We start from the raw sequence: 144179 nt of genomic DNA on the forward strand, positions 1-144179 counted from the left end.
TCCGTAAGAAGGATGGGACACTTAGATTTTGTGTGGATTATCGTAAACTTAATGCTGTGACCCATAAAGATGCTTACCCTCTTCCAAGAATAGAAGAGTCACTTGCCAGTTTGGGTAACGCAAAGTATTTTTCCACACTTGATCTTGCCAGTGGATATTGGCAGGTTGGGGTGTCCCCACCAGACAGAGAAAAAACTGCCTTCACTACACCCATGGGTTTATTTGAATTCACCAGAATGCCCTTTGGCTTGTCAAATGCACCAGCCAACTTCCAAAGGTTGATGCACGTATGCCTGGGTGAAGAAAACTTACAGTCTGTACTTGTCTACTTAGATGATGTAATAATCTATTCTCCAGATTTTGACACCCACTTGGTTCATTTGGATGTAGTCCTTGGTAAACTGTCCAAGCATGGCCTCAAATTAAAACCCAAGAAGTGCTGTCTTCTAAAACCAGAGGTTCAGTATTTGGGTCATCGTGTTTCAGCAAAAGGGATTGCTCCAGACCCTGACAAGATTAAATGTATTCAAGAATGGCCTATTCCAACTACTGTGAAACAATTGCAATCATTTCTGGGTCTGGCAGGCTATTATCGGAGATTTGTGAAAGATTTTGCAAGAATTGCCCAACCATTAAATCAAATATTAGTTGGAGCATCACAAAATTCTAAGAGGAAGGATGTTCCATTGTCCACTCAATGGAACTCTACATGTGACACAGCCTTTAGTTCTTTAAAAATGGCTCTAACATCTGCACCAGTGTTGGCTTTTGCTGATTTTAATCTACCCTTCATCTTGTACACAGATGCCAGCAACCAGGGCTTAGGAGCCGTACTTGCACAAGTTCAGGATGGAAAAGAGAGAGTAATTGCTTTTGCTAGTAGGAGTTTGAGCCCTTCTGAGAAGAATGATAAGAACTATAGCTCCTTCAAACTTGAATTTCTGGCCTTGACCTGGGCAGTAACTAAGAAATTTGCTGAATATCTGTATTGTGTACCCTTTACAGTTTACACAGACAATAATCCTTTGGTACATTTGAGTTCAGCTAAACTTGGTAGCTTAGAGCAGAGATGGGCAGCAGGCCTGGCTAGTTTTCAATTTGAGATCAAATATAGGCCAGGGCGTATTAATCAGAGTGCAGATGCACTATCCAGATATCCATCACCTGTAGTATCTGAGGCTACAGATGGACAAAGGGAAGAAGTAGAGGTTCCATCCTTTAAACAGGTTGAAGTAAATGTGGTCAGAGCAATGTGTGTTGGCGTAAGCAACTCTAACCAGGAGAGTTTACAAAATGTAACCTGTGGTGTGCCTCTGTTTCCTGAACGCACGCCATCTCAGTGGACTGCCTTGCAAGGGGAGGACCCAACGCTAAGAAGGGTGGCCTGGTATCTACGGAGGGGCCATCAGCCAAATAAGCGTGAGAGGCAACAGGAGTCTAAACCTGTTCTGTCTTCTGCGGCACTGGGAACGACTGTCACTAAAAGATGAAGTGCTGTGTCGGACATCACATGATACCAAGGAGGTCGATCCAGTAATTCAAATTTTGGTTCCTGAGGGTGAGAAGTATTCTATATGGCAACTGTACCATGAATATGCAGGACACTAGGGCCCAGAAAAAACAATATCCCTCATTAAAAGAAGATATTTCTGGCCCAAATTAAATGCTGATGTTATAAATTGGTGTTCCCAATGTAAGGCCTGTGTCCTGCGTAAAGCGGCTGCTGCAAAACATGCTCCTTTGATTCCCATTAAGACATCTGCACCCATGGAACTGTTGTCTGTAGACTTTTTGTCTATAGGTGGTCCAGAAGATCTGTATTATAATGTTTTGGTCATGGTGGATCACTTCAGTAAATTTGCTTGGGCTGCAGTTACAAAAGACCAGACTGCAGTGACAACAGCTAAAGCACTTTGGAGCAAGGTAATTCAGCCCTTCGGTGCACCGAGACGACTGCTGTCAGATCAAGGTCCTAACTTTGAATCGCAACTAGTGCAGGAGCTGTGTGAATTGTATGGCATAAAGAAGGATCATACAACACCCTATCACCCAGCTGGAAATGGGGCCTGTGAATGGCTTAATCGGACTCTTCTGGGGTTGCTGGGCACATTAGGTGAAGAGAGGAGAAACTGGCGAGATCACCTGCCTGAGATGATCTAGGTATATAACCATACAGTACACAGTTCTACAGGATATTCACCACATTATTTGATGTTTGGAAGGCATGGATTTCTTCCCCAGGATCGGCTGATGGGCCTTACTGAAAATGTGGGCTGCTCTTCTGTAAGCAACTGGGTGCAATGCCATCAGAGACAGCTGCAGTATGCCTTCCGAAAAGCTCAAGACCATAGAGACTCTGAAATGTCCCGGCAAAAGAAATATCATGACCTGAAAGCAGATGCTCTTCCATTGCTGCCTGGAGAGAGAGTATTGCTACAGGACTTGAGAGCAAGGGGCCGAGGTAAGTTGGCAGATAGGTGGGAGCAGCGACCTTATGTCGTCATAAAACAAGTGGATCCTGATTTGCCGGTGTATGTGATTAGACAAGAAGGGGGAAATGTTGAGAAAGTGATGCATCGTAACTTAATGAGACCTTGTTTGCTACCTATGCAACAAGATATGCAGAGCTCTAGGAGTGAGGTGGAGACAGCCAGGCAGGAAGATTTAAAAACTGGAAATGCATTGCCACACACTGGTAGATCTCCAGCTGCTCCACCCTGGGTTGGGTTTTGGCTTCTTACAGAAATCCCTCTCGAGGCTGGCCCAGAAGGCATCGAGACAAGACCCATTCATCAAGAACCCAGACGGTCAACAAGAACAACCAAAGGACTGCCTCCACAGAGATTTGGAGACTAATATTTATAGATTACATGGTCATTGGGATAATGACCATTTCAGCAGGGAGGGGTGTGACATGGTAGACTAATGTGCCTGTGTTAATTCAGCTCCATATTATTGTGTGAAGTTGCACTGGGTTGGGAGTGGTTTTGTGTGTGTGTGTCACATTTTTGGTGAGCCAATGGCTGGAATGGGGTTGGACTAATTAGAGGCAGGTGTACTTGATTGCACTGATACACTGGTCTACTTATAGCCCACACTACAAACACTGCTGTGTCGTTTTGTCTCTCTGTGCAGGTATGTAATGTGATGAAATCAGATATGTTTGGGATGGATGGGCTTTGCGCTTGAATTTTATACTGAAGGTGTCGTTTTGTCTCTCTGTGCAGGCCAGGGCCTATTATATGCCACGGCCTAAAGGCAGCAGAGTTGCGGAGGCTGGAGTGACCACTGGCTATATGCTTGCAGGGTGGTGGGTCTCCAAGGACAACTTCTAACCCTGTTAAAGGCAACACGTGGAGTGCAACTGGCCGTGTGGCATAGCTGGCTCTGGCCTTGGGACTGTGTATTTTTATTTGATTCATAAATGGGACACTGGACTGTTTTATCTTTTATCTCTTGATAGTTTTTTTGTCAATAAATTATCTTTTAGAATTTTATTGACTGTCATCTTTTTGCCCACGGTTGGTCAGACCTAGAATCTTTCTTTGGGTGTGTTACAGGAGTAACACAGAGATGCAATGCTGCAAAGAATGCAGAAAACACAGGCAAAACTAGAAAGCAGCTAAGAACTGGAGCCCATTCTCCATTTCAAGATCAACTAATTGATCCAGGATCAGCTAATTGTGACTATGTTAATCCAGTTTCTTCCTCGTTCCTTAAATCCCACAAAAAAGCCTAAATTGATTAAGTCTTCAAACACTGCCTTTATTCTAATTATCTAATGTGTATTTGTCGATAACAAAAGTTATGATCAAAGAAATGGAAGGCCACACTATAAGGAATACTTCATACAACAGATTCACAGTATAAGTGAAATCACAAAAGTAGCAAAACCAGTGAAAAAACTGCTGGAAAAAAACATAAAATGCATTAAGAAATCCTCTGATATTAGCTTCTTATTTAGTAATCCATGAACAGAACTAATTGGAGCTAGACCCAAGTGAAACCAATCAAAGTGAGGCAGACAATCAAAAAAATAGGAGGAAAAAAAAAAGGACACAAGCAAAAACATCAGTAATGTGCAAAACAAATCACATCCTATGAATATATTTCCTTTACCTTGGATGAGAATATCTTGATGTTAAGGTAAGCTACATTACAGAGGAAAAAGCAGCCGTGACACTAAGAGAATCTGACTGCACCTTAACTAAAGCTGCTTTATTGACGAGAACGTGGTGGCACCTTAGTGGGTCAATCATATATCCGGAGCACGATGTCACCACTAGGGGTGGGGTTTGATTATCGATTTATCGATTAAAATCGATTCTAGCTTGGATAACGTGATATCGATTCATTAAAATCCTGAATCGATTTTTTTATATAAATTTATTTTGCCCGAAATGCCAGAATCTCAGGTTAAACCTCACAAATTTTCAACAACCACCAAACAGCTAAAACAGTAAATGAGAGCAGGTACACGGATTCTGCACAAAGATGTAAACACAAAGTGCGGACCCACTGAGACGTTGCCTTTGTCACCCGACAGGGTGCACCTTTAAGACCGATTGTCTGCATGATCAACTCGGTCACCTATAACATCTCCAAGTTTCTGGCTTCGAACCTCGACCCGCTGGTGGGCAGCTCTGAACACCACATCCAGAACACCCTGGATTTTGTTGAGAAGGTGAGAGATGTCATTATGGAGGCAGATGAAACCATGGTCTCGCAAGACGTTACATCTCTCTTCACTTGCATCCCAGTCACGGAAGCATTGGAGGTAGTCCATAAGAGATTACAGGATGACACCAACCTCAGCAGCAGGACCACTCTCAGCATCGACCAAGTGTGTTTGCTTTTGGAACTGTGTCTTCATTTCACCTACTTCACATACAAGGGTCAGTTCTACAGGCAGAAACATGGGTGTGCCATGGGCTCCCCAGTTTCACCCATCGTGGCCAATTTGTACATGGAAGAAGTGGAAAAGAGGGCTTTGCTATCCTACCCTGGAACACCAGCAAGCCATTGGTTCAGATATGTGGATGACACCTGGGTGAAAATCAAATCTCAGGACGTACCACAATTCACAGATCACATTAACTCAGTGGACCGACACATCAAATTCACCAGGGAGGATATGAAAAGTGGCAGGTTAGCCTTCTTAGACTGTGAGATTTCCATCAGTAATGGGGGACATCTAAAAGCTGACGTGTACCGTAAACCTACGCATACGGATCAGTATTTAAGGTTTGACTCTCATCATCCACTGGAGCACAAACTGGGTGTCATCAGGACGCTACAACACAGAGCGAACACCAATCCCACTGACACAGCGGCCAGGGAGGCAGAAGAACAGCACATCAAGAAGGCCCTGAGTAAATGTGGTTATCCCAGCTGGACTTTTGTCAAAGCTGGAAAGGCACCTAAAGAAAGCTCCAGCCGATCCAGGAGAGAAGGACAACCGCTGCCCAAGCGAAAACTTGTAGTGATCCCATATGTGTCAGGAGTATCGGAGCAGTTGAGACGCATTTTTTCTAAACACCAGGTCTCTGTGGCTTTTAAACCCCAAAACACGCTGCGCCAAAAAGTGGTCCACCCCAAGGATCGGGTCCCCCGACACAAACAGAGTAACATAGTGTTCGCTGTTAAGTGCCAGGAGGATTGCCAGGATTTATACATCGGGGAAACCAAACAACCTCTGGTGAAGCGGATGGTACAACACAGAAGAGCTACCTCGTCAGGCCAGGACTCTGCAGTCTATTTACACCTACAGTCCAGTGGACACTCTTTCAAGGATGAGGATGTACACATCTTGGACAGGGAGGAACGCTGGTTTGAGCGCGGAGTCAAGGAGGCCATTTACGTGAAAAGGGAAAGACCATCTCTGAATCGAGGAGGGGGCCTAAGGGTACATCTTTCGCCATCTTACAATGCTGTGATTGCAGCCATTCCCCAACTCTCTGTGAATGGTACTCATAGCCATTGATCAGTGGTCTTTGATCAGTGGGTTTTGGTCAGTGGTTGTTGGTCAATGGTCATGAGAATCTGCATAATTAAGATTAAGGAACTGACCTCCCAGCCCATTGTTCCTCAGTGGGCTGGTTTCAGTCATTATTGCAAATGTACTGTTTATAAGATTGGGGAAACCTGCAGTCAGCTGAGACTGAAGAATTCACTTGGATGAGTGACGAAACGTTTCTCCCACAAAACGCTACGTCCAGATGAACAGAATCAACTTTTTGGAGATCTGAATTATAATATTTCTGATTGTCTGAGGCAAAATTTCCCCAATTCGAATCGTTTCGAATCGAATCGTGGATCTAATCGATTCAGGACCTTGTGAATCGGAATCGAATCGATTCTAGAAATCAGTGACGATACCCAGCCCTAGTCACCACCATGTCCTTTCAGTATAGAGTCATGTCACAAAGAAAGTGTTCACTGGGATTTATACAGTCCTGTGGAAAACAAAGTAAACCCCATGATTCAAAAGCTTGTAGAACCACTTTTAGCAGCAACAGCTTGAAGTCATTGTTTTCTGTATGACTGTGTGTATCAGGCCTTTACATTATTGTGAAGGAATTTTGGCTCTTTCTTCTTTACAATATTTCCAGCTGGTAGCTGGAGGTGTTTGCGCTGGTATGTTGTCTACCACAACAGGTAAGACCCCAGTTGCAGGTTATGCTAGCAGGCAGGCGCATATGGAACACTTTAACCAAGTGGCTGGCATAGTATACAGGAACATCTGTGCCAAGTATGATCAGGAAGTCCCGAGGTCAAAATGGGATACACCCCCTCGGGTGCTTAAGAATGACCAACCACCTGTAGGATTTCCAGATACAGACAGCCAAACTGGTGATGCCTAACCAATGCATGCAGAGGAATACGGCCATAGTGATAGATGTAATTATACCAAGTGATAGCAACATCTGAAAAAAAGGAACGTGAGAAGCATGAAAAATACCAAGGGTTAAGAGAGGAGCTTGAGAAGATGTGGAGGGTGAAGGCAACAGTGGTCCCCATGGTAATCTAAGTGGTGTTTTTTTTAAAACATACATTTTAAAATGGCTGTGTATGTGATGATGTTCATGCAAAGCTTTGTTCAGACTAGCCTACCTGTTATGGAGGAGATAGGGTATAAAGTGGCTTGCAAAAGTATTCGGCCCCCTTGAACTTTTCTACATTTTGTCACATTGCAGCCACAAACATGGATCAATTTTATTGGAATTCCACGTGAAAGACCAATACAAAGTGGTGTACACGTGAGAAGTGGAACGAAAATCATACATGATTCCAAACATTTTTTACAAATAAATAACTGAAAAGTGGGGTGTGCGTAATTATTCAGCCCCCTGAGTCCATACTTTGTAGAACCACCTTTTGCTGCAATTACAGCTGCCAGTCTTTTAGGGTATGTCTCTACCAGCTTTGCACATGTAGAGACTGAAATCCTTGCCCATTCTTCTTTGCAAAACAGCTCCAGCTCAGTCAGATTAGATGGACAGCGTTCGTGAACAGCAGTTTTCAGATCTTGCCACAGATTCTCGATTGGATTTTGGTCTGGACTTTGACTGGGTCATTCTAACACATGGATATGTTTTGTTTTAAACCATTCCATTGTTGCCCTGGCTTTATGTTTAGGGTTGTTGTCCTGCTGGAAGGTGACCCTCCTCCCCAGTCTCAAGTCTTTTGCAGACTCCAAGAGGTTTTCTTCCAGGATTGCCCTGTATTTGGCTCCATCCGTCTTCGCATCAACTCTGACCAGCTTCCCTGTCCCTGCTGAAGAGAAGCACCCCCAGAGCATGATGCTGCCACCACCATATTTGACAGTGGGGATGGTGTGTTCAGAGTGATGTGCAGTGCTAGTTTTCCGCCACACATAGCGTTTTGCATTTTGGCCAAAAAGTTCCATTTTGGTCTCATCTGACCAGAGCACCTTCTTCCACGTGTTTGCTGTGTCCCCCACATGGCTTGTGGCAAACTGCAAACGGGACTTCTTATGGTTTTCTGTTAACAATGGCTTTCTTCTTGCCACTCTTCCATAAAGGCCAACTTTGTGCAGTGCACGACTAATAGTTGTCCTATGGACAGATTCCCCCACCTGAGCTGTAGATCTCTGCAGCTCGTCCAGAGCCACCATGGGCCTCTTGGCTGCATTTCTGATCAGCACTCTCCTTGTTCGGCCTGTGAGTTTAGGTGGACAGCCTTGTCTTGGTAGGTTTACAGTTGTGCCATACTCCTTCCATTTCTGAATGATCGCTTGAACAGTGCTCCGTGGGATGTTCAAGGCTTGGGAAATCCTTTTGTAGCCTAAGCCTGCTTTAAGTTTCTCAGTAACTTTATCCCTGACCTGTCTGGTGTGTTCTTTGGACTTCATGGTGTTGTTGCTCCCAATATTCTCTTAGACAACCTCTGAGGCCGTCACAGAGCAGCTGTATTTGTACTGACATTAGATTACACACAGGTGCACTCTATTTAGTGATTAGCACTCATCAGGCAATGTCTATGGGCAACTGACTGCACTCAGACCAAAGGGGGCTGAATAATTACGCACACCCCACTTTGCAGTTATTTATTTGTAAAAAATGTTTGGAATCATGTATGATTTTCGTTCCACTTCTCACGTGTACACCACTTTGTGTTGGTCTTTCACGTGGAATTCCAATAAAATTGATTCATGTTTGTGGCTGTAATGTGACAAAATGTGGAAAGGTTCAAGGGGGCCGAATACTTTTGCAAGCCACTGTATACAGACATAGGATACAATCATTACAGTAAGATGCTACTCACACAGCACAGCAGATTCCCAGCTCAAACTTTTAAAAGGGAGAGGAATGTGCCAGTCACAGAATCTGAAACAAATTTTCTCAGGTAACTCCCAAGGATCATGCCCTCAAGTCAAGGAGAAACAATTAGAACTGGCTTTAAGTGTGGACAGAGCAGTATTCTGTAATGCAGTGCCATTTAATTATCCGAACTTCTTTCAGGGGCAGAAAGGCAAATAAATAAAAGAGTGTATAGACAGACATCACTCAGTTATCTACACCAGTGGTGGAACAATACAAGTGCTCGCAGGAACAGGTAGTAAATAAGGTTGCTCTTTAACCATATGTTGTTCTTAACAGTGTTCTTATTTGTCAGCATAACTTGAAATTGAGTATTTTACAGGCATAAAATCATTTTCCCCATCTGCCGGTGAAGTCTTCTGCTCACTAAGGTCAGCTCAGTTCCTGACTTATCTCATGAGTTTTCATCATCTGATGAGAAAAGTCTTAAATAATTTTATGACAGATGAATACAGGCAGGAAACTGTGTCTGAGTCTAGTGTCATCTAGCCATTGGGCAGGCAACTTTTAACTGATGATGAAATAAACAAAGACGCTGCCGGGCAGTGAGTGGGCAAGACTGCCCCAATCAGAGTGATAAATGTCTGTATGTCACCACCTACAAAGAAGGAGATAAAGTAGTGTCTAAAGCATTAAACTTTTCTTCTACTGTAAAAACGTGTAAGACATATCTGCTGCATGAGGAGAGGTACTAGCACTTGTACTAAAAAAAGAAAAGAAAAACTTTTAATTTGTATGTGCTTTCAACAGATGGTAAATGATGCTAACCTGAAGCAAACAAAGGAAATTTCCCTTCCAGTTTGCAATAATTAGTCTGTTTGTTTGTTTGTTTGTTGTTGTTAATGTGAATCTCTCATTGGATAGTGAAGTACAAAATTCCACAGCCAGTGACATCTGATGAATTTAGTTTAGTAAATCTGGCCAGGTTGTGCAATTTAGAAAAATGTGTGTACTTTATGTTATTAATTTTGTGGGTTTTTTAATGCAAAATTATTCCAGACTTGTACTTCTGTATCCTCTGTTTATGCTATCAGTTATTACTCAGAGTGATTAAACATTTTGGAGAAAAATCATAAAAATCTATTAAAAGTGCAGAATATCAAAAGAGAAGAGAGATAACATTCACATGCAGAAAAATCAAAGCATTCTGTAGTAAAACAGTTGAACTGACTGTGCAAAAGTCTCTCGTTTTCTTTACTTTTTAATTCAAAAGTTCCCTCTTTGCTCCTGCTGAGTGACTGCTGGCAGTTTTTGAAACAAAGCACTTTCAAAGAGAAAAACATTAAAGGTAATGAGGCAGATGTTGATTTTTTTTTCTCTCTGCTTGATGCTGGACTTTTCATGCTGCAGTACAGCATCAAAGGAAGCATGTAAAATATATTTAAGCTGGTTATTGCAATAAATGTGTTAGTAACACCTTTGTATTTCCCTATGATTTTGCTTAAAAAAATCTATCCGGTCATTTGCCTCTACATTTGTTTTACATTATAGTTCCAGAATTATTCACTCACCCATCCAAATCATTGAATTCAGGTGTTCCAATCACTTCCATGGCCAGAGCAGACTAAGTGGATGCTAAACTTTCTGCAGAGCCAACTGCTACAGACCATAGAATTGATATCCATGACCAAGCAGCTGCCATGTCCAAGCCTTACATTACCAACTGCAATTAAAAGTATTGGATGGCAATACTAAACTATATAAATGTATGAACTCTATTAAATATTAAATCCCTTTTTCAAGATGGCTGCTAGGGTGCAGACACACAGCTTGGCAGGTCCTGTGCTTTTGCCAAAAAACCCACCTAAAAAACCATCTAAAAACCCCTGGATCTTGACATCAACTTGTCTTTTTGTTTTTATACATTTTTATATTCTGTGGAGTTCGACATGTCCAAGAAAGCTGGATAATTATACCACTTTCCCAGCCAAATGGAGTCAACATCTTTTGTTCACAAGATTCTTGGATTTTGGTCATGCTAGACCACCCCCAGGTGATATAGAACTAAATCCTGGACCTAATTTAAACATCAGTGATTTGGACTGGCTAGAACTAATTAGCCTAGTTAGCCTATGGGCACAGCTATCTCTGCATTGCTTTCCACCTCAACTAACTGTGCTACAACCACCGTCCCAGTTAGTAAGGCTACATCTTCAGCTAATAGTGTTTACGCCCCTGTTGTCCGGGCCTCCACTTCTGCTGTTTGGGTTACCACCTCAGTTGCCTGGGTTTCTGCCTCAGCTGCCTGGGCCTCCATTTCAGCTGCCTGGGCCTCCATTTCAGCTGCCTGGGCTTCCACCTCAGCTGCCTGGGCCTCCACCTCAGCTGCCTGGGCCTCCACCTCAGCTGCCTGGGCCTCCACCTCAGCTGCCTGGGCCTTCATTTCAGCTAGCTGGGCTTCCACCTCAACTGCTCAGTCCTCCACCTCGGCTGCCTGGGTCTCCACCTCTGCTGCCTGGTTTTCAATCTTGGCTACCTGGGCCTACACCTCAGCTGCCTGGGCTTCCACCCCAGCTGCTCGGACCTCCACCTCGGCTGCCTGGGTCTCCACCTCGGCGGCCTTGGCCACCAACGCGGCTGCCTGGGCCCCCATCTTGGCTGCCTGGGCCTCCACCTCGGCTGCCTGGGCCTCCACCTGCTGTACCCAAACTACAGTCTCCGGACAACAGATGGAAATTAGCCCTTGGCTATAATCTGGCTACCGTGGATCCAGCTGATATCCCCGAGGTGATGGAGGTGATGAGATGGATCCAGGAGAGGGGATTTGTGCTGTCAGGGGGCCTGCATGGTGGCACTGTGGTCGCCAGTTACCCTTTTGATGACTCAGCCTCCCACAAGCAAGAAGGTCACGACAGCCCGTCGGCGGACGATGGTCTGCTTCGCCACCTGGCCCTGGTACATTCCCAGAACCACCCTGTAATGAAGACCGCTTTTTGTCTACATGAGGTGCAGGAACAGTCTGTGGAGCAAGAGACACCATACTTCTTACTCCTCTCAAAGGGAACAAGGTGGGATTTTATATCTTTTAGAAGTTTCTCAAATGTGATCATCAGCAGAGATCTCATTTCAACTGATTTAACTGATTTATTCATTCCATATTACTGGTTTATTTCCCAATCCTCTCACCCCCCAAAGAGATCGGGCACTAAGAGAAATCAGTCTGTAATCCTACAGAAAAAATCTGTGAAAAGAAAATGTTTTATTGTTCTTCTGCTTCTTTTATCTGGAAATGTGCAACCTAATCCCGGTCCAGATTGCAAATGCTTAAGTACTCCTTGTGATTTCAAAACTCGAACAGGTCTTGGTATCACTCATTTAAATGTCAGAAGTCTTCTTCCCAAACTTGATTTTGTGAAAATTTGGATGAAAGAGTTAGATACTGATATTCTTATATTATCAGAAACCTGGCTTACTAAATCAATTACTGACAAAGACATTGCAATAACGGGCTATAATCTTTTCCGTTGCGACCGCCCCAGAAAGGGTGGCGGTGTTGCAATTTATGTAAAAAGCAAATTCCATGTTACTGTCGATTCATCGGTATCTGTTTGTAAACAGTTTGAACTTCTTGCCCTCAAGCTCCAACTTTTCAAGGGCTATTTTATTACCATTGTGGGCTGTTATAGACCCCCCTCAGCTAGTAGTGAGGCTTTAGTTTCACTTAGTGAAAAACTATCTACTTTAGATTTTAATGAAATTGTGCTGGCCGGAGATTTCAACTGGGACTGGTTGTCCTCTGCCTCAGACAGTTTTAAATCCATGTGTGATTCATATAATCTCACACAACTAATTTACAGCACAACTCGTCCAAATCTTAAATGCCCAGAAAAGTCATCACTTATTGATTTATTTTTAACTAATATGCCGTATAAATATTCTCACACTGGGGTTTTCGCAAATGATATCAGTGACCACTGTGTGGTAGCTGTAGTCAGACAATCGAAGCTCCCAAAATCAAGGCCACAGATAGCTTTTAAACGAGATTTTAAGCATTTCTGTGAGCAAGCTTTCTTTCATGATTTATGGGACTATAACTGGAGTAGAATCTACCTGATAACTGATCTTGAGCTGGCATGGAATTATTTTTATGATACTTTTATCAAAATTATAAATAAACATGCCCCTATCCGCAAATTTAGAGTAAAATGCAGAAACAACCCTTGGTTTTCTCCTCAGCTCTCCAGTCTACTCAAAAAAAGGGATGCTGCCTGGGCTAAGGCCAGAAAAACTAAATCCGAAGCGGATTGGCTGATTTTTAGACAGCTCAGAAACCGTTCAACTTCCTTAATTAAAAAGGCCAAATCAGAATTCTATCTTTCAAATACTACTAAACATTTGAACGATCCTAAAAAATTCTGGAAAATAATAAAATCTTCTTATGGGGACATAACTACAAATGAGATGCCAACTTTTGTTGTAAAAGACTCCTGCACTTTAACAGAGAAATGCGACATTCTAAACTGCTTTAATGAGCATTTTGTTTCTTCAGGATCTCTATTTGAATCTTTATATCCAGATTTAAAACAGCTTAATCAACAAGAGGCTCTCTCTGCAACCGCTCAAACTGAATCTGTGGTCAAACCCTTCAGTTTTTCTCCGCTAAATGTTTTTGAGGTCCACAGGGCTTTAAATCTGTTGGATCTAAATAAATCTGCAGGACCAGATCAACTTGATCCCTATTTTCTTAAGTTGGCTGCAGATTTTATAGCAGAACCAATAACTTACATTTTTAATCTTAGCCTCTCGAACAGTGAGATCCCTGTAATATGGAAATCTGCCTATGTTCTCCCTTTGCTGAAAGGAGGTGATCCTTCAGATGTTAATAATTACAGGCCCATATCTAAATTGTGTGTTCTAGCAAAAGTTCTAGAAAAGTTCATTAGTGAACAACTGAAAGACTTTTTGGACAAAAATTCAGTTCTTTCCCAACATCAGTCAGGATTCAGAAAAGAACACAGCACAATAACTGCTGCTATTAAAGTGGTTAATGACATTGTTGATTCGATGGACTGCAAAAAATACTGTGCTGCTCTTTTTCTTGACTTGTCAAAGGCTTTTGATACAGTTGACCATGCTATTTTATTAAATAGACTAAACAATATTGGTCTATCTGTAAATGCTGTAAGTTGGTTTTCAAATTACTTGTCAGCAAGAAAACAGTGTGTCCATGCTGCTGGGTCTTCTTCCTCTTTTCTCCCAGTATCCAAAGGAGTTCCGCAGGGCTCCATATTAGGGCCATTGCTATTTTCTCTTTACATAAACAACCTTTGTGATAATTTGTCAAATGCAGCATTTCATCTTTATGCAGATGATACAATTATTTATTGTTCATCCCCTTCAATAGCACAAACCCTGCAATTTCTGCAGTCTGCCTTTGATGTCGTTCAGTCCCATTTAACTCAACTTAAGTTGGTGTTAAATCCAGAGAAATCCAAGCTCATGTTATTCTCAAATGGCAAAGAGTTGTTAGCTACATCTCCTAAGATTAAAACAATTCAAGGATCTGAAATTGAAATGGTCACATCTTACAAGTATCTTGGGATCATTATAGATCAGAATTTGTCATTTAAGACTCACATTCAAAGGCTTGTGTCGAAGTTAAAACTAAAACTAGGTTACTTTTTTAGAAACCAATCCTGTTTCTCCCTCCAAGTGAGAAAACATTTGATTCGTGCAACCTTTTTACCTTTATTGGATTATGGTGACCTGCTTTTTATGAATGCACCTGCCCACTGCCTAAAGAGGTTGGATACTGTGTACCATTGTGCTTTACGTTTTATTACTGGCTATGGAAATCATGTACATCATTGTTCTTTGTATGCTGCTGCTAAATGTCCATCTTTGCATATTCGCAGACTCTCCCATTGGTTGATCTTTATCTATAAATCTCTCCTTGGGCTGGTTCCATCTTATTTATGTGTTTATATGTGTAAAAACCACAACCAATACAACCTTCGTTCGAACAAAATCATACAATTGATTGTCCCAAAAATCAGAACAGAATTGGGGAAAAGGGCTTTTAAATACGCTGCCCCTGCTTCTTGGAATAATCTGCAGAAGGAACTGAAATTATCAGAATTGGTTACCTTGGGAGAGTTTAAGTCTGTCTTAAAGGAACGAGAGAACAGCTCTTTTACTCAGTGTGATTGTTTTTAATGTACTCTTAATTTGATCTGTTATTGTATATTTTACACATGTTTGTATGGGATATTGTATTTGTTTTAAATGTTATATACCTATGTGGTATGTGACTTTTGTTGCCATGATGCCAGGTCTCTCTTGGAAATGAGATTTTTAATCTCAATGAGATTTTTTACCTGGATAAATAAAGGATTAATAATAAACAAAGACAGTTGAGCATTAACTTGTAGTCTAGTCTTGCTCAACATTGCTAAGGTCCTCTTAATTGTATGTGTGATACATAATAATGCACTATAATAATCAGTGTGTTGTGTTAAACTGAACAGGAACTGCAAATGTGTTGGATGTGAAAATATGCAGATTATCTACTATAGTGAGCAGCATTTGTATCATCAAAGTTGTAGAGTGTTATCAGCCTGACCCAGTGAATGGCTTTTATCAGTTTTTATCACACCAAGTATCACCCGTAGGCAACCTCATTTACTCCCTAACAGACTCAGTAAGTTGTTATTGCCTCATTTAACAGTGGTCCTGTCATGTTGCTGAAGAGAAATAATGGATGGCTTGTTTCCACTTTAAAAGAGCAGCCAAAGTCCATATATTATACTTTCCGTGGGTCATTTTTGACCCCAGCAGACCCTTGTGTACTCACTGATGCCGAAAGTGTTACACTATATAGGGTTCCACTATAAATTAGCCGAGTTCAAGATGTGTCCTCTGTTTTAAATTTTGTTTTGACTGACCCATTTCTTGATAAAGTTTTGGCACCACAGTAATTGTTTGGGGTCAGAATAAAGATAATGTGTCAGGGTTAAAATGATCCTTGCACAACATTAGCCACATGTCAGAACAGTTGACATCCACTGGAAAATTTGTGTATATACATTTACAAAACCAATCAGAGTTTTACTGAACTAACAGCAGCCTGTTATATAATCAGGGATGCTTGTGTTCGAGAATGAGCATGATGGAAGATGAATCACCTATTAAAATAGTAGGGTACAAGAGGATGCCTATTAACCACACCCATAGAAGTGATTACATCAGATAATGCAGTGATTCCTGACATTAGGGACAAAACAGGTTTTAATTTTCTAAAATATATTTTTAGATTTTTAAAAAAAAAAACATATTTACATATAATTGTTACACAAAGTTTTGGCTGTCTCACCATGTTTTGGTACAATCTCCCAGGTGTAACATTTTTTAATAATTTACGTTTTTGCTGGAGCAGTACAAGGTTTTTGTCAACACCGTCAGACACAAAGAAATGCAAAAATATATATTTTAAATTAAGTTGTTTCAGCTATTTTGACTATTAGCAGCTTCTCTATTCTATTGTTTATGCACATATGTTTTCAAAGTAATTATACCACATTTAAAAGTAAGATTGTTTTGGCTTTTTATTATTAGAGTTACAGTCATACATGTTTTCAGAAGCTTATATTTAATCTGTATAAGAAATAATCATATTAAGCAGCATGCAAATTACACATTTATTGAGAAAATTACGTATTTTTATTGGAAGATCGTGAGGGAGGAAAATATATGGTTCTCCAAAAGAGAAAAATAAACAAAAACTCCATATTATGGAGTTGACAAGGTGCTGACGGTGGTGACACAAATCTGACGGTGGTGACACACTAGTAGAAAACAAGATATTATTTCTTTCAAAATGACCATTAAACCTTAACAACTTATGTAATATCACAAGACACATCTAACAATTCTGTTTTTGCACATGTCAAGTTCAACATCTTAATAGTTCACCAGCAAGTAGCTGCCTACTACTCCTTGATTCCTAAAGTACTCTGTGGTTGTGTGTTTAGACCCCCCTGTACTTTCTCTCCTTTTGTCTCTCTGTGCTTGTTTCCAAAACCTTCTCTTCTGCCTTTTTTCTCTTCCTGGTGTTCTTTATTTTTCCCTCTTTCACTCTATTTCTCCATCTTTCCCTTTCCTTTATGAGAAACTCTTTCTTCAACTCAGGCTGGCTGTTAATCTTCTCTCTCCTTCTTTTTTGATCCTCCCTGTTCCTTCTCTTTCGTTCCTAGAAATGCTATCCGGTCTTTAAGTCTGATGTCATTAGCCGTTTCCAGGTCCAAGCTCCGCTGCAGATCCCAAAGTCAAAGGAACTCTGCAGCATCACTGAGAGTTACAAACTGTCTAAATTCTTTCATCTTTAATAAAATGATCAGTGTGGCTGCTCTACCAGGTGTAACATCCAGGCATCCATGAAAACAGAATATATGAAATTTAACAGAGTTATAATAAATTGCTTGTTTTCACCTAAACATGATATACCAGCTCTGCTATCACTTCCAACATAAATGAAGACAGAAAACTAAACAGCAGTGACTTCTGTAGGGTTGCTAAAGTTGGGCATCAGAAAATTGCTGTTCACAAACGCTGTCCATCTAATCTGACTGAGCTGGAGCTGTTTTGCAAAGAAGAATGGGCAAGGACTTCAGTCTCTACATGTGCAAAGCTGGTAGAGACATACCCTAAAAGACTGGCAGCTGTAATTGCAGCAAAAGGTGGTTCTACAAAGTATTGACTCAGGGGGCTGAATAATTACGCACACCCCACTTTTCAGTTATTTATTTGTAAAAAATGTTTGGAATCATGTATGATTTTCATTCCACTTCTCACGTGTACACCACTTTGTATTGGTCTTTCATGTGGAATTCCAATAAAATTGATTCATGTTTGTGGCTGTAATGTGACAAAATGTGGAAAAGTTCAAGGGGGCCGAATACTTTTGCAAGCCACTGTATGTTAGCATAATATAAACACAGTGAAGCTGGAGGATGAATGCTAACTTTTTTCCACTTGATAAAAGTTAACGTGAGGGTTCCCGATGGTTAGGCTGACAGTGATCACTGACTGTTTTTAGGGGCTTGTTCAGATGTAATAGAACAAGATAAAAAGTATTAAAACATTTTAACAGCACAACAGGCTTAATAAACACAGAGTAGTTTAGGCCTGGAAGCAGGATTCATACATCATCACTTAAAGAACAGCTCTCGGGGCACAGCTAGCTCAGTAGATGCCACATGATCGGAAGGTTGGGCATTCAAATCCAACGAACAGCGGCTATCCTGGATTGGTAGCTGCCCACTGCATCACTGAGTGAATGGGTTAAATGCAGAGAACTAAGCATTTTCCTACAGGATTAATAATCTATACATAAACAATGAGATTCAAGATAAGGCAAATTTGATAATATTTGACACATCTGTGAAGCAGAAATATCAGTAAAATACACAGGAAGTAATATATCTGAAATATTAGTAAAAAATAACTTAACATAAATGGTGAATAGCACACTTTTGTGGAATTTGTCAACACCATTAGAAAAAGGGTCAACATCGTCAGACAAAAATCCTGATGGTGTTGACATCTGATGGTGTTGACAAAATACCCTACTTTCTCTCATAACACATGTTTTTCTGACAAAAGCCATCTTGTTTTTCATCAGTTGCTTATGGCCTCTACAATCTACCTAAATTAAGCTCTTTTTACAAAAAAATAAAATAAAATCTTGGATTACATCGACTTTGGTGTTGACGCACTATGGTTGTGACACAGAGTTTTATCAGAAAGGTGTGCAATAAATGAAATAAAAACAAATAAATGATCACAGCAGTGACCTCATGGCATGTGTATCAAACAGGAAGTGGTAAAGGGGTCTTCAGAGTGTAAGCTACCCAACATTAATTCCTGATTTTTTTGTACTTTAAAAAAATCTGATGGTGTTGACAAAAACTCTGGACACGATTTTAATCACTTAAAAAATATTTAAAAATAAATTTTCAATTGCATATTTTCATATTATACAAGGTATTGACTTAAATACTTAGTGACGAGAGCCATGATGTTTAATTTTACATTACTTTTAATTTTTTTTCTGTATTTTAATATTATCACACCTGCTTCTGGACAATGGATTTTTAAGGTACTGGTAATGTATTGTACCATTTAAAATAAACATATATTTATAAAAAATGCTAAACCATACTTTTGTTGTATAAACATTGCCTTGGTTTGTCTTTTAGGCAGTTGGGTTAACACTTGTATGCATATTTTTAACCACAAAATTGGGTTTTATCTGCCGGACATGTTTTGTCCCTCATCTCAAGAATCACTGAATGGCCATTCAGTCAGTTGAGGGTATTCAATATAGGTCAACGAGTGACATGCTTGCAGGAGCTTTTAAATTATTATCATTATACTTTCCACTTCTTTGATTGTGATTTCTCAGTCGACAGCAAACAGTATGATATATTTTCATATGGCCATGATGCCTTCTGTACTTTAGCGGCTCAATGTAAGAGCAGACTGACAGACTGATTTGCAGAGGGGATTTATTGTCTCAGCCAAATTTCCGTTTTGTTATTGTTCATAGCTCTGCAAGCTCAGCATGTGTGCTGTCTGAAAAGAAGCCAGTGACAACAAGGAAAACAATAACATTTATTTATTGATTCATAGGGTATATATTTCATGATATAATAGCGATATATTATAATTGGCAAAGATACTATAATCCAATAGCATTTCTATACATAAATACAAAATCTGAGGTAGAGCCTCAAAGATTGATGAAGTTGAAAATAAATAAATGCATTTCACATATATTATATATATTTTCTTTCTTGTTTTTTTTGTTTTGTTTTGTTTTGTTTTGAGGGGTTTACACACATCACACACATTTTAAAACATAATTGTTATAGTGTATATCTACTCTTAATTTTAAAATTAAATTGATGTCATGGGCTTTTGGAGGCACATATCTATATCCATAGGCAGCAGTACCTCACATAGAACACACAGAAATATATGACATTACTCAAGTAATTAGAAATTTAACCTATGCATTCATAGGTCACACAATAAAGTGCCAAAAAGACACAACAGACGTAACAATAGGAATACCGGTACCATATGAGACAGACAGCTATTGTGTGATGTTATTTCTGAAATACATATAATATTCTACCATAAGAGGACATCTATAAGGCCAATGGTTACCTGAAGATGTTTTGTAACATATTGGCAAACATCAAAGAACACTACATGTTATATGAATGGCAGTATCTCGACCTCCTATACGCAGATGACACATTCCTTTTTTCTTTTAAAGATTGCTTTCTGTTTTCACTACAACCCTTATATAAATTGCTCTTTCTTTGGTTACTTATACTGCCCAAAGTTGACTTGCAGGCTAAGCAAATTAGCAGTTCTTTTTGGTTGCTGTTGTTGTTGTTTTGATTCTTTCACCTATGTAAAAGGACAACAGCAACCTTCTGTTTCTTTATGTAGAACATAAAGTTACCTAAAGTAAACATGCACTGTATTATACTATCGGGAGGAAAAGGACAAAGATTATTATACATGGACATCAAGTTACAGCAACACAAACTGCACATGCAAGCTCTTCATTACATTTTATGGCTCCATGTGGTTTCAACTAAACCCTAATTTAGTTTTTTATTTTTTTCTGAAAAATAAAGGCAGAGAATCTCTATAGAAATTGAACATAACAGGGCACAGAACAAGGCCCCGAGTGAAAGCATTAAAATCTCTCTCAGGGCAAAAAAGGCTTTAATCATTCAAGTCTTATAGCAATACGCAAACGGTCTACTACATCCAACATGATTTAAAATGCCAACCTGCTCATTTGGCCAGCCCTGCTCTAATTTGCATGAAAGCCATAGAGTTCAATGTTTTTTTGGAGCAGATTAGTGTTCATAGTCTGCTTTACCCAGCTCGAGTTAATAATTTGTTCTCCAAGATCATCAGAAATGAGAACTAGGTGCATCAAACATCCTGTAAATCTCCTCTGCCTCTTTCAGCAATCTACTTTAAGACTGACCATGCAAACATCTGATTGACAGGTAAGTGGAAGTTCATTTGAACTAATATATAGACAAACACACACATACAAGCATACACAGACATACATTATTATCACATTGGAACAAATAGAGCTAAATGCACTACATATTACCCAAAGCAACACTGCCTAGCAAGAACACTATTTAACATCAGGGTATTTGTGCTCATCGATTGATCGCGTTTTGTTTTCAAACCATAAAACCTCTTTGATCAGAATCTGTGCTATTTACATGTCAAGTTCTTGAAAATACATGGCTTAGAGAAATAGTTAAGGAGACATTTAAACTCTTGTCTACTGTTATAGAATCTATACCTGCAGCCTCCATTAAGAACGCTTACGCCACTCCACAATTCATCACCTGCAGTGTTAAAAGCATAGTAAAGCCAATTAGGAATTTTGTCAGCATGAAAATGCATATCCAACTGGTCAAATTGTGGAAAGTACTAATTGCTTCCGAGTGGATACATGGTGTTACTTTGAAGGTAATTGGTTGGCAGCCCACAAAGTAAAAGTTGGCTGCCACACATGTCACATTTCAAGAGGGTGCAAAGCCTGTCTGTCCACCTGCTGAGCTTTACTGGACTGTTCTTCAAGTTGCTGTGGCGTTACATAAGGAGATGACTTTTACGCCCCCAGAAACAGTGGCTCATTTGTGCTGAGGATATCTTAACAGGATGAGTTAAAGGGAAATATGTGCTAAATTACAGCATTATGGCTAATTCTACAGGATCACAGTGTGAGTAGAAGTTGGTGAGAGCTCAGAATTTTCTGCGTTTTAGAATGAAACTAATCAGTGCATTGATGATCAACAAAACTGTTTCAAGAGCTAATTAAAGTTCCAGTTTTGAAGTGTGACTTTCTTTTTAATTAATTTTACTCATAATGACCCTCCTTTAGCAGTGCACAGGGTTGGTCAAAACAGGCTAAATCACTTGTGTATCTTTTATATTCATTGCACTGAAGCAACAGCAAGCAAAACCAAAGCAGTGCTGCATTGAGATTATCTGACCTTTTGCAACACACTTCCACACCGTTCCCATTATAATTAAGCACTGGGGTGGCTCTGCTGTTTTCTGTGCACTGGCTGCTACTGTTCCCACAGCTACCAGAGTAGTCTGAAGGGATCGAGTATACCTGAGACCCTGTTTTCATGAGGACACACGTAGAAGCGAGGCATACGTCTGAAATGACAAAGAGGTCTCAAGAGCTCTACCACAAACAACAAGAGACAAAGTACACTTCCAGGATAGAAGGAGGCCATTTTCTAATCTTCATCTGCTCACATATAGCAGCAGTTCCTAATTTTTTGAGGACAGGACAACAACACACGCTTACTACTTGAAGAAAGTCTTTTTTTTGTACAAAATATTCCACAACTAGGGTTCAGAGAGGCATTATTGCCCCTCCCACACACACGCACACACACAAATGCGAGTCCCTGTCTTGCTACCTCTATCACTGCTATATATATATATATATATATATATATATATATATATATATATATTTTACACTGTTACTCTACTGATGCGATGTATATTGGAAAGAAGGTTTCGTCAGATGGCTTAGCACTTTCACAAAGACACGTCTAAAATATATGCACAAATAGCGACTACTAGGTTTTCAGACCTTAAATGGCCACGTTATCACCTTCTAGAAGAAGGCTAGACTACTCCTACGTTAGGAATGTGCTACTTTAAATTCTAGGACAATACAGCAGGAATACAACTTAATAAATAGACAAAGAGAGAGGGTATCACAAATGGTCCCTCGGGTTCAGAAAGAAAAATAAACCCAAGTTTGTACCATACTGTAGAGTCATCTGAGGCCAAAGTGTATCTACGGAAAGTAGTAATCAGGATGCATTCGCTACTCTACCGGGATGTAGGAGGCACAAATTGCAGATCTTATAATCTATTTTTGACAAAGCAATAGCAACTGAGTAGAAGCTCATATGAATATACATATATACTGCTGGATAGGAACAAAATGTGATAACAGAGCATATTGTGTTTTTTTTTTCTTTGCAGGCAGTTGATATTATTTGTATTGCCGATGGAATTTTGTACACAGATGGAACCAAACAAAGATCCCCACTGAGCTCGTTGTGCCGTTTTTTGTTTTTGGGGGTTTTTTTTCTCTGTCGCTCAATTTTCTTTTTGTTTTCCTGTGTCTGCTTGCACCAAGATGATTCATTATCTGTACACACGAATTTGATGGCACGCACATACACTTAAACTCACGCGCACACACACAGAGAAATACACACAACTCCATAGGGAGCAACTAGGGTGAGTCTAATATTGCAAGTGCAGTCTGAGCTGTGTCATTTTATGACACAATTTTTCTCTTGGAATAAAGATCCCTGGGAAGGGTTCTGGAGTAATCAGCGGTCATGTGTGGGAGGCAATGGTAGCCCATTAAGAGTGTACAAAGCAGCAGTGGAAGAGTAGACTCCACTTGGGCAGCTACTCCTCCCTGAGAGAAGAAAGGACATGATGCAGACATAAAGGAAGAAAAGAAGGAGCTTGTTTCCACATCCACGATAAAGCAAAGAAGACAAGAAGCAAAGAAGGCTTAAGTACAGAGCAGGAGAGAGAGAGAAGGGAGAAGACGTGGGGATGGAGACGATTCCCACCACCCACCAGTGCCTCCTACAGGGCTTGGAAGTGTTGGATGTGGTGCTGTCAGGATGGCTGCTACTGGTAAGAACCAAGCTGGAAGTCCTTGGGGGGCAGCTTGAGGCCCAGGGAGCTGGTTCCCAGTGGGTCAATCATGTTCTGGTAGCGTTCTCCACGGTGCTTCATCAGGAAAGGACCCCAGTCAGGCTGAGGGGAGCAGACCAGCTTCAGGCGCTGCATGACAGGAGGAAACACGGAGCACTTACAGGTAGCGATAATACATGAACTGCTCTCTTTAACAAATGCTGGCCTCTTGTTAAATTACATTTGTTTTGGCTTTTGCCCTGACTTTTAACACATTGATAAAGCTACTTCTTGCACATTTAACATGTCCATAAATATTCACAGCCTTTGCTCAATACTTTGTTGATGCACCTTTGGCAGGAATTACAGCCTCAAATTTTTCTGAGTATGATTCTAAAAGCTTTGCACACATATTTTTTGTTCTTCTTCTTCTTTGCAGAACCTGGTTGGATGGGGGAGCATCGGTGCACAGCCATTTTCTGATCTCTCAAGAGGTGTTCATTCAAAGACATTCATAGAGTGGTCCTGAAGCCACTCTTTTGTTATCTTGGCTGCGTGTTGGGGTTCACTATTATTTTGGAAAATGAGCCTTCGCCTCAGTTAATGAGATGGGACCAAGAACTACATATGGACAGGGGTGTACCTTTCCAAATCATGTCCAATCAACTGAATCACCACAGCTGGACTTCAGTTAAGTTGTAGAAACATCTGAAAGATCAGCGGTGGAAACAGGATGGACCCGAGCTCAATTTTGAGTGTCATGGCAAAGGCTGTGAAGATTTGTGTATGTGCTTCATTTTGTTTGATTTTTAATAAATTTGCAAAAATTTCAAGCAAACTTTTTGACTTTGTCACTATGGGGCATTGTGTGCAGAATTTCGAGGTGAAAAAGGATTTGACACTGTGATGATTACGCGTTAATTATGATCAAGCAAAGCAAAGCAAATCAAATGTAGCGTTAGAGGTGTGTGATAGAGGCTGCTGTCAGATACAGAGCGCACAAAGATGTTAGACCAGAAAGGCCCGTTCGTCATCATCATCCATTAATCAAAGCATTTTAAAGAGACCCACAAGACTCCCAGAAAAAATGTTCAAATTAATACTCAGCCTGCAGCCTTCCTCTCTCTGCTAATGAGCGAAGGATGAGACTATTGATTTCCTCGACAGTGTGTGTGTGTGTGTGTGTGTGTGTGTGTGTGTGGGCGTGAGAGAGAAAGAGAAAGAGAAAGAGACAAAGATGCATGTGGGACAGTGTGTGCGTAGCAGACAAACCCAAAACATTACGTGACAGTTTTATCACAATTATTACCTCGATGATGGTGCCGGGGGCCAGGTGCATCTTAATGACGAACATGATGGGGATCCAGATTACAGAGCAGATGACCATGAGCCAGCCCATAACCATGGACCAGGTGGGGTAGGTGTAGTCCTCATATGTCATCACCTTCCACTGGTAGAGACTCAGCCCCAGGATGCCCTGCACATGCCCGGAAATCCAAGAAACATTTGTTAGGTGAAATGGCACAGCACAGTATTTCAACTGCTGTTACCTGATGCTGCTCAACTGTGCAGTGATTGTCAGCACTGACTGGTATGGACCGTGTAGTAGCTTAACTGCACTGACCTCAGGGTCCAAGGCTAAAACTTTGTCTGCTGTTCTATATCAATGAGAAAATTAGATCTTTAGTTGTATTATATGCAGAGAGTACAAAAACAGGAAAGGCAGGGGTGGGTCGGGGTGGAAAAAGTATAAAAAACTGAATTTGGTTTGAAAGGATTAGAATAAGACCAAAAGGAATACAAACAGAGAAAAGATGGCAGACAGAACTAGGTTACCGGAGGCTGTGCATCAATGAGCTCCCGGAGGAAATGTGATCTCGAGAGGGAGAGAGAGGGAGCAGCAAGATGGCCAGCCGCCTCGACTGCTGCTCCATTTGTCATCGTCACCTCTGCTTTGGAGGTACAGTAGTTTCCATTACGACTACTAACATTAATGCTGGCCAGTGTCCAGCTCTTACGTGCCTTTGTAGTGAACTTCGACTACACAATTCAATTCAATTCAATTTTATTTATATAGCGCCAAATCACAACAAAAGTCGCCTCAAGGCGCTTCATAGATACAGAGAAAAACCCAACAATCATATGACCCCCTATGAACAAGCACTTTGGCGACAGTGGGAAGGAAAAACTCCCTTTTAACAGGAAGAAACCTCCGGCAGAACCAGGCTCAGGGAGGGGCGGCCATCTGCTGCTACACAGCATTCTACTTAAAGACTCTTAGCTTTACAGAGACAGGTTTCTTTGGAGATATGTGTATACTCTCTACTGATCATGTACATGTTCAGTGCAGATCAAACGCTGACACATTTGGAATTTGGCAACTTCAGTTTTGAAATGACGATCAACGTGAGAACCTGTGACATGACGGGAATGTGAAGGAGGAAATAATTTTTCGATTTCTGAGTACAGGAGCAATTTCTCCTCTGTTCCTTTATGATTGCAAATCAATGAACTTGAAAGAAGACAGTGAAAATAGAGGCATTTTGGGCTGCACATGTTCATATGTGCCCATGTGTACAAGTGTCTGTGTGCGTGTGTGTGTGAGCGTGTGTGTGTGAGTGAGTGTGCGTGTATGCGCATACCAGAGAATGAGATGAGCAAAAACAAACATACCGTCAGAATGGTTGGAGTCACAAAGGCCCAGCACAGTCTCCAGAATCGGTTTGGCTGGAAACCAATCATCATTTCAATGTCCTCACAAAACCTCTGTAGGCCTGCAAAGGAAGAAGAAAAAAGAGAAGAAATAAAAGAAGAGAAATGGGAGATTTCCAGAGAGAAGGCATGGAGTGTGACCTGGGTTTAATAACGTCCCTTTAAAAAAAAAGGATCGGTAAATTCAATCTGTCCTTATGAGCGCATGTGAATGCGTTTCTGTGGTCCCTGGAAAAAGTGAGTGAGCAGATGGCTTCATTCCTCTGCCTTTATTGACGGATAACTGTGAGTGACATGAAGTGGCAGAGTCACACAATCATTTCAATATGTCACCTGCACTGATGCTCTGACAAACTGGAGGCGAGCTTTGCTTCTTGGTAACAGCCTTCTGATACACACCTGAGCTCTCTGCCTGTGTGTGTGAGAGAGACTTGTGCATTACAACAGAGACTCCTAGTGGTCACCGCAGGATTAACAAGTGAGAATTCGTTTCCAGCATGAAGGAGCTTTGGACGATTGTCCCCTTTTGCAGATACGCATAATTGAGATGCAGAAACCCGTTATTTTAACTATGCTGTTCTTTTCAGTTTGATTTTTTTTTTCTTGTTAAAACTGCTACAACCTGAAGATATTTTGATTTTATCTGTTTTACTATGACAAAGGATTTTAAGTTCAGGAATAGAAATGCCTCAAAAACCACCAACATTCTCTGCTGCACCCTGCACTGACAGTAATATTTTAGGGTCTCTCGGCTGATTATACAGTTCGGCCCTGCTGTCTGTGGAAATTTGTCAAAGAAGCAAAGTCAAAGTAAAGAAATTGCATACACAATATCAGATATCTAGATTCTCAGAAGAGAAAGGTATTCTTGCATTTATTATTCTATTATATATATACATATGCCTTATGGGTATAGGTATGTCACCTATTGGTTTGACTGAAAAACCAACAGACGTATAAAATAACAACTTGGCAACCGTAAGTTTGCCCAAAAGGCCATGAAATCATCAGAGAAGTATTCACTAGATCAAATGTAATCTGTCCTTATGATCTTATCTGTCTACATTTGCAACCAGAGCAGTCGCCCCCTACTGACCATTAAAGAGAATGCAGATTAAAGGTACTGTCTGTGGAAAGAAAAAATCACAGCTGTGACTTCACATGCTGAACCTAGAGTGGCCTTAGAGTGAGCTTTCCTGGCAGCTCGTGTACTTACCATAGAGGTACGAAATCCCCACCAGCTCAAAGATAGCAATGATGACCAAAGAATAGGAGGCCGCAAATGTGTCCACCAACTGGAGCATGTACATCCCACTCTGTAACAAACACACACACAGAAAATATTACAAAATCTATTCAGCCTTCATCCTGCAATGTCATCCCTCCTGTCACCCGACACTTGGATTTGTCCACGGTCACAACTTCCTTTTAATAAGACTCAGCCTACTGTTCCAATCATTGCGCCTGACATCTGAAGGCCAGAACTTTGCTTGACATGCAGAAAAACTGGCATTGTATTCAAAGTCAGAGTCAGAGGGTGCAAGGAGAATGCTCAAGTATCCACTGTGAACCCAGAGTGCAGCAGAGCACATACCTCTGTGATCATGGGAAATCCCAGGATGAAGAAAGAGACGCAGCAGACCAGGGTGAAGATCGGCTTGTGTTTCCTTAGGTATTTGGGGTACTCATCTGACACAGAGGTGACTATGGTCTCGATGGTGGCAAACTGGGATGGAGATGAGAAGGGGGAAATATTAAAGAGAACTAGGGAGGAAATGTGTTTAACCATGGCAGATGTTTAATAAACATGCTGTTCAAACATTGCATTTGCTGAAAACAATCGCCAACTCTTTATGATTCCTATTTAATATTAATACTTCTGGCAACAGCTTACAGTAATCCTGCTTGGCTCCACTGCAGAATCACTAACAATTGTCCACCCAGGCCAGGGCGTAGAAGCAATTTCACTAAATAAAAAGCCTCAAGTCAGCAAGTTTACCTCATCTGAATCCAAGCGGCCGCTGCTGTCATAACTTTAGCATCCAGCATTTGTCTTCGGTTCATCCAATAAACACATAATTTCATTTATTTCACAAACAAATAAAGAACATTATTCTAACCCTGAGCAGAAGAACTTCTGAAAACAAATAAGTATGAAGGATTTAGTTTACAATGGATAGACTTTGATAGGATGAGCCTGTCTAGAGAATTGCAAATGTAACATGATGGTAAAAGGGACTCGGAACCCAGAGGACAGCAGCGGATGAATACATAAACATGAAAATTGAGCGAGGGTTGTATAGTGTGTGCGTATGCATAAGTATATTGTAGAAATGGCGCTGCCATCAAGCTATCTGTCACTTCCCCACTTCTTCCTTTTCCTCCTGAGCTCCCAAAACTAATTTCCCGTCAACATCCCAAGCCTATTACTGCTGAGCTGCGTTCCACGACAAAACCACAAGCCCTCTCCTCTGTGCTGCTGCTGCCAAGGCAAAGTAACATCATCATTTACTGTTACTGTTTACTTGTGTCTTAATGCACCACTGTGCCCTCTGCTCCTCTGCTCAGCTCAGGAGCATCACAATGCACTTGAAGGAGTTTGTGTTTTATCAGGAACTGTTTACCCAGGATCATGGCGGAAGGTGCTCTGGACTTTAAAAACATCCCGAAGACGAAAAGTGTTTGTTCGCTGAAGCTGCGTGAGGAATAACTCAGCGCAGTAACTGATATCATGGCTAGTGGGTCCAAATGAAACCATTTTGGGTTATTTTAGGAAAACATAGTGCTGACATGGAGCAATAATATAATCTGTCAGTTTGAAGTTTTTCAGTATACTTGTCTTTCACTTTTACATTTATGGATCTGCTAGTGGAATTATTGTTTTGACATTAGAATAATTAAAACAATTTCCAAATACAAATTGTAAATGATATCTAAAGTAAGTAAATGTTACAATAGACCATAGACAGATATATAGTTTAAAATTAAAACCTTATAGTTTTTTTGTTTACTGTAATTCCTTTTTAAAATGTAAAGGCACAGGCCACTTTGTAAGCTATTGCTTTTTGACACAAAAATCTAACCATCCAATCATGTGGCAACAACTGTTCAAAACAACCTGCGGAAGTTCAAACCTAGTGATGCTGATGCTGAATAAAGCTGTCATGTTAAAATCTCTGAGAAATGTTTCCAGCAACTTGTTGAATTCATGAAAAATTAAAGCAGTTCTGAAGGGAAAAGGGGCCCAAAACTGATGTACTGCATTTTGAGTAAAATACAAATGAAAAATATAAAAACAATGGTTTATTTACACGCTTAATTAATCATTAAGGAAAATAAGCTTGGTATGAACTGAAAGTATACTAATCAATTCAGTATTATTTGGCCAGCTTCCATTAAATGTAATGTTTTACATTATATTTATAGAACAAAATTCCACTGAGAATTTTGGACATAAACATTTTTAGTGTAGAATAGCTTCCTGAAAATTAATTATATCTTAAATTACACATCTGTGCAGTTATTGTTGGCATTCTCCACACTCCATATGCTCAAACTGCAGCTGGAGTGGTTTTATTAATATTACGATTGATCTTTCCATCATTTCGGTGATGGAATGGTTAACAAAATGAATTCTTATCACCCACAGTGTAAAGCGCTGTGTTCACATATCACATTTGATTGTTGTATTTACTTCCTGATGTTGCTTCAAGACTTTAAGGTCAACCTAGTTTCACTCACTCCAATCACACAGACTCCCCTCTGTTCAAGTACCTGGAGAGCTCAGGCACTTCAGGTGAAATCAGTCACAGCGGGTGCTGTGCATTTGTAATTATGTTAATTGGGTCAATGTGTGCAGTGTGCAGTGTTTATACATCAGCTACCAAACCCAAGTGTTAACCTCGGAGCAAACAAAAGTCAAGAGACTCGTGTTTCTGACTTTGAGATCTTCAGGAAAATTAAAACAAAGTGGGCCTGAATACCTGCCACAGCAGAAACAGATCATTTACCTGACAGACCAACATCTATCGACACCTCGTTTACAAACACATTACACATTAAAAATGAACACTGGCATCAAGGTCGAGATTGGTTTCCCTAATCTTGACCCTTGAAGGAAACAACCTCCCCTCACTGTGCTTTTTATTCATATTTTTTATATTAATTATTGCTTGAAAATGTTTACAATTATCCCCAACTCTGCACTTCACAGAGCTTTTTAGCCATTATCAGCTAATTTTTTCGTTTTATGTTTTAAGTGACACACAACTGGACTATACAAGCTTTGGCAGGAAGAGACTACTAAATATTCCTTTTGTATTTATAAGTTATATTCGTTATTAAAGAAAATCAAACTTTGTGCTCCTCGTTTGTGCTTGTAATTTTAAAAAAACTAATATTTTAACATTCTTGTAATCTTGCTCAGAAGTGAGAGTGTCACTTCTTCTTAAATACGTGTTGCCCACGAGCCTTTTCTCCTCATTTCTCCTTCTTGCCTCCATCTCAGGTGGGAAGCACTAAGATGTGAGGAAACAGGGCGAGGAAGACAATCAAAGACGAACACACTGAGAGATGAGGTGAGAGGAGATGTTTCTCTCAAGCACAAGAACAAGATCATCTCATCCACTACGCAAACACTGTGTTGGACAAGAGGGTGATGATGCTCTGGTTTCATAGGTAGTGTGGAGTTCTTCTGCCACCAACTGGCTAAAAAAAAAGGAAACTCTTTTCTTGTTTACATGTCTTGCTCAGATTCAGGTAAGAAGACTGACATCATCTTTAGCAGATGGAGAGCTTGTGCAGGATTTTACTCCAGCATTAGAGCAAAGACTAAAAGTGTTGTTTCATGTTCTTTAACATGTAAGTTCAAATAGAGTTACTTAAAAGTCATTTTATGGGCAAATTGTTTGCCTGTTTCCAGCTATAACTTCCAAATGCCATAGCTCATATTTAAACTTGGAACTTGATTTTTTTTTTTCATTAGTATTAAGAGGACGTAAAGGTTACCATAGTATCCAGGCCAAGGGTCAGAAGCATAAGGAAAAAGATGATTGCCCAGAAAGGAGACAGGGGAAGTCTGGTCAGAGCCTCTGGATACACCACGAAAGCTATACCTGGACCTAACACACACACACACACACACACACACACACAGACAAACATATATACTACATGTATAGTATTTCAATAGGAATACATAGACACTGTCTCGAGTGCAGATAAAAGCGGTGCTGACCTCATGCTACTGCCGGCCAGTTTGGGAGCTTACCTTCATCAGCCACCTTCTCTATTGGCACCTTTAACTCATGTGCCATAAAACCAATGACAGAGAAGATGACAAACCCAGCAAATATACTGGTGGCACTGTTTGTGCATGTCACTATGATAGTGTCCCTGCAATGAAAAGGAAAACAAGAAGAGAAAGGAGAAACGTGAAGTGAGCAAATATATTTGTTGTGACTTCAAGAGTTTTTAAGTATTTAAAACATAGAAATATGAATATGAAAACTGTCCAGTGGTGCCAAAGTCCTTCTAGAACCAGGTCTTGGGATGAGGAAGCCATCTTGCAACGTCTCTTGGCACTTATTTGGGCGGTTATTTTGAAGCATTGCCTAAATTCATTTGAATTAAAATGATCACTGGAACATAAAAATCTCATTACCATCGAGTCAAATCGGATTTTTTGTTTATTAAATGTTTGCCAACTTTGCCACAGAGTAATGATTTGAAAAGCTTTTAATAAGAAGTCAAACTTCTATCACCATATTTACTGCACCTGAATTCTCAAACATTTCATCGATCTGAGTGTCACATCCCTCTGATAACGTCTCTGATGCTCTCATACTTAGAGCCCTGTCTTGTGTACAACATTTAAAAAAACACAATTGGCAAATATATAATAGTGGATAATACTACTAAGCTTTCATTTATAGTAATAAACCATGTGTATATTCAGTTAATGTGCAGGTATTGTGACTGCATGAAGTAAAAATATATATATATATTTCTTGTGAATCAAAAAAGTTTCACACATTTAGGCTTTTGCATTTTTTGGCTTCAAATGCTGTGGATTACTTTAGCGATAAAACAAAGCACAGGAAGAACAAATTGAGAGAAAATGAAAGAAACAGCTTGTTGCAAAAAGTCACATTTATTACTGACATTTCATCCTACCAGACATTCAGACACATTCAGACATAGCGTCATGCATCTGTGGTGACAGGTGGAATTTGTCTGCCAGAAGCATAGTTTACCTTTTGCGTGTTTACCTGTAGCAGTTATTGTGGAACTTATTGTAAGAAGAGAGCGTGATGAGGCCGCCCCAAGCAGCCGACAGGGAGAAGAAGATCTGAGTGGCAGCGTCTTTCCACACCTGAGGGAGAGAGGAGCAGCTGCAGGAGAAGGGCAAGAACTGGAAGGCCTCTTTTCTGTCTGTACTTTAGTGTTTGTAGAATTCAGTGAGGAAATGCTGGTTACCTTTGCATCATTTAGTTTCTCCCATTTTGGTGTGATAAAGTAGAGGATGCCGTCAGCCGCACCGGGGAGGGTCACTCCTCTGATCAGGAGGATGACGAGCACCACGTAAGGGAACGTGGCGGTGAAATACACCACCTAATGAGAAAAGAAAAGAAATGAGCAACATCAGCACACACACACATGCAAAGATAAAACAGTTTTTTTCATAAAACAGTCAAAGTCAGTAAACTTTGAAAGATCATTTATATCCCTCTCTTTGTGTCTGGACTTTTAAAGTTTCATTTATTACTACTATTTATTTTCCTTGTCTTTTATGTTTTTGTTTTTTTTAAATACATTTATTTTTTTAATTAAAAAAAAAAAACAAGAGTTAGCTGTTTCTCGTCACAAAAACACTACATTAACATATATATTAGGATTATATTAGGATCACTTTTGATCCAGATTGTGGTGCAAACAGGAATTTGTACACTAAAAAAATCCCAAGTTTACAATTATTACAGAAAAACCTCTGACACAGGCCTGAAGCTCCACTCCACAGTGACAGGCTTATGTGTGCTGCAGCTCATCTCTATGTCCACCAGAGGGCACCACAATACAACAATCGCAATTTTATTCAGTTTCTGGGTGTTGTTTTGGTCTGAGACCATAAGACTGTCTTTTTAAAGCAGCTCTAACATTCACCTGGGCTTGAACAGCATTTTATATATTTATAAATTATATATTTATGTATTTATTTTTTCCTTCTTTTGCTTTCTTTAAACTAAGAAAATAGCTTTCAGTTATTTAAAGTAACATTTAAGTATTTCTTACGAGAAAAAAAAAACTCAAACACGGAGTTTAAAAGAATTGTTGTGAAGTAGATAATTTATTAAACACAATATAATGCACTTGTTTTGCGTTTATCTAGACTCTGGGTATTTGCATATGAAATATTTTCTTGGAAATAAACTCAGATCTGCGTTATTTTTACATTTTTGGAAATGACAGTTTTTCCTCATGAAAGGTTGTGTGTCACATACTTCATCACTAGGTGGCGATATTATCATTAAAGGGAACGCAATCTGTTAAAGGAAAACTAATAGCAGCATGTCTTCTGAGCTTCAAACTTCAAGCAGAAAGACATCGGAAGGCAGGTTTTAGTTTTGTTTTTAGTTTGTTACCTTTCCCGATGACTTGATTCCTTTGGCTAAAGAGGCGTAGACAATGAGCCAGGCCAAGAAGAGACAGCCGGCCAGAGGCCACCGGATGTCTCCTGGATATTCAATTCCTTTGGAAATGTGCAGCACATTGTACCTGCAGGTGTTATTCAAACAGAAAGGTTAAGTCTAAAAAACAAAAAACAATGCAGATCAAATGTTCATGCTGACACTGTTTTTGTTTTTGATTTTTTTCATTTTGCCGAGTCATTTATCTACATTACAGAGTCCCAAACATGTCAGAGGGTCTGCCAGAGATGTAAGATTTATGTAAGATTTTTTTTTTTTTGCCCAACTTTTGACACAAATCTCCATAAATCATCATTAATTATATATTGCGAGGATAGCCTCGTTGTGTTTAAAGATATTAAGCTGAATGAGTGCAATAAGAGGTAGAGAACTACAAAGTGTCTGTACAGTTTTTTTCCTTGTATATAGAAAACAGTACGATTACCCCACTCCGGACTTGATTTCTTTCCTTCTGCTTTTTCTGTCTTTATATTGTTATATTGTTAAAGTGTGCATAAACATGTTTTCATAAAATGCTGCAGGACTTTTTTTTATTATTATTGTGCTGTACTTTTTTGTACATTTTTGAGATTATTTTTGCAGTGTTTTACGTGAATATCTCCTATGTGGGTGATTTTGTGGGGTATGAAATTAAAAGATTAATTTGTGGCTTCAGGCAACTATCTGGACATGTACTTGTGTGTTGTCACATTAAAAAGAAATGCAAAATATAAAACAAGAAGACATAAAACTATAATTATTAGGAATAAACCTTATCTAAGTGTCCATGAACTTTTTACTGAAGCAAAATGATCACTTTTTTTGATGGCTTGAGAACTGCAGAGAATAGTTTTTAAAAATATCAGATTCTGTCTTTCATCCAGTCATAAATTTATTTATTTTTTTAAATCTGGCTAAAAATGTATAGATCTTTTTTTTCAGGAATTGAAAACAACATTTTATTTTGGCCAGAGGATTCACTCACTTGAAGTATTCCTCACTGGGGCTGACATATGTCTTGTTTCCGTCCATACTCATGTTTAGCAGCTTTGTCAGGTTTCCCGCTGTGTTTGCCAACGTACAGAAAGTGGAGTTCTTGATGGACGTGATGTTTCTGTCCCGCAGGATGCATGAGTCTGTTCCAATCAGAAATCAATACACGTCAGCTTGGAGAGGCTGGCAGAGAGCTGCTGTGGGACACAACTTACTGCCCGCTCAGGTACACACTCTGAATTGGGGTGAAGAGATGGATGTGAGTAAGAAGTGGGAGGAAAAGGCCAGATGGATACAGTGCACAGTGTAGTGTAGCCTCACTGGAAACTTCTTCCACTTGTATTTGTTAAAATCCTACACTGCTGCACAGCAAAATCTCCAGTATTAAATTAACACTAGAGAGTGTCTATATGGGTCCACACCTCTGAGTGTTAAATACAACACTGTTGAGTGTTAAATTAACACTTTTGACAGTGTTATATGTTTAAAAGTAACCTAGTCAGTTTTGAAGATTAACAATGGCTAACACTGAGCAGTGCTGATTTTCTAACACTGGAATATTTCTAACATTTTGAGTTATTTTCCAGTGTTAGAAAATCAGCACTGCTCAGTGTTAGCCATTGTTAATCTTCAAAACTGACTAGGTTACTTTTAAACATATAACACTGTCAAAAGTGTTAATTTAACACTCAACAGTGTTGTATTTAACACTCAGAGGTGTGGACCCATATAGACACTCTCTAGTGTTAATTTAACACTGGAGATTTTGCTGTGTGGATATGATTAAATAAATGTTTCTAAGCCCTGTTCTTACTATTTACAATTTTTTTTCATGCAAACAAGGTAGACAGAAGTAGGTTTAAGCTTTTTATATGACTCTATTTTCAGTCATTTCAAGCTTATATTAACTGGGCCTTAATGATTCAGGACGTTTTTTTAATTGTGTACTTGTGCAACTGTTTTTTTGTTTGTTTTTTTTGTTGTTGTTGTCATTGTTTGTTTGTTTTTTAGAGGGGGGGGGGTGAATACACTCAGTGGACAACATGTGATGACATGACATGAATCCTTTATGACCCTAGGCCACAAATATAGCTTTAAAAATTACATTGTAGTGTAATATTACTGCATATACATATTTTAATATATCCACATCTCTTTGGCATAAAAGGGAAACATTAAAGTATGCATATAACAGATTATTTTTGCAGAGCTTGTGCATTGCATTGCAAACCTGTTCAGACCTCGCTCACCCACACAATAAAATCATATATGTAAACACATTAACATACGTCAGGCTACATAGTTCACGTTTTTGCTCCCTCTTGTCTGCTTCATCATTCAAAAGACGCAGACATGCAGACCCGAATAGGCCTTCCCGTTTCATCCAGCAGGGGTCAGTCTCGGGCTCACTGCAGCACTGCAGCAGCTCAGCCTGTACAGTAAATTTGTCAAGCAAGCAGTTTTTGTGCTGAATTCACAGAATCGCTAAAGGCAAATATTACACAAAGTGAAGCCTTTTTCGACTTTTATTCGATGCAAATTGACGCCAAGACGCCTTCGATTCTCCGCTTTTATGTTTTCTTTGCTAAAACATAATTTTATCCACAGTTTAATTCAGTGTCAGACCACTAACAGGCTGCTTCTGCTCCATGCTGCAGCTTTAAAACATGAAGCAATGCTTTAATCTGACAGAATCACACAAAAGAATAATCGAAGATATAAATATAGCGTGTTTCGGGTGGGATTTTATCTCCCTGGGGCCTTCATCCCCTACTTTACTGGCCTCTAACAATCCAACCGGATCATATAGAAAACAAACTGGGTGCTCTTAAGTTTAAGTATTTTTCAGAGTGAAACACCGCAGAGATCACAGGTCAGTATTCATTATACTGCAGGACACCTTAGCTGAGGGAGGCATGACGCATTGCGTATTGTGGAGAGTGGGGTGCTTTTCTAGTGTGTGTGTGTGTATGTGTGTGTGTGAAGGTGTGTGTCTTACCTAACAGCAGCATGTCTTTGTCCTTACATTCCACCGTGTTCCACTCATTCCTACAGTTAGCCCATGGCAGTGAGCCCTTCAACGAAGCGAACAGGTAGTACAGTGTCCAGCACATTATAATATTATAGTATATGGCTATCAAGACAGATATTATCAACATGGCAATCCCGCAACCTAAAATAAATAAATGAGACGAAATAGATAAATTACTCTTAAGGAAAGTGGAGAACTCGTGATTATAAAATGTATTTATTTTTTATTTGGGTTTTATATGTTTATTTCTTTTTTATTTCTTTTTTTAAAATTATATTTCTTAAAGATGAGGAGATGGGCCAGTTTACCTTGCAGAGCGGGGATGCATTTCCACACTGACACTGGCCCTTGACTTGCAAACTGGCCGAGGGAAACCTCCAACAAAAAGATTGGGATCCCAGCGATGCCCAGCATGGTCAGGTAGGGGATCAAAAAAGCTCCTGCGGGGAATTAAAGACCAGGCTACAGAGCGGAGTTTCAGAAGCACCAAAGTCTGAACCTAACTATGGAATAAAGTGAAAATCATCAAACGTGAAGTGTGTACTTGGCTGCTTCTAAAAAAAAACATTCGGCATATGGGGAAAAACATACGGCAGCTTTTAATGACTTCTGCAACATTTAAGTATATTATTTGATAATAACTCCTATATAAAGCAGTTATAACAAGGACAAGAATGCCAGTTAAAATAATGAGAGTCGATTTTGCTTGGCGATGTAAGCACATTATATCTGCGCACCACCAGAGGAAATCCCAACACTATAACCTATTTTTTTATTTCATTTTTAACATAGTTCTCTTAGCATTCGCATGCTTACAGGCCTAACAGGATAAAGGAATGAATGGGGCTAATTCCGGCCCTGACTGAAATTTTATTTTATTTTATTATTTAAAACACACACACATAAAGTCTTACCTCCCCCGTTTTGGAAGGCAAGATAAGGAAACCTCCACACGTTTCCCAGTCCCACTGCATAGCCAACCATGGACAGAATAAAATCCAGTTTATTAGACCAGTTTCCTCTGGCCTTATTCTCATCTCCCCCTTCGTCATCATCTTCGTTAACCTGAGGGGGGGAAACACTGACTGAGTCTCTAAAATGTTTTTAAAAAGTAATAATAATCATTTAAAATAAAAAAAAATAAAAAAAAAAGCTAAGTGTAACTACAAGAAGAAGCACTCAGGCTAACTCATCTCCCATCAACAAAAAAGCATTCTCTAGTTTAAAAACAAATTATAAATACATAATTAAAAAGAGTAACTCATCATTCTGGGGGGAATTGTCCTTTACAGACAATAATATTACATGCTCACTGATCAAAGCGCGTTTTTTCCACATTCATCATGCTGACTGAAAATCTGGAACATTTTTATTTACAAAATGTTGACGAATCCGATCCGAAACACGTTTTTTTGGGCCATCTACATTTTGTTCACTGTATTCGTTATATTTTAATTTTGTTCCGTTTTACACACGACAATTAGAATTCCATAGCGGCTCTCAAAGCTTACACACGTAACTCGTCTCATCCTCTGCTACGCTTAAGGGCCGTTACCTCCACCAAACCGCTGGAAATCTTCGTGGAATTTCATGCGGAGATTAAAAACATTTCCTGAAGATCGATTCAGGAAAATTCAGGAGAACTTTTTTTTTTTTTTTTTTTTTTTTTTTTTTTACTACTACACAGCAGAACCTCATTTATCAGATTCAGGAAATAGACTGTGTTGAATATATAGATTCCGATTCACAAATATTGCGCTGCATGGGAATGTGTCTGTGTGTCTGCTTCTGTAAGTGTGAGCGTGTGAAATGGTAGGGGTGGTGGGGGATGCCCTCCTGGGGATTGGAAACAATCCGCAGTCTCCTGTAATACAGCGCTGTCTATCAGCCGGATAACACCTGGGCTTTTGGGCCATACCAAGTGTGGGCAGGGAACACCGAGAATACCGCGAGAGTATGATTCAGTTCTCTTTTTTTCATTAACCATGTTATCACCACCAAGCACAAATCAAGTTTAGAAATGTAACTAAAATAATAAGAAAAATAAAAACACCTGAAACAGCCATAGGTTTATGTCTAAAGGGGCGATCTAATCGTGAATAAACAAAACAGCCCAGTGTGCGCGCTTTGTTTTCCTCATGTTTAGCTGACATAAGCGGTTTTTAAAGTTTTGATCAGACACCGCAGACTGCTGCAGAGCATCAGAACAGACGCTGCGCAAAGCAAGGGCAGCAAATAGCTCAGGGTCCACCCAAATTACAACACATGCGTGATTCAACCCGGTATCACTGCGAAGAGGTTCACCATAGTCTGTTACACCTGTGGGCGTTCCGTGCGCTTACAATCTTTGCATACACTGAATGAACCACTCTCACTCCCAATACAGGCTTTCCCGAACCGGTGCATGAAAGAAAAATAACTAAATAAAGACCACGAACTATGTATCAGACAATACTGTTTAAGCATCCCGACAACGAACCCACGGTCTGTCCTCACAATGACGGCTCCCTCTTAAGATCCACTTTTAAAGAATCCTCTGATTCAGCTCAGAAGTTCTGGGGCTACAAATGAACAGCTTAACACGTCCGTCACAAATCAATGCCTGGGGTAGCTACCACATTTTTTTTTAGAGTTCCACAGATTGTTATTCACAGCAGAGATATTACTAAAGGTCTGCGTGGCACTGTCCCCCTGTTTGGAGGCAGCAGGTTAATCCAGTCAGCTCTCCGATCAGCCACGAGCGGAAACACATCCACACCGCACCTGCCTCCACAGCGGCCGCCCTCCGTTAAGGTAACGGTTCATTTAGCTGACTTACCCCCGCCACGGTTCCAGGCTGAACAGACGTGTTCCCATCTGTTCCCAGTATGATGGTGGTCTGGCTCATAGACGTCCAGTTGCCTGCGGTGTTGTTCTGCTCAGCGGTGGCCCGGAGCGGGTCGCCGTACTGGGCGGACCCCCCGCGGGCCGAACCGACGGAATCCTTCCTCAAGGCCGAATTAACTGCAACGGATCCGGGGACGGCCGGCGGGGTGTTTTTAAACGTCCCGTATTCTTTATTGCTGTCCGGTTCCCCCGGTTTATTTTCCGCGGGACAAAAAGTGTTGCGCTCGTTACAAGGAGGCGGCGGCTGAGGCGCCGGGTGATGGCGAGGGGTGGACGGCGGGCACGCTGCCGTGTTGTCCGGTTTGTTTCCTGTAAGTCCCGCGGCTCCGTCGGACTGCTGCGCAGGGATGTAGCCGGTGGGAGCGCTGGCCGGTTGTTTGGCCATGTCTCTGTGGTCAGACAGATCCTGGAATATGGGAGCGACAGATCAGCGAGATAAAAGGAAACAGCAGGGCAGAAACCATGAAACTAGCAGGCGTTTGCAGGCCATCGCTGCTCTGGGACTAAAAACAAACAAACAAACAAAAAATCATAATAAAAATTACGCTCTTTCCCTTTTCTGCTGTATGCTGTGGCTCTGGTCGCTCCATAGTTTCAGCTCAATGTCTGCCGGTGTGTGTGTGTGTGTGTGTGTGTGTGTGTGTGTGTGTGTGTGTGTGTGTGTGTGTGTGTGTGTGTGTGTGTGTGTGTGTGTGTGTGTGGAGAAAGTGCTTGTGCTTGTTGGAGGGAGGGGGTTGCTTTTGCTTCTCCGGTTCTCGCTTTCTGCAAGATTCTTTAATTTTACGCCCCATTTCCCCCCTCATGTCATTCAGCCACACACATCCACTGATTTTTATGGGCAATAGACAAGCTGCTGCGGGTCTCTCGGTGGCTTCGCTCTCCCCGCAGGCATGCAAGATCGCCGGCGTTACCAGCGGTGAGCAGACCACGGGCGCGGAATTACAAATGACGCCCCTGAAATGTAACTTTGGGTGGGGGGGGGTGGGGGGTGGGGGGGGGCAACAGGAATAAATCCTTAAAAGAAAATAAAAATTACTGACCGGTTTGTTGTTTTCTTAGTTGTATTTTTAGCGGGGGACTAACTACCTGGCTTCCGTTTAAGTCGGTAGAGAGCGAGTAAATTGAGAAAAAAAAAGATTACAAAAATAGACATGATCAACCAAATGTTAACTTTCCCATTGAAATCTTTCTCTAAAAACGGAAATAAAGAAATAAAAAGGTTAGGTGACACAGAAGAGAAAAGGCGGTTAAAGTTTTTCAGTGTGAAACCACAGCTGCATTTCAGCACCACGGACAGCTCGAGCGCCTGAAAGCGTTAAACGGTGCCCCCTGCAAGAAAAGTGCCAGATTAGCATAAAAACAGAAGAGAATACACTCAGAGGACAGAGGATAGATAGATGAAACTGCAGGAGAATAGTTACACGAATTAGTTTGGAACACTTACCATTTTTTGCAGAGCTCTGCCAGCAGGCTGGAAACAGCTGTAAAGAAAAAAAAACCCGATGAGGAGACGACTGGAAGCGGACTGGTTGTAGCTCCGCAAAGTACCAACTGCAAAGCTTTTCTATAGCTCCGTGGGAAAGAGTGGGGTTTGCGTCAGTGCAGAGCAAGGTGCCCTTCCTGTGACATTTTCTTGATAATAGGAGTTTGATAAATCATTGGCCTTGGATTCGGATTTTTAAAGGGACAACAGGAGAACAAGACGACGGGGGCGCGCGTGTGTGCGTGCGTGAATTGTCTGGTTACGCACGTTGAATGCGTGAGCGCCGGACAGAGCCTTCCAAAACCTGATTAATACACTTGTCTCTAAGGAAGTGTGGGATGTTTACACGCATGCAGGGAGCGTCCCACTTGATCTCACGTGGCTTGTCTGAATAAAGATTTCCAGGTTTGGGTAATTATTGGGGGGAATTTGAATAGACTGGAGTGCACCGAGGCCTAAGTAATGTTTGCATTGTGCTGAGCCAGGATAGGCCAGTAGTTCCAATTACCGTAGCAACATCAAATACTTTATTTTACAGAAAAGAAACTAAGACTGTGCCTTAAGCTGACAATCAAAGATGAGGGAGTTCTTTATAGTTATTCTCATAAATTCACATTCAACAATTACAATTAGACACACACATTTTCAGAAGTTGTATGGGTGGAATACACCATGTGCTAAAAATGGCCTGAACTATAAATAGTTTTTCCACTTGGCGGGTTTTACGCACAAAGCTCTGGGCTCTATACGTTCCTTCGTGCGTCACCAATAGGAAACTGATCAAATACAGAGAAAAAAAAGTGGGCGAGGTCTTGACAAAGCTACTCATTTGTTAAAGTCTTACGCAAGAAGATCTCTGGGGGTTTTTTTAAGTTAAAGTCACGTGTTTTAAGGGGAGCCGGAGCCAACCACTGGAGCCTGCACTGGAAGCAGTGACACCCCAAAGAGGCGGAGGGGGGCATACTGTACAGTCTAAAACACTGCATTGCGTATTCTCCGAATCTCGCTGTACACGTGTCCCGTGAGTTGTGTTTTACCCCCAAACTAAAACCCCACTGGTGAACTGATGATTTAAGAATGGAGCGTTAATTATGAGCTTAAATGAAAACAAAGGCCACGGGACGGGTGGTAAACTGTGTCGGAAACAAGCCAAACTGGCTCCTCTTGACCCTTTCCGGCAACGTGGACATAAGTTTGCTCACAAGAGTGAAGTCAAGTCAGGTCAATCCCAGTGAACGGAAAAATAATTAGTGCGTCGCTGCCAGTCAAGTACGTTGTTTAACCAGGTAGCGTTCACTAACATGCGATATAAATCTCAAAGACCCTCTAAAAACAATAAAATAAATAAACGAAAATAATAATTTATGTTTTAAACTAACTTGCTATACTGTGAACTGGTCGTTATGGCGTTTTTCTTCTCTAAGCACTCGGAGCGCTTTTAAACACGTCATCTGAACCGCTGTAATAAACTAGTACATTAAATGCCCGTTTAATGCCCTGATTCTTTTTCTTTTTAAGTTATTAATTTATTTATTTATTTTGGACAGCTGGGGAAGTTTGGGGCAGTTTCTGCTCGCCCGCTGTGATCGGTGTGGTACCAGCAGGACACGCGAGGGTCTCACTCGGGGCCTTTCGCTTGCTATGCACGCCGGGCTGCTTGCGCTTGTAAATCTCCGTCCGTTCCAGATAAGAGTCTGGAGCGGCTGTATTAGCCACAGCCTTGAGTTTAATTATATTGTCAACAGAGAATAATTGTAATTGATTTCTGCTCCTCTTCCAGAGACCGCTGTGCGCGCGGACTGACACACATACACACGCGCGCGCACATACACGCCCACTGCCAAAAAGACCCCGGTTTGTTGTATTTTCTTCAGAGACAGCGTGGTTTACACTACTTGCACACGCGCAGCAAAGTGAAGAAAGTGCGCATTAGATGCGTCACACCCTGCAACTGTTTAAATTCTACTGTGTCAGCATATATATATACATATGTTTTTTTATTACTTTGAGCGGACTGCATCCTAACGGAGGATGTGAACTGCCTCTCGCCTAGTGTCTCCTCGTGCTCGTTAATTATGTGAGCTCTTGTAATTAATTGATCACTCCCCCTGTCGCCTGAGCGATAAGAAGCCGCACCAATTCTAACGCCTGGGAAGCTGTGATTCAGCGGAGGTGGGTGAGCTGGGGGGGGGGGGGGGGGTCATGCCGAGGCGCACGACTCCCATTATCAGCATCCTCATCAGTCGGGCCTGACAGAGCCTTCACACACTGCAGTTCAAGTTCGTCCAGTGACAAAGACCCCAAGGTGTTTATAAATAAGTTGGGTTCGTTTCATTTAAGGAGCTATTTCGTTGTAAGTAAAGAAAATTCTTTGAGCTTCAGGATTGTTTTCTCCTTCTGTTTGACGTTCGTTTTCATTATTATTTCAGACACAGTGATCCAACCCAAAGCAATAAATGTGTCATAAATATGTTGCTTTGTAAATGAGCGTTTAAGTGCAATAGATTTACAAAATTGATTACCTCTCAGAATGAGCGTCATTTTTTTACAGAATAATGTGGAGAAAACGAATGGCACAGGCTGCGAGACAATAAACATAATCAATTGTGAACAAAGGCGCGTTATTAGGCTCTTTTAAGGCTTTTAATCACGGCGGTGCCAGCTTTGTGAATTCTTTTTTTCGTCAGTTATATCAAAGGACACATCAGTGCTTGTTTATTATGAAACAACACCGCAGAAAATGTGGGAATGATGCTGAACGATTTCCGTAAAAGTCTCTAGATGCAGGTCCCTCGCAGTCCAGCCAAAAAATGACACTACTGAATGGAGCGTAGTTAAAGAGCTGACTCCACGCAACCAAAATTCCACGAATCCAACTTTGCAAGAAAAAATAAAACATGTACACAAAAAAACATTCGCCCCGTTTGATGTCACCTTGTACAGCACACTGTATGAATAGAATGCCAGAGACGACAGGGAAGCGGTAGAAATGTGACCGTCAAATCATCATTAAGATAGGGAGCCAGGCCCAGAGTCCGCTGCTCCTCCTCACAGATGACTCCTCTTTCTCGGAGTGGAGGGGGGGGGGGGGCTTTAATTGTAAGCAGAGCTGCTCAGTGAAGTATGTAAAGAGGCTTCAGTCAGCCTTTTTAAAGCTTAAATTCATGTTTGCATTGTCCCAGTAAACTCACGGAAGATGGATGATGCCCCTGCTGAGGTATCACACAGCTCAAAGTAGGACAATAAAGAGGGATACCTGGCAAACGCACACAATCTGTAACAAAGAGCAGCCTCCTTTGGATGAGGCAGAGATGCATGTGAGTGATGATTTGAAGAATTAGTGAAATTAGTAAAATTGCGGATTTGAAGAGAAAGACTTAAGGTTGGACCTGACGCTGTCTTTAACTGTTAAACAATCTTCAGACATCAAGGTTGCATGTACAGTGGCTTCAGAAAATATTCCGCCTCTCTGATTGCTGAACTGACTTTAAATGGTTTAGACAAGAGTTTGGCCAGCTGATATCCTCTACTTAATGATCCCCAATGGAAATCTTTTCTTTATAAAAATATACTCTGCCTTTGGTGCTCCACTTTGTGCTTCTTGATTAACCGAGCTGAATTTGATTTGAGACCCTCTGTGACACATAAAAGTCTGGATGTATTTTAAAGGCAGCAAACATTCACACTGCTTGTGCACACTGAGTCATGATGTCTATGGAACACTGTAGAACTACAAGATGACTGTGATGGTTTCCACAAGCACAGTGATTACCCAAGATTACCCCAGGAGCATGAAAGGAAAAAAAGATTCTAATTATATTATAAGATAAATCTTAAAAACTCTTTTGGGTAGAACTCAAGCAACTTTGAGTCACTCATTTTTTTCTTTACATCTTGATTTCTGGGCTTCAGACTTCCTTTTAATTCGTTTTATTGACTTATTGACAAAGATAACTTAAGGCATGAACCAATGTTGTGTTCGCAAATAACAGACAACTTAGAAAAGAACGAATTTTAAATGGTATGTTCAGGCCAAAGCGGCCAAAACTTCATCAGAAATGGTCTCAGTGGAAGGATGGCCATCAAGAAGCCATCATTAAGAAAGGGAGGGGAAAAGGCTGAAGTATACCAAATGACACCAAAACTGGACTGGAAATCAGTGGCAACAGGTCTGATGCAGTGATGAACTCAAAAAGTGTCTATAGCTATCTGTAAAACATGGTTCCTGGTGATGCTACGGGCTTGATTCTTGGCAGCAGGGACAGTGACATTCATCCTAACTGAGAGAAGAGTAAATTCAGGCATAAACCTAAACCAGATAAACCTGCGCTAAATGTCCACAGAACCTGTGGCTGGTGTGATGGCTCCTGTTTCAGTATGACAGACTTGAAGGTATAACTGGAAAAAAAAATTGGGACATTAAAGGTGGAAAATGAACATTTTTTTTACTCTAATGGGAAAATGCCAATTTTATCAAGGTAAAACGAAATAAATAAAACAATTAAGTGCACAAAGAGCAAAGAAGCCTTGATTCTTTGTTAACCATTTGCAGTTACTATTTCAACAGCATTTGGCAGTATGTGTAAAAATAAACACATAGTCACGCTGAATGTGCATTTTTGTGTAGTTACACTGAATGTGCACAAAAAGACACTGACAAGGAGGAAATCTCATATTACAGTATGTTTTATTTCAAAAGCCAAGAACAATACCAACATTTAAAACGCTTAAGGCATTAATTCTTTCGAACTACTCGTGGCAAGGACCATGTGATGGTTGTCCTTATTGGAGGCTATAAGTCTGCTTCCTGTCTCGGAGTTCAAAGGTAACCCACAGTGAGCGTGGATCCTTCTTGTTTTTGCGCACAGTGATCTTTCCCTGAAGCTCTTCCCCTAAAGAAAATATCAAAGACAGCGAAATATGAGTACAGTACACCTTTTTATACTGAAGTCACATTACATTTAACTGGAGGGTCCCTCCCTCTTTCTCTTTGAAGGGGTGCGTCATCATTAACTCATCTGTGAGCTGAAATCTACCCCTGAGGGATAACTTTCCACAAGAAGTAGAACTTTGCTCAAAATATAAAGGTTGTTAACAAGACACATTACAGTAAATCATCAGTTTTGAAGTAATATGAATTAAAAGAAATCAAATATAAACAGTTACAGCCAAAAACCACGTAAAAATCTGCAAATGAAACTCAGAGTTATAAGAAAGAGAAGATTTTTACCATCAGTTTGTCTTAATATATTCTAGTCAGGTAGGATTACTAACAAAGGCAGGAAGTCCCAAAGCACTTAACCAAAACTGAGAGAAAAAAAGAGCATTTTTTGTAAAAGAAGGACAGTGTTTCAGTATTTTCTACATTCTATAGTGTTAGCAAACAACAAAGAAACATCAAAACCACTTTTTTTTGCTTTTCATTTTTGCTATATACATGCAGCTACATATGTCATATTTGCTCAAATGCACTACTGTTCCAAATAGGGTGTTTAAACAGATGTGTGTGGATTTTGTTTTTATTCACCTTATAGAAAGTTCAGGGAAATAAAACTGGACATATCATGCACTGATAAAAAATAAATAAATGAATAAATCAAAAGACAGAAAACAATTAGACTGAAATCGATCCGTGTGTCCATAGTAAACCAGAAATGAGTAACTGCTCATAAAAACAAGTCTTCCTGATGCCTTGCAGCAGTACAGTGCTGCTGAGCTCAGGCCTTTGCAGTATGAGTTGAACGCACTGTCGCTTACAGAAATGATGATGTGTGTAAAGGCAATGTGGTTTAATGTATGTTAATAAGCAAGATTGTCTGTGAGCGTGCGTGTATGAATGCAGATGTGTCGCGATCCCCAGATGGCAGCAAGGAGGCAGCGCGTCTACAGTGCGATGCACGAGTGATCGGTGAGGCTGTGAGAAGGCGCTGCTGATTATGACGCATAATCACTCTGATTAACTTCACGTTTGACTGCTGGAGGTAAATGAATGTTTACCCAAATGGCAAACAAGCATCCTCTCACGCTCTCCATCCCCGGCCTGCCTCCTCTCCGCATGCTGCGCGCTCCACATAGCTGGAGGTTAGAGGAGGACGACGAGAGAAAATGCTGACAGTGGAGCTTTCTCCAGCAAACTGTCCGCCATCGCTGCTGTCATGTCTTACTCGTTTCCATGCCAACGGTGCTGTCACAGAATCTGCTGCTGGTGCTGTGCTCTGGGGCTGCCACTTCACTACAAGGAGGGCAAACAGCCGTGGCGTTTCTCTGTGGGGGCTTTTACAAAAACAAAAACCACTGTGTGACAAATTGTAATGGAACATAAGAATATTCCATATTTGGGAGTGGAAAGTGGGGCCACTGCTATGTTGGGAGAGAACAGTGGTGGAAACTTTCTAGTTTATTACAACCTTATTACTGAATCACTTTCAGAAAGAGTATTTAAAAACAAGTAACCAAACCAAAAGTACACATGACAAGAAATCTTAGAGGAGAATATTGTTTGGCGCTGTCTTACTAAAATAAGCAAAGCAGTCACTTGAAGGGAGTGATGCTGCTCCAAGACCTGCATATATCATTCAGCATTAACACACCAGCACTCACAGATGATAAAGTTACCCATGCCATGTGCAATAGTGCACACTGATCCCCCTGGAAATGCTCTCTTTTTAACTGTGCGTTGATAGCATATGTTTATATATTAAAATTGCCCATAGGTGTGAGTGTCTCTCTGTGTTAGCCCTGCGCCAGGTTGGTGGCCTCTCCAGGGTGTACCCCGCATCTCACCCTATGGTAGCTGAGCTAGGCACCAATTGTTTTATTAAAGCTGCTCCTTTAAGGACCCAAAGACCATCAACAAATAACCAAATTAATTTTCAGATGTTCCAACGGGTATTTTTCAGCAGCTTGTCCAGTCTTTTGTTGCCCTTGATCTGTTTCTAATTTGTGAATGGCAGAAAAAAAAGGGTTTACACAGCATCGCAACCTTTTTAGGAATTAAAGTTGTACTAGTTAGTTAATCATTTATTATTAATCTCTGGCTCTCTTCCATAGCACGCCTTCCTTCCCTCACTCCCAACCGGTCGCAGCAGATGGCCGCTCCTCCCTGAGCCTGGATCTGCTGGAGATTTCTTCCGGTTCTTTACCTTACAATATCAAGCGCCTTGAGGCAACCGTTATTGTGATTTGGTGGTATAAAAATAAAATAAAATTGAATTACTACACTGGTTAATAACTTTTGTAATGTTCTTTTTTCATGCCAATCATCCAGTTTGTTTTTTTATAACTAATAAAACTTTACCAAAAGATTTCTACAAAAGACAATACTCAGAAATGTTGCAAACCTGAAAACAAGATACATCCCATAGTAATAAACTGAAAGACACCATTCTGCCCCCGACTCCACCCCCAACTTAATAAACTTGGTCATCGGTCAACAATATAGAAGCAAAACTACCCAACTGTGAAGGAAAAGGTCACTGACACACAGCCTAGTTTGTCTTTTCCTGTGTCTCTACAAAGGCTGAAGTCTGGTCTCTGTGCATTTGACTTATAAAATGAGACAATTTCCACAATCTAAAGCTGAAAAGAAAACCATTAGAAATCAGTCAATGATAGTTATGAAACAAACTCTCTCCTTATCCTTGTTTTTTAGGAACTGAATATACCTAAGCCATAAGTTTCTAGAGGACTGGATTTTTGCCTTACTGGTAGTCTTGTGACGGAGTGTGGTGGTTTTGGGAGGCTGCAGTCAAACTTCACTTGGTAAGAGGTTGATAAAGGCCAAAGAAATAATTGCTTGACCTTTGGTAACCTTTTGTTAAAACAGCACTGAAAGGAAAATAAAAATGTCTTGTGACCAAAGACTCATGCTCTCTAAGCTGTCCGTCTAATGTCAGCTGTGTATTGCAGCATACAAACAACCCATGACAGAGTGTCTTTTCAGTCACGGTGTATGCAAGCAGCTCTGCTGTAATCAGTCAGTGCAAACTCCCAGTGGAAGAGGGCCTCATGCTTTCAGTAAACTGGCCGTTCAGAACCTTGGAGAAAGAGTTAACCATGTGTGGAAATGAGTCGGGGAACGGTGCCGGGCTTTCACTGCAATGTCGTACATCACCGTGCCAGTATCATTAAGCACAACCAGGCCCACAGAAAGCGCCCATGTCATCCCAGTGCAGCGTTTCTCCATGAAATTACACCAGAGTTATATGTGATTCATTTAAACTGTTGTCATTCACATTTCACTTAGCACCCCTGTAGTCTCCTGTAGAAGTAGTACCACCATCTCCCTCTAAAAATCTTTTTCTAAAAGTGTAAAGAAAGGGAATACAAGGAGAGGAGGGAAAGTCGCAGAGAGTATAAAGAGGGACGCGCGCACAGTTAATTTAGCAACACAACAGAGCTAAAAATAGTTCATTTCAAGCACAATGTTCACTCTTAAAGCTTCTGGGGATCCTTCTGTCATCCTGACGTATATTTTTATACAAAAGGGCAAACCACAGTAGCTGACTTCACCTGACACTGATGTGATGCTCATAGCTACATTTCACTCACAATTCTCTGGCATACTCCCTCTTGCTCCAATCTGCTTTCATCGAATCCTTTTCTGCTTCTCAGGTCTCGTTCAGCGCACAGTGAAGAGGCAGAGGTGCAGAGATGATGGATTGTATATCCCGAGCACCGGTCTGCACTCACAACTGGTCCATGTGTTGAATTACAACCCTGAAGAACTTTAAGCTTAGCTCGGCCACTGCTGCTCGACAGCTCAAGGACCCTCAGAGTTCAAACAGGATAGAGGGGGAGGGTTGAGGAGGTAAAGAGGTGTTTAAACTGTGCCTGGAGAGGTGAAGCAGGGAGGGAGGGGTGAGGATATTTGGAAGAGCTACGGTTCCACTCAGGACACACGAGGTGAGTCATGAAAATGGGGGCAGGAATAAAGACTACCTGACTGACCAATGAAAGCCTGGATGATGATGCACGCCCATGTTTTAGCTGCTCTGACTAGCTCTGAGCACGTAACCAGGGCACTGCTTCAGCTCAAGGTACTTTCTTGGACCGAAACAAAAAAAAGGCAAAGAAGAAAATGTGACCTTTCTCCAGTGAACATTAAGCAGGTAAAACTGTGAAAAACAGACCCTCCTCTTCAATACTAGAGCTACACAAACACACCAGAGCATGACAAATGATTTTCTGTTTAATTTATTACGCTGCCAGTCGGGAGGATTTGCAGCGATGTTTTGTTCCAGGCTGCTGCGTGCCTACTCTCTCTTGAGCAAGGGCCTCCCACAGAAGTGCGGCCTTAGAGTTAATTACTGCTGCACCTCGTACAAACACATCAAATAAGATTTGGTCCCGCCACGATAAATCACCACAGCCTGAGCCAATATGAAACACAACCACTGGCTGTTTATGCTCAGCCCTTACTTCAGCCAATCAGAGCTAAAAGTGCTTCTCAGTCATAACCCGAAAGGAGAGGCCGTTGTGTGTGTATGTGTGTGTGTGTAACAGAGACTTTTATCATCTTCAAGGTGACTTTAGAAAGTTTTTTCTTACAGCCAGGGGGAAGTTTAGTACAGAACTATGCAAAAACAATTGTGCATTTCAGTGTGTAAAGAAGAATGTGTGTATATGGGTGTTGTAACGTACACCATGGGAGCCTAGCAGGCAGCCGGTGAATGCTGTTAAAAACTCCATTTCTGGTTTACGGCCCCTGGAGGAGGCTGGAGACCGTTAGGGTGCTGGGGTAGAGGAAGCACATCAATAACCTGCTTCTCCCTTCATTTTATTCTTCCATTTAACTTTTTCTGCTTGCACTGCTCGGTTCAAGCTTGAGACGCATGCACAAACTGATGGATCTTTATGGACTTAATCTGTCCAATTTGAGGCAGAATCTTCTAGGCTGAAAAAGCTCAGGCTACAAACACATCTGTGTCTGTGCCTTGTTTAATGGTGCAACATGACATTATGCCTTCTAGATAATGCAGGACTAGGTAAAATAGGCACTGATCAAAGAAGACCAGAGTGAGACAGAACATGTGTAGAGGTGGGAGGAATGAACAAGATTAAGTCTACAAACTGAGGTCTAGTGGCCTCTAGAGGTAGTCATATCCATTACACTCCAAAAATAACCAGAGCTCAGAAGTTTCTACAGGAAAGGTAACATCCTATGAAGGATTACCAGAGCCAGAAGCTGACGGCAGCACATGGAAAAGAGGAGGAGTATACCTAGACACACCACCAGCCAGCTGTCTTCCAGACTTATATTCAAATCTGCTGTTTCGTTTTAAATTGTAATTTTTTTAACCCAAATTAGCAAAAACTATAACTGTCAGCTTGTAGATGTTACTGTTTGATTTTCTGACATTAATATGCTCAGTGAACAGACTGGCCATTGGCACATGAGGTTTTTTACATTTTTGGTGTTCACCGGTTGTGCACAGGATAGTTGTTTATTGGAGGTCACGAAAACATGATAATACATGATAATACACATGATAATAAGCATTAATGTACACCGCATATTTAAAGGAAATCGGCTCTTTAGTTTCCTGAAATCTAGAAATCTACAAAAATGCACACAAATAATAATAATAATAATAATACTAATAATACTAATAATACTGTTTTGTCATAAGCCCATAGAACAGTTTTGGTGCTCCTTAAATCTTTGAACTTGAAATAAACAGAATTCTGCCTCAAAAAAAAAAAAACTTGACCTGATTTAAATGATCTCCTGTTCATGATCATATTGCTCGTCTGAGGTCTGGATGACCAGTTCTGATGAATTTCACTTTGTGTCCTGAGATTTCACCTGAGATGGACCTTAGACCTAATTTTTGACTATTCTTACTACCAACATGTCTTTTACCAAAAAATAGGCTGATGCATTCATATTATCGCTGTCTCTCTTCATTTTTTGGCATAAGGAGAGGGATGGGACAGTGTGTCTGGGACTGTAAAGTCTAGCATTGTGCATGCTCTAAAGGATGGCACTGCTTCAGATGGTAAAAATGATTTGCGGTGTTATATGCCTTGCAGCGCATACTACAGGACAAAATCTCTTCTCTCTAAAAAAAGAGCAGAGCATATCACCACAAACATTTCATACAAACTGTTAAACATGGAGTGATTGCACCTACCATGAACTCCCCCTGATTAAGATATTTTTCAGTCTAATGTCAGGCCACCTGTCTGAGAGCTACAGCCTTGCTGCAACAGGACTATGATATTTAGCATAGCAACAAATCTCTGGCTGAAAAAGGAAAAAACAAAATCAAGGTGGCCCAGTCAAAATGCTGACTGTAACATAATTGAAATGCTGCAGTAGGTCTGTCAGAGAGCTGTACATAAATTAATGACAACAAACATCAATGAAATGAGAAAACACTGTAAAAAAAAAAAAGTGTGGTCAGAATTGCTCCACAACAATGTATTAGACTGACAAAATTAAACAGAAAAGTAAAACTTAAAATCATTACTGCTAAAGGTTCCACAGACTACTAAGTCATGGGTTGAACTTTTTGTGTTTTTCACACTATTCTTTTTCACATGACCATGTCATGCACTATTATGTGAAAAAATCTGGTGCATAATGCTTCTTGGTATCACTGTGCAGCTTCCCAGTTCTGTTCTGTTTTAGCATACTATTCTTCTCTGCTCTCTCTGATGCATTTATCTTCCCTAGGATAATGCAAAGCTCGTGATAGCGTCTGAGCAGCATCAGAAGTTTTGACATTCTTATCACCCTGGGTGCTGGCCTCGCAGGCTGAGCACGGCTAGGAGTAGCTGGACATCAAGCGGCTCTGTTCCCACACAGGTCATTTATTACAGCAGACTAAGTCTGATATCTGGCCACTGGGTGGACAGCCAGTCTCAAAGCTCATCCATTCCCACTTCAGCAGACATATCCATGATTCTCATTATGATAACATAGAGAGAAAGAGTTTACAGCAGTAATAAATGGGAAATCATCCAGACATTATGTATTACAGTGGTGTGAAAAAGTGTTTACCCCCCTCCTGATTTCCCTTTCTTTTTTATGTTTTTCACATCTAAATGTTTCATATCGTCAAACAAATTTAAATACTAGACAAAGATAACACAAGTACACACAAAATGTTTTTTCCAAATCCACACCTACATGGCCCTGTGTGAAAAGGCGATTCCCCCATAAACCTAATAACTGTTTGGGCCAACCTTCGCAGCAACAACTGCAATCAAGCGTTTGCGATAACTGGCAATGAATCTTTTACATGGCTGTGGAGGAATTTTGGCCCACTCATGTTTGCAGAATTGTTGTAATTCAGCCACGGTGGAAGGTTTTCGAGCATGAACCACCTTTCTTAAGGTCATGCCACAGCATCTCAATCGGATTTAGATCAGGATTTTGATGGTTTAAGAAAAACAAATGAAGACTTTGGAGTGGCCTAGTCAGAGGTGGACTTGCTGGTGTGTTTTGGATCATTTTCCTGTTGCAGAACTCAAATCCGCTTGAGGTCACGAACAGATGGCCAAATATTTTCCTTAAGGATGTTTTGGTGACAGCAAAATTCACAGTTCCATTTACCACAGCAAGTCTTCAACGTCCTGAGGCAGCGAAACAGCCCCAAACCATTAAATGACCACCATATTTTCTGTTGGTATGATGTTCCTTTTCTGGAATGCTGTGATACTTTTACGTCAGATGTAATGGGACACACACCTTCCAAAAAATTAAACTTTTGTCTTGTCAGTCGACAGAGTATTTTCCCAGAAGTCTTGGGGATCATGAATATGTTTTTTGGCAAAACTGAGACAAGCCATTACGTTCCTTTTGCTCAGCAGTGGTTTTTGTCTTGGTACTCTGCCATGCAGGCCACTTTTGCCCAGTCTCTTTCTTATGGTAGAGACATGAACACTGACCTTAACCTTAACCTTAAGTGAGGCCTGCAGTTCTCTGGATGTTTTCTGGGATATTTTATGACCCCTTGGGTGAATTGTTGCTGTGCTCTTGGGTTAATTTTGGCTGGCCAGCCACCCCGGTAAAGTTCCATGTTTTCGCCATTTGTGGATAATGGCTCTCAATGTGGTAGGCTGGAGTCCCACAGATTTAGAAACGGCTTTATAACCTTTTCCAAGCTAAGATATCTCATTTATTTTGTTGTTCATTTTTTCCTGAATTTCCTTGGTATGTTGTCGGGCTTTTGAGGATCTTTTGGTCTACTTCACTTTGTCAGGCAGGTCCTACTTGAGCGATTTCTTGATTAAGAACAGGTGTGGCAGTAATCAGGTGTGGGTGTGGCTAGAGAAATTAAACTCAGCTGTCCCAAGATGTGATATACCACACTTAGTTTATATTATAACACACCTTCATTTAGAAACTGCATTTTGTGTTTACTTGTGTTATCTTTGTCTGGTATTTAGTGTGACAAACATACAAAAAAACAGGAAATTAGGAAGGGGGCAAATACTTTTTCACACCACTGTATATAAACTGATATACTGTGACGGGAATACCATTTTTGAATGCAACACTAGCAGCAATAATTGTTTCTTTTACAATAAAGAGAAAAGAACTGGCTGGTTGAGTTTGAGAATCAGCACCGTGTCTGAAAAGGAAAACATGCTGGAACCTTCAAATTCTTCAACCATTTCTGAGATGAAAAGACTTTTTAATAAGGTGATCTGACTTTGTTTTTCCTTTTTGTTTTCTAACACCAAAACCCCTGTGTGTTAAACTGAGGAAGAATGCCTTTACTGCTGGAGAGCCAGCTTTAAGGACCAACTTGCTGCTTGCGTGTATGTGATCATAAACTGCAGCTTTCTCAAGAACTGCTCATGCAAGCAACATGAGTGAGTGACTGAAAAAAAGAGTGTGTATGATTTATCTGAGGGATGAAATTTTAGGTTTAGCCAGCCCTCAATTTTTGAAACACCTTTTAAACCTAGTTGAGGCTTAAGATTTAGTTTTAGGGATATAGTTAGAATTAGGTTAGGGTAAGAGTTGTACAGTTACTTGTGATCGTTAAACTTGGGAATGTTTTAGTGAATATAATAAAATAAATGGTGAAATAAATGTCCTCACAACGACAGACACACTGACACGCTTGTGTCACGCTTGTGTCACACTTTTGTGCTTATATGAGGGTTTAGTAACTGATGGCATTTTGTAAAGTGTGAGAGCCACACCACAAGGGGCCTCGACATGATAGCACCCTGCGTACCCTGCAGGGTGCATCTGCTTGTGATTCTAATGGACACACATGACACCATAACACAAAATGTCTTCTAATAATGTACTTCTGCGTCAGTGTCCTCACAATGAAGTGAAATCTGTAATATTTAAAAAATATATAGCTATTAGATGAATCACTGTGTGATGCTGTTAGTGAACACAAGACACAGGACAAGACGTCCAGTTCAATTTGGTGGAGATTGGGCTTAAAGAAAGTCATTTCCATAAACAATCATATAAATACGGCTCACATCAAGCTCTATCAGTTAACTGTCTTTTAACGTGCTGATACAGCGATTCCACAGATATCTGACTGGGCAGTTACAAAACGCCTCCCTTGTAACATATCATGATTCAGAGGCCTGCAGCTGGCTATCAGATGAAGTTTTACATGGTGCCTCTGATGGCTGAATGCGATTTGTTTTGATCCCTCGCTGTCACTGTGTTTGACGGATAATGGGTGTCAACCAGCCTCACTACATCTCCACCACAGACAGATTACTGACTGCAACACACTATGACGCACCCCAAAGGGTCCAGAAGAGTGAAATGATATCATGAGAATTACCACACCTGAATATTAAATGCAAACCTGCCTATAAAATATGTAAATAAGAGTAAATAAAACTAAACTGAACTGAGTAGACAGTAGCACTAAACGTTGCACAGTGTCGTAGAGTGTTTCTCAGTGAAGTGTTGACTCACCGGCTTGGACAGACACAGGTTTCTCCAACAGGAACACGGTCTGTTTCCAGTGTGTCTTTGTGACCTGAGGACCAGTGGAGAACATCACCTAGTAATGTGGAGAGGGAAAAAAACATTAGCAAAGCATCCTAAAGTCAGTACTGAGTTTCTATAAAGGGGGATCACTTTGTCATTTTGTATTATTGTGCAAAAAACAAAACATTTGAATGCTTAAGGACTTCAAATCTATTTATAGGGCCAGATTTTTGTGAAAGAAATTAGCATTAATGTGAAACTGTTTCAAAAGAGGAAACCATGTTTTTTTGATTCCTGTCAAATATGCCACAGAAAGCAGAAAAAAAAGGTGAGGTGAGTTTCTGTTAAAGCTGACCCACTCTTACAGCTATTGGTCTCTGAATCATTTATAGCTGAGTATGTACAATAAACAGAATCTTACTGAAATTCAAATCAATAGAATGCAACTTGAGTTTCAGGTAAAAGGGGAAGTGCAATCAGAAGGCGTGTCTGTGCTGCTCACACAGCTTGGCATCGCCTGTTCCAACTGGCCGGCTCTGCTGGGTAAGTGCTTGTATCAGCAGTCGGCTAGGACGCCCGTCGATTGCCAGCCAATGCCTCAGGGAGGAGGAACACGCTAAAGCGTGAACATAATTGAGTTTCCGTTAAATGGCTCGGTCGCTGCTTACCTTGTTGCTGCAGCCTTTGTCGAAGAAAATGTCAAAGTAGCCCACAATTGCCTGCAATGAAATATGAGGGGTGTGTTAGAATGTGACAGTACAATAAACCCCTGGATTTGTTTGACTACACTGCAACGGTGACATGCAGAGCTGAGAGAGTGAGTGCGCACGAGGCTGGAGGCAGACCATGTCTCCAGATATTAATGAGCAATATGAGCCACATGATAAGGACTGTGTTCAAGAACAAGACAGTAAAAACAAACTGGGAGAAAAAAAAACTTGCTGTTCCAATATGCACCCTTATCTTTGTGTTTAAAGTGCTTCCTTAAAGGAGAAAGCGCAATTCAGCTTTGTCATGTTATTCTTACGTGTGAGAGTTGGGCATATCGATACAAATATCAATAGTATCAATAGTACTGATATCAAGGCTGGTATTGGTATTGGATCAATACTAGCATGATAGGATCAATACTTTGATCAATACTGCCACTAAGTTTAGTAGGAAGCCAACTAAACTGCATTAATTTAAAAAATAATATAAAATAAACCTTAAACATGCACAATGAAAAATGTTTGAACCTTTTTGTGTCGACTTTCTATTTTATTTCTAGCCTATAGAACATTTAAAGCACAGACATTGACAGAGACATGGGCAGATGGATATTTACATTCCAGGCCTCCAAACTTGGTGGTCATTAAAATATATTCAGAATTTGAAAACTGAACATGATTCATCTCATGAATCACGACACACTGCTCTCCACTGGTACTGGTATCGGCAGTACTGGCCCTCTATTTACAGGGCCAGTGTGCAGTATTGCACAGCCCTAGTGTGTGGTCTGTAGAGCCACAGAGGCAATGCCAGCTTACATGCAGTAGATATCAAAATGAGTTGTATGTGAACTGCATTCTATTTTCTTCAGCCCCACTTCTTCTCAAAAACAACTTGCTTTCTCATTTAGGCTGAGTCAACAACATGTCCCCGCGTGCTCCCTCTCACCTCGCTTGAGACTTGTCACTGGACAAAAGAAACAAATTACCGTATGAGGCAACACTGGGCGAAATTTGCTGACAGTAACAAAAATATATACCTTAGATAGCTTGTTATATGAAATTATCAAAGGTGGCTATTTTGGTGGCAGTGTTCCAATAATGTAAAAAAAAATCTCAAAAGTCAGGAAAAGAAGAAAAGGAAAGGTTAAGGAAAACGAATGACGCTTTACTCCATACATTTGAATTTAAATCAACAATTCCCACAAGGAAAAGGGAAATCAGACATCTGAAAAATCTCTGGTCCAATAATTACATTGGGAGACCTTGATGCACACCAAGCACCACAGATTTGCCCAGTGTAGCTTTTAACATGTCTTACAGTTGTGTAAATTCACTAAAAGCCAGCAAGGAATTGCGGTTTTTGCTCCAAAACATGCTCTGTAGTCCTGCAGCGCCATAAACACATTTGACTGAAAAACAAACTGAGGGAAAGTCTTTAGGTGACCATTGTCAAATATGAGGTGCAACCCCCCCCAGGTCTGTTTTCCTCTCATATCTGCCCCCACTGGAGGAACAAAGCCACTCTATCAATCTCAGGAGCGCACTTGTAGTGGCAATGATGCAGAACTAATAGCTTTTAATCCTGATGCAGCTGACAACTTGGAGGCCGGCTCTCTGAGACAAAGAAGAGCTGAATCAATGCAAGAGAGGAAAATAGTATACAGAAGAGAGGAAAGGAAGCTGTAAAGGTAGGAAAACAGACAAAAGGTAGGGAGACAAAAACTGCAAGGTAATGGAGGATGGGGAAACCATTTAAATGCCAGAGGGAATGCTGCTTTTTCTTTCAAGACATAAAATACAGTACCATCTGTTCACAGCTTCTGTAAAACTCTCCAAACAATTTAAGATTTTTTTGCAATACTAAAAGTATTTGCAGCACACTCAAAGATACACGTATGCAACCCTGATAATCATGCTGCTGTCAGAAGCTGCGTTCAATAAACTCCACGCACCGAGGCTTCAATCAACCTTTATCGAGTGAGACAGGCAGGGGCAGCACCGCTAGCTCGCAGCTAAACCATGAGAAAAGAACCCAAAGTGGATAAAAGAGCATGTCAACCCAATGCAATTATGGCTTTTAATGAACGCTACAGAGAAGCTCGCTGCTCAGGTAATTAGGAAATTAGCTGTAATTACTCGTCAGGCAGAGCGGAGTCACCTCTCTCAGCCAGAGAGGCAGAGATCATCCTCATCACGCCTCGTCGATGACAATGCCTCATAAGCTAGATTGATTGTCACTTCTTGCGTTGTGCAACTTTCACACAGCCAGCGAGACGGGCAATTAAAATTTAGGCCAGAGAAACTTGCAAATACACAAACAGCTTAGCAGCTCAGAGCCCCATTAAAATCGCAACTGAAAAAACAGGATGTAATACCTCATAAATAAAACAGAAGAAGATCAAATGAGGTCTGGATGACTCTCACCTGATTTGTACATGTTTTAGCACTTTTTTAATTAAAGAGGAAGCGAAGAACTTATCAAACTTATCCGGGGCCCCAAAATGACTTAGTAAAAGCTTGAAAGTTCAACTTCAGATGGCTATTGAAAACAGTAAAAGGTTTGTTTATTTTTGCATGGAAAAAAAAGGTGAAGTCCCTGAAATGGAAATTATTTTAGTATTTAAACAGACAACAGGCATCATGTCACAGATTACAGAGTTGTTATAGCTAACCAGAGGGCAAATATTTGCCTGTGTACTCCCATATTTATTTTGAGCCTTGTCTCTGTCCACCTGATGAATTTAAGCATGGTAATCTCTCTCTTTATTCCTCAGTTTCTCCAAAAACTGGGAAGGATACTAAATTACAGCACAGCATATAGCGTTTTTAAGACAAATACTAATGCCGATATTTTGATAAAAGTATTGGTCTCAGCATTTATGTCAGTTTTATGAGCTTATAATGTGACAATGCTGTCACCGATAACTTGTTCACACACTTCCTGACTTTGCTCAGATTCCAAACATGTGTGTGGTCATCAGGGACACTAAAGAGTACGCTCATGTGAACAAACTATACACCATCAACACTCATAACATGATTGAACGGCATTTCTCACACATCTTTGCTTTTTTACTTTACATTTATCAACAGTTAATGGTACCAGTACTGGCAATGAGCAAATAGCTAATATCGACCGATATAAGACCGCCGCCAATGCTAAACAGTGATCTCTATGCTAAATGTTACAATTTTCTTCACCAGTAGATGGACTGCTTCATCTACTAAGCAGGTAGCAAATAGTAGGTGTTTGCTGGAAAAAAGCTGTCCTGTTTGGCGGTTTAACAAAAAAAATTGTGTCATACCTGACATCTTATGAAATCAAATAAAAGCCTATGTTTCCTACCATATAGGGGACAAAGGCAAAAAGGGATAAAAACACAAGGCAGAGGAGAGGAAGCACAGAGCCACATACACACACAACCACACACCAAAAACAGGACAAATCAGAACGAGCGCTTTTCATTTTCATCAGCGTTTAGCCTTGGGCCCCGGCTCTGTCTGTGATAAGTGATGACAGTGGGATTCTTGGCGGCCCACAGAGGAGGCTCTGCAAGACTGCAGCTCTCCGGCCCCCATTCTCCGGGAAGAACGGGCGGAAAATTAATAATTATCATCATGGATAACGCCAACAGGGAGCAATTCATCATCGCTCCTCTTTCGCCTGGCTATGTGTCAGCGAGCCGCGTGGCCCGTCCTGATACTATTATACGATGGTGGGGAGGGGGATGTATGAAAAGAGAGGGTGGGTTAAAAGGACGGAAAGGAAGGGGCGGCGAGGTGGAGGGAGGGAGGGGGCGGGAGAATAGAGGGCTAATGCGCTTTTGATGGGGTTTATCCAGGCGTGGAGGCTTCAAGCACGACCACCTCACGAGCAAGATGTTGTGAATTCCTCCCCCCTTCCCCCTATGTTTCTCCTCTCAGCCTCGCCATTCAACTGCAGCCGTGAGGCTCAGGTGGAGCACGAGTCAGCACACCTGCAGGTGGTGTTCCTCATTCGTGATGCTCTACAGTAACAGTTAGAGAAGGTCGAGAGGCAAGCTGTGCAAAACCGACTGTTTGCTCCACTGCTGAGCTTTGCTCTGGAGTGCTTGACAAATGCACGAGTGGAGGGCATGTTAAAATAGCATAGTCACACGGCATGAAGACAAACTCCAGCTTTGTCACTTTAAAGCCTTTACCTTTGGGCGTTGGTCACTGTTAATTTGTTTGTCCCAAAGTGTGGGACACAGTAACAAGTGATAAGAGAAATTCAGTTTGAAATTAAGTATATCTTGGAGGGGCCGCAGCACTCTTGACTTTGGGAATGGCTGCTCTAACAGAAGCCAGTCTTTCCAAGGTCTTTGTTTCCCAAAATTCTCCAAATCAGTGTGAGGGAGCATCCCATAATCAATCACTAATCAGGCCAAAGGCTCTTTTAATTATCTGTTAATTGATTACATCCTGTATTTACTGACTAATTTTATACAGGTCACAGTTTTGTTTAATTAACAGGTTTACCAAATTTAGTAGATTGGTGTTGATTTGGTCAGCAAATGCCCTCTTTAAATACTGAACCGGAAATAGTGCCATTATATGCTGTCAGCGCTGAATGTTACAACCACTATTCATAAATACATACTAGAATTACTACTGTTAGAATCACTATGGCTACTGATTAGTAGCCATAGTGTTAAGGACCTGGTGGATATCAGTTTCCTTTGACCTAACTTGAGGGAGCCCAGAACAAGCTTTATACAACTTTGTCATCACATATAATAATAATAATAATAATAACAGTAGTAATAGTGAACTGTATCGATGTTAGACAATGCTATTTGAAGGGAAAACACATTCTAAGCACATTTCTTTCCTCAATCAAATATAATCTAGCCAGTAAAAGTGCTGCGTGTATTACCCTTCTATAGACAGACATGCAGACTTTTAAGTTTAAACTCAGAACACTTCCTTTGTAACTTCCAGGACATTTGCATAAATCAGTATGCTGATGATGATTTGTAAGTGGAAATAACCTGCCAAGGCAGTTTTTTCTGACAATCAACTGATAGCTTAACTCAAAATGCTGCATAGTGCTGCATTGTTAAGAGTTAGAGTGGATTTCTGAAAATTGTCCTTGAAGTTGAAGAGTACCTGTCCTGTCAGTCCAGAAGGCCACCCCCCCACCCTCCCTTATACACCCAATTCAAATTTGATGGAAAGCAGGTAAGAGATGGATTGCTCACTTTTTTTTCTCTGTAGCGCTACAGTAGCTATGTCAGCAGCACCGAGACAGCAGTGTTAAAATTAATTACAGACAGAAACTTATTCTCTCCTGCTATGCCATCAGCATTTATCTTTTCCACCCTTAGGAGAGGGGGTGAGATATTTTGCTACTCACTCTACAGTTTAGGTAAATGGATCATGATGGTAGCAATGCTTTAGAGGGTTAAGCCAAAAAAAAAAAAAAAGATACAGATGCCAGACCAGTCAGAGTTTTAATGAAAATTTCAGCACATATAGTTTGTATGCAGCAGGTAGATTTCAACGTTTGCATGTAAACAGGGTGCAAAGTGTGTGGAATTCAAGAGGGAGGAAAGGAAAAGGGGACTGGAAAAAAAACAGCAAGAGTGAAAGGATTTGTCTTGTGCGTGAGCGGCGCAGACGCAGGGGTTGTGCTGTTCATTTAATGCAAGGTTAGGCAGGCTGAGCTGATGAATGGACTGTCGACAGGAGAACAAAAGCAGGCGCTCCATCACAGGACAGGAGAAGCAGCTCTCTCTCACCAATCCCTGAGCACTGGTCCAGGAGCAGTCTACCCTTCACACACCCCAATCTTAACTACTACTGAGGAGCTGTGGCCAATACTGACTACAGGTCAGTGTCTTTATGGTAACAACATGCTACTCCCACAGGGCAACAGTCCGTCTGTAAATCCTGAGACAAGCAGGCTGGATACTCAAGGCAGGTATTTACAATTTACACGAGTGACACTTAGAGTACTTGCATTATAAATGCAAAAAACCCAAAACAACCCTACATGAAACAAACATGACTGAACGATAAATTGTACACATCAGACGTACACACACATACAGTATCTGTCCTCCTACATACATCACAGCAACTGAGAATAATAAGACATGTGAAACAACAGGAAGAAAGCAGGACAAAGTATTGCCAAAAAATAACAATAAACTGAAAAACCACTTCCGTAATGTATGATCCTATCATCTGTTACCTCTAACATGACTGGACTTACAATCCAGAAATAGAAACGGGATGTTTTCAATTACAGAGCAGAGAAGACAGGAAAAATGAAAGGATGTTTACAAATCCCATTAAATCCACCAGCCTTACCCAGGGAGCACAAGCCAGATAATAACCACCTATTGATTATCCATTAAACCCATACACCAGTGCGGTAACACTGCAGCACAGCACAAAGCTGCTTCAACACAATAGGCTTTGGTATGGACAAATCACTTCTCTCAGAGCCCACAGTAGTGAGGCTCTTCTTTAGCTGGGTGGTTATTATTGGTGTTGCAGAGAGAAATGTGTCTGTGATGCTGTAGGAAGTTCATGGAATTGGGTGGTATGACTGGAGGGGCTGATGGTGGCTGCCAGAGCCAGTCCAAATAGACTCATAAAGCATTCTTCATGCTTTGGTGCCATGCACTTCAATTTTGTACTGAAGTTTTTGGTCAAGCTGACCTACTCACAGGTTCAACTAGGAGTCAGATAATGCCTCACACAGGACTACAGTTGTTCTCATCATTCCACATGTGCTTTGAGTGCTAAAAATAAATAAGTTAACAGGTTGAGCAAACTTTTGGAAGGACATGCACGAATGTGGTTTGAATATTACCAGTTAACAAGGCTGGATTAGCTTTTAAATCCTTTCTTTTAATATGTGCTTACATGTTTTTAACCCACAAAGTATTTGTGGGTGATGAAGTAATTAATTATGTATGACATGGAAAGCAAAGCAGGCCGTGTACACTGACTATGTTGTATGGCATGCAATACAAAGTCCCATTAGCCTGGTGTCTCCAATTCAAGCTGAAACTCTATTCAACATCCAACTGAGAGACAATACAGAGACATAATATATCAGCACGTGCTGACAGATATCTCTTCTGTTTGTACCACCTTGTTCCTTTCACGCAGTATTTCTGATAAATGGTTGTGGATGTACAATGTTGTTTCAGGGGCTTTTTGTGTAGCATGTGGACAGACTACAAATGAACAAAAGCCAGTACGTATATTTTTGACTTACCGTGCAGTCTGTGGTGTTTGTTATCTTCAAGTGGAAATCTGATGAAAACTCCAGCTCAGACAGACACACTCTGTTACAGTCAATTGTCTGTAGGGAAAAGGCAAAACACACACACAATCAAAAATAAAATACACTGCATTTAAAAAAAGATTAATAATAATAATGACAGTGTGAACTGTGAAGTAATTCAAAGAATAACAGAAAAAGCTTGTTGGTATACTTTGCTTTTGAATTTTACAAAGAGTCTGTGACAGAGTTTGTTTGTTTATAACAGCAGAGTTGGTCAAATCAAAGCTCTTCACCAAGTTTGGGCGAGTAGAGATTTCTTATAATAGTGTGGCTATCTTACAAAATCTCCCCAGTAGTTCTCTATTGTCACTATGTCTGAGAGAACCAGTGCTGACACGTTGGAAATAACATACCTGTACACAGAATTGTTTACTGAGAAAATTAAATGTGCTGAACAGGATGCCTTTGTTAATCTATGTTGTGTTTTAGAAGTCAATGCGAACATGTTAACATCTGTGCTTTGTTCAGGTACTGCCTGGCAAATTGAAAACTGGCATATTTTCCTGCCATCACTGTGGGTTTTTTTGGTACAAAGCTATGATTTCACTCACTATAAATGGTGATTTTTTTTAAATAAATTGCATTTCTGTTAGGAATCTCATGCAAATATATGCTTACAAAAAAGTTGGAAAGTAATTATATTTGGACTAACTCGAGCTGGCCAAAAAAACCAAAAAATGTCTCCCTACTGGAGACAAATAGCTGACTGCAGCCCAGTTAAAGGGCGCTTTAAAGGGTACTATCGCCTACAATTGTCACAAAAGAGGAAATGATTCCTAAATCATATCCTGCACCTGTCTATTATCCTGTCAAGGGTGGGAAAATGACTTTCCTCTACAGCATTCTGACAATCATCTGACATTATTTATATAGCAACTCTAATTAGATACACTCTCCCACTGAGCACCCAGATCAGTTAAATGAATCATGTTACTTTATAACAGTTATGGTGACTAATTAGGGCTGTGACAATTTACTTACTACAGCTTTCAATAGTAACTGGAAGCTGAGAGCCAAAAGCAGAAAATTGAGTACATGCCAAGAACACTTCTCTTTGTTCATTTTGGCGATTGCGAGGACTCAAACATAGAGGACATTTCATTTCATTTCATTTATTTATTTATTTCACACTTTGTACAACAATTCAAACAAACCAACCACACTTTCTATCAAAAAGCACTACAACCATGTGTGAAAAGGACATTGTTTTTACATTCATCACTCAGATACTAGAATTAGATCAGACTAAAAAGTAAAATATAGATTTAAATATAGAGTGATTTTGGATAGAATCTTACTGGTAGTGGAGGAATACAGTTGTGTTGGAGTCAAATTGTTAAATGTTGCCATTATTGTACTTAAATTTGCAAGTCTTGGTTCAAACTGTAGGATCAAAGACGTTCCTTTGTTTCTGACCACCTCCCCAGCCAGTCTGTTGGTGGGGGAGGCTATAGTGTTTTATTATGGGACATCCTATGTGAGGGTTCTGTTTTGTTGTTTAGTAATGCTTGTGTTCTCAGAATAAAAGGCTGCAAGGAAGGCTGTTTATTTGAAGTTGGCTAGGAGACAGGTGAGGAGCGTTTAGCTCCAAGAGCCTGGTTCCAACCAGCCTCCCTTGCTAGCAAGTAAAAACCAGTTAAAGCTGTTCGTCTTGCTTCCTTGCTTCGTTAACAGGAATAAGTTTATAAACCAGCGGGGCCTGTGGAAGCGCAGACCCAACAAGTTGTACTGCTATAGTGGGGAAAATAATTATTTGGTCTTCTGCTGAATTTGTAAGTTTGCTCTCTCAAAAAGAAATGAGAGAGGTAGAATATCTTGGCTGCCACTTGGCAACTTGAAGTTTCAGTTCCTTCTCCAGATTTTCTACAGGACTGAGGTCTGGAGACTGGCTAGGCCACTCCATGGCCTGGATGTGCTTCTTCTTTAATAACTCCTTTGTTGCCTTGGCAGTATGTTTTGGGTCATTGTCACACAGGAAGACCAATCTGCACTGTTTAGGCTGTGGAAAGGAGGTTCTCTTCCAAGACATGGTCCCATCTATTGGCAGTGAAGTAATCCTGTATCCTTAGCAGAAAAACAGCCCCATAACATAATGTTTCCACCTCCATGCTTGACTTTGGGGACAGTGTTCTTTGGGTCGTACATTTCTCTCCCTCTACACTTAGCGGGTCAAGTTCATGCCAAAGAGCTTGATTTTGGTTTCATGTGACCACAGCACTGTCTTACAAGCCTTCTATGACTCATCTAGATATTCACTGACAAACTTGAGACAGGCCTGTACATGTGCCTTCTTGAGCAGGAGGACCTTGCAGACGCTGCAAGATTACAATCCATTACAGTGTAGTGTGTTACTGATGGTGTAGTTGGTGCCTGTGGTCTCGACTGCCTTCAGATCATTAACAAACTTCTCCCGCGTAGTTCTGAGCTGATCCATCACCTTTCTCATGATCATCCTCACGCCATGAGGCAGGGAGACTGAAATTGTTTATATTTCTTCTATTTCCAAAAGGCTGCACCAATATTTGTCTAATCAAGCTTCTTGCTGATAGTCTTGTAGCCCATTCCAGCCTAGTGTAGCTCTACAACCTTGTCCCTGGCCCTTTGACAGCTCTGTGTTCTTGGCAATGGTGGTAGAGATGTTGGCATGGAAGAAACTGTTTCTGTGGACAGTGCTTTAAGCATACGAGTTGAGATCTGTAGTATCTGTAGTTAAGTGATTGATTGTAACCTTTGGGTACACAGCCAATCTGTGGAAGCCAGAATTCTGGCTGGGTAGTAACTTTTATGTAATGTGTTTTTTGATTTGTTTGTTTGTTTTTGTTGTTTGCATTTTTTCTCTCTCTCTCTATTAAAATTAAACTATCATAAAAATTAGAGAGACTGTTAATTTCTTTGTAAATGAGCAAACTTACAAATTTAGCAGGGAATCGAATAATAATTTCCCCTACTGTATGTAGCAAACATGTAGTACCAAGGAGCAAAATGACTTCTTAAGCTATTTATGATCGGAAACAACTGCATAACATAAGGCAGGTTTAAAGTCATATACAAAGGGAGCAAATTAAACATTGCCCAGATTGAACATTGCTATCTCTTCTCACTGAGAGTAAAAAAAAACTTATCTGCTTAGCTGGAATATATAATTCCATGAAAGGGCTCTCAATTTTCCGGAGTAGCAGCCAGCTTTAATGGAATGTTATTGGATCGTATCAAAGGGAGGCAATAGATGAGAGTCCTTGTAATTTGGGCAGAGGGGCTGTCTATTTGTCACTGGAGGGGAGAAACTATCGATTAGAGGTTTCAAATTCCATTACATCAAGTTCTACCCTCATTCATCACATTCTGAGATGGGTGGAGGACACGGTACTTAGCAAACAGGCCAACTGGCAGACAAAAACCCCACATATAAAAGGTATTAGAGAAAAGAGGAAAGAGCATTTCTTCTGAGATATATCCACAAAAGGTGTTCTTAGATATGAGACTCCTTGCGTCTTTATCTGCATATTCTCTGTATACCACTCTCCCACCAGCACAGCTAAAACTACTCTGTCCTCAGGGTGCTGAGAGTAATGAAGTTTCCTTAAGAAGAACTTAAACAAGGATTAGACAGATCAATCACCCAGCTCTACAGCATCACCACACACACACACATGCACATACACACACAAACTATAAGGCCCTATCTCTCTATACGGCTAACTGCAGCTCTCGTTCTCTGTCGATGTTTTAACTGCCTGAGCCCTGAAGACTCTATTTCTCCCATTTGTGTGTACAGGTGTATTGCTGCAGAACATTTTTACTTGTTTGTGTCATCAAACGAAGACAAAATTGAATATCTGATCTCTGCAACACAAATAAGGCAGAACAATAAAAAAGTCAAAGTTGTAAGCTTGATCGAAAATATCTGTGCAAAGTCAGATAAAGAGAAAAAATAGATTTTAACTTAAAGAGACAAAAAGTTTCTAGTAGTTATTTTGGTTGACAAGTCACGTTTAATTATCTACTGTGTGTCCAGCCAAAAACAACCCCAAATAAATACAGAGACAAGCCAACCATTCAGGTTGTATTGTCATTTTATTTGGTAAAGGACATTACTTTTACTTTTAAATATCAGCCTTGCCACTGGATTTGCAAAGGAGCTACACAGAAGGTTGAATGTTTACCTGTATGACTGTAGGTTCAGAGATGAGTGTGTCTGCTTTCAACACTTCCACCACAGCCTCTGGCACCACAGCCTTCTTCATGCATGTCATGTTAAAGCCATACACATCATCCCAGAATGCAATGCGGTCTTGATGCTTCTGTACATCACCCACAGCTGCCAGGCTGATGTTACAAAGGTCTGGGTACACTGTGAGGAAGCGAAACAAACAAATGAACAAAATGAGTAAAACAGCATCACCACTGTTTGATCAGTAAGCAGATCACATCCAGCAGAGAAACTGCCAAATTTGGGCTAAAGTCAAATAGCCAAAAAACAAAACAAAAGACACTTAGGTTATATCTCTTTTCCATAACATGAATATTCCTTCAAATCCTTTCTTGACCTTGTAAAGATTGACAACAGTTGCTCATCCTTCAGCACATGCATACTTTCTCTTCCTGCCCACTTTGAGCTTTTTCATCGATCTGTTAATCTTTACTTTAAATCTTGCCTATATTTCAGCTTTCAGTCTCTGTGACTGATGTAATATTGCTTAAGGATGATGATAAAGGCACGCAACAGAGCAACACTAAAAATGAGGAGACAACTACGTCAAATAGAGTTCAAATAAAATATTCTTTCTCGCTTTTAGTTTTTTAATGTAGCTATTGATCTTTGTTTACTCATCTTACATACTGCTTTACAGAAGGCACAATCTCATCTGAACTATGAATATTGTAATAGTGCAAGTTCTTTATAGGTTCATTCAAAATATACAACATACCACGATGTAATACTTTAAAATAGAAAACACAACAGCAATGTGTGAGGATCTTCCTGTGATGGGTGGTGCATCACTTAGGAAAACTTCATCTCCTTTACTTTGGTAAGGGATGGTGCTGTGTACCCTATGAGGTGGAGCTGAATTGACCACTTGCACTTATAGTTGTGGGTGGAGTCAGCGGAATTGATAACATTTGGTATAAGAGAGCAAACAAATGGAAATTCCCCAGATTGTTATCATGGTTGCCACTTAGATCATTTTGAATATTCCCACAACCAGTTCGTGAGTGGTTGCTCGAATGATGGCATTCACAAAGATAAGATAAGATAAGATAACTCTTTATTGTCATTGCACAGTCATACATAGTACAGTAGTACAATGAAATTGGAAAACTGTCCTACGTCGGCACTACATATAACACAACACGACACGATATGACACATCACAACGCAACAAACAACACAACACAGTATATTAACTTAGTATAAAAAGAAGAATAAGTGTATGTGTATTGCACACTGTTATTATTGCACATTAATTATTATTGCACCTTGTTATAAATATAAATATTATTATTGTTATTGTTTTAAACATTGTTACCTCCCCCCTAAAAAAGTCCAGGGAGGTAGCCAGTCAGGTCAGCTATTTACATTGATCAGGGCTATTGCCCTGTTGTAAAAGCTGTCCTTGAGTCTATTTGTTCGGGACCACAGCAGCCTGAACCTCCTGCCAGACGGCAGCAGCTTAAACACCCGGTGTCCTGGGTGTGTGCAGTCCCATAGGATGCTGCGTGCCCTCTTGAGACAGCGAGTGCTGTACAGGTCCTTCAGGGAGGGAAGAGGATGTCCAATGATTTTTTGGGCCATATTGATGACCCTCTGGAGTGCCTTTCTGTGTGCTGTGGTGCAGCTGGAGAACCACACACCGATGCAATATGTCAGCACACTTTCAATGGAGCAGCGGTAGAAGACGGTCAGCAGCTCCTTCTTCAGGTCCATTTTTCTGAGGATTCTCAGAAAGTGGAGACGCTGTTGGGCCTTCTTTAAGACCGCAGAGGTGTTAGAGCTCCATTGGAGGTCTGTGTCTATGTGCACACCCAGAAACTTGAAACTGGAGACCCTTTCCACGCACTCCCCGTTGATGCTGACAGGCTGCAGCTCGGACTTCCTCCTTCTGAAGTCAACTACCAGTTCTTTTGTCTTGGTGGTATTGAGGTCCAGGTTGTTATCTACACACCAATCTGACAGCCTCTGAACTTCAGCTCTGTACGCAGTCTCATCTCCCCCTGAGATGAGCCCCACCACGGTGGTATCATCTGCAAACTTGATGACTGTGTTGTCTGGGTGGGAACTAACACAGTCATGTGTGTACAGAGTGTACAGTAGGGGACTCAGTACACAGCCTTGTGGAGAGCCAGTGTTGAGGCTGAGGGCTGAGGAAAGATGAGGCCCCACTCTAACTCTCTGTACACAAAGAGCAACACAGTGCTGGATTGAAAACCTCCTTGCAAATACTTTATTTGCAAGCAGATTGCTGTGGTTGCTCAGAGATTTTGTGGAAGATGAAGACTTGTCTGCAATCACTCCTAAACGACTCTTTCACCAGTAGTGAAAGTATGAAAAGTACGATAACAACCAGAAATGGAGACCGTCTACCTTCAAAGTAAAAACTCTAAAAAGGTGTTGGCTACAGTAATACATGCAACTTTTACTTTGAAGGCGGATGTTCTCCATTTCTGGTCTCAATTGCACTACTTCCAAGTTTTACTCCTGCTCGGCTAGTAGTTAACAAGTGTTTGTAGACAAGTCAGCATCTTCCAACTAAAGTTGACTGCGGCACCCTGTCTGCTGATGCTACACCCTGTTTGCAGTCTATTTCAGTCACCTTTTTTGCTCACTATGTGTTTATACACCTCGCTGTATTCAGTTATTAGTTATTATTAATCTCTGGCTCTCTTCCATAGCATGTCTTTGCCCTGTCTTCCTCCCCTCACCCCCAACTGGTTCCAGCAGATGGGCTCCACTCCCTGAGCCTGGTTCTGCTGGACATTTCCTTCTGTTAAAGTGCAGTTTTTCCTTCCCACTGTCGCCTAAGCACTTGCTCATAGGAGTCTGTGGTGGGGCATGATCTGCGGTGCAGCTGCAGGGGAGACGGATGTACCTGAGTGACATTCGCAATCACGCCTCGCCAGCATAAAGAGTCTGTACTGGGTCCCCATGAGGTAAAAAAAACAGGATAAATCGCCCAAAAGCATTTTAAACAGTGATATGCCCCTCCTCAGTTGGTAATGCATTTAAATTGAATTCAACTGTTGCTTTAATTTTCTGAACAATACAAAACACACTCCAGTAAAATAACAGCACCAAACATATGTATCACTGTCCACAGTTTTGAAGGACACTGAATCTGTATCCTGAACACTTGGAAGGCTGCCCAGACAACAATGAGAGAATATTCTGGGATTTTATTTACTCTACACAAAAGATCATTAATCACAAAAAAATCTGCTCCCATAAATGTCTGTTCTCAGTGATGAGACATCCTTAATGTCAGCAAATTTAATAACTCACAAACTATTCAACAAATTTAATCAGAGAACGCCTTAAGATCCTGGGGGTGTGGAGTTTTGCATCAATTTCATGAAGCTCCTTTAATGACTGTATCCATCACATGTGCACAAAACATTGGCCTGATTACCACTTTGTCCTACTTTCATTCTTCACACTTTACTTTAATACTAAATGGCTCAAGACAAAGGGTGTGGACACACATCCAATTCCAAAACCATGGCTAGCCTCCACTCTTCAGAAACGTTTCCCACAAAAATGTAGAATCTAGTAGAAATTCACTCCCCTTTATCAGTTTGAAAGCATAAAAGAAGTCAAGTACTAATGCTTTATCTCCATTAAGTATCAGCGCTCAAACTGCACTCACAGTTCTGTGCACAGAGTTCTCACAAGAAATATCTTGTCAAGAAGTTAGCATTGTGCACTGGATAACTTCTGTCCACCAACATCTAAATATTACTGCTGTCCACCAAGAAACTGCATATGAAGCATGACCATCCAAAAAGACTTAAACTTGTGAGATTTGAGACACTCTCCTGACAGTCCAAGTTTTAATGAGTCAAGTTTCTCTACTGCACAAATTACTTTACAAAAGAAGAGGGAAAAAATAGTTAACTCATTTTCCCCTTCAAGCAGACACAAAGACAAAAAAACACAACAACAAAAAAAAACCCCAACCAACAACTTCCTTCTGTCCATTATCCCTTTCATTACTTTAGGTGCTAATGAAAGTTCCACAGCATCAATAATAGTGTTACTCTGCCTGCACTCTCTCTCGCTCTCTCTCTCTGTCTCATTCAGCAGCAACACTGATAACTATGCTGTGTGATAAAGAATGAGGGAGAAAAAACTAAAATTGGTGTGATCCCAGACTACGACTGATTCATTACTTGTGGAAAAGCAGATTGAGGATTGTTACAGAAACATATGAAATGGTAGCCTTTTGAGGCAATTTAAGATTGTGGTATGACTCCAAAACTTTAACTGACACAAAATAATTACGTTTTTTTAAAAATAATTTTCCAATTTTTTTACAATATCCTGGAAAAAAACTCTTATAAGATGTATTATAATTATATAACACTGTCTATCAAATGAACTATCTGCATCACAAAATGAGCATTAAACATGAGTTAATGTCTTGTCATTGTATTTTCACATCTGAATAAATTTCTTTGGATGACTAATATGCTTGGTGATTAAGTTAGAGCTGAGATGCTTGAAGCCATTGCTGTTCCTACTGTGAAGCAACATTAGTCAACACTGAGGCCTAGGGCCTAAACTAGAGTTTAAAACACTCATGAGGACATAAAACTACTCCTGCTACTAGTAATGCAAGTATCAGCCCCTGTGCTAAAGACATCTATAACAAACAACCAAAAAATAAACAATGTTTAGTACCTAACTAGAGACCACCTTGTGACTCAAGCCATGACGGACATACATTCTTACATCACAACCATCGTCATATTCTGGGGTTTGTTTTGATGTCAACTATATACCCGTAAAGAGTTTTTGGTACAGAATAGCTGTTCCACAGACAGACATATTAATGCCTGCCAAAGTACTCAAAGTCACCTTTGAGGTAATCCCTGCTACAGTAGGCGTGTCCAGCACTAGACTTTGCCAAGGGGACACACACGCACAGACACACAAACGCATGTCCAAGGACACAAACGTCACACTAACATTATCTTCATGTAGCTTATTTCTCCTCTGCAACAAATACAAAGTGATTAGAAAAAATTTGTATGACGAGCAATCACAGGAAAAAGAAACTCTTTGAGTTCTAAGGTTTTATATATCACGACATGATAAAAAATAATCTGGTTCTTAACAGGTCTTAAAATCAGATAAATACGACTTCAGATGGACTGCAAAACATGAATGACATCACGTATTCTTTATTTCACAATTTCTATAGGAATCATTTCTACATGGAGAGGTGCCGCTGATCAAATGCACTTGATTAACTGATCATAGGCAAGTGTGAGCAGCTGTTTGAAAGCAAACTTTTGGTGTTTTTCGGTTTGTGCGTCTGAAGTATTCAACACAATGCCAAGGAGGAAAAATGTAGTGCAATGATCTTAGAGAAGCAAATGGGGCTATAAGGCCATTTACAAACAATTTCAAGTCCATCGTTTTATAGTGAGAAAGATTATTCACAACTGAAAAACATTCAAGATGTGTTCCTTTCTTGCCATGAGTGGACATCCCACCAAATTCTCCCCAAGGTCAAACTGAGCAAATCTTAGAGAAACTTCTCTTCTCTCTGAAAACTACATGGTAGCACAGCTTAGGTTTGCATCTGAACAAACCACAAGATTTCAAGAACAAAGTCCTTTGAACAGACGAGATCGAAGTGACGATGTTTGGCCAAAATGCACAGCGCCACATTTGGGGAAAACCAAACACAGCATATCAACACAAACACCTCATACCACTGTCAAGCATGGTGGTGGAGGGGTGATGGTTTGGGCTTGTTTGCAGCCACAGGAGCTACGCATTTTGCAATCAGTGACTAGACCATGAACTCCACTGTATACCAGTACTAGTGTTAAATGTGAAGCCATCTGTCGGACAGCTGAACATGGATGAAACAGGGTAACCGCAACAATCATGCAATATCCTGTGCTGCTGTTCATCTCAGGATGTATCTCATTTTAGAACCTGTAATGACAATATTTTTTTTATTATGTCCTGATATGCAAAACCCTAGAATGAAGCAGCACTTGGAAATGATGGGAAAAGGACAATATTTTGAGATTTTTTTAACATAAAAACAACATGAAACAAAATCAATTTATCAAGTACTTTATGTAATAAAGAAAAGGGTAAAGAATAAAATATTATAAGCAATGGATTGTTTAATTGTAATATACGTGTAATGTGACAAACCTGGCCTTGTTTTTCCTGTGAAGCATATCATAAACTTTTGCACAGAAGATATTTATAGATTTAAAATGATCACATTTGAATCATTGTTGCTGGCATACGTGTTTGTGTTCAGTCTCACATGACCTTCGACCCACCAGGCTATAAAATGCGTGAATGGATAGTGACAGCTCAGTGATGGGTATCTCATGGCTTCTCATTATTAGCTGAAGCCTGCCTGTGACCCTGTGAGTGTCACTATACCTAATGACTGTGCACACACATTTTCACCAACACATAGGCACGTAAACATTGGACTTGTCACTTCATTTTACTCTGATTACTGAACCGAGTTAGGGCCAGGTGAGGGGAGAGGTGCTGATTGGGCAGAATCTGGACTGATGGTCTGAGAGAAAGACTGAAAAAGAAATGAAGACTGAGAGATGAATGGGCAAAGGAGGGGGTATTGTGGAATAGCTGAAAAAGAAACGTGCCGGGGGGGGGGGCGTCCCCAGATTCATGGCTTTGACATCTGCGTCCTTCTCGACTCACTGCTCGCAGCCCATTTCTCATGCCCCCTCCATGCCTACCCCCCCCACCCACCTCTCTCTCCTTCTCTCACCATCTCCCCCATTGGTCGGCTGTGAATGAGGGAAAGACGGTGTGGGAGGGAGCATGGGACAAAACAGATCCCTTTTCCCTGGACGCTGTGCTGCGCCAGGCAAGCAGGGACACATTTAAGGATGAAGGGGAGGTTAATGTAGTGGGGAGAATGAGAGAGCTGCTGTAACTCTCTTCTAATGTAGCTTAAACACACATACAGCAGCAGTGCTGCAGGGCTGGACTAATAACTCAGCTAAGACGTGCACACACACTGAAAATCTTAAAACAAAGTTGATCAATTTAAGGTGACACAACAACTTTACTATTGCCAAACACTGGTAAATTTGAACAACTTAAGGTGCTGTCTAGCTGTACTTATACAGAATATTTGCTGTGTTTATTTGCACAAATACTGCCTTGGGGATGTTTACCACAGAGGGAAGGCTCCACTCATATTACTGTCACAGGTAACTAACTTCTTTTTAGTGTCTGGCACCCTGCATACCAAATTAGCCATTTATTAGCAATCTTCTGCTGATTTCATTTACAGTTTTCGGGGAAAGAACCGTTAACCCGGCTTCATAAAGGCAGAAAGCCGAGTAAATCATTAGCTCACAATCTTGTCCAGGCTGACCAGACTGTAGTTTATCAAATCAAACATATCTGAGAGAGCCAAAAATGAAAAAGCATGAATTACTTTTGTAACACAAAAATAATTACCATCATTTGTCCCTCCTAGCGTGTTTTATTATTCATTATTATTATATCTAAGCAATGAACTCCTAAAAACTCCTTTAGGAATAGTGAAGCCTCAATGGGAGCAGGGAGGAACATGCTGCTGGAATTACTTTGTCAAAAGTAACATGCAATAACTTGATTAAGCTGTCTGTAGGTAAGTGTAGGAGATAATGAACTATGAGAAGTGCATTTATGGGAAAATAAAAGTCACTTAATCACGCTGCTGTTACATGCAAGTAATCTAAATGAGGGTACCTCAGGTTAACTTTGGATTTTATATCCTGTTGATGACATTACAGACAGACACTCAAGTGCTCCACTGCTTTAAGTCCATGTTGCTGTCAGATGTTTTTCTTGTTTTTGAGTGTTTTCATTTGACATTCTGCAGTTCTGGTGGAGCGATGGTTCAGTAGAGGCAATGAGAGCAGCTTGTGCTATGACCATAAGAGTTGAAAGGCTCATGATGAACCATACGTTATCTTGACCTTTAAGCTTTGCTTCACGTACTTCAAACGTTCACTTGTCTGATTTCTCTCACTAAAAGATCTGTCTCTATACGCATTCTGGCTGTCCCTCTGTGTGTGTACATGTGTGTGCATGTGAGACCTTGCTCTCATTTCCCCAAGAGCCACTAAAGGCACTGTGGTGGAACCGTTCTTTAGCTCCCTCACATTTGGCACATGTCATTAAATTGGGACTTTGGCAGGGATGGGGTGACCTGAGAGAGAGGTCTTTCCATGTGTGTCAAACTGTAGTTTCCATTATAAGGTCCAATCATTTTGACCCAAATATCCTAAAAACACCTAACCAAGTTGCTACTGAGGCAAAAATAGAAAGTTTGGAGGCCAAACTCTGCATCTGACATAAGTAAAAAAAAATAGAAGGAAACCAATCCAAACAATCCCTGTTAATATAATAGCCACTGATGTCTTCCATTAACTGGCTGACACTGATACGTCCACAGTAAAATTAAACTGGCCTGTGAATTCAATTGCATCCCTTTGGTCTCAGTCTGAAACAGGAATTACAAAGTTACACACACACACACACACTCAGTTTTGAGTGATTAACACATTCGCATGCACTCCCATTTCTCTGAAGAACATTTCTCAATGTAATCCTATCATTAGCCTAACAACTGGCTGTGATGTAACCATCCTTTCTGCTGTCTTGATCTTGTAATGATGACTTAACACAACAGAAGATGTGACGTACCCGAGCCCCCGTCAGCCAAGTAGAGGTCTCTGGCATACAGGACAGAGTCCAACATGGATTCAAACAGCAAGAAGTAACCCTAGGAGGAGAGGAAATACACATCACTATCCCAACATCTTAAAGTTAGAGTTAGGGGTTAATAAACAAAAAAAGAGGTTAGAACATGTTTCTCAAAGAGTTCAAGGCAGGGTTATTTTTTTTTAATCTGACATGGCCATGACTGTGAATCAAGGGATATCTGCAACCCAGCATCCATGGATTTGACCTCGGCTTGACCTTGTGTTCTGCTCCAGTAGGTGGCACATTAACCGTGGTATTATTCCATTAATGCTGAAATAGATTTTTGTCCACATCTTGTTGGCTTCGACCTGAGTGGCAGATACTGCTGACAAATGGCCTTTTCCACCTACTGCCAGTCCAACCAAAGGATCAACCAATCAGAAAAGCCTGGCCACTTCGGTATGTTATTTTTCAGCATATGATTTGGGCGGGTTCAAACATGTGGGGAGGTTACATCTCCATCTGGGATGCTGAGGCAGAGACAAATCAGTACATGCACATCCTGTAACTGATGATCCACGACAGTCTTTTCAAAGCTGTCAAAACATTGACTGACTTTCTCAGGAATGAAGACGTCCATGACTGCTTTCAGATCTGTATTTTAAGCTGAACATTTTAAGGCTTACATGCCTGAGTTTGTCTTTTACCAAGTTCAATTGTGCTGTGATTTAACTGATGGGCAGTTTAATATTTCAGAAATGGCTTGCTAGCACTATAGTGAAGAGTCCTCTACAAGTGAGACAGCTGATTAAATCTGTAGTGTGAACTCAATATGATGGAAAAACTTCTGGAAAAAACAGACTGATTTACGTTTAAGAATCCAGTATCTCTATATTACCTTCAGTGGAGAGAAAGAGGGACAAGGAGAGGTGAGGTCCAGGACAGAAGATAAAAAGTGAATGAGCGGTGTGTGTGTGTGTGTGTGTGGGTTGGTAGGCATGTATGATTAAGGACAAAACAGAGGGGAAGAAGACAGAGTGATACTGAGGAAATGCAGTGGCCAGCACAATAGCAACTCACTGAGATAAGAGCCTTATTATTCAAATAAAGACAATCTCTCGCTGGAGGGAGGAGAGGGGGGAAAAGACAAACAGGGAAACAGCTCTGATTTATAACTGGAACTCCAAAATCGTCACCATCTCTGTCATGGGCCGACGCTGATAATGATGACAGCGATGAAACAGATATAACCGTCACATCCTCCACAAGGAGATAAACAGAGAGATTGTTTCCCTTTATCAACACTACACCAGTCTCAAACCAAAGTCAGGCCTGCGGATCGCCTGTTTGCTGACTGTTGTGGTCCAGTCAATGTCCTTAGCTGCAGAGCGAGTCATTTTTAAACCCCTTGCACAGAGCACACTAGTCTTGTAATTTAGAGCCCAATTTCACGGGACACTGGTTCACTTGAAGGAAGGAGGACATAAGAGAGAGATGCCTGAAAGCAGTCACACCTTGTTTTTATCATCAACAATGCTCCAAAATTACTGACCCCCACACCAACACCACTGCCACACCGCCGGCCGCTTTGCATGTCCTTCCAACATCAACTACCACACCTCCCTAACTTATACATCTGCAATGTTAATGACCAAATAATAAAAAATACATGGAGACACTGGTCTATTTCAGTTCACACAGGACAATAAGGCTTCAGTATTTAGGTTTGCCTGACAAGAAAACTTTAAGCAACAAGAAGCCATCGGTGAACATGTGTTAAAAGTTATCCCGGGCTATTAGTAAGACAATAAAATTGTATTATGCAGCATATGATGGGCCTATAACAAGTTAAAAGCCAGTCAGTGAAGATTATTCACTGTAATCTGCACACTAACTTAGCGTTTACCTTCCCAGAGAAGTAACTACATGTCCCTGGTCCACTAAGTAAGGATAATGCCTCAGTTAAGTGACTTTTAATAGGCTGCAGCTTGCTCAAAAAGCTAATGCAATAGCTAGTAATCTTGCAGTAAATGCTGTTTCTCTTGTTTTCACAGCTCTAACAAACACTGTATAGAGTCAACCAACTCTGAAACATTCTCTCTTTCCTAGATTACAGTGGTAACAGTTGGTCAGGATTTAATAGCTCCAAGAGCAACACGATTCACTCTGTTTGTGATGACAGAGCAATGTATCCACACCAAGTACAAATGACGGCATTTTACTTCTTTCTGGAAATGCTTCACTCTAGGTGTAGGTGTAACATATTGTCTGTATAATTTGTAATGACATGACTCCCCTCACCTTACCTCCAACTGGTTGCAGCAGGTGGCTGCTGCTCCCTGAGCCTGGTTCTGTTGGAGGTTTCTTCCTATTAAAAGGGAGTTTTTCCTTCCCACTGTCACCAAGTGCTTGCTCATAGGAGGCCGCCTAATTGTTGGGGGGGGGGAGTCTCTGTAATATTGTAGGGTCTTTGCCTTACAATATAAAGCGTCTTGAGGTGACCGATGACCAAGACTTACAAAATAGACTTAATTTTTTATTCAATAACCAAAAGCGAGTGACTGAGACCATAAACGTAGCAGAAAAGTGTTTACAGTGGTAAAGTCAGAAAGCTGTTTTCTCGTAGACTTCTATAGTACCCAAAATCTTTTTGTAACCACAGCTGATGCCATCTGGTGGCCTTCAGATTGAATACAGGCTTTAGGCACTTCACATTTGGTTAGTTTTGTTTTTTCTTTGTACCTGGAAGCTACATCCATTATTTTACACACACAAACACACACAAATTAATGCTGCATTAAGTCTGCATTAGGTCTGTGTGACTGTGGTTAAAAAATTTAGGCAACTGCATTTCATACTTTTATACTAAACACGCATGTTAATATGTATCATGACTGGAATCTATGCATGTTCTTTCCTATTCAGCTGCTTCCCATTTTCTTTCAGTTACCTCACGGTTTACAAACCAGGCTGGAGACCATCTCTGTACTAAAAACAAATGAAACTGACATGATCTCAAAACAAGTTTTCTTTTACAGCCAAAGTTCTATTATCTTTATTTACAGCACATAAAATGAGTATTGAACACATCTCCAATTTTCTAAGTAAATATATTTTTAAAAGTGCTACAAAAGCCTTTGTTGGCAATGACAGATTTAAAACACCTGGAGAAAGTAGTTGCATGCATTGCTCAGGTGCGATTTCTTCCACAGTCTTCAAATCCTGAAGGTTCTGTTTTCTATTGTTGTGTTTTTTGCCTGTCCCGTTTTGCTCTTTTGCTGTTTATTGCTGTTTTCTATGTATCTGCTGCCCCTTGGTCTTCTTTTACGTTCTTTTAATGTAACCTTTCATTGTTACACTGATGACCTGCAGCTTTATGTTCCTCTAACCATTGGAAATTGTGCTGAAGTCTCTAAACTAGAACCTTGTCTATTAGGGGTGCAACGATATTCGTATCGATATTGAACCGTTCGATACAGTGCTTTCGGTTCGGTACGCATATGTATCGAACAATACAAAATTTGTAATTTATTTCATCAACTTTCCTTCTGACGATGCTGTCTGTGTTGAGCGCTCAGTGAATCTGCGTTCGACTACTCCGCCTAGGCTGCACTGTCGAGCGCAGATCCACTGAGCGCTCAACACAGACAGCAGCGCAGGGCAAGCTAGCGAGACAGAAGTTACTCCCCCACCCTCATTCAGATCTGGCGTTTGGAATTATTTTGGTTTTCATGTGACGTATGACCCTGGAGGTAAGCGCGTCATGGACTAAAGTAAAACAGTATGTTGGATGTGCCACGCAATGCTTAATTACATGGGTGGGAACTAGTGTGTTAGCGCAGTTAGCTCGTTAACGTGTTGGCCGTCTAGCCCCACGCACGGGGCGATCAGGGGTAGCTCGTTAACGGAGATTTGCCGTGTTGTGGCGTTAAGGTCATTTCAACGAGATTAACCTGAAAGCACTAGTGGGAACACAGCGAATATGACTGCACATTTACATCATCTTAGTGCAAAGACAAGTGGAAGCAGACAAAAACAACAAGCATGCATGCTACAAACTTTACCTGAGTCATTTAGACAGCCGTTAGCACATGATTCTCCTTATGGGGACCTGATATGTTTAATATGCTGCTGAGAATATAGCCCAGAAGAAGCGTATAGTATAGCTTTTATTTTGGAAAGAGCCATTTCTCTGTAATAAACTCTCTTTTCCAAAGATGAGTGATTCCTCAATCAGATACAGGGCTCGCAATATCGCTAGCCCGACGTCCTGGGGCTAGCGATTTTTCCAGTCGGAAATGTAGCTGGGTAATTATGTCATTGGCATCGGTGAGCCACTGTCAATATGTGACATATTGAAATCGCGTTTGAATTTGCGCTTGTTTTTTGCTTTCACTTTGCAATCGCGCGAACTGTGTATAGAGAGCGACAGCACTGATTGGTGAGTGATGATAATTTGCGCACCAATTCCTCTGACATCGTTTTATCAATCGTTAGCTTACTACGCAAACATGACAAGTGAAATCTCCCACAGCAAGCTTAAACATGTGAGAGGTTGATCGCGCAGAGAATCGCTGAGCGTTATGTGAGTGCGTGTGTAAAAGCAGCAGGATATATGTTTTAGTTCTGCTGAGCCAAATAAGACAGGTCAGGGTGAAGAAGTGACAGCCAAAGAAAAGCTTACCACAAAACGGAAAAGTTATGACAAATCAGACTATAAGGCAAAAAGAAAGTGCAGCTTTATGGTTTCATTGACAAAATAATTTCTGTGGCTGCGATATGATGAGCTATATAACCAGGGGTGCACATAAGTGGTCCGCAGGTGCGCATTCGCTGTCAAAATAAAAAACACGCACAATGGTTAGGGTTAAATTTAAAAACTGTACTTTTGAGTTAAAATATATATTTATAATTTTAATAAATGACAAATTAAAAAGGCATGAACATTTTTTTTGTATCGAAAAAATATCGAACCATGACACCAAAGTATCGAACCGAACCGAACCGTGAATTTTGTGTATCGTTGCACCCCTATTGTCTATGTGCAATTAGGGGCTGGTTATCGGATAATTTCTTGCTCCTAAATACTGATAAGACAGAGTTGATGGTCATTGGACCACAAAAATTTCAGCACTTGTCCCAAAATTTCATCTTGAAATTTGATGACAATGTCATAAATTGCAGGGACAAGGTAAAAAAAAACTTGGGCGTGTGGTTCGACATGGTGCTCTCCTTCGAGTCTCATGTAAAAGAGATAACAAAGAATGCCTTTTATCATTTGAGGAACAGGAAGTTTTGTCAAGCGACAATGCAGAGGTTCTTGTCCATGCATTTGTGTCTTCACGTATTGATTATTGTAATGCTCTTCTTTCTGGGCTACCAAAGAAAGGTTTTAGAGGTCTACAGATGGTGCAAAATGCAGCTGCTCGCATTTTAACAAGAACTGGGAAATTTGAGCACATTACCCCTGTACTGAGATCTCTTCATTGGCTATCTTGTCAGGTTCCAGCAGATTTTAAGGTCCTGCTGCTCACCTACAAGGCTTTAAATGGATTGGCACCTTCATACCTCTCCGACCTTTTACACCTTTATGTTCCATCCCGTGCTCTACGATCTCAGGACTCTGGCCTTCTAAAGGTTCCTAGAGCCAGAAAAAAGACAGTTGGAGAGCGTGCTTTTTCTTTTCGTGCCCCGTTTCTGTGGAAAAACCCTCCCTCAAGATATTAGGCAGGAATGCTCTGTGGAGGTTTTTAAAACTAAGTTGAAGACACATTTGTTCACCCTATCTTACATGTCTTAATTCTATAACTTCTAGTTTTTAAATTCTTACTGTTTTTAACTTGTATTGTGTTTTTTATTTGCATTGCTATGTATCGCTTTTATTTATTTATGTTTTTAGTTTCAAATAGCTGTACAGCACTTTGTTTGAAAGCGCTTTATAAATAAAGTTATTATTATTATTATTATTATTATTATTATTATTATTCTGGGGGCCCTTCTGTGAACTCTGAGCTTTAGTTATTTCCATAGATCTTCAGTTGGATTCAGGTCTGGTGATTGGCAGGGCCATTCTAGCAGCTTTTTCTTTCTTTGAAACCAACTGAGAGTTTCCTGGGATGTGTGTTTGGGATCAGTGTCTAGCTAAAAAGTCCACCCATCTTTATCATCCTGGTAGATGGCAGCAATTTCTTTTTTTTTTTATCAAGAATGTCTCTGTACACTTTTCCAATTATTCTTTCTTCAATTAAATGAAGCTTGCCAATGCCGTATGCTGAAAAAGAGCCCCTCATCATCATGTTCCCACCTCCAACTAACATGGTGTGTATTACAGCATCCAAAGAGCATCCAGTTTTGGTCTCATCTGACCAGACTATAGTCTCCCAGTATTTCACAGGTTTGTCTAAATGTTCTTCAGTAAACTTTAAATGTGCTTCAATGTGTTTTTTCTTTAGCAATCCAGTCTTCAGTCTTGTTTCTGTAGCTCTCCGCAAGTGATCCTTGGCTCTTGGACAACTGTTCTGATTGTTCTTTCTACTCCTCTGTCTAAAATCTTGCGGGAGCACGTGGTCGTGGACGGTTCATGGTGAAATTATGTTCTTTCCACTTCCGGATTATAGTGGCAAAAGTGCCCACTGGAACCTTCAGTAGTTTTGAAATTCTTCTGTAACCAGTGCCATTAGTATGTTTTGCAACAATAAGGTTGTAAAGGTCATGAGAGACCTCGTGAGGTGTTTCTTATGTGACATCTTGGTAATGAGACACCTTTTTATAGGCCATCAGATGGGACTGAAACAGCTGATATTAATTTGCACTAAGTGGCAGGATTGCTTTCTAATTACTGTTAGATTTATGCTGGTGTTATGACTTTCCATGTCTTTTTGCACCCCCTTTCTTCATATGTTCAATACATTTTCCCTGGTTCATATTTCATCATTACACACAACTTAAATATAACCTAATTTATGGACATCTATGTTTTGATTTCTTTGCATTTGCAGATTGGATGGGTTGTTACTGACATCTGGTAAGAAGTTCATGTCAATGGCAACTTTAGCAATATATTTACTTAGAAAATGGTATCATGTTCAGCACTTATTTTACCAGCTGTATACACTGTCCCTGACAAGTTGGTTAATCAATACCAGTGAATAAGAATAGAGGGATGAGCCTGAGTTGTTTTGTTTTTTTAATAGTTCCATGAAAAGTAAACCAAGAAAGACTTTATCTGTCCCCTCTTCATTTTTTGAACTGCACTTTACATGTATTGACTTGTGTTAAGAAAAACAAGATTAAATCTCACCACTAGAGTGACTTACTAACTTTTTTTTATACCATTTCCACATATTGATCCACCTGTCTGAAGGGCTCAGTACCACAGACAGGCAAGCTAAGTGCGAGGAAAAGGCTCCCTTGACTTCCTTTCAGACAGTCAGGCTGTTTGGATACTCGACACCATAGTCACTGCATTTCCATAACAGAGACTAATGAAAACCTAATGAGAATGGGCTGGAGCAGCTTATACCCATTAACCAAATTAGCATATAAAACACAATCGCCCTGAGTGGGATACTGCACACGCATCTATATATATACATATAGACACACACACACACACATACATACATACATACATACATACATACATACATACATATATATATATATATATATATATATATTTAGCAAATACAAATTTGCTATATACATAAAAATATGTATTTCTTTTTTCCTTTTTTTTCAGTTTTACATCTGTCAAGAATAGATTAGATATTTAGATATTTCACTGGGTTATTATCTCTTAAGCATAAGTATTCTTTAGAAACTCTACAAAGAAAACTTTTATAATTACTGTGTCTTCATGTATGTACTTGGTGAAGACATATTGAAAACTTTGTATCTAATAGCTACACATTTTGTGCCTATCAACCCTTTGGAGATTGAGTTGCTTTCTGTTATTGCTAGCATGAGGAATTTTGGTACAAAATCTGCATCAGCAATTTACACTTTCCTCCGCTCCTCAGTACCTCCTCTCTCCTTCTGCACTCACAACACGTTTTCCTCAATTACTGCAGATCATCATCGCTTCCAGTCCCAGGAGGGCCAAGGCAAAATAAAGGAGATGGTGTGCATGAATGAATGCATGTGTGGGGGAATAGGTCCATGCTTCACTGAACACTCAAGGCAGCACCTCTACATCAATGAGCCTCTTCTGTACCATCCAGGATTGGATGACACTGAATTATCATCAACATATCACACACACAAATCCCTGTAATAGATTTTTAGGGTGTTAACACTTGGCGAATGCAGTATAATTTCCATTTAAAGACATGCAAATGAGAGATAGAGATGGAAGATAGTGTATTTGCAGTGCAGGTACAAGGTTATTAGAGGCCGTATTAGAGACTGAAATCAATTAGGTTTTTAGATGGTGGTAAGAGTTTCACACAACCAACTAAAACTGTTTTATTAAGTTTGCAAAATATTTTAAAGTTTAGCGTTTTTAATGTATAATACAAGACTTTTAACTTCAGTTTTATAAGGTGCTATCAGCTGCTGAGAAGAGAATCTTTATCAAGTCAGCAGTATTTTTTAATATAACAATCTATAATATAATATATTGTTATTATTATATAATATACTACAATATAATCTATAATGTCAGATGTAATGAAAAAAAACATTAATATTACTCTAAGATTATTTCAGGTTGGAATAACTACAAATAAGCAAAACCAGTGTGTGTATCTGAAACAATCTTAGAAATCTTGTAAATCTTGTAACTTCTATGAGCATGTAGACATCGCCACACCACCAATGGCCTGTTATATAACAAGGAGCAGAAGCTTTTAGTTTTTACAGCTGGCTGAAAAACACCTGAAGTATTTGAAGGTCTTGTGGAAGTAAGCACGGCCAATAAATCCTCATTAGAGCGCAGACACACCTGTGCCACTTACACTGTTGTGTGTGTCTGCTTGTTTGTGCGTGTGACTATTTTGCTGCATCTCAGTCCTTCTGTGAGTGTCTGTGTGTGTTTCTGTTGTGTTTTTGTGTAAGTGTGTGTCTGGGACTGACTGACAGACTAAAGGACAGGATGACTGATGACTACCACCCTTTTCTTGGGCAGGTGAGGCTGCCAGCTCTGATAATGAGGCTAAAGAGGAAGAACTGCCTTTAATTTGACTTTGCCCCCACCACACACAGCGACTCAGACCTGATTATTGTTTAGACCAGAAAAAGTTGGTAGAATTTATTCAATAGAGTTAATAGCAATCAACTGATTTCCCAAAATGTGGTCATCTCATCTTTTAAGTCTCAATCACAGAAAAACACAATCTAACTAAACCAGATGCACTTATTGTTTGTATCCTGCACATAACGAGTAATCACTCCCGGTCAGAGACTGTAAAGTCTATTTTGAATGTGTTCCTCATTTATTAATATAAAGAGGAGACCTTTACATACCACTTCTAACAGACCATATATACCAGCGACTGTAAGAGCCATCACGGTAGGTTCTTGTATGAAACATGTTTATAACCAGAAGAAGAGAGTTCATGACTTTCACACTGTCGCATATACAGGCAGACAAATGCAGATCATAGAACAAAATTATCCTTGTTGTGGTTTATCACTAATATGAAGATTTAAATACGAATTTTAAGACTTTTTAAGCGAGATTCAAGTATTATATAAGAAAAGTTTGTTAAAGCCAACTCTCCTGTCTCCTTACAAGTCTGCATGTCTGTGCCATTAAACACTATCAATCACCATCTTTGATTGATCTCTGACTGACAATCTTCACTTAGCCTTAGAGAAACTCAGCTCTCCCCCCCCCCATCAGCTCACTGGTCTCTTATCTGCTCGGCACTGTTTGTTTTTTGGTGTGCTGACAAACACGACCGATCAATGCTCTGAGTTATGAAATGACAGTGGTGTTGCTGAAGGCAGTCTCTCAAACACTGCCACAGTAGACAAGGCACTCATTTGCCCCCTTCACCACCACCACCACTACAGATACTCCACATTCATCACCCATCTCCATCTATTAGCCCTGCAACCACTATCTGCTCGATAAACTCTAACAGCTGGACATAACTTTGTCTCTCTTCAACCATAATTACTCAAACTTTAACTTTAGCTTAGTAAAGTCTTTCATTAAATATGCTTCAGATAGATAAAAATAGACAAATCTTTTCTTTTAATGTAGAATTCATCATCACAAAATCCAGGTTAGGAAAAACATGTTTTGAGGTTATTCAAATATGACAGAGCCAGTCATGGTTCCTTTGCCACATCAAACACAATACGTTCTCTTGATCTACAAAGCTTGCATTTAGCCTATTTAAGCCTATTTAGTCTACAAATTACAATTAGAGCGTGCCACAGAAATTTACTGTGGTGTGGCTGCTCTACGCTACTACTCTGTTTTTAATTCTGATCTTTTTATTCAACTTTTGTTGAATAAAAACAACACACCACAGGAAAGAACAAAAAGCTTGCAGATTCTCTGCACTACAGAGTTGTTAGTTGCTAATCTATTCTTAGTTACTAAATTCCCTCCTGTGCATGTCTGCCTTTGCTTTGACCCAATTAGGGCACTCTCTGTAGTACACCTCGAGAGCCTATTCTGCATTAATGTGTGTGTATTGAGTTGGGTCAGACAACACCAGTGGTAGGCATTAAGACCTTGCCAGAACAGGGCATTACCAAAAAAATGGCCAACACATACAGATTCTGATGACGCTTGTAGAACCTACATATTCACTTCTATCCATTAATCTAACTGTATTTCAACATGTGGGCTTCATTTCTGAATAAGTGGCCTGGTCACATTTCCACAGAAGTTGAGACTTTAGTCTTATCACATCAAAAGTAGTAACATTTACAACTGACTTTAAACATAACACAAGTCTGAACTCATTAACAGACAACATCTTAACTTGTCTTCTTGAGTCGCTCGATTCACTAAAGTTGTGATTGTTCTGTCTCAGTCTCATGCTGCACAAAATGACCTCACTAAAAGCTTTGAAAAAGCTTTGAAACCTTTTTGTGTTCTTGAGCTCCTTCTCACTCAGTTCCCAAAACACAACCCTCTCTGGCTTTTCAATGGTGAATTCAATGTCAGATTAACAATACACGCCATCTGTTTACAATGTGACTACAATACATGACTGTAATCTGTGATTTGATAAAATATCAGCTGAAGTCAGTTTGTTGCTTCTGGCTGTTATTACATCTGCAGTGTCACACAGCAGCAGGAGCCTCCCACGAGCCTCATCACAGTCAGAGTTGTGTGCATTTACACAGACAGCACAAGAGCGGTCACTCCATTAATCAATCAAATAAACATCTCTGATATGAAGACAGACATCAGAATCAGAATCAGAATACTTTATTAATCCCTGGGGGAAATTATTTTTTGTTACAGTGCTCCATTATAAACCAATTCAGACATCTATCTGAATCTATCAGCAAGTTACTTCAGTTTGAAAGGTCTGAACTATTAATTCACTGTGTTCTCTCAAATTATTAATAACTATGAAAATATAGCAACTATGATAAAAACCTGTAACTTGGTGCAATATAACTCACTTGACTAACTGTTGAGGCATATTACATGTACAGTATTACAGTGAAACCCTCCAACCGTAATGCCAGATTCATTATTTTTTCTTTTTTTTGTGGGTGAATAAAAGAATTCAAATGAAAAATGCATCCACCACATCTCCACACACTCTCTCAGACATTAAGGCACGACCTGGATATAAGACCATTTACCCTAGCCACAGAGCCTACTTCCTTTGACAACTGTCATTTTTCCTTTTTATACAGGCAGATCGGAGGGCAGCTTCTCAAGTCCAAGCCACTGAGAAATGTCTGCCATCGCTGCCCTGATGAGAAGTGACTGGAGAATTCTTAGATTTATTATTAGTCTGTGAGCCAGTGTCATCAGAGGTTACGCCCCCTATCCTTCAACGATCCACTGGCATGTCAGCCACCGAATTTCAATTTCCCTCTTTAGAGGATAGGAAGGCTCTGCGTGGCGACCCCTGCTTGTGACCCTGGGGTTTCACACTGGATGGAGGAGGTAGTGGAGGGGGGACAGATACGGGATGCTCATGAATTAGGTATGACTTCAGCAGTGCATTCAACTTTGGCTGTCCCGCGTGTATCGCTGAGCAGAATCTGTCTGATAAATGGCCATCACAGCGAAGGAAGACTGCTCCTCCAGCTCCAGGTAAGATATTCAGAGAAGCTCATGGCCGACTTTAGCCTTCCCGAGCCGTATTTATAACATAAATCCATCCTGCTGCCACCTTGGATTCTGAATCCTTATTAGCCTGTAAACACTCACTCAAAAATTAACCTCATATTATGAGTATATTTTTTTATAAGAGATCTGTTAAAAGAGTTCCATTTCTCGGGCGGAAAATGAGTTTATGACCTATGATGGACCCAGAAATCTTAGAAACATGGTGTCTAAGGAGATAATTCCTCTGGATGGCATCACATTGGCCTCCAGTAACGCTGTAAGAAATCTTGGAGTCACTTTTTAGCAGGATATGCTTTTCAGTGCTCATATATGTAGGATATTTCTAAATTAACAAATAAATATGACTGCTTTCTTGTATTTGTGCAATATCGCCCTGTCTCAGAGTGATGTTGAAAACTAGTTCACACATTTCTGGTCTATTGTAATCCATTATTATCCGATTATCCTAAAAACTGCCTGAAAAGGCTTCAGTTGATCCAACATGCTGCAGCAAGTTATACAGCTTACATGTACTTATTCATGTAAGGTACGATTATTGTCAATTATTGATTTAAGAGTAGGTCAAAAACCAGGTAGATAACACCCTCAAAGTGAAATAGACCCAGCACAGTGCTCCCTGCTATTGTTGTCTGGTTTGCTAGTGTAGCTAAGTAAATGCCAATACATACTGCAAGGGCTTAGACAGAGAGGCAGTCTCCATTTAACTAGTGCATTTTGTCAAGACCTAAGGAAACTGAATATGAAGATCAGCTAGTTACAAACTGTCACTTGTGGATTTATGTATGTGTAAATATGTACTGACCATCCATTCTGAGATGATGATGTCAACCTTCTCTACAGGGAGCTTGATATCTTCTATGCGACCTTTGATCAGCGTAATTTTATCCTCCAGCTGGTTGGACCTGTAGAAAACACAGACATATGTCTAATATTAATTTTATATCAACCTACATTAAACAAATTAAACATTTTCCACAGAATTCTGAAACCCTAACAACACCCAACATCCCGAAATTAATGGTCTTAAAGATTAAATCTTCACGAAATTAAGGGGAAAAGGGATTTTGAGGGAAGAAAAATTCCTTGCACAGCATGAAAAACCTCGGATCTAAATTTTAAGTTTCTGCTGATGCTGACAGAATATTTCCTACTGCTGCACCAATATAACTGGTAATAAATAAATAAATAAATAAGTCAACTGTTACGTGTTTGTCAGTGAACACTTCTTCAACATGGCATCTAAAAACCAAGGCAAAGGTTATTCCTAGTATTTTTAAATTAAATAAAAAATAAGAATAATTCTGTCTATAATATTTTATTTTATGGTATTAAACCCCGAGGAGTCACATTTTAATATTACACAGCACTCCCACTGTCACTTCAAGTTAACTTTGATTAGGTTTGTAACCATTCTGAAATAGAGACCACAAACCGCATTACAAAGATCTGCAACATCACACTACAACTCCATTTTCCTGTACCGTGATAGCTCTGCAGAGCAGTTAATGGCAGGTTAAAGCACGCTAGTCTGGTGAAAACTGCAACGTGTAAAGTTTGACCACTGGAACAATCTGTTCTCCCTGGTCTGGTCTGGATCAAATAAACCAAAGTGCAGATATAAAAAGTGCCCTAAGGCATACAGGGAGTGCAGAATTATTAGGCAAGTTGTATTTTTGAGGAATAATTTTATTATTGAACAACAACCATGTTCTCAATGAACCCAAAAAACTCATTAATATCAAAGCTGAATGTTTTTAGAAGTAGTTTTTAGTTTGTTTTTAGTTTTAGCTATTTTAGGGGGATATCTGTGTGTGCAGGTGACTATTACTGTGCATAATTATTAGGCAACTTAACAAAAAACAAATATATACCCATTTCAATTATTTATTTTTACCAGTGAAACCAATATAACATCTCCACATTCACAAATATACATTTCTGACATTCAAAAACAAAACAAAAACAAATCAGCGACCAATATAGCCACCTTTCTTTGCAAGGACACTCAAAAGCCTGCCATCCATGGATTCTGTCAGTGTTTTGATCTGTTCACCATCAACATTGCGTGCAGCAGCAACCACAGCCTCCCAGACACTGTTCAGAGAGGTGTACTGTTTTCCCTCCTTGTAAATCTCACATTTGATGATGGACCACAGGTTCTCAATGGGGTTCAGATCAGGTGAACAAGGTGGCCATGTCATTAGTTTTTCTTCTTTTATACCCTTTCTTGCCAGCCACGCTGTGGAGTACTTGGACGCGTGTGATGGAGCATTGTCCTGCATGAAAATCATGTTTTTCTTGAAGGATGCAGACTTCTTCCTGTACCACTGCTTGAAGAAGGTGTCTTCCAGAAACTGGCAGTAGGACTGGGAGTTGAGCTTGACTCCATCCTCAACCCGAAAAGGCCCCACAAGCTCATCTTTGATGATACCAGCCCAAACCAGTACTCCACCTCCACCTTGCTGGCGTCTGAGTCGGACTGGAGCTCTCTGCCCTTTACCAATCCAGCCACGGGCCCATCCATCTGGCCCATCAAGACTCACTCTCATTTCATCAGTCCATAAAACCTTAGAAAAACCAGTCTTGAGATATTTCTTGGCCCAGTCTTGACGTTTCAGCTTGTGTGTCTTGTTCAGTGGTGGTCGTCTTTCAGCCTTTCTTACCTTGGCCATGTCTCTGAGTATTGCACACCTTGTGCTTTTGGGCACTCCAGTGATGTTGCAGCTCTGAAATATGGCCAAACTGGTGGCAAGTGGCATCTTGGCAGCTGCACGCTTGACTTTTCTCAGTTCATGGGCAGTTATTTTGCGCCTTGGTTTTTCCACACGCTTCTTGCGACCCTGTTGACTATTTTGAATGAAACGCTTGATTGTTCGATGATCACGCTTCAGAAGCTTTGCAATTTTGAGACTGCTGCATCCCTCTGCAAGATATCTCACTATTTTTGACTTTTCTGAGCCTGTCAAGTCCTTCTTTTGACCCATTTTGCCAAAGGAAAGGAAGTTGCCTAATAATTATGCACACCTGATATAGGGTGTTGATGTCATTAGACCACACCCCTTCTCATTACAGAGATGCACATCACCTAATATGCTTAATTGGTAGTAGGCTTTCGAGCCTATACAGCTTGGAGTAAGACAACATGCATGAAGAGGATGATGTGGACAAAATACTCATTTGCCTAATAATTCTGCACTCCCTGTAGATTATAGTCCCCTGTAGGTTCAGACAGCTGAAGACACCACAAATATATAACTGTTACTATTATACAAGCTTCTAGACCAGGTGGAGGCACATTCCATATATTAGCTATAAATCTGGAAGATTTATCGCTCTTTTACCATTCTTGCTTAGACCCCAGTGACCCCTTACATAATCACAGATGCAAAACAAACAGCACCAGCTAAAGTTAATAAAACTATGGTCGACTATTTCCCCTTTTTTTGAGTAACATCAAAACTTGTCGTGGTTTGTGCATGGGCATATTCGCTGTTCTGTGTATTTCCAGCCTGTGGGCCGGCGATGTGTCAGGTTCAGGTAAGCACTGTGAGATCAGTGCTGCTGTTTAAATGATCCTTCCTTTCAGACCAGCCAGTTTGGGCATCAATCTCTGTGAATATTCCATTATCATGACAGCTAATGTTACAGAGGACAGAACAATTACTCACAGCGGCCCAGAGTGCATTTCTGTAGCAGCGATCCTTATCTTGAACTGTCTCTCCCCTCTCAGCTGCTCTTCTACTGCTGCTATCACCTTCTTCCAGAATGCAATGGCCCCCACCTACACCCTACACCCCACCCGCCCACCACCACCCTTTCACAAGAAGGAAACACTGTAATCTCATTATTGGGGTAATTTAGAGGACAATGTCAGGACTCTGGGGAGAGAGTCGTGTCTGCGCAGCTTTGTAGGTGTATGTGTGTGTGGGTGTGTGTGTGTGTGTGCGTGTGTGTGTGTGTGTGTTAGAGAGAAAGAGGAAGTGAGGAAAAGGAAAAAGAGAGGCTTTACATGACGGTGAACCTAGTAATTTTTTTAAAGAATAGCACAGATCAAACGTGGCTAAAACACCCCGATTTACTTTTGTTAATACTGCGTTTCTGGGCAAACCACAGGCAAACACTTGCTAAAAAAAACATCCATGTCTTCAGTTCATGCCACCATTAACTTTGCTCACTCAGAAAAAACAGCGTCTCACATTTTTATGCTTTATTGTCAGAATAAATTACGTCTTATCAGCTAATCCATCAATTCCATCCATTTTTTAAAAGTATTTAGACAGTATCTATTAAGGACGTGACTGTGAAGGGAGGAAGTCACATCGAGCTTTTCATTTAAACTTTGGCGATGGAGTGGAAACAGGAGATGGATGCTCCTGCCCAACCAACAGGAGCCACTTTAATTACAATCCCGATATTAACATCAGGAGGAAGTGACGGACACACACAGGGGCCAGCTCTATGTGCATATACACACACGCACGCACACAGAAATAAAATCACAACCCAAAGAAGCCATGGGTGGATTTTTGTATGCGTTGCTGTATTTACGTGTGTGTGCACATGTGTGGATGTATGCTTTTTTTTTTTTAAAAAAAAAGGGTAGAGTGCTGGAGGATGTACAACATCTTTCTTTAGCTGAATCCTCACCGCTGGCAAACCTGCAATGCAGCCTGCATGCCAACACACACTCCAACAGCTATTCAGTGGGCTGTAAAATTAAAACGTCCTCTTCCCTTAGAAAACCCTGTTGTTTTGCTTATACGGCACTGTCTTACATAACGGAAATAATAGCTGTCATAATGGCCCCCAACTCAAAAAACCATTTAGGAGGCAGGGGTATGATAGTGGCTGCAGGTAGACGGAAGGAGAGCAGAAGCTCTTGTTGAGGTAAATGGACTCCACTGTGGAGTATCAGCTGCAGAAATACAGGAAACACGCGACACATGAAATTGGACCGAGGACTTTATTAAAAGGGAATCAACAGGGGGTTCATCTGCATGTTCATCTGTGTATCTCTGTGTGTCGGGGCAGTGTTGGGGGTGACTCTAGACTTCAGACTGGAGATACTGCAGAGGAGAGGGGTGAACGAGTCAGATCACAGGTGTAAATTATGTACATTATGGCCAGGCAGCTGACAGCAGCTCTATTGAAGTCAACCAGCTGAAACAAATAAAAGGTAGCTGGAGGTCACACAAACCTCCACTCTCACCATCTTCTGCTGCACACAAAGGGGAGAAGATCTGCGTACTCTCTTGGCTCCACAGGGGCCGATATGAGGTGAGGGTCACATGACTGACAGGGGCTTGTACCAAATCTGATTAGTACTGACTGACTATTTGCACTTAAGTTGTAAAAAATGTAATTTTTCATTGCTGTGAGCACCGCAAAGGAAATTCTGCTGACAGCTCATGTGTTTTGGTGGAGCTGAACAGAAACAGAGTGCACAGGAAGAGTCTCACCTGACTATGTCCATGGCCTGGTAGATGATTTCGGACTGATCCACCGCTATAACCTTTTTGGCCCCAGCTTGTGCAGCAAACATTGATAATATGCCAGTGCCACAGCCCACATCAAGCACCACCTAAAGGATGCGATGGAGGCACAGAGTCAAAATGACAAATTACCCACAAACATGGAAAGTTCTTCACAGTCAAGGGGTTCAAAAACAAACACTTAAACAGGAGAATTTAAAAGTGTTTACGATCGATTTCTTCATAATTCTTGTCATGTCCATGCGCTGCTGACCCCAAAAGGTCATCCAACACAATAACAACAGAGATCACGAAGGGAAACGCGATCACGTTACAGCTTTAAGGATAAAAGATTCTAGCCTATGCAAGTTATTACAAAAGAAAAAATCAAATATAACTGGAAGAAATAAAGATATGATTCTTATTTGGATTTTCTTTGACAATCCAAATAACTGCTAAAATGACAGCTGCCATATTTTGCTGGCAATGCCACTTGCACATTTCTGAGAAATTTTTTCTACACTTCCAGGGAACAGATAAGTCAACCACGTCCAGTCTATGGCTCTGTAATAACTTAACAAAAGACTTTACACTCACTTATTGAAATTGTCAGTTTTAACATTTAACCTCATCAAATTTTCTATTCAATTTTGTTCATATAGAGCCAAACAGCAACAACAGTCATCTCAAGATGCTTTTTATTATACGGTAAAGACCCTAAAATGATACAGAGAAAACCCCAGCAATCAACCAACCCCCTATGAGCAAACACCTGGCAACAGAGGGAAGGAGAAACTCCCTTTTAACAGGAAGAAACATCCAGCAGAATCAGGCTCAGGGAGACAGCCATCTGCTGTGACCAGTAGAAGGTGAGGGGAGGAGACCAGGACAAAAGACAGGCAGTGGAAGAGAGCCAGAGATGAATAATAACTAATGATTAAAGTGTGAAAAGAAACATTGTATCATGAGAACCCTGAGCAGCCTCGGCCTACAGCAGTGTAACGAACTAAATGTTATATCAAAAAGGAACGTTTGAAGCCTAATCTTAAAAGTAGAGAAGGTGTCTGTCTCCTGAATTCAAACTGGCAGCTGCTTTCACAGAAGAGAGACCTGAAAGCTGAAGCATCTGCCTCACATTCTACTTTTTAATACCCAAGTTACAACAAGTAAACCAGCACTCTGAGACCAACGTGCTCTATTGTGGTGAAATGGAACTATGAGGTCTTTAAAATATGATGGGGCCTGATTATTCAAGACCTTGTATGTGAGGAGAAGGATTTTTAACATGGAGCTAATAATGAGAAGGCAGTAATATGCTCACCTGGGCAAAATATGCTCTCTCTCTCTCTCTCTCTAGCCCTGTCAGTACTCTCACTGCATCATTTTGGATCAACTGAAGACTTTTCAGGGAATTTTAGGATAACTACCCACCAGTTTTGGCCAGTGTGGTCAGAAGTGAGCTCACTTTAACCACATTTGACAGTGATGTCACACAGGCTCTTTTATTGGCAAACTATAATCAGATAGGAACTGATATTACATTACATGGCTACTAATAATCAAACGATAATTAAAAAAAGAAACAAAAGTTGGGTTTTTCCTTTCGCTGATGTCTTGCTGTTTCAACTTCAAAGACCGCATCAACATCTGGATTACTTAATGAATTCATGTTAAGCATGTTCTAAAGAACTTGCTCAAACTGCTGTTTAAACCCTTATTTTCTCTCAGCTTTTTCGCTCTTTGCATTTTTTAATCACCTCTATTTCAGGTTCCCATTGCTTTCACTTAATTTGTTCTTGTTCATCACCAACTGAGTTAAATGACTGAGACATGGACGCAGCGACTACATGCCCCAAATGTATAACACTGTGTGACTCTGTGTCTCTATTTAAGGAAACTCCCTGGTTACAATCCTGCTGTCTTTATGGGTTCACAGAGGGTCGCCAACATATTGCTAACACAACAGAACGCAACTCCTCGCTTGATCTGCAACAAAAATATCCTGCTTGGTTCTGTTACCGGTTACTGAAGGAGGAGATGCTTCAACTCTCTGCCGACTGCTTCAGCCTGACAGGGATAATGGACGTTCCCATCAACACATCCTTCCTCCCCCCCTCTACCGCCTCATCACAGCACTAACCAGCAGCGACCCATATAATGGATGGTCATGATACAGGCCACTGCTTCCCACAGCTAAAAGCAATGGAAAAGAGATGGATAGGGTGGGGGGGTGGGGCGGTTAGTTGGAAGGGTTTGTGCAGAGGGGGTGTGTGCTATGGGGTTGGTGGTGGATTGCATGTGTCTGTTATCAGGACTGTGCAGTCCATATTTAGACATGCTAATAAAGTCATGATGTGTTTTAAATCGGACACCGTGGCGCATTATTAATGTCTTTTTCTGGAAAATGCACATTCCTGTTAACAGGCTTCAGTGAACATTAAACTGGCTAACTCATACATGTAAACACACATTAATGTGTACACATGCAATTTCATTTGCTTGGATGACTCACCTTATCTCTGAACACTTCAGGGTTGCTGTACATGAAGTCTCGGTAACTCTCCGTGCGTACTTTATCCTGTGGATAGAATATACAAGCTGCTCTTGAATTAAACCAAGGATTGCTTGTAATCTACAGTCATGTTTATGTTGTAACAAAGCTTTGAATTCAAGGTTGTCTACAAACTTAAAAAATAAGTAAATCCAGGCAAGTAAAGCTTTTTCCATATAGGGGTATATAACAGCAGGTTACAACAGTCTGTGTTGGTTTCCTGAACATTTATGAGCAAAATGCTGGGATAATAACAACTGGAAGGACACTGGAGGTCATGTCAGGACTTGCTGATTAATCTGCCAATCATATCTGCCCACAAATCCAAGCACCTTCACTCTGAGGGAAAAGCTATATACGAAATACAGTAACACGGCTTAATACATGTTAGAACAGATATGAATCTGGACTTTTGACTTTGAAAGATTACAAGAAACAGATTTTAGAACCTTCAATTCGTGGAGTTTGGCAGAAGTTAAGCGGTCCCCAAGTACCGATATACCCTTCCGATTTTTCCTCTTTCCATTAGCAAAGCTAATAGTAACTCTGAAGTAACTCTGATTTTGTTTCCTGAAGAAAACAAGACAATAACTAAATAACAACTAATGCATAAGGATTAAAAATATGATGAAATGTACTGACACTTGAATCAGTACATTTGATGAAAATGTTCTGGAGAGATGAGATCCAATCAGATCTAATTAAGTTGTACAACTAGCTCCCATGCTCCCCGTTTATCATGAAAACAATACGGTGTTGGCTTTTGTGCAGCCATTTCCCTCATTACCAGGTTTCAAAAATATATTTTATTAATTTGGTGAAGAAGTGGCTCTGGTGACTTGCCGAGTGACATCACGGACCGGCCAATCAAACCTAATGAATAACTCTAAAAAGCGAGTTAAGTTGAGCCAAGCCAAGTAGGTAATAATGGAGAAGGGCTAAAAATATCCCAATCAACACAACAAAGTTAGCATTTCATGCCTGATTACTTTAAGATATTTAAGATAGATTTAAGATAATGCCCTTTCAAAACCAAAATTAAATGAAAAAACTAAAACAATCACGAAATACTGAAGATTTTAATCATTCAGCTTTTTTGAAAAGCAATCCAGGCTAATGTTGTCTGTGGCCAATTAAAAGTTGTTTTAAAAATTAAACCCTCATGAAACATGTCACTCTCTTTTACATGACATCTCTCACTCTCTGTCTCTCTTACACACTCACACACACACACACACACACACACACACTCACACACACACACAGAGACTGCGTCATAGGTAATTCACTTCATGCCAACCCGTGAAACATTCTACTGCAAAGCCCCCCCATCACGTGCTCCTGGCCCCTCCTGACGCTTTGATGGACTTTAAAGCTTGACGCAAAAACATGACGCAAAACTTAACCGTGCTTAGCACCAATCAGGACAGCCAAAAGGATATGTAAGCACTGCGGTAAGTAGAACAGGACTTGAGGAGAGGGAGAACTCACACACACACACACACACACGCACACAGAGCTTGCTTTCAGGTTTCAGCGCTTCAGGAGTGTAAAAATTCATTTGCACACTTAAAGCTCCGCTATGCAGAGGCATGAGCGCTGCTTCACATGAGAGATCAGCACGTACTGCTGATTTGTCACTTTGGAGCGCTTGTGTCGTCCTCAGTATTAATTCATACATGAAGATGATCGTTTTCATTTATAAGCTATATGAAAATCTTTTAGCCAAGATGCACGCCAATGAACCCGGCTTCATTTCTGTGCCCAGGGGAAATTATTCAAAAGACTGCAAAGAGACCTGCAGGCCTGGTCACTGTACGTGTGTGTGTGTGTTTACACAACTCAGACCTTCAGCATCTCTTCGTGGATGCTGTAATGTCCATAGGAGCTGAAGTAGGCCTCGTCCTCGTCCTCACGGAGCTCCGCCACAGCGCCCAGGGTGCCAGACCTGCTTGTTTCCGCATTCAGCACCAACCCCTGAGCCAGCACCCTGAAAGAACATCGCACAGATCACCATTTAACTTCTCTTATTAGCACAAGGGACAAGAGCAGCGACCAGAAAGGAGAACGCACACACAGCCTTCATGCAGGACGAAGCAGTAAATGGAGGAGATGGGGGGCATTCATCTTTCTACCTCTCACCCAAATCCCCCCCTCCCCTCCAAACCCCTCCTCCCCCACAGCTCACCCTTTCTGCAATATTCCCTTATTGCTCCCCTACCTACCTTTCCTCCTCACTTTAACCTCCATGCTGCAGTGGAATTTTCCCTTCCGTTTTTTTTTATCTTTTCCCTTCCTCCAAACTTCTTCCACAAGGTACTCTAGTTAATGTTTCTACAATACTGCGTTCACTGTGTCCCCCTGCTGGAGCTCAGAGAGCAGTGCAAATGCAACGTATTACACTGACTAAACTGCAAGTTCTGAATAATGTATTAAAAAATAAATAAATAAAAGGCCACAATTTAAAACCTAACACAATCACCCTGACATTAATGAAGATGAAACTGCAGAAAAGTCACTGACTTGAGTTTGTGCAGGTCATCCATGGCTCTGGCCAGTGCCTCCTCCGAAGAGCGGGCTCTCTCCTCCGCAGCCTGCGCCCTGTGCACAAGTGCATTATGGGGATCGGCCCCAGATGCCAGGCATGACCTCTCGCTGCCAGAGAGCTCCTCGGGGTCTGACAAAAACACAGACAGAGAGATAGATATGTTTGGATGTTAAATGGGGAAAAGGTTTTCCTTTTAAGGACAACTGAGTGAAAACATGAGCGACAACACGTAGCGATCAGGCCTGTGGCATACAATAAGAAGTATGCAGGACATGGCTGTTGTTTTTGCTTAGAGTGTGCATTTTATGTATTTATGTGTTTTTCTTGCATTGATGATACAGACAGAAATAGAGCATAAGTGCAACTATTAACATAAGCATTAACATAAGCAAGTCAGGACTTTGCAATAGAGCTGACATTTCACAGTCTTCTGTGTAATACTGTTAAAGAATCATGCAGAAGAAGCAGTCCTAAAATATGAGAACCAGCAGATGAAACTGAATATTGTGATACTGTGCTGGGAGACACAGTAACCTTCTGGAAGTGGCATGTTATTGATGTGCAATGGTTATTCCAGCAGTTTCCAGTAGCCTTATGCCCTATCATGCAATCATGATAATCACAAATAGTTTATATTTTCGTTGCTGGTGTTGCAGTATGAACAGTGACCAGCAGATTCTCCACTCAACTGAATATCAAAACAGCAGAAACAGCCAGACATGTTCTCTGACCTGTGCATAAAAGCTGCACTAACAGGACAGAGATCTGTTGATAGAAAATGCAGCAACTCAAAAATCAAAAACTAAGATCTGTGTTTTAAAACTGCTTCTGTACCAGTTTGCAGCAGCGGGTCATCCTGAAGGACTGGCTGCAGGAAGTCTTCGCTCTCCCAGGGTAAAGGAGCATCTGGCAACCCATTCAGACTGGATGCTTTACATTTCTATACACACAAAAAATGTATATAGTCATAAATCTGAAAACTCTCAATTTTTTTTAGATATTCATTCTTCACACATAAAAAGCAGAAACATTCACATCCTGATATTTCACAGCATGACGTTCAATTCAGTTTGAAAACAGCACTCACTGTTGACCGTATAAAGTTGATCATTTTTATGTATCCGTAGTCATCTAAATCTAATGAGGGACAGAAAGTTGAGACATTTCATGAGAACAGAACAGCCATCTGCTCCTTTGGTGATGCAGGAAAAAAAATCAATATCTACTTACTGTAATTTCTTATTAGATCTACAATGTTGACTTGGTGCTCAGCTGTACAGTGCTGCAGGGTGGCATTTACAGAACTTAGCAACCTGAAAAAAATAAGACAGACAGGAAGACTTGTTTAGTTATAAGCCAGAAAAATCAAAAACTGAATCTTTGATTGCTTTTTTTTTTCTTTCAGAGTAGAGTAGTAACTTGGGTAGCCAGTTATTTTACATAACAGCAAACAAACCTGACTGAAAAAGCAAAAAACACAGAAGACACAGGGTGGAGATTTGTGTCAATAACTACCTTAAAAGCTGGAACCAGTACATACATTACTTTTACAACAATCAGCATAATATTACGATATTTGTCGTGTCAATACTATATCAATACATAGACACCAAATATCATTACTGTATTAAATTAAATTAAATACTTGGAATAATAAGAACAAAGGGGCTCATCTCGGCTGCTAGGAGGCAACCTTTCTGCAAATAGTTATGGTCTGACTCAGACTGACTGTAGTCACTCTCAGAGAGATTGTCGAGTGTTGTCAAATAATTTCTGTTCAATGTGAATTTCTGTCTATGCATACCACAACAGATATACGACTTCCGTTGATTTATCACAGTTAATTGACGTATTGTCAGAAACAGACTGCATGTAGTTGCCAACTTGACCCTATTCAACTGTCGACTGAGTATCTTATGGCACAATTTATGGCAGGATTTAGTGACAGTGTTGATGTGCTTGACAATCTCGTTTTGCACTGAACAAAAAAAAGTTGCAGTATGTGAGATAACGTCATCTTATTGGACAAAGCAGAGGCCATCATTTTGCATTAGAAAAGGGTGATAAATCTTAAATACTTAAAAAAAACAATACTATTGTATTATGGGGCATCTGGTGATTTCCACCTCTACAATGTAGTATGGTAGCCTTGGAGATATGCAGCAATATGTTAGTGGTTCTTCTTTTGTCTGCTAGTGCAGGTGCTGGGACCTTGAGTACCTGGTTGTGTCTCCAGGTGTATCTGCCACGCGTTACACTGGTACTACAAGTAACGAGTATGTGTTTAAGACTGACTGAAGCTGAACATAGCTGACAGGCTGCACCCTCCCCTACTTGCTGAGGTTTGCATAATGTCAAAGGAACTTGTCTTTATTCTGACCATGAGTTATTCGCACTGACACAAAAGTACAATTATTACACATGAATTGAAAGTTTAGGGCCACGTAGTGTGTGCAAGTTATATCTGTAGTGTTTTGTTACACGATCTCTTTTAGGTAAAGCATCTTCAGATCTGAGAAACTCAAAATGCGTGTAAACGTGTCGCCAATCATTCTAAGAAAAGCAGTGACAGACAGGTCCAGCCAGAGCAGGGTGATCTCACCTGTCACAGAACAAACAGGTAACCGGCTGACTGTCCACCTCCATCCACTGCCACTGCTCTTCATCATCAACGTCATCATCATCATCACCGTCTGAGAGCTCAGGCATCTCCTCAGCAGCTCCATCGACGTCTGCCAAAGTTAAATCTCATGAGTGTAAACGCAGATGTAAAAGCAGCTGTGTGACGAAACTAGAAACACGATTCTTCACCAAAGTCAATAACACAAATGAGCTAGCTAAAAGAAGAGTATGTGTGTTTGATTAATACAGTTATTTCTCACTCACGTGGGTCTGTGTACTCTGCCATGATGTCGCTTTGAGTCCGGAGGACTTCCTGGTGACGTTTGGTGACGTAAAAAAATGGGACGGGCCCATTCCAAAGAAGCACTTCCACATACAAACCACCAGATGTCGCCAAAGTTTAACTAAGGTAACACGTAAATAACGTGGTTTGTATAATGTTTTGTTGGGTGTTTGCAGGTACATTACAAACAGGTACATGCACCGGTTTAGGTTAGTTTTAGCTGTGGGTGCTACCATAGCGGTCAGATTATAGTTATCTGAAACTTTTGAGGTACTTTCTAATGTCAAAATATCCGTTTTTTTTTTTCCTTTTTTATCCATTTAAATTCAAGGTATATAACTGCAGGAGTGATTATGGCAGCATTATTACACACATGGGTGGGTTTTTTTACCATAAAAAGTGTGACCTCTCTAAACATTAAAACATGACAATAGGCAGAGTGATAACAAAATCAAACTATTAGGGTGTGGAGGTAAACACAGACGACACGAGAGCTCTCGATTAACACTGCTCGTTTATTGCTCATCACCACACAACTGAACACTTTCCCTCCAAAACACAGCAACAACACTTCCTGAGAACTGGGTGTGAGTGAAGCCCTCCAGTGGTCCACCACAAGGGTAGTGTTATTATGTCAAAGGTGGGGCCAGGTTTCACAATGAGCTCACCCGAAACCCTGGCTGATTGGGACCCACACCCAGTTTTACACCTTGGCTCAGGCGATTAGAGGATCATCAGGGGGTCCTTTTGTCCCTCTGTGGGTGGATACTCCCACTAGGTTTAAATCTGGGACTCCCCACCATTTGACCTTAGAACTGAAGAAGCTTCTCGGATGAGAGGTGAAATGTCTTCAAGCAACTTAAAGAAGTCCTGACACTTTTCTTTGCAAGCTCCTTTGACTACGATGACCTGGATGACTGAGAACCTTCACAGACGTAGTGTTATTATGTTTTTGGACCCCATCTGGGCTGTTTAGAGGGTTACAATCATCCCAAGGTTGCAGCATAAGACTAGGTGCTCTGTATTTTAGCTTACTGAATTGCCTGATTTTTTTTTTTTTATGCATTAAAGGTAATCTTTTGTTTTTGTTTAGTTTTCAGTCGTAGTGAGGTAGAGGACCATCTTGCTGGAAGAGTAGGCCCCTTTGAAAGCAACTGGGACACCACTATTAAGGATGCTATTTTGGTTTGCCATGGGACACACCCATTGTTCCAGTACTAAAAAAGGACCGTGGAATCTGAATCTGTGGAGACTCTTTAGTAACACTAACTACAGTGTTGGCAGCAGGGCAGTACCCCCAGATTGATGATTTGTTTGCTTGAATGAATGGAGGACTGAAATTCAGAATTCAAAATTTTTCTCTGTCAAGCTTACTTATAGATCCATGTAGAAGAGCAGTCGTGTGAAATGCTGACTAGTATCACACATAAAGGGCTTTTTTTAGACACTGCCCTGTAGCAGTTCTGCTGAGCTCTGTCAGCACTGTTCCAGTGAACAATGGATCAAATCCTGAGTGAGTTATTAACAGTGTAGAGTTATCTCAATAATATTCTGCACACTGGAGCAGATGAGGACCAGCACCCGCACAACTTAGATAGAACCTACAAAGAAAGAATATGTCTTGAGTGTCCATGAAGGGAAATGTTTTTCCAGTCATCTGTGGAATATTTGGGATATGTGATTGATGCTAATTGACTACACACTGCTGCACTGAAACTCACAGCCATTGCTGATGCACTTCCACCTCAAAACATTACTCTGTTGCCAAAATAGAAAATCAAAGATCTAAATGGATTCTTTCATTAGTGACTCTAGGTGTTTCCCTAAGAGTTTGTCAGATCATTGAGTTATTTTTAAGGGTATTTTGTCCTTCCTTCATTTCTGCACACTTCTGCTCCACAGCCTTTTCTATTTTATTTGTCATTTTAAGTTCTTTACGTTTCTTTTGTCAACTGATGTTCTCCTTTTCAATATATCAGGATAAAAAGGGTATCCCTTTGAGTTTTTTATGGAGCCAGATTTGACATGCTGAAGAAGAATGAAGTTAAATGAGAAAAAGAAACCCTTCTTTTCTCCTTTAACTTCATTCTTCTTCTTCTCCAATGTTTCCTCTTTTGAGAACTTTGACTTCGGCACCTCAAGCTTCATCTGCAGTGGTATTTTAGTTGATAAGAGACTTTCTCTCTGCTTTCAGTCACATGTAATTTACCATATAAGCATTCAGATCTTCTACAATCTCATTGTGCATCTGAATTTCCTGATTCACCAATTTTGGACCTCCTCACAGAGCGCTTTGATTTTATTTTGAAGGGAAATACATTATATAGCTGGTATTCTGCCTGTTTCTTTTTGCAGAGGAAGTGGGGATATATCGCACTGTGTACATTGAAATATTTAAATAGTTTCTCAATCCAATATACAGAATGAGAAGTGACCTATAATAATAACACCAACTGCTATGGTACTAAGGAGATACAGTCAGCATTTTTCATTTATGTTTATAAGAACAAAATATTATAATGTAGGTTTGAGTATGGTTAAAGTAAGTTTAATCCAGTAGTTAGTTAGTTAGTTAGTTAGTTAGTTAGTTATTTGGCAGTAGTCTGCATTTGACTTTAAAAAATTAATGTCAGTGTATATTTGCAAATACAGGAGTCTGGTTTTAATTATTTCATAAATATTTGTCATTCACCAGTTGCCCACATTTTCTCACTTTCCAAAAATATCAACCTTATCTGGAAACTCTAAACTCTAAATATGGCAGGGATACAGTCATCTGATGGGACTTTCCTCAGAAGTTGTTGACAGTAAATCTAATCAACCACTAGAGGGCGACAATGATCATGACATGCACTGATTTTTTTTTAATCTTTTGTGATTGTAGATTAAATTCAATAGTAAATGCCTCATTGGATATTAAAATCAAAGGAACTTCAAACCCTGCAGATGGAGCAGTTTTCCCTCAGTGTCAAATGCCATGATGCAGCAGTTCTGCTTTGTTTTTGTTGTTTTCAAATTTGGGCTGAGAAATGTAGAAATTTACAAATAAACATATCGATGAGTCACTAAATTATGTAGAAATGGTTCAGGCATTGCAGTTGTTTTAAGATCAAGGTGGAGACAGAACAAATGCTTCTTGATGGTATTTGATTCCAGGGGTTGTGTTACAGGGTATGAATAGTTTTAATGTCTTTATTCTGTGTGCTTATTGTTTTGGTTTTATATTATGGTTTTATCCACGTTTCTATAGATTTTGCATGCTTATATTTTGAAAGGTTTTTACTTCCTACCCGCATCTTAATCAAAGAAATTGTCCACACCTGCTCGTGCATAGATGGTGGGAGGTGATGGCAGTCATGTGCAGAAGTGCACAAGCGTGAAGTTGGATGCAAAGGGGCTCTGCCCTGGAAGTGTTGCTGGATATGATGAAGGAAGTGGACCAAGTAAGGAGGCTTTTTCCCAGTGAGACACAACTGGTGAAACGTGATTTCTGTAATGGTGGTTTCAAGACTGCGGCATGTGTTGTATAAGTGGGACTAATAGCTTGGGTTTAGTTTTAGTATTTTATTGGCTTGTAAACGTTTAGAAATACTAGATAATAGCTAGACTCTGCAAGAGCTGCGCTCAATGCAACATACTCCATGCTCACCTAAACCGGAAGTCCTATTGTAAACTTTTAAATGCTAAACTTGGGTTTGTACTCCTTGGCCACTGCCTTTTTTTTTCTTTTTTTCTTTAGATGCTCTCCTACCGATGGAAAAGGACCCCCCCCCCCCCCCCCCCCTCACAGTTATGTTAACATTAATGTTAGTTTATCTCTTTTCACTGTATATTTCTGTCATCTGTGTCAATTTTTCTTCCTTTCTGTGACTCCACAATGTTGAGTGTTGCAGCATCGACAGCGATCAACTCGAAGGAAAATGACGACGGAGGCAAAAATGTCCTTAATATTTTGGGAACTTTATTCCACATCAACACGCGGCAAAACTTTCCTCATGGGTGCCATTTTCGTTGTGGTATACTTTTTTCTTCTTAGGGGTGTGATGACGCAGCATCCGTGCTCTTACAATGAAACAGTGCCTCCTTGTGGTGACAACTAAAATACTGTCTCTGTTAAACCACAGTAACCATAATGCAGTTAAACACTGTACAACATGAGTACACACAATGAATATCTTAACACACAAAAAGCAAAGACATCCCAGCCGCTCCTCGTGCTCATGGTGACACACGGTGAAGGAAAACTGTGTATATTTAAAAAAAGTTTGCACCTTAACTGAACACACATAAGCGAGTGCTCATCTAACAAGAGAAACGTATATTTGTTTCCCATATCAAGCAAAATCCAGCGATTGATTTATCTCTTTAGTTCAGAAAAAAAATCCCTGCAGTTTAATTATTGCTTGAAAAAATAAGTTGCTATCTGCAGAATAAATGATCACATGTTAGCCATATAGACTACTTATTGCTTTCTGTGCTGGAGGTTTCTGTACATTATGTTATTACCACAGGAGGCTTATTTCCACAACAATTTTTTTGCTGATATTTTGGGTCATCACTGTAAAGGGGATCAGTCTCCTTTCCTTTTTTCAGTTCACAAAAGAAGATGGAAAGAGCTGTCTAATTTTTGAACTCTGAGCTTTCTGTTCCTGAACAGCTGATCAAAGTTGGTTCAATCAATTGTCAATCAATTTAGAGTACCTCTGAGGTAAGGGTGTGTAATTCACTTCAGTTTTATTAAATAGTGCCAAATCACAACAATAGCCCCTGAATTATCTCTAAAAATATGACGTTACTGCTCTGCTTATCTCAGCTCTGGTCTTTGTTTTATCTGCCCACCCAAACATAGCAAGCTATTGCCTGGTTTTGTAGCCGTGTCTGTAACGTGCCTGGTGGGTAAGCAGACAATAGTTAATTGGAAAGAGATAGCTTGGTAAAGGTGACAAGGCATTATATTTTGAAATGCTTTTTCTTGCATACTAAGCAGAAATCAGAGTTGGAGGTGGCAGAGCTGACGAGGCTAAAATTAGAAATGAGAACATCAAAGGGACAGCTCAGGTTAAGCAGTTTGGAGACAAAGTTAGAGAAGTAAAATTGAAATGATTTGGACATGTGCAGGAAGGGATAGTGGATATATTGGATAAAGGATGTTGTAGCTGGAGCTGTGAGGGATGAGGAAAGGAGGAAGACCACAAAGAAGATTCATGGATGTAGTGAGAGGACATGCAGAGGGTTGGTGTGACAGGAGTAAATGCAAGTGATGGGGTGAGATGAAGGCAGATGTGGCGACCCCTAAAGGGAGGAGCTGAAAAGAAGAAGAAAATTAAAGGAGACAGGAGTCCAGGAATTCTGAACTGCTGGGGATATACTGTCTCTTCTTATTCAGCCAAATGGAGAAAAAATAACTAGTTTACTCTCCCTTATATGAATAGTGACCCAAAACATACTTTTAAAGTTTTTTTGCACTTTAAAAGTAAAAAGTTCTGTAATACCGAGTCTCAATCATCATCAGTCTGACTGAGCTTCATTTCACCTGCTGATGACAAAATTAAAGGGAGATAGGGAGACCCGCAAACACAAAAACAACTGAAGACATCTGTGACAAAGGCAATTAATCCCATTCTCTGGTGATGTCCAGATGAGCTATTAAAAATGAAAACTAAATTCTGATTGTTGTTTTGTCCAGTCACATTTAGCCTCTAAAAGAATATGAGACTGTGTATTTAGACTCCCGTTTGGCCTAGAAGCATAGAAAAAGCAGCACCACCTTACACCACCATATGAGTAAATTAGGCTGGAAGCAACTTGATGAAACAGGCTTTTAAGACCCATAAACATATTCTGAACTCCAAACGTTTATAGAGAGATGCACGTGTTTGTCATTATGAACTAATTACTTCAGGGTCATGATAGCAACACACACAAAAGTGCAGGAGGGATTAATGAATGTTTCTCAATTTCAGAGGTAAATTCCCTTTCTTTATGTCACCTTGTGGGTAATTTTAGTCATTTTGGTGGTTTGTTAAAAGGCACACTTGTACAGTAGCCATACTGCAGTTTTTTTAGATTAAAAGAAAGGAAGAGAAATACCCAACATTCAAGTCTTTATGGGAATTAATATAAAAAGCAAAATACTGAGTACACATTGAAGTTATTACATATCAAATGTGACAGTGAGCCAAAGCACACAACAGCAAGACTCTAAAGCGGTCTAAATTTAATTCAGCTGCCAATAATGTCAAAGTATTCATCTGTGTTTCTGTGACCAAAATGTATACCGACCACCGACTGCTGATCCCAACAAATATTTCTAGTGAACAAATCCGTGTCTGTAAGATGTATTACAGCATTTAGTCACAAGAGGGCGCTGCTGCAACAAAGAGGAAAAGGGGGCGATTCATCCCAAATACAAGCGTTTCACTGGATTTGCATTTAGCTTGAAGTCCATCAAAACGCAATAACGAGGAGGCAAAACCGAAAACTGAGATAGACCTAAGACGTGACAGTGACACCGCTCTGTCACGCATGTTCAAATGAAGTTAGTGTCTCTTAAAAAGGGAAGTGGGGGTATCACCTGCTTTATCAACTTCAAAGAAATCTGCAACTTTCAATTCTAACACTTGTGAAACTGGTGAACAAAATTCAGTATGCAAAATATATCTGTTAAAGATCACTTTACATATAAAAAATAAACATGTGATATTGCATTGTACTGTTAAAATCAAGAATATGACATTTATTATGCGGCAAAAAGAAAATGTCTATAAAAAATGCAGGAAAAAGAACAAACACAGATTTTACCTTTCTGTTTCTTGGAAAATACACTGCACTAATAATAGAGGTGTGGAGAAACCCTGGAGTTGTACAAAAGCACACAAAGAGGTAAACTGGTTTTGTGGATTCATTACATGAAATCAATTTGCGGATCATTTGTTTTTAATAAGCAGTTTTTGCCTGGGGGTCACTGTGGCTCAGGAGGTAGAGCAGGTCATCTACTAATATTAGAAAGAAATTAGAAATAGAAAAAACTGAAACTGAGAGAGCAGGTAAATGAGACGTGTTGTATAAACTGTCATGAGTACATTTATTGTAAATATGACAATTATGCAGCACCTCCAGTACAGAAATTGTAATACATGCATCACACATTGGGATCTTGGTGTGCGCAAAGTAAAACCTATGCACACAAGATATCTTTACATTGATCCATACATTCATCCTGCAGATATGGAAACATTTCCCTGAATTAAACACACATAGTTACATTTGTATTATAATTTAATGAACAGGTTAAACGTCATTATCTCAATCTAGTGTTCAGTAAACGTTTACTTTAAGGCAGTGGTCAATATGTTGGAGCACAAATGATGAAGACTGAAAGGCCTGGCACTACTACTTTATCCTTTTTACTGCTTTAAAGACAAAAACCTTTGGATTTCTGACAACTGCAAAATGCCGTGATGTTGGCTTGATGGGCATTCGAGGATATAATAACCCTGAAATATGATGACATTTCCTTAAATAAAAAAGAAACTAAAGTTAATATTTATCTTTAAGCAACTTCTCATGCACACCTTTGAGTTTTTTATACTTTTGGAAAGTTACTTGGCTTCAATTTCAAGTTTATAGGACTTGAAAATATAGAGACACCCCAAATATTTTTTAAACACAGATGATTTTTTTTAGATACAGATGAATTATAGATAACCACCCACTTAGGTTATTCACAGCATCACAGGTGTCTCCTGTCAAATGTAAAGGTTTATGTGTCTCTCTGAACGTTTGAGTGCAAACTGAACATGTTTTTTCCCACCCCTGTAAATTTCCTGCTCTCTTATTTCCCTGCACTTTTCCCCAGAGTGGCGATGTCTTTATTCTCCAGGATCTCCGTCTTCTGCTCGGGCTGAAGCACAGTGTTTGACACGATTGCTTTGGCCACCTCTTGGATTGGGACAGACACGGAGCTATATCCCACAGCAGACACGGCGCTAAAGAACTTCCTCGCCATCCACTCAGCGGGACGACTCTCCTGCCTATCCACCAACAAAACCCTGTGGAGGAGAAGTACAAAAGGTGAGACTGAGAGATTGTATTTGGTTAGATCACACTGACTGATGAAATGCCACTTCAACTTCAGAAGAATGAATTTACAAGAATTTAATTACAAAAAAGTCACACTGTGCCATGTTCATTGTGAGTTTCCCTAAGTTGTTGCCACATTAGCAGAAGTCACACATGACTCTTCTTTTAGAGAATGATCATCCCAGATTTTACTTTTTTATTGTTCTAATCAACTCTATGCAGCCACAGCCCTGTATATTTTCTAGGTAGGTGTTCCTCATCCCTTCAATTCATGTAATTTGCAGCAGCCTATTTACTAGGTATACCTCGCTGATACCTGGTTGTACCCGCTTTGGCCTTTAGACCTTTAGTTATTATTTTTTAATACAAGGCAGGAAGGGTCCATGATTTCATCTTGTTTATGCGATGAAAAATGTCACAGTAGAAATAAAGACTCATTTTTCCCATCTTCCATTATCCAGCTTTGGTGAGCTTGTGTGAACTAAGGCCTCAGTTTCTGAAATACTCAGATGAGTTTGTACAAACAGCCATGTTCATAGTCAATTCACCTTTCGTCCTCATTCTGATGCTAAGTTGAGCAGTTAAATGTGCCTAATAAAGTGGCTTGTGAGTGTATATTTACAGGCTCTGTAACAGCCAGTACAATCTAGTTTCTAAGAAAGAGGGTTTGTTTTGTGATGACTTGTGTAATTTTGGGGGGCTATGTGCTATTTTCAAATAAATTTATGGTTTAAAAAGCACTCCATCCTGCTCCTGTTTACATTTTTTTACACAGCGTCTTGGTTCTTTTTGAAAAGAGGCTCTAAGTGAGATCACTCACCCTGGTCTGTAAATGGTGAATCTGTCAAAACCAAGGGCCTCGATGTCTGCCTCTACTTGTCCCTGGAAGAACAGTCATTAATTTTAGGACTCCAAGAAAGTTTAGCTAAGGAAATTTCAGGATGTTAAGTCAATAACATACTTTGACTTTGAGGTAAAGGAAGCCGCTGTTTTTATCTGCTCCCCTGGAAGACTCCAGGTGGAACTGTGTGCAGCCTCCAGCCTTGGCAAGCTCAGCTGATTTTAGAACATAATCATGATCAACTCTGATGAATCCTTTCTGAAACAGAAGAATGCAGTTAATGAAATAGGACCCCCAAAAAAGACCAACATTTTTACATTTTAATTTTGGTGATTGTCACTGATGTATATCATTTCCATATGTATAATATGGGTAAGTATTTTTCATTAGGAGCTCTTAAATAAGTCATTGTAGCCAAATAATACCTCCATGATTAAGAAGTGCTCTGAGAGACATGATATGTAATAACATTGCTGCTTCTAAATTACCTCAAAGAAATGTTTTATAACTTAGTGGCATAAAAGATATTACAAAATAAGCCAGTGTCTATAAAAACAGCCCATGAGCCTTGTCAATTTATTAGCTGTGTTAATGGAAATGTTAGCCAAATTAATGTGGGTGAAACGGCTCAGTTATTGTTACTGTTGAGTCATAGTTACTGTTCACAAACTAAGGTTTGGCTATGGCCGACAGCCACAGTGAAACAGTAAAATCTTATCATTTGGTTGTCAAGTTCCCGTGCTGGATTGAGACCACTCACAGCTCCTGCTTTAGCTCTGGTTGTTCCCAGACAGCAGTATCCAACATCATGGCCCTGGAAGGCAGCAGCATAATCATCAAGCTTCTCAAAGTCGACCACCTCTTGGACCTGGGGCCACAGAAAACAGTGCTTAAGAAAAAAAAATTTACGGGCCTTATTATTCCAGGTTTGGTCAAGTGATCAGCCCACTAACCAGGTTTTCATAAGTTTTGCCCTCAAAGGTGAGCTGCCTCCTTCCAATAAGAGTAATCTTAGAGAAGATATTATGCTCCAGCAGCTCTTGAAGCAACAGCTTGCCAGTTTCCCCTGAAGCGCCTAGGATGAAACAGCTTTTGTTCTGCTGCCTGAAGTTTTCCTCTAGGGTCTTGATGTCCTCAGCCATACTGTTAACAACAGACAGCCCTGTCATGTAAATATCACGCGTTTAATGCACATGTAAATCTGAACAGTACCGTTTAGCACCTCGGTGGGCAGCTATAATCGAGGGTGAAACAAAGTATTAAATACTGGTTAATAGTGACTACCAGTTATGATTATTTGTGCTAAATTTACGGAATTCAGAAATCGGTGTTAAGGGCACTGCGACTACCAACAGGAAAGATCACTTTAAATTCATCTACTCCCAAATGGAGTTTGGCTTGACCGATCTGACAGTGGTATATTTAGCATGTATGTACAGCTCGGTTTTGAGTATAAATTCGGTAACGTTAACAAAGACGAGTGCGTGTCATTACCTCGTGTATTTAACCGTTTCGGAATCTTCGAAATAATTTAAGGTCGCTGCGATGAAAACAACCAGGACAGTGAAAAATCCTAACGTCTTCCCCAGGGTGGTGCACAGCAGTTTAATAACAGGCATCGCTGATAGCAACGATTAAAGTGCTGCAACACTTCCTGGTTGCTTCATATTTACACAAACGGCTGTCTTCCTGCTTCGTTGATCGGCCGAGGAAGAAATCTGAAACGACAGCGTGCCGCTGACAGGTTAATACACGAAACCAACTCACAGCAGACTGCTAACTTCATGTTTGTATTAAACTGTAGCATGATATATAAGCAAACCAAAGGGATGCTATAAACACGCCTCGCTCCGCTCCACCGCAGACAACGCTTTACGGACAGCGCATGCGCTCTAGAGGTTTGTAATGCATCCAGCTGTTAGTTTGAGCACAATCTTCATCTCCTATACCATGAGGTGTGTGTGTGTGTGTGTGTGTGTGTGTGTGTGTGTGTGTGTGTGTGTGTGTGTGTGTGTGTGTGTGTGTGTGTGTGTGTGTTTGTTTGTTTGTTGTTGGTTTTGCGACAAACGGCGTAAGTGTGTCTTTGCATTGCCCCGCACAGTAAAGCGGTTTATGCTGGAGAAACTGGAGGTGTACTGTTTAAGGGTGTGAAATTCAACGTTTTCAAGCTCTTGGTAAACTAATGTTAATTAGCTGATGCTGATGTTAATCGCATCAGCATCATATTTTTGCTGTGTAGCAGAGGGAAGTATCCTGCTGAAAGAGGCCACAGCCAAGGGCAGGAATATCATTTCCATGAAAGGGTGTAGATGCTCTGCAGGACTTAGGTAGGTGCAACGTGTCAAAGTACATCCACATGGATGGCAGTACCCAAGGTATCCCAGCAGAACATTGCCCAAAGCAACACCCTGCCTCTGCCAACATGCCTTCTTCCCATTGTGCATCCTGGTGCCAGGCGTTTCCCAGTTAAGTGACACACATGCACGCGGCCATCCACGTGACATTAAAGAAAACATGATTCATCAGACCAAGCCACCACCTTCTTTTGCTCCATGGTCCAGTTCTGATGCTCATGTATCCATTTTTGCTGCTTTATGTACTGAACAAGGACTGGTCTGCGGCTAGTTAGTTAGTTAAGTTTATTTAATTAAGGACAGCACATAAGACAATGTTATATGATAAAACAATCCAACCGTTGTTCTGTACAAAGGTCTTCTAGCTAAAGGCTAGAAAACCCAGTCCGTGGTTGGACTTTTTATTTTGAATACAGCAGAAATAAAACTAATCTGTCCGCAAATACATGCACACACACACACGCACACGCAGGGGATACATGGCGATGTATCATGTTATTCAGCCACAGCAAAGCAGGCTGGTTTACATCAGTGTCCAGAGATTTGTTTTTGTTTCAGCTATTGTTTCACCTGGGAATTAAAAACTCTAGGATCTGTTAAACATTTTTATTGCAGATGGTAAACTTTTTCCAATAATCTGAGGACCTTTGAGTGAGAATGAGGATTGACCAAATGATGTTTTCTTTTGGTAGTTTGCGGTCTCCATGAGCTACTCTTCTTGTTACTGCTGGCTTTTAGAATCATTCTGCTCACTAACCCTAGGACAAGACCATTGATGCATTTAAAAGTTAGTTTTAAAAAAGAGAAATCCCAAAACTGTATCAAAGCTTAAGAGAATGTGTTTCTCCAGTATTTTACAGTGGTGCCACTTCACGGCTTCTGGTCTAAAACTTTCAGTGGTTGTTTATACATCAGCGTCATGGGGTTTAAAGCAGACTGAGTTGCTCAGCTCCAAACAGTGACATAGTACGAGAGATGACACAGAATCATGCAGATACAAATGATCAGCTTTTCCACATAAACATGATCTTATACAACGGGGACAGTTTATGTTGATCTTAATGGTTCTGGATACTTTCCTGTTTTAAAAGTTTTAAAATTAAGATGGGAACCTAAGATGACACCCAGATATTTAAACTCATCCACTTTTTGGATTTCTCTCTGATCAATCACAATGGAAAAGTTATTCCAGACTTTACACTGGATTGTAAAACACATGAGATCGTTTTGTTGCAGTTCAGAGTCAAAGAGGGATTCTTGAAACACTTAGACACTCCCACCATCCCTCTGAGCTAGACCCAGGTTTAATGTAGTTTCTGACCCAGTCGGCTAGCCATGTCAAACTCACTCAAATCCTTCAGCTTCCCCATTTTCATGCTTGTAAAACACCAACTCTGAGCACAAAATATTCATTTGCTCTCTAAAATATCCCACCCATTAACAGAACACCATAAAAGACCAAAAACGGTCAATTAGACCTATATTAGCCCTAGACCAGTAAGCTATACATAAGTAAATGACTATTTAACTGGAGCTGAACACACTTGTAATCGCTCAGTCAGAGTAGCTCATGCTGTTGAAAAACATAGAAAGTTACATAGAAAATATGCTTACAAAATGTTCAACCTCATGTCGTGCCAGTGCTTTAGAGGAAAATTAGGTTAACAGAAACCTTCACCTCCTAGGACCTGGCTCTACAAGGGCCTGATATCCACTTAAAAGGACATTATACTGCCACTGTTCTATCAAAATTTAAAACAAATGTCCTCATATATGGATCTCATTTTTCTCAGAAACAAAAATCAGGTTAAAAAAAATCAGGTAATTCTTTGTTTTTGCATTCATCAGCTCCCAATCAGCCAAAATAGTAAAGAGAAATTAAAAATGCAGGCCAAGAAAGAGTTGGGGTCTTAGGAGGTTAAGGCAGAAGAAGAGGGGCAGGGGGAAGATATGCAGTAAAGGGCCTTGGGGTAGATTTGAACCTATAAGGCTCTGCATTAGCCTTGTAGCATATGGATCACCTGCTCAACCCATCAGAGCTAAACTAGCTCTCCACTACGTGTATTTTTACATCGGTCAAAGGTATTTACACAGCAAGTGCTGTGAATCAGGGGGGAAAATTGTAATTGAAATAGAATACACCAGGTCTCTTCTCCAAAAAGTGGAAGTTGTAGGGAAAAGCAACACTTTAGTCTATGGTGAAGAAATCCAGCGTGGTTCCAGAGTTGGACCAAACCTTAAAAAATGTCTTTGCCTTTTATCAGATCTTCAGGGGGTTTCATTAGTCAAAACCTCCACACAAAGAAAGCAACTCCAGTCACATGCAATGAATTCATCAACACCCCATGTTTTTAACACTCCTGCCACTTTGAACACAAGGCATCGACCCAATCTAATAGAATATGATGGAGCCAGGGATGATCCTTTAAAGATGTCAGCAGTAAGAGACAGAAAGAAAAGAGGCTGAGGTTGAGAGAAGAGGCCTTAAACTGGCACTCTGCTGAAATGAAATGTCGCCTCTTTGTTCCTTAGCCACGGGTGCTAATTGGAGCTAGCGGCAGGGAAGAAAGCTGCTGCTGGGCTCCTGTCTGTCGCACCTGTTGAGTCATTGTCTCTCACATTGATCAGACAGGAAGTTGGAGTAAGAAGGCTTATGCCTCGGTGGGTGCGTGGCAGAAACGTGGTTCAATTTCCTTTTAGAACTCCGCCGTTGGAGGTGAAAATACCAATGGTGGTCAGTGGTCAATTGCATTTGACCATTGATTAGTCTCTAAAAGGACATATGGATCATAAAGAGTTGGTTTTCCATCAGTCGTTTGTTTTACTTTACACTTCAGTTATAGCATTTACCCAACAGTGCATAACAGGTTTGTTATGCAATGTTAACAAAAACATTTTTGTGCAAAACTAACTTTTACAATAGTTGGTGGGTAAGCATCATGATTTATTATGCTCTATGTTATATAATGGCCCCTAGCCATTGATGTCAGTACTTAAATTAATACCCAAATTCTCAATTTTTTATTTTGACTTTAGATGAAGGTGGAAAATTTGGTTAGTCTATTTAAAGACTTTTTGGCTTGTGCAGTTAGGAAACTACAGTTTTCACCTCATATACATTTTATTTGTGTTCAAAATGAGATATAATATAACTGTTTGAGCCTGCAGGTGTCACATAAAACATCTGCAATGCTTACATCAAACTGAACTTATCTGAAGTCTGCCAACACTTCAGCTTCAGAGTGCAATTTAAATATCGTAGAAAGTAATCTTCTGCAAAAAATACAATGTTTTAAAAGTTTCATTTCAAAGTGTTAACTGCTGACATATGATTGAACCCCTGGACACCAAACTAAAATGAACATATCTAATTATAGATAAGATTTTGTGTGCGTGTGTATTTTCTGAAATGTATATTTCTTTGGAGCAAATAAAAAGAGTGATATGACCAATTAAGACAAATAAAAAGCGCATACATGCATGCCTGCATATACACGTCACATACAGACACACACACACACACAATCTGTACACCAACACGGCTTAAGGCTTAAGGCCCGAGTTCCACAGACTCTGGAGTGTGATGCTAATGATGGTAATTAATGGAGCCTGACAGCACAATCTGCTGCCCATTGTCTCTCAATAAACAGCTTTACAGTCCACATGAGCCTCAGAGGGGATGGGAGTTTTAAGCTGAGAGCTGAGACAGTGAGAGCAGGAGGCAGCCAGAGTGGAGGGTCAGACCTCAGGGGACAGCGCTCAAACTGAAGTGGGGGATTAGCTCAATTAGAAAGGCACTGTCTAATCAAGATGGAGGGTTCAGTGATATATATGGTGCGTCTGTGAGTGAGAAATGTGAGCGAAGCTCCATCATTAAAGCCGACTGTTGCTATCAGATGTTGCGGCGTCTAATAATGTTAACAGTAGTGGAAAAAATGTGTCTTTTGTCTTTTTGCTGACCTTACATTCATTTGTTGCCATACATTTCAATGGGAAATCATCTCCACTGTGTTCTGTGGTCCAAATGATAATATATCCATGAATACTTTAGGATGCCTAAAGTGACCTTGTTACTGGTCAGTGTCATTAGTTAAAAAAATTATATGGATTTTTTTTCTTCCCACTTGATTCATTGATTTTATTAATTGACAGTGTTTTGTCACTACATGTTTTGCACTTTTGGCATGATAAAGACATATACACTTCACTGCACTATATATAAAAACATAAAAACATATATGTAGTACAGAGAATTCATTGTGCAGAATTCATTGTGCAGAAGTTATTCTGCGCAATGCAAAAAAGTTTTCCCCTTGCAGGTCCATCTAAGCAAGAAAAGTGTGTGTTTTCTGAACTAAAATCCCTGTAAATATGTAGAGAAGATATAAAATATAACAAAAATCAAGTCACACAAAAACAGCCGGCCTATGTTTTACAAATTTTACAGAGTGCATCGAAATTAAAAAAGAGAAGGTTTAACTTTAAAGGCTTAAAAGATCGGACCTGCCATCAAATCATCTGATCAGTTTTAAGTTTTAAAAATAATGGCATAGAAAGATAAAGGCCCAGTCGTCTTCAGGCTTGGCTTTGTTGCAGGCTCAGACATTAGCAATATGTTTGAGCCAAATCAAGGTATCAGCTGGACTCAGAGGAGCTTTCCTGCTCAAAGAGCCACAGCTAAGCAGCAATGACACCTGCTTTTTCCTTCTTTACGGAACAATGAGCTCATTAGAAGAGCAAACAGATTATCTGTGTTTTTCAATAGATGATCCTGAGGAGTCTGGGGGACCTAGCAGCTCCCAGCAGGTAGAGTTAAGATTGCCCATGCACATCTGGCTGACCTGCTGGTTTCTGCTGTCTTAAAACTGTATATCTTTACTTTGCATCTTTTTGCACTTAAATAAGACAAATCGCAAAATCTATTATCTTCTCTGACAACAGACTTCACAGTATGAAATCTAGGTTTAAGCAAGATGCTGTGACATAAAGAACATGATTTATCTGGACCTTTGAACATCAAAGTGTCTCACATTGCTTGAAGCACGAGGCCATGTTTCCAAGTCTGCCAGTGCTGAAACTGAATGTTAACAGCGAAGTTATGAGGTAACTGCCAAAAGGGTCTGAGCTTTTGGCTAATTAACCTGAGAGGTTTTGCATCTGCTTGTCTGTCAGGGTTTGCTGGAAAAAAATAACAAATAGTGGACTGTATGCATGCGTGCGTGTAGCATAAACAGAACCATGAGCAACGATTGCATTCATTTTCATAATGTTTTTAGCCTATATTGTATTGTTTTAACAATACAGTTGAAACAATATAGTATATATAGTAAGCATTCATTTAGCTAATAATTAATAATAACATTTTTCAAATAATAAACAAATGGTGCTATTGCCATATTCTGGGATTGAGACGTCATAAAGAGACATAAAAAGGCAGAAAGGTGCAGAAAGACAGTCCTATGATTTTTTTTAAAGACATAATTTTCGATACTTTAAAGAGCAAGGCTGATACCAAATGCACTTTTATCTTTATTTCCAGTTTTATTTTCAGGTTATATTATTTATTTCAGATTTTCTTTGTCAGTAATCTGCTGATATGCTGTATTGTGCCTTTTGGTCAACATTTCCATTCCCATTTACTAAAAGTTGTTTCCTTACCAAATGTTTTCTGCTGCCTTTGTCTGAATGGATGTGTATTGGCCTTTGAGCCCATTTCACGAGTCTGGCTTTGTTAAAGTCAGACAGCTAACTGGTAGGGCCTTCCTTTTCCCTTGTTGCACGTATATTAGCAAGGGTTTACCAACCCTTTTCCAATATTTAATGCATTCCAAATGTATAATTAATTGAGATGTGGATTTATTTGAGTGTCAAACCTCCAGAACTCACTGAAATAGCAAATTGTAATTGACTGTCACTGACATTTTCTATTTGCCTTTTTTTTTCTCAATATTAGTTAACATGAAAAAGACAGATGATCATAGGATGGGATTTTTCCCAGGAGAAAATTAAACTTGAAACTGTTAAATCTATATGGTCTTGTATGTAGTAATAATAGCATAATACACCAAAGCCTCTTAGAGGATATCTGTGTTTGGCTTTGAGTTTTCACTATCAGATCTATTTGCTGTCTTAAATCTCCCTTTTGTGGCAGGACGGATGAAGCCTAATGACTCCTTTGAACTGCCGACATCCCCGGCAGATTGGATTCGGGAATGTCAGCCAACTAACCTTTAGTCTCTTTCCCACATGAAGCAACAGTGAAGGGCACGTAATACCTATCTTTCGATTTCTGTCCCTCTCCTGTATTCTTAATCAGTTAATTATTTTGTATATCACACACACAGACATGAGGCTTTTATGGTAATGAGCCTATTGAGCTAGCCTACCACATTTTTAATGTTTTGTACAAATTACAACTTTATCTTTGGAAGAGAAAATACAAAGTCACCAAATAGTTGCAGGTGATGTGATTTTCAACTTCTTTTGAACCTTGTAGGATTGTATTTGCTTAAACTACATGATCACTAATAAAACATGTTATCTTGACATAGTCATGCTTTTAAAAGTAGCGCCATGAATGAAATTCAACCTTGTATTTGCACACCGTCGTATATCCAAAAATTCATTCATCCCCAAAATTACGCTTAATAATAATAATAATAATAATGGATTGCATTTATATAGCGCTTTTCAAGGCACCCAAAGCGCTTGTCCAATTCAGGGTCGAAATCACAATTCACAACAATTTAAAACTATGTGTAATGGGCTGCTCCCATACATTTATATTCATAGACTAGACTATATGCATATATATTCCTTTACATATCAGTACCGTAATTTAAATGAAGGGTCTGGTCATGTAGTAAGATGATAGAAATCTCCAGGTTAGACAAAACTTACTTGGAAATAAAAAGTTAGAATAGTAAAAGTTACAAATATGATCCAAATTCTATGCATCCATCACATTCCCTGTTTCAGCTTTAACCTATTGCAGTTACTGTAGTGTGCATAAGCTATGTGATTGGTGGTTTTTCCAGGTGCACTCACTTCAGAGTTGTCTTCAAAGTGACTCATATACATTTTCATATGCTCTGTTTTTACTGGTAGGATATGCTGGCATAGTGTGAAGGGAAGGTAAAATGTGAAGAAAAAGAAGCATTGTCAAACTCATGCTTTACCATGCTTTACCAAACTCATGCTTTACCACGGACACAGTCTCTCTGTCCTCCCCTCTGTTTCTCTATCTTAGCGTCTTATAAAACTGCCTGAATTTCTCCTTTGGATGGGCCATGCTGTCTTGTGGTGGTTTAAAGGGAGGGAAAAAGGGAGATCATGCTGGATCATGGCAGACCCACCACAGCACAGAGACCTCCCTGCCGATGAGCAAACACCACGACAAATGGCAGAGCTAGCTGGACAATCACTTGCTGAATGGAAGCTAATTAGCTGGAGTCTAATGCCAGTTTACTAACACCTGTATTAGCGTGCTCGCTCGGCAGGGAGTAAGGGCTGGCCAACAAGTGCTAATCCCTCATAAGCCCAAAGTACTCCTCCCAAACAGTGGCATTAACATATACTTCTCAAGCCAGCTGTTGCTAACCTGAACCCAAAAGAGATAGCTTCAGCAGTGATGTACTGCTAAAGAGGAGGGGAAAGATGTTAAATGGTCAATAACAGGTTACCTTAGCATTCCTGTAGACGTCCCCCACCCCCAAAATGCTGTGGACCACAAGTTATCCCCCTTTTTTGGGAATTTCCCCCACATCTCTCAAACCTACATTTTTCAGTCGCTTGGCTTCCTTGGCTGTCTTGCACTCTCCCATCCTCTCCCACTGCATGGGTGGTGGGCTGATTACCCAGTAGCCATGTGTGTATCAAGGCGAGTGCGAAGCCAATGTGTGTGTAAGGGATTAGTGAGCTTTAGCATTAACATTATGACTGGACTGGCTACATTCCCTCACTGCACTAATAATTTGAGGGGAGGAGAAAGCGGCTGGTCCATTAGTTCACTCTGTTTGCCCAAGAGTAGGCCGACTCTGATCCCCTAATTTCTCTCACCGATTCCAAGAGGATCTCTAGCTTTTGTGACAGAGGGATGCAAAGATAAAGGATGGGACTGAGGGGCACATTGATTCAGAGATCACCATCCTTGGGACATTCTGTGCACTTACCAAACTAATCAGTGTGTGTAAACACAGCAAGAGATGTTGAGAGTTGGCGGCTAAAAGACTGGGGTCTCTGAGGTTGATTAGGAAGACCTGTTGATGGACCACACTCAGTGTTGGTGTCCTCTGATCTGCAGACATCATGCAGAAAAACTGTGAGCCCCTTGGCTCATGTGTCACACTAGTTCTGACTGTGGGTGGCTCCAAGTGGGCCTGTTGTGGCCTCTGGTGCGCTTACAAAGTGTTAGCAGATCAGGTATCTGACGCTTCTCCCAAAGTCCTTTTAAAAAAAAAAAATTGCCTTGCATGCTTTTCAGTTTGTAAGAAAGCAGGAGTAAGATTATTGCGAGAAATCTGTTTTGGACAATACCATCATGTGCATCCCCTGACCTGTGTGTGCACAGGAAACCAGACACGTTTCCATGTAGTAATACTGAGACAGTGGAGTTTTTTGTACAAATTGTCCAGCTTTTTTGTTGTAGAACTCTCCTTCATTGTAAAAAGGCATCTGTAAACCTGGTCTGTCTCCCTCCAAGGTTAAAATATAAAATAATTTTCAGCACTCATATAAAATCCCATGTTTGATCATACACTAATAACTAGTGACAATTTCTGAATCATTATATTTCACAAAAATGCAGAAATAAAACACAATATTTTTAACATGAAATTCTTGTAACACAGAAGGGAAAAAAATGTTATTGTTGCTCAACTTTCATGTTGAATTGAGCAAACGGAAATATTAACAGATAGTCTAATTTAAATTAAACAAACTTCTCGAGTATTCAGATGCTACTTTTGATGGTACAAAGGGCCGGTGAAAATTTCTGGCTTTTAGCTTTAATAGTTTTTGAGATGTTCATGTTCAACCATTACTTCAGATTTCAATGTGTGAAAAAATGACCCAAAGATGGGTCAACGGCCAATTAAAAAAAATAAATAAATAAATAAAAAAAATCACAGCATTTATTATATATGTTCAAACTTTGGACCGTAAAATGTTTGTGCAAATCAAAAAGAAGAAAGAAGAAAACAATCTAAAAGTTTGCTTATATCAGATGGATATATAATGGAGTATTTATTTTTACCTAATTGCTTAAAAATGTGAGTTTCCCAAGCAAACAGAGAGGCAATAGGAAATTACATCATAAAGCTGTTTACTACTGAATTTAGAGAGCTTATTTTAAATTTCACAAGAAAAGGACATTATGCTAGTTTGTAAAATTTAGCATAGTATCCCAGCATGCAATGTCACACACCATTCTGTTCCTGTGACAAAGCTGTCAAAGCTAAAAATGTTCCAAATGCTGGGTGCAGATTTTGTATCCATCATAATTGAGCTTATCAAATGGCTGTTTAATAAGCAGAAACATTTTTAAATCTGTCCAGAATTTCTCACACACCTGGGTTACTTTTATATGGTTAGAGGTAATCTAAGAAAAACAGTAAAGTGAAGATTTTAGCTTTTGTAAGGAACACAGAAAATGAAGCAAACATAAAATCAGTTTTGACAAAGGGGGCTTGTATTAGAATATCCCATCAATCATCAGACCCTAAGCTGCATCCCAAGGGAATATTCTTCTGTTAGCACACTATGACTCAACATCATCTTCATTTTAAGTGGACATCAGTTCAGATGTCAGTATCAATTCCCCAAAGGCACAACCTCTACTAATACCCCTCACAGCCAATTAGGGGAAGTAATGGTAGCAAACTTTCAATGGGAAAGCACAGTAGCTGGTTGGACCTACACATGCTACCCTACTAGCCACTGTCAGTGGGGACAGGGGCTAATGGGCAATCACAGGGGGGCTTATGTTGCAAATCAGCACAGATCCACAGGACTCTGCTGGGGATTCCTGTCCAGTGTCGCCTGATTCTGAAGCTTATGATCCAGTAATGGGTGCTTTGGTGGATATCTGAGGGATCCTAAGGGAATATGATGTTAAACTGGCTCAGGCGTCCTCAGGCTGAAAGGCTCTTTGATAGGCAAAGTAGTTGGGCAAAGAGAACATTGAGAAACAGGTCCCAGCTGATAGGATATGTCACTACTAACTTGTACTGAAGCAGATGACCCCTTGCTAACACAGCTCACAGAGACAACCCTTTCAGTCTTGTCAGTGATAATATGTTGAATGTTTGCCAAACCTGGAGTTATCTGAATTAAAACTCTGATCTGCTTTGCACGATATTTGAACAGATTTTAATTACCTGAAACTAATATGTAAATTGATGCGGCAGGGACTGAAAAAGCTTCAGCAGCTTTGTCCACATTCCCCTCTCAACTGTTGCAAAGCCTGTAATAGTACTGATCGGTTGCCAAAAATATATAACTGGTACAGTTTTGAGGACAATTGTGTCTCCCTTTCTGGTTTGTCTGTTTGTTTTGCAAGATGCTTTTGTGATTGGGCTTAAATGTGTTGATCAGTTTGTTTTCATCCTAATTAGCAGTTCATTTGATGTTACTTTGATATTATTATGATATTTTGCCATTATTTACAGTGCAAATGGATAATGATGAACTGGTACTTATGTAGTGCCTTTCTACTACAGTCTTATTCACCCAATCACACACAGAGTCATAACATGCTTTTGCCTATACCTAAGCAGTTTTACCTAACATTCTGACTCACAGTCCGATGGATGCATCAGGGGCAACATGGCATTCAGATACTTGCCCAAGGATATGTCAACACATGCACAGGAGAAGCTGGGGTGAGATCGACCTGTCTTCTGATAAGCAGATGACCCACCCTAGCACCTGAGCCACTGCCAGTCATTGACCCTAAGCATACGGCAAAAGTAACCCAACAGTTTCTTAGGGCAAAGAAATGTGCTTTTCTTCAGCTGTCATGTCAGTCAGTGAGGATAAAGCCAAATGCAGAGAGACCCACAAACAAGCAGCAACTGAAGGTGGCTGCAGTGAAGGCCTAAGAGAGCAACTCAAGGGGGAAACGCAATGTTTTGTGATGTCCATGGCTTCTTGATGTTACACTCCAGTGTGGCAGTGAACAGAGACAACATTAAAAAGTGACAAAGTGGCTCACATACAATCTCACACACAAAACCAGACTGTTTAGATCATGTGCTTTTTGCAAGGAAAGTTTGAAAGCTTTCAATTATGGATGTCAAATATCTTGACAGTTTTGATGTGGCAGGCTTAATAAATAAATATACACAAATGATAATATAAAAATGGAAAAGATGCTGAGTTTAAAAGTATGATTGTCCTCTCACTGTCTGCATGATCACATGAAACTTTCCAGAGTATTCAGGTGTTCCCTTGTTCCCTCTAAAAAACAAACAAAAAATGATGCACTGGAATTGAGGAGCTGATCACCTTTCACAGCTTATTTTTTATCACTATTATTACACTGGGCCTATCAGTCTGCTGCTTGTGTAACATGTGTTATAAATACATAAAAAAGGAGGTTTAGGCTGACTCACAGGAGTTTATTCTGTGTGTTCAACGCGTCAGCCGATGGGTGGATGTGTAGTTAGTGAAGAATGGTGAAAGCAGGTGGTGTGACTAAAGCGAGGACTGGGGCCGAATTAGGCGGATGCAGGCTTTAGCTGAGGGAGGAGGAGATGGGACAGGGGTGTCACCAGTCGGCAGGGCCTGTCCGAAGCAGCCCAGTGCACCACACCCACCCAACTGTTCCTTTTTCAGCACCCTTCTGCCCATTTCCCCCTGTCTCCTTCTCTCACTTTCTCCGTCTCGCTTTATCTCTCTCCTCCTTTTTCTTTTCTTTTCAAAATGCATTGTTAACAAAACGGTTTACAAACCCTGGCTGGTACATTATCCACGACCGCCTCCTGCGGGATTGATTTAGGCAAATGGATTCAGAAAGGGAGGGAGGGGTGGAGAGAGAGGGGTTTGCATGGAAAGGATGGAAAAGTAGAAAGTGAAAAGGGGTGTGTTCCTTCATGCAGCAGCTTTACAAAACCACCACATGGGCCACGCTAAATATTCTTTTTCTCTCACGTTTTGAGAAGCCATACATTAAACGCTCATTATACAGCCTTTATGTGCAAAGGGAGGCTCCTTCTGTGTGAGGGCAGAGCGGCCGAGGATGGACTATGATCTCTCTGCATATGCATGCATGGAGCATCTTTAGAGGCTTTCTGACATGTATGATATCATCATGACCAAGAGATTTGACTTTCATATAGCCTGAAATCAGAAAAGGGAGGGGTGTGTATGTTGCAAGGCAAATTTTTTACGGTGTGATGTTTAATAAAGTTGACTTTTCAGGCCTCTGGGCTCTCTCTTAAGTTGTCAGGATTAGAGCATTTGGCAATCAAAGAAGTCTCAAACTTTAAAGTGTGTTTAAATGTTTCAGATCTAAGTGGGAAGACTGAAAAATGTAACTGAGAAACTATCGGCTTTGTCTGTTTTTATTTGTTTAAAAAAATGTGATAAGCTCATAAGTTAGACTGTTGGTCTTCGCTGACTCTTTAACCTTAGACATGCTCAAAAGAGCACAGTTTAGCAATGCAGGATGCTTTCCCACCTTAACTTTTCATTTGACTTTTTAACTGTATCATTTTGCTTTCAGCCCAACTTTCACAGTCCTTTTTCCCCTTTTTCCAACAATAGGAATCTTTTTCTAGGGGTGCTAGAGGTGTGTGCACGAAGAGGGAGGGGGGGCAAAGGTTGAACCGGGCATCCCATCATGATAAATCACTGGTTAATGAGGAGTCTATTGTGTCCTCACACATTGTACCCCCCCTTCACCCTTCACCCTCCTCCCCCTCCACCACCACCTCCTCCTTGTGTCCCTTAGACCGCTACCTTCGGGTTGTTAAGCTGACACAGATAATGAACTGGCTGCTTTGAACTGTCCTCACAATATTGACTGGTTGCACACAGCAGATGTCTCCCTGGCAGAAAGCAACTGGTAAAAGCACATTAGGTTAACAAAGAGAGCTTTGCTTTGGAGGGGTGGAGACCACTGAGGAGGTGGCAGAGGGGTCTGTGTGGGTGTGTTGCGGGGTGAGGGGATGGACGGATGGGTGGGGCAGAGGGCAAGCTTTTGAGTTGACAGATCTGGAGGATTATATCAAAACAACACAGTTGCCGATTATGGGACGAAGAGAAGAAGCAACAAAGACACGAGGATGTGTTTTGAGAGAGAATATCTTCACAAGCTTGTGTCATGTTATGAGTCTCCTTTGTATAATAATCTCTTTTTGACTTGTAAAGTTTGTTCTCCAGTGTATACAACAAAAAAAAGCAGCAAAAAAGTAGTGGTGCCAAAATAAAACTAAGTAAAATGAGTAACTGCTCATTTTTATTTGCAGCAACACTGTGAGTTGGAGGACTGGTGTGTACGTAAAATGTAACTATAACTAAGATGTTTCATGGGAATATTTTTCATAAAGTTCCTCAAGTTTTAGACAGCCAATATATTTAGATTTATCAAGCTACATTATTACTAGATGGTCATGGAGTTTTAGTATGTTCTGATTTGAAAAGTCTCGTCTGTTCTTTACCAGCACAAATAATTCATTATGCATTAGTGCAGGCTGGAAAAGAGCCTAAAGTCTAGCATTATGGCTTCTAAAGTCATTAGTTTGTTAGTTTTTAATGAAAGCATGCAAAACTTTGGATATGGTGCCTCTAAAAGAATCATCTTTGGCAGCGACGTGTTCAATTTGTCCACAGATAACAAAATGATTAACTTTATTTTCACTCTCCCCTCTGTTATTGTTCCGCAAATGCAGCACGGCCTGTGAGCTGACTGGTTTCTTTCTGGCAGTGGGACGGGTGTCTAATGGGTCAATAATAAGCCGTGACTAACCGTCTCCCTGAGGAGCAGCTCGACCAGACACACACTCGCAGAAAAGCAGCAGAAAGGTATGAGCCACCAACACTGATTACCATATAATTGCAGCTATTGTATTTGACATGGAGAATTAGCAGCCCGCTAGGTGGCTAACTGGCCTTTTATTGAGCTTGGGACTGGACAAAAAACAAAACAAAAAAACCCAAAACACCCACACACAGACAGATGCACATCCCATAAGATGCAATATGCATTTATGTTCACACAATTAAATATCACTCTGTGTGAATGTCCCATTTCCACATCTTGCCTGGAGAGTCTTATGATGGTTTGGGGGTTTTTCAGCCATGAAGATGAGAGTTTCATACAGATTTCCACAAAGTAGATGTTTCAGGTTTTCAAATGGCAGTGTGTCGATGATGAAGATAATTCAAGGCAATGATTCTGTAAAGGCAATGTCTAGGAATTTGTGTTTCTTCCACTGACTCGTAATCTTTTCTGATTCTTTTAAAGACCGAACTTCGCTTTAACCATCGAAGTTCAAGGTGCTGTGTTCATGCACACTGGATAATCTGCAATGACCTTTTCAAAGTCCTCCTTTCCTCTTTGAAAATTACACACGCCGCTAGGTTGTGAAGTTGTGAGCTTATCCCACAAGGAACCACGTCCGCAGACTTTGAGGCGCAGAGCAATTTGATGTGGTTTCTGGCATACAAGTCAAGAGGGTTAACAAGACCCACCGCCATGGAGTCCCCCTTCAACCCACGTGTGGCTAAACGATCACTTCCCTGCACGTCTCGCATTGCAACAAATCTCCTTTCATGATCACTTTTCACTCTTTCGCTTTCTTGCCTGACTGGCTCCTTTTAAACTGAGAGGGAGAGGAGAGGGAGTCAGGGAGAGAATTTCTTTCCCTCTTAAAGGTTTTGTGTGAGGACGGCTGAGTGAGCGTCCATTATAGAAAAGGCCCAGACCACCACTGGATGACCCTGCTAGGAGCGACAAAACCCAATTGGTCACGGCCGCCAGCAGCTAATGGGCCAGAGAGGAATAGCCCTGGGTGGGTAATGACTGTATTCTATGCCTTTCTATTTACGCCCTCCTGGTGCCCTCACACACACCCCCACCTTACCCCAGTGGCCACCAGCCCCGTGCCCTCTCCGTACCTTTCCTTCCAACTCTGAGTGCTCCCCTGGTCTTCTCCTGGTGTCATCTACACAATGTTTGTAATTTCTGTCTGTGTTATGCACTTGGCAACAGATGCTGTCGACAGATCAGGGAGAAGGGATCACGGGACCATATGTTGGGATAAGTGATGCTCCTCCTGCTTTTCCCAGAGCTCAATAGAGGAGGCTGTGTTAGAGAAAGTGGGACTTTCTGGTATATGGAACGTGAAAACTTAACACAGTACAAAGTTCTTTTATTAAAAACAATGGGAACTAAACAAATATCTGGCTTATCATTTATTCTACTCAGTGTCAATACTCATCTTTTTACTGTACCAAAAACTGACCAGCTTTGATGACACTGGGGTTTCAGCCCTGTTTTCTGGGTATACACTGCTGTTTTCACCCTCTCGGGGTAAGAGCATTCCTTTTCCTGTATTTAATTCAGGCAATCAATATAAACTGAAAGTTGGAGAAATGGAGCAAAGCTACTTTAGGCAGGTGACTTGAGCTGCAGTGCACCATACATGCTTACACACCTCACTTATACCATAGATCCACATATCCTCCTAATCTGGTGATCCCATCTCTCCCCATCACATGTCTGTGCTGATGCCTATTTCAGCCCAGGCATCCACCTGTAGGTTCCAGGGAAAGGCTTACTCCTCACTCCCCAGTTTCTTATGTGTGTGGAGCCATGAGCTTAAAGTCTAGATGCCAGGGTTTTTGTGTGGGTGATGTGCTACAGCTAACAGATTTCAATGTTTAAACAGTCCAGTCTAGTGTGAAAGCTTATCAGGCACCAAGCTTGTGCAAAGCAGCATTTCTACTAACATTATACGGTGAGGGGCAATATTACTGTGATAGTTTTCCTTACTTCATGTTTCAGCCTTATACTCTTAACCATCCTTTAAACATAGCATAGGAGTAATAATTCCCCAAAGTTATCCTCAGTGGTTCTTCCATGTCTGTGACTGTTGCAGAAATACTACATGAATTACTGTAAAACATTGATATTGAACAGTACTATTTTGGCCCATGGGGTTGATTCATACAGCTAACATACAGAGTTTACAGCTATTCCAGGAAAAAATGACAACAAGTTTGGTTTTAAAAAGTAATTCCACTCCATTTTTCAACTTAGGAGTCAAAGGTCCAGTGAAGACAAACATTTCTAATTTTCAAGTCACACTTTGGCCTCTCAGCACAACACACAGTACGGTATTCATTTTAATTTAATTTAGATGATATAGCGCCAAGTCACAAAAGCCAGGGCACTTCATATACTATATTTGTTTTATTGAAGTTGATTTATTCTACTGTGTAACTTTCTATTTTTAAAATATTTATTAGAACAAAGTTTTGTAGAATTATCAAGTGTTAAATTTTCAGTCTATGAGCTAATTCAGAACATTCAGAAAAATGTTCAACTGCTTCATCAGTTTTCCAAGTCATATCTGCCACCACATTTCAAATGATCTCATCTAAACATGTTCAAAGTTTTAGTCCAGTAATTAGGAAAAAAAGAGCATTCTAAGCATGTGCTGTACAAAAATATATGACGATATGAATGTTGTCATGTCAAGCTGTTCATTTAACTGTATCAAGTATGTAGCTAAATATTACAGCATATTACTGTAAAATGAATATACAGCAAGTGTCCTTAACTTCTGAGCTTCAGTCATCCATCAGTTTGTTTACTTCCAAATGTTTTTTAGCAGATACAAGGTCTGGTGACATTGGGAACAGTTTTGCTGAATGGCTTGATATATAGTTTACCCTACTGTTTGTGTGATCATGAAATGTAACTTTAGTTTCTTCTTCTTCTAAAAAAATTAAAAAATAAAAATTAAATGTCAGTAATAATGTAAAGAAAAATGTAAAAAAGCTAAAGCAGTTAGCCTTTGGACCACTGTCATCCTGAGGAATGGTTCAGTATATCATAAGCCAAGCCCTGATTTTAGGATTTGCCTAATACCCCAATCCCAACCTTATACAGGAATCATCTGGAAACCTGCACTCTGAGAGCTATGCAAACTGAGAGCTGAGAGCTATGTAAACTATGGTGCACTTTTTAGAGACAGTATATGGAACAGAGGCAAGTGAATGTTTCTGCATCAAGGCATTAAACTCAGCCTTGCAAGACAGTAAAAACTAGAGCACATATCTGACGCATTTTTTAAAAAAAAGAAAAAAGGGATGTGTTAAAAACGTACGTTATTCTAGTTCCATAAAAATGACAGCCTATGCCTGAAGAGAGAGCGGCTTGTGAAAGTTGGAGATAGTAATGGTGGAGTGGTTGGCAGCAGATAGGAGGGGTTGATATAGAAGAGAGGAGGAGGAGGTGGTGGTGGTGGTGGTGGGGTCACAGTGGTTCTATTCAATCCCTAAGACAACACCACACAGAATGATAGACTCCTCTGAATTGTTTGTTGCTCATGGGCCATTCTCCCTGCTGTCTCCCTCAATGGCACCCTTAGCCGCACATGAGAGACTCTCACAGGTACCAGAAAGACTGTGTGTGTGTGTGTGTGTGTGTGTGTGTGTGTGTGTGTGTGTGTGTGTGTGTGTGTGTGTGTGTGTGTGTGTGTGTGTGTGTGTTTGAAGGATGGGGTGGGATGGGGTGGTGGAGGTGGGGTTGTATTTTAGAGATAAAGCCTTCTAGTCCTATGGTTGATTGCTCCACTATAGACACTCACTCAGTGGCTCTGAAAGGCTCCCTCAGACGCCAGTGAATAAACTCTTACTCTTACGCATCCATACATCACCCCTCCCTCCACCTCTCCTCCACCCTTCTGTTCTGGCAGATCCACCCCCTCCACTCTCCCACTTTGAATTTTCCGGCGATTTGAGCACAACCCCTGAAACCGTCCTCCCTCCAAAAAGTTTCCACACTTCTCCAAGAAAAAGAGTCTTTTCTCCCGACCTTCTCATGCTTACAAATGTTCACGACTCTCACAAAGAGTCACAGCCGTTTGGAAAGTCATCATTTCCATATTGACCACTGCAAGCACAATGCTGCTATTTGGATATTCATTACTCATCAGACATATCAAAAACCATTATGTATATAGATGATATCAAATTAGGCCTTTGATAGTTGTGCTTGTTGGCATTCTGTTACCATCCACTTTATATTGCTCTTAGATTCATAACTAGCTTCAGATCGCTGATAACATGAAATAATCACACCTGGTAGGCAGCTCTATAGCCAGGCATCTTGGTTTGGCATTACCAGGAAATAGCTGTCATCTTCCTTCCTGTTGACCTTTGAAAGAGACAGATGTTGAAATGCTGAGGTTGTACTAGCAAGCTAACCATTATCCTGCATCTCTAAAAGGCCCTAGTTAGCACTGTTGTGGTGTCTGTCAGCAGGTTCCTGGCTGCAGGAAGTATCACATTGACATTTACTGACACAGCAGGATTATCTGGCTAATTTACCCCAACTGGTAGGTGGGAATTTACTTAATACATTAGTACTTTGTCAGATTAAAAAAAAAAAAAAAAAAAAACCTCTGCTAGTTAGTTGAGTAATGCTATAATCACTTGGTTATGGTTAAGGAAACTGTTGGTCATTTTTGTTAGCTCATCCATTTTCCTAAAAGAAGAGATCATGTTTGGGGGTTTTATGCAAATTTGTGGAAAGACTGAATCCTTTTTTTTCCTTCTTAAATTAACTGGTTCAAGCACGTAAAAGTGGATTTTCTATTCTCTATAAACTTATATCTTCAAATTCAGATTCTATCTGCAAAGGACAAGATTTTTTGGTACTTGATCTTTTCAGGCTTCCATCTTTAGTCACGGTCCTTGTGGGCAGTTGCATTTGAACAGGTGTTACTTGCATGCATGCATGCAAAAAGTCGATGTGGATATCAGCAGAGGTACCGCATTTGGCAAAATGCAATTTGAAAACCATCAGTTATTATTTGAGCTGCATTTTGTTATTAACTTTTAAATAATTTATCTGTAGTTGTAAATAATAACTCATGAAACAGCCTACATGAACCAGTATATATTGGTATATATTGCCTTTTTTGGAGAAAAATGTTAATGATGATGATGGTTCAGCATTACTTCTAATAAAGTACACTTTCACTGCTGCTGAAAGAAATGCTATGGGATAAGGCATGAAATGGAATTATTATTATTATTGCTATCATTGTGTAGGTTATTGAATTCAGCAGAGTCAAATGGAAGAAAAGGTCAAATGGATAATTTTGACTACTGCTCAGTTCCCATGTAGCCATCTCTCAGGAGTGTAGAGTGGTGCAGTGAAGATGAACAGGGAGTCAATGTGTCCTCAAAGACCTGGGCGGTGAGGCTTTCCACACACTGGTTTGATTGACACTGTCTATCACGGGCAATGAACTCTACTCTAGTTGTTTTGTTTTTTTTTAACTCCCCTCCCACGCCTAGGTTTCATCCAAGGCTAACATTACAGTTATTTATACATTTTATTTGTTTGGCTGTCACTTTATACAAACTTGCATTTCCCTACTTAAGCCCCTGACATCCCAGCTACTGTCATCTATTTACATTTTATAACCTTTATATGTAAAGCCCGGTGGCTTGGGGAGCTGATTGTTGCCTCCTTATGGTGCTGCTTGGTTTAAGCCATTCAAATTCAGCCTCGGTGGTGGAGGTGCAGGGCTTTGCATATTCCCGAGTCCTCAGAGACTTTAGCCCAGGCAGGCCTACCTTTGTTTGCACCTCAGCCTGTGCACCTCAGGGAGTTCTTTGCTCTGATCAGGCCTCCATTTAAACAAGTTAAACAAAAACAACATTTAATCCAACCAGGTTCCCTCAATCCAAGATTTATTTGCAAGCTGTTACCCTTCTGCTCCTGGTGCGATGGCAAATGTTAATTCCTTGGGTCATTCGATTGTTTCCTAAGCTGCACGTTTACCACTAAAGAATGTAAAAGAAAATCCAGTTTACCTGCTTTTTAAATTTTAACACCAAAGTTTGTGCTTTAAGAGTAATATTTCCAAATTGATAATAAGGATTGTATTCATTTCCTTTTTTCTTTTCTGAAAGCACACCAACTGTCCGGCTGTCTTTTTTCCCCCTCTCACAGTTATTTTTCTCTTGAATGACACATTCAAGCACTTCAAAATCTTCTTTTACAATAGATCTAATATTGGCTGCCCTTCAGCCCTCTCCTTTGCTTCTTGTTTCAATCGTCTCATACACTTGTGAGGAAGTATGGCTAAATTAGTCTCCTTAGGGAGAGGAGAATTGCCTTAATTAAAACTTCATCCTCCAAATGTCCAAATCCCCGCGCTCTGCTTTATTCTTCTCCTCTCATCCTCTTTCCTCCTCCACAGCCGCGTCTCACCAAGCAGACAGAAGGGGGACATCGTTGACTCGCACTCCAAGCCTTTCACTTATTTACCAGCCTCAATAGAAATCCCCCCCACATTAGATACAATGACCTTGCAAATTAAAGGAATGACTGTCCAGATTAAATCAAGCAAGGCAGCTCCATGCCAGAAGCTCAGCTCTCAGTCTGAGCTTAGCCTGCTCTCGTCTCATTGCCCCCCTCCTTCGAACTCTTCAGTCTCCCTCATAAGCAAGAGGTGAGCGGAGAAAGTGAATGGAGTTTTTTTTCCTTTGGTCCTTGAGATGCTACTTCTTGCTAATTAACTGGTGCTCTTTGTCATCTCCTCTGTGAGTATGGAGGACATAGGAAAGACTGAATAGTTTCTCTCAACTGGCCTTTGCAACTGTCTCTTGCTCTCTTCATTCTGCTGTCATTGTCTGATGTTGCAACAGTGAATGAATTGATTGTGCTTTTATTAATTAGTTTTCTGCACACCATTGGTGCTATTGTCATTGGTAGCTTGTGAAATGTTTGGAAGGAATCGGTTTCTTACTGTGAACATTTTTGTGCTGTCTGGTCATTAAAACTAAATTTCAAAGTGTGTGTGTGTGTGTGTAGTCTCTTTGCATGTGAATAGAGCTGTGATCCTTGGACTCAGGAGATGGCCTATCATAGCCTGTCATCTTTAATCCTTGAATTATTGTCCCCAGTTCAATGAATGGTGTAAAATTGGAACATATGTGTCATTATTCTGTAAATCTTTCATTATATTGTGATTGCCAGTCTGTTGTTTTATCCCAGCCTGTTTTCACAGGCCATCGCTCACAAGCTGCAAATGTCTCACGCAGCAGTCATCATTTGCAAATAATGTCTTTTCTTCTTTTCATCAAACATGCAGAAAATTCAGTTTCTCGGATTCCATGAATTATCACTGCCGCTCTGATTCAAGGAGTTGCATGAGTATAAAATTATGCATCTGCTTCTAACAACAAATGGTAGCTATAATTTCCCATCCATGTGCTTGGATCTTGGATGTAATTGGAGATCAGGCTGGGCTGGACTTTTTGGACACACGTCGTAAAGCTAACACGACTGGATTCCCCGACTGTGACACTGAGATTTGCTGCTCCCTTGATCAATTATCCTTGCCTTGTCCCACTGTATCAACCCTATAGTAAAAAGTCTGTAAAGATCCATCAAACTGTAGACATAAAGACAAGACAGTGGGAAAATGTTCAAGGACACAGTGGTCATGGATAATAGCTAGAATCACATTCTTCCTCATGAAAACCAATTAGAACAACTGAAGCTATAATCTGTGCCTGTGTGGAGCAGGGCAAACAATAGGTCACTCTCTGTTTTTATGTCTTCTGTGCTGCCTAAACATGAAGATGAGTTGTAAGAGCAGGTCAAGTTCCTTGCATCCTTGACCTATTGCGTAGTTTTGAAAGGGTGGCATCTCTTCTTCAAGCTTTACCTCAAGAGATTTTTGAAGGCAAGTGAAAGTTTCACATTCCTCCTCTGCAATTTGTTTTCTTTGGAGTGGACTCTCTCTCTGTCCATTGTTCTCTTCTTGACCTCAAGCGTCTTATTGTTTGGGACTGCAGAGCAGAGGTCACTCTGCAATAGGTGACCCTTCCCCCTGCTGCCTTCATTCCACTATTGTACAAGAGTGTAAGACGTACAAGAGGTCTCTAGGAAGACTCTTCAACTAAAGATAATATACAAAGTACTCTGAGATATACCTCAATACAGCTTTGAACAACTTGAAATAGGAGATGAATGGAAATGTCGAAGATTCAGAGGAATCGCAACAAAGCCAGAGACTTCAGCAGTCTCCCATAATGTTTGCAAAAGCTTTAAGAAATAAGGAGCTCTACCTCATCTCTGTTTAACCACGCATCCTAGTCGTGAGTTTAAACAATGCAATTCTGACAAATCGATGTGAGAATTGCATAAAACAAAAACCTTGAATCTGGGTATATTGTGCACTTTATTTCACACTAAGTTGAAACAGCTTAGAGCTCAACATAGCTGCTAAACCCGAAGAAAGAGGAAGAGTGAAGAAGAAAGGAGATTTTGAAAGGAACTGAAGAGTGATGGTTTGGTGAACTGACAAGCAGAAAAGAGGAGTTAAAGAGCTACAGAGCAGAGGTCAGCTCACCTAGAGCCTATTAGATTCCCCCATAATGCAATGATGGGATAAATTATCAGTCACACTGAGAATAAGAACCAGCACAGGCCAGTGGTTCCAAATGGCTGCATATGACTTTGAGATGCAAGACTTTGACTGCTCCAGGACTCAGACTGAGGTGCGGGGGGTCCACTGTGTGGAAAGTCAGTAAGACCACATTACTCCCAACTGTTATACCTAAAGACCCTGACTGCCCCGATGGTCATCATGCCTCACAGAGTTTCAACAGGCTAAATGGACCGACGGGAGGTTCACATCCGGGTTGAAGGGAACTGCAGCTCCCTTGTTAGCAAACCACCACCTCATATCATGTCCCACAGAACCATGCGGTTCAAATATCAACATAATGATATGTGATATACTTTGAATATTAACCAGTGTAAACTAGACATTGGATAATATTGTACAGTATGGTAGGTACCGTTACAAATGGTCTTGTTTTGGCAGTACAGAATAAGAAAGAAACAATAATACTGACACATATTTGGCTCCAAGTTTGTGTTGCAACTAAATGTTGCTAAAGTCCTGAGTTAGTATTTTTCATATTGTTTATTTTTGACTTAATAGATTCTGTTCATTACAAGCTCTCAGATGTGACATTTTAACTTTGTTTCCCAGTGAACAGTTAAAAACCCAAAGATGAATGAAAAAAAGAATGAAATAAAAGGAGCAACCAGCTTTAAATGACTTAAATATAGCTTAAATTTAGCTAGCTAGCTTGCTTAGCAAATGCCACCCCATCATTCCACTTTAATATATGCCTCTTTTGTGGTAATCTATAAATAATGATAAAATTTCTCTTAAAAAAAGGAATGGAGACTTTTTGATCGGTTGTTCAGTTGTTCATTAGCAGATACGAGGCCTAGTTAGCAGCTAGCAACATCTGCCAAAGTAGCGACAACCCTAATAATGCAAAACTTTAAGGCTTAATAATCTGAATTGTTGAGTTGTATAAAATGAGTTGGGGGGTTTTTAATATATATTTTGGCTAGTGTTTGTGATTATTTCCACTGTAAGGTCTGACATTTCAGTATAGAGAATATACAGAGGCTGTTTTTAAAGCTAGCCTCAATTGGCCTTTGGAGAAAGATTGGTTTTATTTTGTTTTTCATTCATTTTTCAAGAATTCCACTTAGTCAGTACTCTCAAATAAATCCTGAAAGTGAACACTTTAACAATTAATCATATAAATTGAGCTTAAGAATGGGGACAAAGCAGTGTATTTTTTAAAATTATAAACGTGGGCTAAACAACACCAGCCCAGGCAATGAGAAAAAAGAGCATTTCGGTACCATTATTGACTTTAACAGAAAATTTAAATAAATAAATAGAACAGTGTTTCAGGCAAAAATAACTGAATGTTAAGATCTTTGTACATGCTCTTTCATGACAATAAATAGCAAACCTTTGGTTCTGACAATGTTTTTCTCTCAATGTAAAAGAAGATAAGTGGAAAATGCTAAATGTTCTGTTGTTTTCTTGTTGATCTTCGATTAATCATGAGGCCAAGTACAAGAACCGTGTCAGCCTTGTTTATGCAAAGCTCAGCTCGACACACACCCACAGACACACACAGTATTACATGCAAACACACTTGTGCAGCAGGAGCAGTAGCAGCACTGAAAAGATCACTGGTTTCCCCCTGTTATGCAAATGCATCAAAACGCTTGAGTGAGAATTATATATGAATCCAATGAGGCTTTTTCTCTCTTTTAGAAATGCTTAGCCACAAGTACTGAGAGCCCTCAATGGCAAGCGTCCGCTTCACTCCCCGGCCATGCGTATTATTCAGCTTGACGAGACGCAAACTGACATAAGCACCCAGGCTCACTTTCACTCACTGGCAATCCGATTATATGGCCAACGCGGCATCAATGCTACAGGGCCAACAGGCAGTGAAGTCCGTCAAGCATCCCCTCCTCCACCCAAGCTCCTTCTTTCCCCATTCATAGCACCTTCTTCAACTGCCCTGTGCAGCTACCCCTCCCAAACACACTCTCACACACACTTCTTGAGGCCTCCGGCCTTAGTAAACAACAAACTTCCAGGACAGAGTTTTCAACTGACAAATTTAAACCCGATCAAAACTTTGTTGGAAAGATGGGGGGGGGGGGGGAATAATAAAACTCTTCTACCTTCCATTCTGTCTAAATAGTTGCTTTTTGCTTATTTCAAGCTTTCTTGTTGTGCTCATTGCTGGAAAACATGCAAGCAAGCATTTGGTTTTATTTTAATTGTGTCAAGCTTGTTCTCGTGCAGCTCTGCAGAGCACAAAGACAGCATTAGGCAGCTGCATTCAGTGGCCTTCTGAGCCCTGTCTAGTGCCTGTTCATTCCATAATAATCAGATATTAGCAGCTATATCTATATCAGACAAGTTCTGCAGGTTGGGCTGACCAGGAGAGTCACCACTAATGTCACCATGGGTCTCCTAAGCTAAACCGGTCTTGACAACCACACAACCCGGCCTTCTTTTCCGTGCTGTGCAATGACGCTTGGGTCCTTAGACAGGGCACTCGTTGAAGCAGTGGGTGTTTACATGACGCTACCCCAAAAGACTGCCAGGTGCTCGGGAGGGGGTGGTGGAGTGGAGTCTCCTCTCATAAATCGCCCCAAATCCGTGAAACTAATGTCGAGATGAGATTAAACATGCACAGAGATACATTTGCAATTGATTAGCACTGAGCCACTGTGACAAATTGTATATAATTTTGAGAGAGTGTGTATGACCCTTTGTGTGCGTGTTTCCAATATCAGCACCAGATTATTGAGAAAACTAAAGAGGTTAGTTAAACAACAATTATTTAAAAGCAGTTCAAATGAAGTGTCTAAATACCAGGTGATTTTTTTGTTTGTTTGTTTGTTTTTTATTTTAATTTTTTGGAGTCTGTTAATTTTTTTTTTTTTTACCAGGAGCCAGCATTAAAATATTTCAGACATGATGTAATTGCAGTAACTTCAGGTAGAGTTTAATAACCCAGTCAAGTATGTTCCACCTGCCTGCCTATCCCTTCTAAAACAGGGATTTCAAGCACTACTATGTTTCCTCTGCACCCCTCTGTTTTGTCTGGTATTAATGAGCAATTAACTTTGCATACAAGGTCACGGACAATGGTATTGGTTGTCAGATTATGCTAATGCTGTTGGCAGTGGCTCCACTGAAAGAGGACAGGGAATCCCTGTGAATAGAGAGGGTTCTGGCCTTTCTCCAAGATCAGAAAATGATATGCAAACTGTACCAACATGCGTTTTAAAAGGATTAGGACACCACTCGACATCCATACCAACAACTGCTAATAAATGAACAGCAAAAAGGGGAGGCAAGTGTCCCTCGTCTGGCCCGAAAAGAGCCATTCTGCTTGGAAACTTTATGCGGCTGAGAGCAGAACTTGCAATTTAAAGTTTGGATGGTTGCTGTGAAATTGATGTTCTTAAGGATTTCGATTTGATAAGATGTAACTTTGGGGTTGTGAAGATGAGATCAAAAAAATTCTAACAAAAGGCCAAACTAAAAGAATTCAGTGTGTGGCGAAGCAAACAAAAAAGGGAGCCTGGGGTGAAACTAAGAAGTTGAACTCCCATGACCAAGTGAGAGGGAACAGGTGCAGCTAGAGTTCATACAGAGCGCTTTGTGTCCTGATATGGCTCCCGTCCATTTGGGGAAGAGGGAGGGGCCCATGTTTAATACAAAGTTAATATCAATTTAATGCTTGTCACTGTTCTTCTGAATCTTGTGGCATCGCTAATTCGCTCAGTGTTGAGCGGGGCTTTTGCACCGCCTGCACCAGATGCCACAGGGACCTTCAGTGCTGCAGCGAGCGGTGAGGTGAAGCCGCGGCCAAAACACCCCAAGTGGGAGCTGCTGCTGAGGTGAAGCCCGGTCACAAACTGAATCCATTGAAATAGATGTTTGGTTAACTTCACATGGCAGGAGCAAAGACCCATTTCAGCTTCATCTGAAACCTGTACACACTGGGACATTTTAAGAACTGTATGGGCTAAAGGCCGGAGTCATCTGACAAATGATATACAGTGAGGGCACAAGCACTCACAAACTTCAACAAGTAGTACCAAAATCATTAAAAATTGGAGGGGATGGGGGCATGAAGATTATCATAAATTATTTTAATGTTATCAAAGAAAGATGAGTTTAAGGCTTCTTTTTAGTAATTGCTTTATAGAAGTTGTAATTTACAATGATCTCACTGAAGTAGTTGATTTCAATAAATGTATGTACCACTAGATCATTTCAGCCATATTGAAAATGCAAAGAATATCCTGATTTGATTAAGTATATTTAATTTTTTATCTTCTATTTGCTTCCACTGACTTGTCTACTTTCCTGCATACTTGTTTCTTATAATAAAATTGGATTTACTATATGAATACTTCCACACTGGCAAGTAAAAAAAGACTCAGTTTTTTTGTTTGTTTGTTTGTTTGTTTTTTAGATTATTAGTGTAGCACACCATCATGTGAATTGTAGTTTGTAATCAGCCAAAACTAGTTTCTCCTTTTTCTATTGCAAGTATAATAAGTGATGCAAACGTGATCCAAAAAACAAATGATCTGTTTCCAGATTTTTATTTTTACCTGTTTATTTTTTTCATGCATGTGAAAATAAATGTAAAAAAAATCTTCTGGAGCTATGTAGTGTTTGAGGATTCATATTTTGGACACCCAACACAAAAAGTACGGAACTTACATTTCAAGTTTACCCTTTTCCCTCAACTAAAGCCTACTTATATTTCAGAGTGCACCATTTTTTTGTATTTAAATATTAGTGGGTAACGAGTTTGGCGTTGTATTCAAATTGAAAATATCGAGTGCAAATATGTAAAATGTGCAAAATTAGACTTTTCTTTAACATAATGAAACAAACTGCGTCATTTTTCTCGTAAATTTGAATTTTGCAGTATGTAGAGCTACAAATTGTTAAACTTTCGACGTGCAGATTTTTATTTATTCATTTATTTTACAATAAGCTATCAGTTTTGTTGTAATGATTCAAAGCTAAACAGTTTTGCTAAAACCACACTGAAATCGGCACAACAGAAGTTGTCGGGATGGATGTGTTAACCCAGAAAAGGCGTTTAACGGAGTCAACAGACCCTGATGGAGGTGGATGCCGGCTAAACGGCTGCAGGGTGGAGATGGATGGACTGGTGGCCGGTGTCATAAACCAGGCAGCAACCAGTCAGCACAATCTGTTCGTCCCGGTTAAGTGAAAAGACGGGGAGTTCCCTTTCCTCGATGCGCCCACGTCACTGATAAATAATGAGGGAATAATAAACAGTCAACCACCTGTCGGACCCGCAGCACAATAGGACGGCCCATAGAGAGCCTCTCATGCATGGGTAACATATTTACTCAGCCCCTTTCACTTAACGAAGCAGAAAGAGAGCCAAGATAATGGTTAAGTTCATCTATTTGGTAAACTGGCATGGCCCAGCCGGAAAAAAAACTATAACACTCTTAGGAAAAGTGTTTAATGTAATCAGTATAACTGGGAGTGTAAATGAATTGCATCTCCTGCAGCTGCCACTCTGTAATGGTAATCCCTATACAGACAGGCCTATCAAAGGCTATCAGGATATTCTGAGTATTATAAATAATACTGGCAATATGAATAATATTGCTATGTCAAACTGACGCATTAAAAACTAAACGGTAAATACCACCGCGGATCCACACTTTCGCAGTGATTTATAAAACACTTCTGGGCTTGTACTACAGAGTATCACGTGGTGCCGCCTAAACTTTAACTTGTATCTGAATCCCTGCGGGATGATTGTATAAAAGTGATGGACTGCATCGTGCTCTGACAGAGGGAGGGAGGGTCGTTAGTGTTAATGTTTGAGAGATGCGCTATTAATGGCTTTTAATTCAGCCGCAGCCAGCTGTTTTTACTCGGCCTGGTAAAGGAGCGGGGACGTGGCAAGCTTGCAAAGCTCGTAGAAATTAGTCTCGGTCAGCCAGAGAAGCCTATGCTTCCTGCTAACCATCTGCTTACCGCTCACAAAAGAAGGATTTCGGGCGGCCAAGTAAAGGAATATAGGCTCATAAAAAAGCTTTGAAGGTCTCGTTACTTAGCGGAGGTGTAGCTGCCGGGACGGAGCGCTGTGTTAACGCCTGTTTGTGCGTCCTGCGCTCGTGAATAACGCAGACTCACCTCTTACAAGCGCTGACTCTCTTTAAAGGATCATTTCACGGAGGCGTTCCCTTTTAATTATCGGAATTGTGGCCACTTTATATTAGACTGACGTAGAAGTGCTAATCATGATCTGAGCTGATCCCAAATGAAGCTTAGCTTCATACAAAATTTGCAACTCAGAGAAGGGAAGGAAGGCTGATTTTTAATTATGTCAGATTTTAACTCGCTCTTCCACTTAACAGTGAACCTATTTTCTTCAAAAACAAAAACAAACTAAAATATGGTCTAAAGAGTGTAACTATTCTATTTTTTTGTTGTTGTTTTTTTGTTTTGTTTTGTTTTTTAAGGAGACTGAAAAATTGCACACAATGAGTTTCATATCTGTAAATGAAAATAATCAGTGTGATCAAAATGAATTTTTGGTAAAGAAACGTAATTAAGGCCTAAAATGCGCCGAGCGTTGTACTCTTGAGCTCAAAGACAAGATATAAACGAAAAAAAACATCTGGGGCTAAATTACATATTTTAATAAAATCAAGTTGTAACTTTTGTTTACATTTTAAAGCCACATATTTACTCCAGATTGGTTTTATTTTAATTGTTTGTTTTTTAATTGGGTTTAATACTGGCAACAATTGGGATCCCCCCCCCCCTCTTTGAGTCTGTAACGCATTTTCGCCTGATTGCGCTGCTTTAACGGGTTTTCTGGGGGGGAAAGCTGACAGAACACGACTATCAGGCTCCAAGTCGCTTTAATAAGAGGTTTATATGGGGTCTCAGTGTCCGCTCATATGAATGCGTTTTAAATCAAATCACAGATGCACTTTTATTCAGCCAGTTAAAATAGCAGAACAAAACCGTCTTTAGAAATAAGGCTTTTTTTTCTTTCTTTTTTTTTATTCCACTGGGCTTTTTCTGAAGGCGAGAGAAGGAAGGGGAGAAAGGCCGAGGGGCGCCTCCTCCGCAGCTGAGGGTGACAGTTAGTTCATGGTTAACAGGATCATGAGCGCACGGCTCAGGCCGCACACTTCTACTCTGCGCACAGCCGCAGCTCAGTGCGCAATGAATGAAGCCTGTGCAAAAAAGAGTGATA

General features: G+C 40.4%; 3 protein-coding genes across 4 annotated transcripts; all 3 read right to left on the bottom strand.

Moving 5' to 3' along the window:
* Nucleotides 1-19440: 19440 nt before the first annotated feature.
* On the bottom strand, nt 19441-41578 carry slc6a5 (solute carrier family 6 member 5). The gene is made up of 16 exons (XM_084952511.1): nt 41338-41578; nt 39826-40299; nt 37922-38072; nt 37316-37447; nt 36975-37148; nt 34968-35118; nt 33938-34070; nt 32775-32909; nt 32567-32670; nt 31567-31691; nt 31305-31417; nt 27892-28023; nt 27514-27613; nt 26259-26359; nt 24895-25062; nt 19441-23735 (listed from the first exon to the last, which is right to left on the bottom strand). Exons 1-16 carry the CDS (start codon nt 41338-41340, stop codon nt 23580-23582), a joined length of 2352 nt encoding a protein of 783 aa, XP_084808637.1. The 5' UTR covers nt 41341-41578; the 3' UTR covers nt 19441-23579.
* Nucleotides 41579-46046: 4468 nt separating this feature from the next.
* prmt3 (protein arginine methyltransferase 3) lies at nt 46047-103050 on the bottom strand. Its single transcript, XM_084952636.1, has 16 exons — nt 103001-103050; nt 102717-102846; nt 101345-101427; nt 101202-101251; nt 100949-101054; nt 100090-100243; nt 99415-99556; nt 97528-97593; nt 95004-95125; nt 90347-90446; nt 77268-77346; nt 68506-68693; nt 64274-64360; nt 56974-57024; nt 56291-56378; nt 46047-46268 (listed from the first exon to the last, which is right to left on the bottom strand). Exons 1-16 carry the CDS (start codon nt 103020-103022, stop codon nt 46159-46161), a joined length of 1578 nt encoding a protein of 525 aa, XP_084808762.1. The 5' UTR covers nt 103023-103050; the 3' UTR covers nt 46047-46158.
* Nucleotides 103051-110079: 7029 nt separating this feature from the next.
* htatip2 (HIV-1 Tat interactive protein 2) lies at nt 110080-113861 on the bottom strand. Of its 2 annotated transcripts, XM_084952744.1 has the most exons (7): nt 113765-113861; nt 113437-113660; nt 112896-113085; nt 112703-112810; nt 112063-112200; nt 111922-111983; nt 110080-111070 (listed from the first exon to the last, which is right to left on the bottom strand). In XM_084952744.1, exons 2-7 carry the CDS (start codon nt 113559-113561, stop codon nt 110854-110856), a joined length of 840 nt encoding a protein of 279 aa, XP_084808870.1. In that variant the 5' UTR covers nt 113562-113660; nt 113765-113861; the 3' UTR covers nt 110080-110853. The 2 variants fall into 2 exon arrangements, with proteins under 2 accessions (XP_084808870.1, XP_084808952.1); XM_084952826.1 differs by lacking the exon at nt 113765-113861 and having other exon boundaries at nt 112896-113104; nt 113437-113533.
* Between the last annotated feature and the right edge of the window lie 30318 nt (nt 113862-144179).

The sequence above is a fragment of the Perissodus microlepis genome, chromosome 1, assembly GCF_051167445.1.
Source record: "Perissodus microlepis isolate ML-2025 ecotype Zambia chromosome 1, ASM5116744v1, whole genome shotgun sequence".
Taxonomy (NCBI): domain Eukaryota; kingdom Metazoa; phylum Chordata; class Actinopteri; order Cichliformes; family Cichlidae; genus Perissodus; species Perissodus microlepis.

What these genes read in the sequence shown, in the direction of transcription:
- slc6a5 (XM_084952511.1), bottom strand. An exon ending in AGAAACTAAATGATGCAAAG is followed by an intron (nt 32,671 to 32,774) that starts GTAACCAGCATT and finishes TCTCTCCCTCAG; the next exon opens with GTGTGGAAAGACGCTGCCAC. An exon ending in CCCTTGGCCTGGATACTATG is followed by an intron (nt 28,024 to 31,304) that starts GTAACCTTTACG and finishes TCTCCATCCCAG; the next exon opens with TTTGCCACCATCGAGACCAT.
- prmt3 (XM_084952636.1), bottom strand. Translation starts at nt 103,022, where the DNA reads ATGGCAGAGTACACAGACCCAC. An exon ending in ACAAAGGCTGCAGCAACAAG is followed by an intron (nt 56,379 to 56,973) that starts GTAAGCAGCGAC and finishes CCACATTACTAG; the next exon opens with GTGATGTTCTCCACTGGTCC. An exon ending in ACCTGTGTCTGTCCAAGCCG is followed by an intron (nt 46,269 to 56,290) that starts GTGAGTCAACAC and finishes TATTTTCTTTAG; the next exon opens with GGGAAGAGCTTCAGGGAAAG.
- htatip2 (XM_084952744.1), bottom strand. Translation starts at nt 113,561, where the DNA reads ATGCCTGTTATTAAACTGCTGTGCACCACCCTGGGGAAGACGTTAGGA. An exon ending in CCAGAGCTAAAGCAGGAGCT is followed by an intron (nt 112,201 to 112,702) that starts GTGAGTGGTCTC and finishes CTTCTGTTTCAG; the next exon opens with AAAGGATTCATCAGAGTTGA. An exon ending in TTCACCATTTACAGACCAGG is followed by an intron (nt 111,071 to 111,921) that starts GTGAGTGATCTC and finishes TCTCCTCCACAG; the next exon opens with GGTTTTGTTGGTGGATAGGC.